At 55.0% G+C, this 106,199-nt stretch overlaps 4 protein-coding genes, 1 long non-coding RNA gene and 1 other non-coding gene across 7 annotated transcripts; 3 read left to right on the forward strand and 3 right to left on the reverse strand.

The window, feature by feature from the left end:
- Nucleotides 1-6,383: 6,383 nt before the first annotated feature.
- LOC129197024 (uncharacterized) lies at nucleotides 6,384-12,181 on the reverse strand. Of its 2 annotated transcripts, XR_008574243.1 has the most exons (5): nucleotides 12,025-12,181; nucleotides 11,653-11,870; nucleotides 10,805-10,943; nucleotides 10,342-10,521; nucleotides 6,384-6,768 (listed from the first exon to the last, which is right to left on the reverse strand). It is a non-coding gene; the product is annotated as an uncharacterized LOC129197024 (long non-coding RNA). The 2 variants fall into 2 exon arrangements; XR_008574242.1 differs by having other exon boundaries at nucleotides 11,653-12,181.
- Nucleotides 12,182-34,471: 22,290 nt separating this feature from the next.
- TRNAF-GAA (transfer RNA phenylalanine (anticodon GAA)) lies at nucleotides 34,472-34,544 on the reverse strand. Its single transcript has one exon. It is a non-coding gene; the product is annotated as a tRNA-Phe (tRNA).
- A 4,659-nt stretch (nucleotides 34,545-39,203) lies between these two features.
- On the reverse strand, nucleotides 39,204-40,151 carry LOC129196930 (olfactory receptor 14J1-like). The gene has a single exon (XM_054804898.1). It carries the CDS (start codon nucleotides 40,134-40,136, stop codon nucleotides 39,204-39,206), a length of 933 nt encoding a protein of 310 aa, XP_054660873.1. The 5' UTR covers nucleotides 40,137-40,151.
- Nucleotides 40,152-50,489: 10,338 nt separating this feature from the next.
- Nucleotides 50,490-51,425, forward strand: LOC129196931 (olfactory receptor 14C36-like). The gene has a single exon (XM_054804899.1). The coding sequence runs from the start codon at nucleotides 50,490-50,492 to the stop codon at nucleotides 51,423-51,425; it is 936 nt and encodes a 311-aa protein (XP_054660874.1).
- A 19,343-nt stretch (nucleotides 51,426-70,768) lies between these two features.
- Nucleotides 70,769-74,572, forward strand: LOC129196932 (olfactory receptor 14A16-like). Its single transcript, XM_054804900.1, has 3 exons — nucleotides 70,769-71,017; nucleotides 72,817-72,823; nucleotides 73,572-74,572. Exons 1-3 carry the CDS (start codon nucleotides 70,769-70,771, stop codon nucleotides 74,570-74,572), a joined length of 1,257 nt encoding a protein of 418 aa, XP_054660875.1.
- Nucleotides 74,573-93,666: 19,094 nt separating this feature from the next.
- LOC129196933 (olfactory receptor 14J1-like) lies at nucleotides 93,667-94,278 on the forward strand (the record flags this gene model as incomplete). Its single annotated transcript, XM_054804901.1, has 1 exon — nucleotides 93,667-94,278. A coding segment is annotated over one exon (612 nt), but the record flags the coding sequence as incomplete, so codon positions are not given.
- Nucleotides 94,279-106,199: the final 11,921 nt, after the last annotated feature.

Consider the following 106,199-nt stretch of genomic DNA (forward strand, 5'->3'; position numbering starts at 1 on the left):
GGCTGTGCTCTTGGCTTTTTGCCCTGCCCCCTCCCCTCCCCATCCTCAACTCTACCACCTCAGGGTCACTGCAGCCAAGGCTGCCGCTGCCTTTCAAATCCCCAACCACTTCTTCCTTGTTCACCAGTGCCAGGCCCAGCAGAGCACCTCTCCTCCTTCTTTCCTCCACCACCCCTGCCAGGAAATGTGCACTAGAAATCTCCTGGATCGCTCCATCCCTGCTGGATTTGTCCCTCCAGCAGACACCAGAGTGGTTCAGGTCCCCCACGAGGACCAGAGCTGTGAACAGGAGGCTTCTCTCACTGGTTCTTTCTGTGCTGGTTTCCCGGGGAGAGCGCGAGCACCACCTGCATCGTCCTGCCTGTGTGTTGGGATGTGCACGTGTTCGCGCTGTGGGGTGTGTGTGGACTTTATTCCCTCCTGCCCCTGCGAGCAGTTCTGGGATCACCCGTGGGGTGTGTGTGTGCAATCCCTTTAGATGGATCCATCACCAGGCACAGACCAGCCAGTCCAGATGGGAACAGCTCCAGACCTCTTTATTTTGTCTTTAGAGGTGGATCTTGGCAGCTGAGAAGCCTCCAAGCGCCTTCGCTAACAGCCACCGCTCCCGGCACCTTCCCCTCTGCTGCGGTACCAGCATCTAGTTGTAGGGAGGAAGAAAGAAAAGCAAATGATTGTATGGACAGAGAGAAGGCAGAGAAATCCTGCAGGCGTAGCTCAGGCCACCCATGATGGCATCTGCTTGCGATGAAGCTTCAAGGTGTCACTTCAGTGGGAGAGGCCCCTGATGCCCAAGCCCAGGAGAAGGTCCCAGGTGCAGCTGGTCAGCCTGGGGCTGAGTCAGGTGGAGCTGAGACCTTGGATGTCCCATACAGGTGTCCGCCCTCGGGGCAAGGTGTCTTGGGGCAGGACTCTGCAAGGGAAGGACGTGCTCTCTGTTTGGAAAGGGGAGAGCCAGCCATCACAGGGATCCCTCTGTCTTCAGACAGGACTTTTACATCCCACATGGAAAGCCAGTTCTGGGTGCCCAGGCAGTGCCCCTTGGGTGTCAGGGAGGTCCAGCCCAAACCCACCCTCCAAAACCCGCTTCTGCCACACGAGGGCTGTCAGAGAAATGCCCTCTTTCCCCCCAGGGCTGCCCTCCGTGGAGGAATGGGCCCTGCAGCCGGAGGAAGCACCGTGCCTTTTTGGAGATAGTTACCAGGGGAGCTGCCTCTGCCGCTCTTGACGCCGCCTGTTGTTCTCAGCGACGTGCCTGAAAATGTTCCTCCGCGCTTGGTGCGGCTCCAGCCTGTTGAGGACCTGGACCGCTCGTGGGGAAAGGTGGCTGCAACGACAGGGAAACATCGTCCCTCAGCATCTGTCCTACGCAAGCCCCAGATGCAGGGACGGGGGACCTGGACATCTCTGCGGGGTCATGGCTGCTCGACTACCCCAGGCTGTGTCCAGAGCCAGCGCACACTTACTCAGGCTGGAGTCTCTTCAGCTGGGCTGCTGCTGCCATCTCCTCTGCTGGGAGAGGGTTTTCCGTCTTCCTCCACCTCTCATTGACCTCCTTTCTCCTGGGCTGGGCCGGAGGGTGGGGAATCCAAGGGCCTCCAGTGCCGAGTGCCTGCCAAGGAGGAGATGCTCTCAGCAAACCAGACGGCAGACAGAGGTGCCGTTCCCCAGAGGACCTCTTGAAAGGAGCCTGCAGCAGGACCTGGGAGCCGGCAGACTAAGCACCACGTGCCCGTCACCACGGCTGATGGCTGCTTTTGCCCCTCGGATCCTGCTGCCCATCTCTCCCCCACGGGGATGAGCAGGCAAACCCCTGCCCTGCAGCTGGGTGTCAGTCCTGCTCCAACCCCCTGGAGACCCCCGACAGAGAGGGTCGCTGCTGCTCTCAGCGGTGTCAATCACTGCCCGTACCTGGGGTGGCTGGCGATCCTCCCCTGCAGCCCAGGCTTCCCACGCCGCCCATTCTGCCTTCGCTTGCTGTCGTCGCTCTTGCCACCGCGTCTTCACTTGCTCCCACTCTGCAGACAGCTGCCAGACCTCCTGGAGGGGACGGAAACGCAGCAGCAGGCAGGATTAGTCTCAGCTCCTGCAGCAGCTTCCTTCGGCTCTGACCCGTGGTGGTGCCCCTTGCCTCAGCCGGTCGGTCGGCAGCGCTTTGCCCCTACCAGGTCAGGGGCCGTGGAGTCACGCCAACGCATGGCGAGCACGGCTGAGTGACCAAAGACCTCCACTGCCAAGCGCCTAGGAAGGACTTGGACATTTTCCATAGCCCCTGGCCAGAATAAAGTGTTTCATGGCAACCTTAGTCTGGAGAAGAGGAGGCTGAGGGGAGACCTGATCGCTCTCTACAACTACCTCAAAGGAGGTTGTAGTGAGGTGGGTGTTGGTCTCCTCTCCCAGATAACAAGCGAGAGGACGAGAGGAAATGGCTTCAAGGTGTGTCAGGGCAGGTTTAGATTGGACATTAGGAAAAATTTCTTCACCCAAAGAGTGGTCAGGCATTGGAACAGGCTGCCCAGAGAGGTGGTGGAGTCCCCATCCCTGGACGTGTTCAAAAAACGTGTAGACGTGGCACTTTAGGACATGGTTTAGTGGGCATGGTGGTGTTGGGTTGACGGTTGGACTTGATGATCTTAGAGGTCTCTTCCAACCTTAATGATTCTATGAGTCTATGAACCCCTGGGACAATAACAGGCGAGAAGGGTGTGTAGCACCTTACTTTTTGTGAAGAAGATCTGAAGGGGGTGACAGGCAGGTTACAAGGAACGCACGCCAAGGGATCCTTTCAGATCGGCTCTCTGCACAAAGAGGCTTTAGCCGAGTCTCAGCGGCACGGTAGTTACAGCAAGGCACAGCACGTACCTGCAGCGCTCTCTTGCAGCCTTCGGAGGACGGGATTGCAGCAGTGGGCCTGGCTGGAGGAAATGGCTCCTGCCTGCCTGCCTCCTTCGTCTTGGGGGAGCTGCCTGGACATGGCGGGAGCACGCTGCAAAGAGACACCAGGAGGAGTCGGCACGAGCACGGGGCAATTTGGTCTCCCACTTTCATCGGGTATCAAAGCTCCCCAGGCTGGCAGAAGAAGCGGGGGAGGTGGGGCCGTTTCCCATGGCAAGGGGGAGCCTTTCCTGAGCCCCATCGGACAGATGGGAGAGGACTGCACCTCAGGTCTGTTGTAAGGGCAAGCAAAGTGATGTGGGGAGCACTCAACGTCCACCACCTTCCCCACTACGGGGCCTGCGATGGGGCAAAGAAGCTCATACAAAGCATGGGGCCTGTGCCAGGGACCTTCCCGAGTCCCTACAGCCACTGTCCAAACGGGATGTCTCTCCTACATGGGTGCAAGGACCCCTTTCATCTCTTCCCACAAGGGTCTCACCTGGCAGAAGTCTTCTTCTCCATGTCTGGCTGCCTGGTGCCTGGCCCCTGGCTTGGCAGTACGGGCAGGGAGAGCTTCACGCGCCTCTGCAGCAGCTTGTCAGGACACCCCTGGGAAGCTGGGAAAGAAGGAAGCTCTTCAGAGCAGCCCCGTGGGGAGTGCGTTTTAACGGGGCTGCGGTCACCCAGTGTGGGGCAGGGCCCACCTGGACAGCGGGACCTGTTCCCGTACCTCTGCTGATCCTGTGCTTTCCTGCAGCCTTCTTGTGCCAGGTGGAGAACGCCTTGGCCACCGATCTGCTGATCACAAGGAACTTAAACCTGGAAAGCAAATGGGGACACAGGCTTGAAGAAGGGTGACCCCTGCCCTCTGCAGCTCCCCAGCACTAATCCTCCTGACTGTCGTGCGAGGCACGGCATCCCTTTTCCTTGGTGGCCGTGCACAGGTTTTCTTGGCAATCTGCCCCCAACACCAGAAAATATAGCTTAAGGTCCTCTCCGTGTGCAGCTGGTTCTCTCTGATGGAAAGGACGGCAGGCTGGGCGTGAGAAACGCGATCACGATGCCCGGTCGGTCCAGGAGAACACACGCGTAGCCCCAGATCAGCGTTATTTAACCAGAAACCAGTCGCTTCAGGACTTTGGTTGGTCGAGGGCTGCAGAGGAAAGGCACTCACCTCGGGAACGCTTGGGCAGGCGCAGCCTGCATCCCCCGAGCGGTGGTTGCTCCACCGGAGACCTCTGCACCTGGCATCCACAGCCTCTGCAAAGTGACACGGAGCTGTCAGAAGGTTTCCAAGGCAGTTCTCTTTTGGCTCCCAAAGGAAGCAGACCTGTCTCCCGCTCCAAAAGAAAGCCACTTCTCCAAACCAGTCTTCCAAATCCTCCTCCATGAGCGTTAGCCCTTGCTCTGCTCTGGAGAAGCTGCACGGCAAACGCTGAGACTGCGCAATAACAGTGCCGGGCTTTTTGCAGGGCAAGGACCCAGAAACTCAGAAGAAACTTTCTTTGCTAATGGAGAAGTCAGCGGGGGCGAGCGTGGGGAGAGGTGTTTGACTGGCCTGCCACGTCCAGGCTGGCCGAGGGCGATTGGCTTGCTCGCCCTTCAATAAGCTCCCAAAGAACGGAAGCAGCCCTCAAAACCTGAGCAACTTACCGTGCGAAGCAGCGCAATCCGGCTGGCCTTCCTCTCCAGCCCTGTGACACAGTTGTAATAAAACCGCATGCACAGGACGTCGTCTTTGCAGGACAGAACGCCAATGTCCTTGAAGGCGAAGGCGAGGCGCCGCCCGTTCTGCAGTTGGAACGAGTACAAGTGTACGGTCTCTCGCACGCACTCCGCCACCACGTGCTGCGGGAAGCAGGTGGCTCGCGACAGCCACTTGTAGTTCAGTGGCTGGATCTTGACATTGCCTGCGAGGAGGAGGAACATCGTCACTGCAACAGCAGGCCAAATTTCCGTGTAAGATTCGTAACAACATGCCAGGGAAACGGTCGTTTATAAAGCAGCTCTCGGGGAGTGGTTTGTTTTGGGGGAGCTCAAGCTGTCCCCCGACCTTTGGAGGCCATTCCCGACATCTCCCAGCCCTTGCCAAAGAGCAGAGAGCACACGTCCTCCCCCGGACGTGGAGGGGGAAAGTGGAGGGTGGCCACTGCCTTCTCACCAGGGATAACCACTGTAGGGAACACCAACTCCTCCAGATGCAACGCATCGATGTCCGGCTGGAAGACTGGTCTTCGAACCGCATACGCCGCCTCTTTGCCCTGGAGTTGCTCTCGGAGCACAGCGAAGGTCCCAAGTCCTGTGAGCAGGACACCCTGCCCAGGAAAAAAGACCAAAGGCTGATGAGTGAGTACTGCAGAGATGGGTAAAGTGAAAACTTTGCAACAGGCCCATGTTCTCCATTTGTTTTCTTCCCCTCCTCAAAATACTTGCTCACATCCCTTGGCCAGAGAAAATCCCAGACATTTCCAGCCCAGGGAATACACCTGGGACTGATTCCCAGCCGTTACCCTTGGTATGCACCCAGCATAATCCCCTGTCTCTCTGCTTGGTCTCTCCACTCTGACCACAGGGAAGAGTGAAGCCCCATCGTGCACTGAATACTTCCTCAGACTAGGTCCAGACTTGATTTTTCTCCTGGTTGACCAAGCAGCAGCTGTGGGTACATGAGGCTGTCTCGGTGTGCGGCCACGATGCTCAGGGAGGGATCGCTCCCCAGCGCCCAGGCTGTCCAGGACAAAGAGAGACCAAGAGGCCAACCCACCTTGTCCAGCTTCATCTGTGTCAGGATGTACGCGGACACAGCGTCCCAGATAGCCACAACCTCTGGAAAGCAAGGGAAAGAGGGGTCAGGCTCCAGGCCAGCCAGCTCACAGTCTCTCGGCAAGGGGGCTGTGCCCCCATTTCACACTGCCCGCCTTACTCTGCTCCCGGGGCAGGGCTGGAGCAGAAATGGGGACGTGGGACGGGCTCCGGATCAGGGCTGTGGCCACCTAACCCCCAGAAAGGGATGACACCCCAGAGCCCAGGATGTGATCTGCCAGCCTGGCAGCACAAGAGGCTCCAGAGGGAAGGAACAGAGGTTCTCCCAGAGGAGACTAGTTCAAAGTCGAGGGCTGATTTACAGCAGAGGCATTTCCAGCTGCCTCACGAGAGCCCTGTGAGAGCTGAAGGACACCCCAGCCCCTGGGATGCAGGACCCCTTTTCATCCCAGAGCCAGAACCCCAAGAGGTACCAGCTCCCAGGAAAAGCTGGCCCTGGGTGGCCCCCCTCGCCAGGGGACCAAGCCATGCCCATGGGAGCCTGGGGGCTGCGGGCAGCGGGGAGTTCTGGTTGCTACATTGTCCCCCGAGCCGTGTGGGACCCTCGGGCAGGGTTCTTGTGGCAGCCCCCAGCCCTGTCCAGCCACCCCCCCGCAGCTTTTGACAGCGGACAGCCCCAGTGCAACCCTTGGGGAAGGAGCTCCCAAACCCCTTACCCTTGGTGGAGAGCCGCAGGAGCGTGGGGAACGAGCTGCTCAGCTCCAAGCTGACGGCCACGGTGCAGCAGCCCTCCATCGCGCTGGCTGCTTGCCCTCAGCTCAGGGAAAGGGATGCTCTTCGCAGCTCCTCTCCCAAAACTCCTCTCTGACGTGCCTCCGCTCTGCCTGTCAGCGAGGGTCCCCCAGCACAGCCCCGCTGCCTCCTGACCCTGCTCCTGGCTGTGGAGCAGCTCCGAAGGGCAGCAGTGGAGAGCCCCTGAGCAGTGCCCAGCAGCTCCCAGGCCTCGCCGGGAAATGCCAGCACCCACGTGGCGCTGGGGAGACCTCCCTGTGATGTGGGGCATCCCCCTGTGACATCAGCCCGCATCATTTGAAGGTGCATTATGACATCAGGCAGGAGACAGCACAGCTGGGGAGAGAGGAGAGAGATTTCGACTCTTGTCCTGGGAAACATTCAACCCTTTCTCCCCAGTCCTGTTCCAAAATCCCCGTCTGCCCCCTGCACCAACATCTTTTGGCGGGGATGGAGTTAATTTTCTCCATAGCAGCCCGTACGGTGCCGTGTGTTGGATCTGTGACCAAACCAGTCCTGATAACACACCAACGTCGTAGTTATCGCTCAGCAGTGCTTCCCAATGTGGTGGGGTGACCACTGGAGCTGCTCCATCACTCCCCCCCCCCCGCCTTCCTCAGCTGGACAGAGGAGAGAAAATATAACAAGAGGCTCGTGGGTCGAGATAAGGACGGGGAGAGATCGTTCCCTAATTACTGTCATGGGCAAAACAGGCTTGATTTAGAAAAAAAAAAAAAATCCAATTTATTACCAATCAAAACAGAGGAATGAGAAATAAAACCAAATCTTAAAACACCTCCCCCAGCCTTCTGTGCTTCCCGGGTTTAAATTTACTCCGAATTTGCTCCCTCCTCCCACCCCAGCGGCACAGGGGGACGGGGAATGGGGGTTGTGGTCAGATCATCACACCTTGTCTCTGCTGCTCCTTCCTCCTCAGGGGGAGGACTCCTCACACTCTTCCTCCGCTCCAACGTGGGGTCTTTCTCACGGGAGACAGTCCTCCACCAACTTCTCCAACGTGAGTCCTTCCCACGGGCTACAGTCCTTCACCAACTGCTCCGGCGTGGGCTCCTCTCTCCATGGGTCCACAGGTCCTGCCAGGAGCTTGCTCCAGCACGGGCTTCCCACGGGCCACAGCCTCCTTCAGGTTCCTCCACCTTGCTCTGGCGTGGGGTCCTCCACAGGCTACGGGTGGAATATCTGCTCCACCATCATCCTTCCTCCATGGGCTGCAGGGGGACAGCCTGCTTCACCATGGTCTTCACCACGGGCTGCAGGGGGATCTCTGCTCTGGCGCCTGGAGCACCTCCTGCCCCTCCTTCTGCACTGGCCTTGGTGTCTGCAGAGTTTCTTACATCTTCTCACTCCTCTCTCCGACTGCAAAAGCTGCCGGTATTTTTATTTTTTTCCTTCTTAAATATGTTATCCCAGAGGCGCTGATTGGCTTGGCCTTGGCCAGCGGCGGGTCCGTCTTGGAGCCGGCTGGCATTGGCTCTATCAGACACAGGGGAAGCTTCTAGAAACTTCTCGCAGAAGCCACCCCTGTAGCCCCCTCGCTACCAAAACCTTGCCACGCAAACCCAAAACACGCAGCATCAAGGCCTTCTCTGTTTCTCACCCTGCCCCCACCAGCGAGTAGGCTGGGGACGGGCAAGAAGTTGGGAGGGGACACAGGCGGGACAGCTGACCCCGAAGGACCAAAGGGACATTCCATACCATATGACATCATGCTCAGCAATAAAAGTTGAGGAAAGAACGAGCAAAGTGTGGGGGGTGTATGTTTGAGGCTATGGCGTTTGTCTTTCCACGTTACTGTTGGAAGCCCTCAACACAAGGAGAAGCAAAAGGTTCAGTTGCCCTAAATTCTGGCATCTGCTGCTATTTCGATGGACCAAAGGAATTTCCCAACAACCTCCAAGAAGATGCCCCCCAGATGTTGTCCGCTCTCTCAGAGTTGCTCCGTTACAGCTTGCAGTGACACCGTTAAAAAAACGTGTAGACGTGGCACTTCGGGACATGGTTTAGTGGACGTGGTGGTGGTGGGTTGACCCCAAAGACCTTAGAGGTCTTTTCCAACCTTAAGATTCCATGATTCTATGATCCTATGATTCTGTGATTCCATGATCCTATGATTCCATGATTCCATGATTCTATGATTCCGTGATTCCATGATTCTATGATTCTATGACGTGTGTTGGGAATCGTTAGGGTTAATAACCTCGCTTAGCACCAGACGTAAAGGAGTTAGTCCAAGGCCGCAAGAGCTGACCAAGAGTAAACTTTCTGATAAAGTTGGTGTTGCTAACACAGAACTCTCCGAAACGGGCAGATGCAAGCAGGATGAGGAAGAAAAGGACCAAGGAAACAATTCCAAGAGAATGAGGTAACTTCAGAAGGCCAGCCCAAGAAAACCAATAGGAATCATAGAATCTTTAAGGTTGGAAAAGACCTCCAAGATCATCAAGTCCAACCATCAACCCAACACCACCATGTCCACTAACCCACGTCCCAAAGTGCCACGTCTACGTGGTTTTTGAATGCCTCTGGGGATGGGGACTCCACCACCTCTCTGGGCAGCCTGTTCCAATGCCTGACCACTCTTTCGGTGAAGAAATTTCTCCTAATATCAAACCTAAACCTGCCCTGATGCAACTTGAGGCCATTTCCTCTTGTCCTGTTGGGAGAAGAGACCAACACCCACCTCACTACAACCTCCTTGAGGTAGTTGTAGAGACCAACAAGGTCTCCCCTCAGCCTTTTACTCTAAGAAGAACTTTTTGGGTGGAAAAAAAGAAGTTGGTTCAGCCAAGCTGAGTCAGGACCTAAGGAAGGGGCTCAGCTCCCCCCGGGGGAACTGCTGCCAACAGGGACCTCACTCTGCACCTTCTGCAAGACCCCAAAAGCTCCTGCCAGCGTGGTGGGATGGCGATGTCGCTTCCCAAAGGAAAGATACAGGGTTTTTTCCCTCTTCTTCCTTTTTTTTCCCCCCTGCTTCCTGCTTTGTGACGAGTCAAAGGTGCCACCAGGTCCCTGCCTGGCCTACAGGTCCCTCCTGTCCCCTCCTCTCCATCCCTGGAGGTATTTAAAAGACACATAGACGTGGTGCTCAGGGATGTGGTTTAGTGGTGGACGTGGCAGTGTTGGGTTAACGGTTGGACTCGGTGATCTTTGTCTTTTCCAACCGAAACAATTGTACGATTCCAAGAAAGAAACGGACCTGTTAGAGCAGGTCCAGAAGAGGAGAACAGGAACGGTCAGAGGGCTGGAACACCTCTGCTGTGAAGAAAGGCTGAGAGAGTCGGGGTTGTTCAGTTGGAGAGGCTCCGGGGAGACGTTCTCGTGGCTGCTCAATAAGGCGGATCTTAGAAGAAAGATGGAGAGAGACTTTTTACAAAGGCCTGTGGCAACAGGACAAGGGACAATGGTTTTAACATGAAAGAGGGTGGATTTAGATCGTCTATAAAGAAGAAACTTTGTACAATAAGGAGGGTGGGATGCTGGAACAGGTTGCCCAGAGAAGCTGTGGATGTCCCATCACCAGAAGTGTTCATGGTCACATTGGATAGGGCTTTGAGCAACGTGATCTAGTGAAAGGTGTCCCTGTCCATGGCAGGGGTGGTGGACTAGATGGGCTTCAAAGGTCCTTTCCAACCCAAACCATTCTAGGAGTCCATCCATAGTTAAGCATGAAAGGTCTTGAATGGGCTGTTGGGCACCAGAAGTGAGGAACAATGGACAAATCCCACTCCCGTCGCTTGAGAAATGGGCGTCATCCTAGAGCAACACCTCTGCTCACGGAAGGCCAGAACTGCAGGTCATGGATGAGTCTCCCGGAAATAATTCCAGCAAAATCCCAAACCGAACCGTCGCCATTTTTCAGGTAGATGTTGGTGCTGTGCTGTGACTCACCTCCAGGAAACGGTTTGCCTCCTCCCTGCCTTGCTCAACCTTGGTGGCCACCAACGTCAGCTCATTCTGGAGTGCCACGAGCTGAGACAAACTGTATTTCTTGGTCTTTTGGTCTGCTGGAGATGTGCTCTCCTCGCTGTCATTGAGCAGTCACAATGAGACGCAGTCTTCTAGCCTAGCCTGGAAAGCAGAGAAGACAACCATCACCGCATGGCCTTTTCCGTAGCTTTGAAGGATCAAAGGACTCCTCATGTCTTGTACCACTCCCCTTGGAGGAAAGAAAAGCCTGTTTTCTGCTGAAAATAATCAAGATTTAACAGAAAACCGGTGGTATGAGATCATACTAGTTGCAAACCCAACTGGAGATCTATTGCTCATGGGAAGATGATTTCAAGAAAGATCCTTTCTCCCCATAACATTAACAAATACAACTGGACAAGAGATCACCTTGAAGACCCTTTACCTTGAATTTTGAAGGTGCCGAGATGGTAAAAAACCCCATTTCTGTTGATGCTTCCGGCTTGAGAGATCAAAGAATGCTCCACAGAGCCATGAGAGTCGTGAACCATCTTTATCCACTCTCTGTTGTCACAGGAATCTTTCTGTGACAGAAGAACCAAAGGGAAACCCACCAACCAGCTGGAAGGACACTGAGCAACACTCCCCCACCCCAAATTTGATGCTGGTGAGGTTTCTGTGACTATTTCTTCTGAGGATGGGGTTTCTTAGGGCTTCTGAGGAGACACAGCCCCAGAGTTGGACTTCTCCTAACACCCCAGAGCATTGGCATGTGGTGAAGCTCTTATTCTCTGCTCTGGTTTTGATGGGGAGCAGAGCATAAGGCTCAAACACAAGAGTTTTGGTAAAACAGAAGCTTTTTTATCAAAATGTGAAACAGGTTCTGGAGTCTTCCAGCCTTGGAGATGCTCAAAACTCAATCGGACATAGCCATGAGCTACCTGCCCTACCTGACTCCATTTGAAGCAGGGGATTTAGATTAGATGATCTCCAGAGGTCTCTTCCAACCTCAGTTATTCTGCGATCCTACACTGTAGACTCCAGAACTCGTTTCCTCCTATTCACACCACCTACTGGGTCTCCTCTGGCTGCTCACTCATGCGTGTAAGGTCATTTGAGATGTTCCACCAGGCTTCCACTCCAAAAACGGCACAGATTTTGCCCAGGTCCTGCAAGACCCACATGGATGTCCTGGAGAAATCATCTTAAATGGCATTAGACACCTACACATGAGCAACTCGGCCTCACAGCAAGTGTCCAAGTGACTTTTGGACATGGGACCTGAAGACTCACCAGCTTCTTGGGAAGTTCACTGTCTTTTGCGATGGCTTCTCTGGCGAAAGATGGAGCTGCAGCGAACGGGTCAAACTCAGCTGTGGGACTCGGGTCTAATCTGATGGGGGCAAAAGCAGCCATGGTATCACGGAAGAAACTCACTGTATCGATACACATGTCATTTTTAGTGGCAGAAATTGATGCCAGTTCCACAAATACGGGGATTTCTGTCTCGTCTGGGGAAAAAAAAGTAAAGGAAAAAGAAAAATAAGAGAGAGAGTTGAGGAATTTCTCTGTTCTGATTCATCTAACACTATTGGATGTGGAGACAGACAAGGACCAAGTGGTCTCCTGTCGCTGTAGCTGATGACTTCCTTCCTTCCAGCCCACCTTTTATTCTGGTCTTGATCCAGGAGGTAAAACCTTTCCTCACACATTCCACAAGTTCCCTCAAAAATTCCAAAACTCCCCTGGGGAACGTCACTCAAAGGTTTTTTTTCACCTTCATTAAGTCTTGGGTCATAAAATCGAGTTGCTTATTCTTGAATTCCTGCTCTTCCTGGACAAAAAACCTAAATAAATAAACAAAAAAAACCCCCAATAAAACCAAAACCAGTATGTGTCTATTGGGAAGAGAAGGAAAGAAGCTCAGTTCTACCTCCTCCTCCTCAAACAAGATGAGATCTTGGCCTCAAACCCAAGTCTTCTCTTGAATTCATCCCTGTAGACCTCCATGATGAATAGGATGCAGCTGGAAGTAATTCCTTCAGCCTGTTACTCAACTTTGAGAAGGAAGGAATCACACCTGATAGGATTTAATGATAAGCCACCACGTGGACTTTCCCAAGAGCAACCAACACAGATGCCCACGTATCTCCTACGGACGTATTCCATCAGGTCATTGAGAATCCTCCTGCAGCTGAAGCATCTGTCTCACAGCATCAATCATGTTGGTGGTCTTCACAGAGAAGGTCAGGTAGTTTTCAATTCTCCACCTGCCATTCAGTGAGCTTTTCCAACCCTCAACCCTTCGCTGTCCTCCATGATTTTAAACTCCTCCAGGAGCTGATTCCTAATGTTGGCGGTAATTCAGTGCCTGCCTGGAGAGACAAAACGACAGCTGAGAGATAATGAACACAAAGTCCCACAAAGCTGGGCCACACATGGCGAGGCACGGGGAGAGGTCCGTCCGGTGTCTGGAGCACATGACCTGCCTTCCTGGTCTGTGATGGGGGGTGCCCCCAACAAGGGTGTGGGGCTGGGAGTCCAGGAAGGCACATGGGCCCAGCGTGGGGCTCTGAAATCTCCTGTGAAGCCAGGAGGGCTGAGTCCATGGGGCAGGGAACCACCACCCCTCCCAGAGCGGGGCACAGGACCCGGGGCTCCAGGCTGCCTCTCCGTGCTCCTCTCCTGCCCCGACACCCCGTTGTGCGATGTGGGGGATGGTGCTCACTGGAGCCCTGGTAAGAACCTGTTTCCCGCTGTGCCTCCAAAGCACCGCGTGCCCCAAGGGCTGTCACCGTCTGCCCCTTGCCTCTCCCAGCCTCCTGGGGGGACACTCCTGTTTGCCCTAATCTGCCCTGATCGGGGGCCACGTGGTGGGTGGGAAGGGGATCTCCTTTACAGAGACACCCCAGGCATCCGGGCTCCCTCAGCCGCTCTGCTCATGGCGGTGGTGCAGCCAGAGAGGACCCGGGGCACTGGCAGAGGAGAGGGGACATGGACAGGGACACACACCCCCCCAGAGCATAGCTTTGCTGAAGGGGTTTATTGATCATTAGAGGGAAATGGCCCAGGGCTCCCAGGGGGTAGGGGGGGTCATCCAGGGATGATCATCTCCTCCTGCCTCTGGAGGGGGACAGGACAGGGCTGTCACCACCAGTTCCAGTCCTGAAAGGCAGAGCCCAGAATGTGCCTGTAACAGACTCCCACCGTGACACCTGCCTTGGTGGCCTCCCCCCCCGATTCTTACCCAGACACACTCAACCCTATCACCACCAGTGTCAAGCTCTACATAGTCAAAGCACTCCCTAACATACAGGGCTACCCCACTGTCTCCCCATACATCAGTGGTTTAGACCCCAAAACCTCCCTAGATCACTGGTTTAGACCCCAAAAGCTCCCTTAGTGGCTGTTTTTCAGCCCAGAGGTTTCTGAGGTGGATGTTTCTCACACTAAAAGCTCCCCAAGTGGGTGTGTCTGAGACCAAAAGCTCCCTAAATGGGTGTTTCAGAGCCCAAAATCACTCTAAATGGGTGTGTCCGAGACCAAAGGCTCCCTAAATGGTTACTTCTCATCACAACATAAACCTTGCTAAATTACTGATTTTGAGCCCAAAAGCTCCCTAAATTTATGCTTCTGAGCAACCAAGCGCCCTATGTTAGTGTTTCTGAGACCCAGAGCTCCCCATATAAGTGGTTTTGACTGCCAGATCTCCTTAAATGGATGTGTCTGAGCCACAACACTCCCTAAATCAAAGTTTTGGATCTCGAAAGTTACCAAAACACTGTTTCAGAGCCCCAAAGCGCCCTACATAAGTGTTTTGGAGGCCCAAAAGCTCCCTAAGTGAGTGTTGCTCAGCCCAAGAGCTCCCTAAATCCCTGCTTCTGAGACCCAAAGCTGCCAAAATATCTGTTTTTAGAGCCCAAAGCTCCCTTAATTCCTGGGTTAAGCCCCACAGATCCCTCAATTGCTGTTGTGACTCCCAAAAGTTCCTCATACTGGTTTTTCTGAGCCCAAGAGCTCCTCACTTTGTTTTTTTCTGAGCTCAAAATCGCCTTACATGTGTCTTTCTGAGTGCAAAACCTCCCCAAATGGGTGTGAATTCTTGGATTTCAGCCCCAAAGCTCCCTAAGTGGGTATTCCTCAGCCCAAAGCTACCTAAACTGTGGGTTTGGATCCCAAAAGCTGCCAAACTGAGTGCTTCTGACCCCAAAGCTCCCTGAACGGGTTTTCTGAAGCCCAAAACCTCACGAAATTGCTGTTTCTGAGCCCAGGAGTTACCTAAATCAGTGCTTCAGACTGCAAAATGGCTTCAAGTGGCAGTTTCTCGGCCCTACAGCTCCCTAAGTGGCTGTTTCTCAGCCCAAAAGCTCCCTAAGTGGCTGTTTTTCAGCCCAAGAGTTCCCTAAGTGGCTGGCTGTTCCTGACCCAAAAAAAAGTCTATACATGGGTGTTTCTGAGCGCTAAAGTTCAATGAATGGCTTCTTTGAACCCCAAAACCTCCCTAAATTGCTGTTTCTGAGCCAAAAAAAAACCCTAAATGGGTGTTTCTCAGGAAAAAAAGCTCCCTAAAGAAGTCGGTTTAGTCCTAATCTCGCCGAATTGCTGTTTCTGAGCCCACAGCTCCCTAAACTATGCTTTTGAAGCCCAAAAGCTCACTAAATTGCTCTTTCTGAGCCCCAATGCTCTCTAAATCGGTGTTTTGGATCCCGAAAGCTCCCAAACTGTGTTTTCCAGACACAAAAAGCTTCCTAAATCAGTGGTTTAGAAATCAAAAGCTCCCTAAGTGGCCATTTCTCAGCCCAAAAGCTCCACAAATCAGTTGTTCAGACCCCAAAAGCTCCCTCTGTCAGTGGGTTAGACGCCACAAGCTCCCCAAGTGACTGTTTTTCAGCCCAAAACGTTCCTAAGTTTCTGTTTCTCAGCCTAACGGCTCCCTGAGTGGCACTGTCTGGGCCCAAAATCTCCCTAAATAGGTGTGTGTGAACCCAAAATCTCCCTACAAGGCTCTGTCTGATCCCACAGCTCCATGAATGTCTTCTTTGAATCCCTAAACCTCCCTAATTTGCTGTTTGTGAGCCCAAAAAATCCCTACATGGGTGTTTGTGAGCTGCAAGGCTCTGGGGCAGCCCGGGCCTCTCCTCACGGAGCTGCCCTGCGCCTGCTGCCCCCCGTGCTGCCACAGACCCCGGGGCTGGGTCCCGCTGATGGAGGGGGGTGATTTTGGGCAGGAAGAGCTGCCTGTCATGATCCTGTAGCTTTCTGGGGGTTTAGTTCGGGCACCTTCAGAGCAAAAGTCCAATGCCAGAAGCTTCTGTCCAGGCCCTTTCCAGAGGAGTCAGGCCGCCCTGGGAAGGGCCCTGTCGGGGCACAGGCCTCGTCCTGCTGCGCTCACCCAACCCAGCCCGCCGGCCATGGCATCTCGCCCCCTGACCGCAGCTACGCCTCAGCCAGCCAGGACACTGTGCCGGTGCAGACACGGCCTTCAGGAAGGGCCATTTCACCTGGAGCTGTTCTCTCAGCTCTGCCCTCCCTCGGTCCGCTCCTGGGGTCTTGGCCCGCTCAGGGAGGGAGGGGAGGCAGAGGGGAGGCAGAGGACATGACAGGAGGGGAGGGGACAGGAGGGAGCTGCCCTGGATTTGCTCTGCCTTGGCAAGTCTTTCCCAAAATGCGGGTCTGCCTGCGCTCCAGCCACAGCCCTGGGCGGCAGGAGCTGCGTGACGGGAGCCGCTGGCGTCGGCCGGGCCGGCACCTGGCAGGAGACAGGGCTCTGCCCCCGGTCACACCGCCCGTGCTGAGCCCAGCACCCAGGGCCTTCCTCAGGCCTCGCCTTCCCCCGGGGGGTGAGGAGGAGAGACTGTTTCCTCTCTGCTGTGCTGTATTTCCAGCACACATCTGCTGACTTGAAGTCCCCCACGAGAAGAAGGGCTAGCGAGCGTGAAACTTCTCCCAGCAGCTTATAGACTATGTCAGCCAACTCTTCATCGTGCTTGGGTGGTCTATAACAGACTCCCACTGTGATACCTGCCTTGGTGGCCTCCCCCCAATTCTTACCCTAAATCATGGTTTTGAAGACCAAAAGCTTACTAAATCAGTGGTTTAGATCCTGAAAGCTCCCAAACTGTGTTTTCCAGACCCCAAAAGCTTCCTTAATCAGTGGTTTAGAAACCAAAAGCTCCCTAAGTGGCTGTTTTTCAGCCCAGAAGATTCCTAAGTGGATGTTTCTAAGCCCAAAATCACCCTAAATGGGTGTGTCTGAGACCAAAAGCTCCCTAAATGGTTAAGTCTCTTCACAAAAAATTGCTAAATTTCTGGGTTTGACCTCAAAAGCTCCCTAAATTTATGCTTCTGAGCAACAAGGCCCCTAAGTAAGTGTGTCTTACTTAGGTGATCTATATCAGACTCCCACCGTGACACCTGCCTTGGTGGCCTCCCCCCCGATTCTTACCCAGACACACTCAACCCTATCACCACCATCGTCAAGCTCTACATAGTCAAAGCACTCCCTAACATACAGGGCTACCCCACTGTCTCCCCATACATCAGTGGTTTAGACCCCAAAACCTCCCTAGTTCACTGGTTTAGACCCCAAAAGCTCCCTTAGGGGCTGTTTTTCAGCCCAGAAGTTTCTGAAGTGGATGTTTTTCACACTAAAAGCTCCCCAAGTGGGTGTGTCTGAGTGAAAAAGCTCCCTAAATGGGTGTTTCGGAGCCCAAAATCACCCTAAATGGGTGCCTCTGAGACCAAAGGCTCCCTAAATGGTTATTTCTGATTACAAAAAAATGGCTAGAAGCTCCTTAAATTTATGCTTCTGAGCAACAAAGTGCCTGATGTTGTGTTTCGGAGCCCCAGAGCTCCCTAAAAAGAAGATCAGGATGCCAGCACCTCCCAAACTCAGTGTTTAGGACCCCAAAGCTCTCTGAATGGGTTTCCTGAAGCCCAAAAGCTCACTAAATTGCTGTTTCTGAGCCCAGGAGCTGCCTAAATCAGTGCTTCAGAATGCAAAATGGCTTCAAGTGGCAGTTTCTCGGCCCCACAGCTCCCTAAGTGGCTGTTTCTCAGCCCAAAAGCTCCCTGGGCTCCAAAAATCTCCCAAAATAGCTGCATGTGAGCCCAAAATCTCCCTAAATGGTTATGTCTGATCACAAAAACCATGCTGAATTACTGGCTTTAAGCCCCAAAGCTCCCTAAGTGGGTATTGCTGAGCCCAAAGTTACCTAAACTGCGCTATTGAATCCCCCTGCTTCTACAGTACTTTTGGGGGAACATTTGTGCTCCCGTATCCACGATAAAGTCGAGTGACTCTGCTTTCAGGGCCTTAAGGGAGATTAAAAGGTTGCTATTCTTTAAGGAGAGCCGGTCTTGGTTTAGGGACCCTGCTGGCTCCTGTATGGTCCCTGCCACACCTTTCCCTGCTCCTGATGTTGTCCATCCATTTTTCTCAGTTCCTGTCTCAGGGGACTGTAAGGACACTGTTCCTGCGGCTTAAGCAGCCCCTCCTTTCCCGCTCTTTCCTTGCTTTTCTGCTGGACTATCGCTGCTAATTGAGCATAGGGTACCCCATCGATTTGGCGTGGGGGCACCCCCAATTTTAAGGCTTAGTGAAACAGTTCTTTACGAGACACTTGCCCAGAGCCCCGACGTGTTTTCATTTGTTGGGTGCTTCCCTGCAAAAATCCTCCAACTTTGAGTAAGGTAACAGCACGTGTTAACAGGTCTGCCCGTGAACTTACTCAAGGAGGACCTCAAAAAGGCAGCATTACAGTTTTTAGCGCTGAGGGAGTTTCTCGCAAAAGTTGATTTACACCCTTATCGCTCGGAGCTGTCAACCACGGCTCAGGGAATCTCCCTGTCTGGGGAAGACGCAGACAGCCCAGCAGCCAATTTTTCTGAACGGATGCTTGCCGTGCCTCCCCACCCCACTCTTCCCCCACCTTGTTTTGTCTCCTTGTGGCCACCAGCTGGTTCCCAAGGCTGGGCCTGGCCAGAGGAGGGAGCAGAGGTGGGGTCTCTCACGGGGTGGAACTCTGCTCTCCTGGAAGCCAGGGCTGTGCTCTTGGCTTTTTGCCCTGCCCCCTCCCCTCCCCATCCTCAACTCTACCACCTCAGGGTCACTGCAGCCAAGGCTGCCGCTGCCTTTCAAATCCCCAACCACTTCTTCCTTGTTCACCAGTGCCAGGCCCAGCAGAGCACCTCTCCTCCTTCTTTCCTCCACCACCCCTGCCAGGAAATGTGCACTAGAAATCTCCTGGATCGCTCCATCCCTGCTGGATTTGTCCCTCCAGCAGACACCAGAGTGGTTCAGGTCCCCCACGAGGACCAGAGCTGTGAACAGGAGGCTTCTCTCACTGGTTCTTTCTGTGCTGGTTTCCCGGGGAGAGCGCGAGCACCACCTGCATCGTCCTGCCTGTGTGTTGGGATGTGCACGTGTTTGCGCTGTGGGGTGTGCGTGGACTTTATTCCCTCCTGCCCCTGCGAGCAGTTCTGGGATCACCCGTGGGGTGTGTGTGTGCAATCCCTTTAGATGGATCCATCACCAGGCACAGACCAGCCAGTCCAGATGGGAACAGCTCCAGACCTCTTTATTTTGTCTTTAGAGGTGGATCTTGGCAGCTGAGAAGCCTCCAAGCGCCTTCGCTAACAGCCACCGCTCCCGGCACCTTCCCCTCTGCTGCGGTACCAGCATCTAGTTGTAGGGAGGAAGAAAGAAAAGCAAATGATTGTATGGACAGAGAGAAGGCAGAGAAATCCTGCAGGCGTAGCTCAGGCCACCCATGATGGCATCTGCTTGCGATGAAGCTTCAAGGGGTCACTTCAGTGGGAGAGGCCCCTGATGCCCAAGCCCAGGAGAAGGTCCCAGGTGCAGCTGGTCAGCCTGGGGCTGAGTCAGGTGGAGCTGAGACCTTGGATGTCCCATACAGGTGTCCGCCCTCGGGGCAAGGTGTCTTGGGGCAGGACTCTGCAAGGGAAGGACGTGCTCTCTGTTTGGAAAGGGGAGAGCCAGCCATCACAGGGATCCCTCTGTCTTCAGACAGGACTTTTACATCCCACATGGAAAGCCAGTTCTGGGTGCCCAGGCAGTGCCCCTTGGGTGTCAGGGAGGTCCAGCCCAAACCCACCCTCCAAAACCCGCTTCTGCCACACGAGGGCTGTCAGAGAAATGCCCTCTTTCCCCCCAGGGCTGCCCTCCGTGGAGGGATGGGCCTTGCAGCCGGAGGAAGCACCGTGCCTTTTTGGAGATAGTTACCAGGGGAGCTGCCTCTGCCGCTCTTGACGCCGCCTGTTGTTCTCAGCGACGTGCCTGAAAATGTTCCTCCGCGCTTGGTGCGGCTCCAGCCTGTTGAGGACCTGGACCGCTCGTGGGGAAAGGTGGCTGCAACGACAGGGAAACATCGTCCCTCAGCATCTGTCCTACGCAAGCCCCAGATGCAGGGACGGGGGACCTGGACATCTCTGCGGGGTCATGGCTGCTCGACTACCCCAGGCTGTGTCCAGAGCCAGCGCACACTTACTCAGGCTGGAGTCTCTTCAGCTGGGCTGCTGCTGCCATCTCCTCTGCTGGGAGAGGGTTTTCCGTCTTCCTCCACCTCTCATTGACCTCCTTTCTCCTGGGCTGGGCCGGAGGGTGGGGAATCCAAGGGCCTCCAGTGCCGAGTGCCTGCCAAGGAGGAGATGCTCTCAGCAAACCAGACGGCAGACAGAGGTGCCGTTCCCCAGAGGACCTCTTGAAAGGAGCCTGCAGCAGGACCTGGGAGCCGGCAGACTAAGCACCACGTGCCCGTCACCACGGCTGATGGCTGCTTTTGCCCCTCGGATCCTGCTGCCCATCTCTCCCCCACGGGGATGAGCAGGCAAACCCCTGCCCTGCAGCTGGGTGTCAGTCCTGCTCCAACCCCCTGGAGACCCCCGACAGAGAGGGTCGCTGCTGCTCTCAGCGGTGTCAATCACTGCCCGTACCTGGGGTGGCTGGCGATCCTCCCCTGCAGCCCAGGCTTCCCACGCCGCCCATTCTGCCTTCGCTTGCTGTCGTCGCTCTTGCCACCGCGTCTTCACTTGCTCCCACTCTGCAGACAGCTGCCAGACCTCCTGGAGGGGATGGAAACGCAGCAGCAGGCAGGATTAGTCTCAGCTCCTGCAGCAGCTTCCTTCGGCTCTGACCCGTGGTGGTGCCCCTTGCCTCAGCCGGTCGGTTGGCAGCGCTTTGCCCCTACCAGGTCAGGGGCCGTGGAGTCACGCCAACGCATGGCGAGCACGGCTGAGTGACCAAAGACCTCCACTGCCAAGCGCCTAGGAAGGACTTGGACATTTTCCATAGCCCCTGGCCAGAATAAAGTGTTTCATGGCAACCTTAGTCTGGAGAAGAGGAGGCTGAGGGGAGACCTGATCGCTCTCTACAACTACCTCAAAGGAGGTTGTAGTGAGGTGGGTGTTGGTCTCCTCTCCCAGATAACAAGCGAGAGGACGAGAGGAAATGGCTTCAAGGTGTGTCAGGGCAGGTTTAGATTGGACATTAGGAAAAATTTCTTCACCCAAAGAGTGGTCAGGCATTGGAACAGGCTGCCCAGAGAGGTGGTGGAGTCCCCATCCCTGGACGTGTTCAAAAAACGTGTAGACGTGGCACTTTAGGACATGGTTTAGTGGGCATGGTGGTGTTGGGTTGACGGTTGGACTTGATGATCTTAGAGGTCTTTTCCAACCTTAATGAATCTATGAGTCTATGAACCCCTGGGACAATAACAGGCGAGAAGGGTGTGTAGCACCTTACTTTTTGTGAAGAAGATCTGAAGGGGGTGACAGGCAGGTTACAAGGAACGCACGCCAAGGGATCCTTTCAGATCGGCTCTCTGCACAAAGAGGCTTTAGCCGAGTCTCAGCGGCACGGTAGTTACAGCAAGGCACAGCACGTACCTGCAGCGCTCTCTTGCAGCCTTCGGAGGACGGGATTGCAGCAGTGGGCCTGGCTGGAGGAAATGGCTCCTGCCTGCCTGCCTCCTTCGTCTTGGGGGAGCTGCCTGGACATGGCGGGAGCACGCTGCAAAGAGACACCAGGAGGAGTCGGCACGAGCACGGGGCAATTTGGTCTCCCACTTTCATCGGGTATCAAAGCTCCCCAGGCTGGCAGAAGAAGCGGGGGAGGTGGGGCCGTTTCCCATGGCAAGGGGGAGCCTTTCCTGAGCCCCATCGGACAGATGGGAGAGGACTGCACCTCAGGTCTGTTGTAAGGGCAAGCAAAGTGATGTGGGGAGCACTCAACGTCCACCACCTTCCCCACTACGGGGCCTGCGATGGGGCAAAGAAGCTCATACAAAGCATGGGGCCTGTGCCAGGGACCTTCCCGAGTCCCTACAGCCACTGTCCAAACGGGATGTCTCTCCTACATGGGTGCAAGGACCCCTTTCATCTCTTCCCACAAGGGTCTCACCTGGCAGAAGTCTTCTTCTCCATGTCTGGCTGCCTGGTGCCTGGCCCCTGGCTTGGCAGTACAGGCAGGGAGAGCTTCACGCGCCTCTGCAGCAGCTTGTCAGGACACCCCTGGGAAGCTGGGAAAGAAGGAAGCTCTTCAGAGCAGCCCCGTGGGGAGTGCGTTTTAACGGGGCTGCGGTCACCCAGTGTGGGGCAGGGCCCACCTGGACAGCGGGACCTGTTCCCGTACCTCTGCTGATCCTGTGCTTTCCTGCAGCCTTCTTGTGCCAGGTGGAGAACGCCTTGGCCACCGATCTGCTGATCACAAGGAACTTAAACCTGGAAAGCAAATGGGGACACAGGCTTGAAGAAGGGTGACCCCTGCCCTCTGCAGCTCCCCAGCACTAATCCTCCTGACTGTCGTGCGAGGCACGGCATCCCTTTTCCTTGGTGGCCGTGCACAGGTTTTCTTGGCAATCTGCCCCCAACACCAGAAAATATAGCTTAAGGTCCTCTCCGTGTGCAGCTGGTTCTCTCTGATGGAAAGGACGGCAGGCTGGGCGTGAGAAACGCGATCACGATGCCCGGTCGGTCCAGGAGAACACACGCGTAGCCCCAGATCAGCGTTATTTAACCAGAAACCAGTCGCTTCAGGACTTTGGTTGGTCGAGGGCTGCAGAGGAAAGGCACTCACCTCGGGAACGCTTGGGCAGGCGCAGCCTGCATCCCCCGAGCGGTGGTTGCTCCACCGGAGACCTCTGCACCTGGCATCCACAGCCTCTGCAAAGTGACACGGAGCTGTCAGAAGGTTTCCAAGGCAGTTCTCTTTTGGCTCCCAAAGGAAGCAGACCTGTCTCCCGCTCCAAAAGAAAGCCACTTCTCCAAACCAGTCTTCCAAATCCTCCTCCATGAGCGTTAGCCCTTGCTCTGCTCTGGAGAAGCTGCACGGCAAACGCTGAGACTGCGCAATAACAGTGCCGGGCTTTTTGCAGGGCAAGGACCCAGAAACTCAGAAGAAACTTTCTTTGCTAATGGAGAAGTCAGCGGGGGCGAGCGTGGGGAGAGGTGTTTGACTGGCCTGCCACGTCCAGGCTGGCCGAGGGCGATTGGCTTGCTCGCCCTTCAATAAGCTCCCAAAGAACGGAAGCAGCCCTCAAAACCTGAGCAACTTACCGTGCGAAGCAGCGCAATCCGGCTGGCCTTCCTCTCCAGCCCTGTGACACAGTTGTAATAAAACCGCATGCACAGGACGTCGTCTTTGCAGGACAGAACGCCAATGTCCTTGAAGGCGAAGGCGAGGCGCCGCCCGTTCTGCAGTTGGAACGAGTACAAGTGTACGGTCTCTCGCACGCACTCCGCCACCACGTGCTGCGGGAAGCAGGTGGCTCGCGACAGCCACTTGTAGTTCAGCGGCTGGATCTTGACATTGCCTGCGAGGAGGAGGAACATCGTCACTGCCACAGCAGGCCAAATTTCCGTGTAAGATTCGTAACAACATGCCAGGGAAACGGTCGTTTATAAAGCAGCTCTCGGGGAGTGGTTTGTTTTGGGGGAGCTCAAGCTGTCCCCCGACCTTTGGAGGCCATTCCCGACATCTCCCAGCCCTTGCCAAAGAGCAGAGAGCACACGTCCTCCCCCGGACGTGGAGGGGGAAAGTGGAGGGTGGCCACTGCCTTCTCACCAGGGATAACCACTGTAGGGAACACCAGCTCCTCCAGATGTAATGCATCAATGTCCGGCTGGAAGACTGGTCTTCGAACCGCATACGCCGCCTCTTTGCCCTGGAGTTGCTCTCGGAGCACAGCGAAGGTCCCAAGTCCTGTGAGCAGGACACCCTGCCCAGGAAAAAAGACCAAAGGCTGATGAGTGAGTACTGCAGAGATGGGTAAAGTGAAAACTTTGCAACAGGCCCATGTTCTCCATTTGTTTTCTTCCCCTCCTCAAAATACTTGCTCACATCCCTTGGCCAGAGAAAATCCCAGACATTTCCAGCCCAGGGAATACACCTGGGACTGATTCCCAGCCGTTACCCTTGGTATGCACCCAGCATAATCCCCTGTCTCTCTGCTTGGTCTCTCCACTCTGACCACAGGGAAGAGTGAAGCCCCATCGTGCACTGAATACTTCCTCAGACTAGGTCCAGACTTGATTTTTCTCCTGGTTGACCAAGCAGCAGCTGTGGGTACATGAGGCTGTCTCGGTGTGCGGCCACGATGCTCAGGGAGGGATCGCTCCCCAGCGCCCAGGCTGTCCAGGACAAAGAGAGACCAAGAGGCCAACCCACCTTGTCCAGCTTCATCTGTGTCAGGATGTACGCGGACACAGCGTCCCAGATAGCCACAACCTCTGGAAAGCAAGGGAAAGAGGGGTCAGGCTCCAGGCCAGCCAGCTCACAGTCTCTCGGCAAGGGGGCTGTGCCCCCATTTCACACTGCCCGCCTTACTCTGCTCCCGGGGCAGGGCTGGAGCAGAAATGGGGACGTGGGACGGGCTCCGGATCAGGGCTGTGGCCACCTAACCCCCAGAAAGGGATGGCACCCCAGAGCCCAGGATGTGATCTGCCAGCCTGGCAGCACAAGAGGCTCCAGAGGGAAGGAACAGAGGTTCTCCCAGAGGAGACTAGTTCAAAGTCGAGGGCTGATTTACAGCAGAGGCATTTCCAGCTGCCTCACGAGAGCCCTGTGAGAGCTGAAGGACACCCCAGCCCCTGGGATGCAGGACCCCTTTTCATCCCAGAGCCAGAACCCCAAGAGGTACCAGCTCCCAGGAAAAGCTGGCCCTGGGTGGCCCCCCTCGCCAGGGGACCAAGCCATGCCCATGGGAGCCTGGGGGCTGCGGGCAGCGGGGAGTTCTGGTTGCTACATTGTCCCCCGAGCCCTGTGGGACCCTCGGGCAGGGTTCTTGTGGCAGCCCCCAGCCCTGTCCAGCCACCCCCCGCAGCTTTTGACAGCGGACAGCCCCAGTGCAACCCTTGGGGAAGGAGCTCCCAAACCCCTTACCCTTGGTGGAGAGCCGCAGGAGCGTGGGGAACGAGCTGCTCAGCTCCAAGCTGACGGCCACGGTGCAGCAGCCCTCCATCGCGCTGGCTGCTTGCCCTCAGCTCAGGGAAAGGGATGCTCTTCGCAGCTCCTCTCCCAAAACTCCTCTCTGACGTGCCTCCGCTCTGCCTGTCAGCGAGGGTCCCCCAGCACAGCCCCGCTGCCTCCTGACCCTGCTCCTGGCTGTGGAGCAGCTCCGAAGGGCAGCAGTGGAGAGCCCCTGAGCAGTGCCCAGCAGCTCCCAGGCCTCGCCGGGAAATGCCAGCACCCACGTGGCGCTGGGGAGACCTCCCTGTGATGTGGGGCATCCCCCTGTGACATCAGCCCGCATCATTTGAAGGTGCATTATGACATCAGGCAGGAGACAGCACAGCTGGGGAGAGAGGAGAGAGATTTCGACTCTTGTCCTGGGAAACATTCAACCCTTTCTCCCCAGTCCTGTTCCAAAATCCCCGTCTGCCCCCTGCACCAACATGTCTCTGCTGCTGGGAGCCCATCCGGGCAGGTGGGGGTTGGGGGCTGGCTGCAGTCGGGCAGTGACAAGAGATGGGATCAAAGGCCTGTGGGATGCAACAGCCCCTCCAGTGTGCCCAAACTCTCCTCTCTGCTGCGTGCCACTGGCGTGCCAGGAGGAGGATGGGCTTTATTGCACGGGTTGTGGCAGGGATGGAGTTAATTTTCTCCATAGCAGCCCATACGGTGCTGTGTGTTGGATCTGTGACCAAAAGAGTCCTGATAACACACCGATGGTTTAGCTGTCGCTGAGCAGTGCTTACACAGCGTCAAGGCCTTCTCTGTTTCTCACCCTGCCCCGCCAGCGAGTAGGCTGGGGGTGGGCAAGGAGTTGGGAGGGGACACAGCTGGGACATCTGACCCCATCTGACCAAAGGGATATTCCAGACCACATGACGTCATGCTCAGCAAAAATCTGTGGGGAAGGAGGAGGAAAGGGGGGACGTTTGGAAGATGGCTTCTGTCTTCCCAAGCAACTGTTACTCCTGATGAAGCCCTGTTTTCCTGCCCAGGGCTAAACCCCTGCCTGCTGCTAGGAAGTGGTGAAGGAATTCCTGATTTGGCTTTGCATGTGTGCGCAGCTTTTGCTTTACCTGTGAAACTGCCTTCATCTCACCCCACGAGTTCACTCACTTTTACCCTTTGGATTCTTCTTCCCCATCCTGCTGGGAGGGAGGGAGGGAGGGAGCAGCTGTGTGGGGCTGAGCTGCCTACTGGGTTACACCACACCACCAGGACATGTTCTTGGGACAACCTCCCCCACCCATCTGCCAGCTCTCACCCCACAAGTCACTCCCAGACAAAGCTCCTCACCTGGGGCTGAGCTGGATGACTGGGGTCCAGCTGTGACCAGAGAGAGGACAAGGCTTCTCCTGGGTCCTCTGCAGCCTTTGTGATCCCCACAGATCAAGGTAGCACGCAGAGGATGGGGTGCCCCGTTGGGGAGCCCCCTCCCCAGGAAGTGATGGAGGAGAGGCTGGTGGCTGCAGTGATTGTGGTGGTCGATGCCCTTAGGAGCCAGCGTGGTGCTGTCCAACGGAGCTCCTGGCGATGGGGGCTGTCAGTGGAGCCCCCGGCAAGTGTAGGGAGGTTTTGGGCTCAGAGTTTGGGAGCTCTGGGGATCCAACACACTGATTTAGGGAGCCTTTGGGGCTCAGACACAGCATGGTGCTGTCCAACGGAGCTCCCGGCCATGGGGGCTGTCAGTGGAGCCCCCGGCGAGGCGGCTGTGGCCGTGGTGGGTGTGTGTGGAGCCCCCAGGCAGGTGTCCCTGAAGGTGGGGGGCACTGGTGGAGTCCCCCGGCAACGGGGCCAGGCAGGCGGTGGTGCTGACAGGGAGCCACACGCCTGTGGGTGCACACACACACACACACACAGACAAACACACGTGTGGCCCATTTTCCCGCCCCTTTTCTCCTCACTGAGCCCCTCCCCCCTCACAGCTTCCCCCTCCCTCCTCCCCTCACAGACCCCTCCTCCCACTCCTCTGCCTCACACACACCCTCCCCCTCCCGCTGACACCCCCGCTCCCCTCCCCCTCCCGGGAACACCCCCGATCCCCCCGACCCCCCCAACACCCCCACACACACCCCCACCCCCTCCCCGTACCGGACGGAGCCGCCTACCGGGTCTGGGCTGCAGCGGCGCCTTCCCCGCTGGTCCGACCGCGCATGCGCGACAGCGGGTGGGGCTCCCGCGCTCTGCGGGGGGCGGAGTCACGGCAGGGGAGGGGGAGAGGGGGCGGGGCTGGGGTGTCACTGGGAGCACTGGGGGAGCCAGGGAGCCATACTGGGAGCACTGGGGTGGCACTGGAGGGAGCTATGGGGAAGCACTTGGAGCACTGGGGCAGCACTGGGAGCATCAAGGGGCACTGCTGAAGCACTGGGGGGCACTGGGAGCACTGCGCACCACATCACATCTCCCAGTTGCCCCCCCCAGCTCCCCTTCTGGGGGAGCCATGGGGACCTTCATTCATCCGCCGCTCCTTGACAGAGTGAAGGCTCTGCTCCCATTCCTGCAAGAACCCAGGGTCGTTAGGAGCCACCCCTCGTTGCCCAAGCAGCCCGAGGGGATTCATGGGGTCTTAGTGCAAAGAAAAGCAACGAGGGCTCTGGAGAAGTGGGGGACATGGTGAGAACTTGCCACCAAAGGGACAAGAACAGAACTGCCCAGGGAGAAACCTACAGGTGATTTTCTCCAAGGGAAGAAACCCATCTGGTTTCCAAGGGGGATCTGAATCGGCATATAAAAAGCACCCAGGAAGCCAGCTGTCTGCAGGAGCAGAGCAGGAGACCACAGCAGGACGAGGTCCCAGCTCAAAAAAGAGGGGACAGATCTCTTTTCTTCCACGTGGGAACACCCTGAGCTCAGCGGATGTGTCTGGAAATGGACGCGACCACCAGCAAAGCGGTGCTTTGGGTACGTGATACCTGTGAGCAGCAGCTGGGCACAGGCATACCTGGAAGAAGGGCTGAGCCAGGGCTTTGAAGGAGGTTTCCCAATCTTCTCGGTCCTTTTCCTCCTGCAGGATGCTCAAGACTACACTCTTGTCTGTAGAAGACACAAAGTGAGCTTTTCTCTGTAGACCCTGAGGTCTGCCCAGAGCTCTGCTGGGTTCCTTGACAGCGAGGAGTACGATGACATAGAAATAAGAGGAACCGAGAGCAGAAAGGATGACAGATGCCTACTTGGAGCAAACTATCTCCCAATCTGCTCATGGCCTCAAGCTGGTCTGGCCTGAGCGCTTTGGATGAGCTCACTGCCCTCATGGTCCTCCTTGTCTTCTCATTGGTTTCCTGGCATGGAGACTGTCCCGGGAAGGAGGAACCAATGACACCGGTCCCGGTTAAAACCTAACGACTGCACACCTGTTGGTGACTTCCCAGAGCTTCCCAGCATCACTCTACCTGCAGGGTTGTTCCATCTCAGGTGCTGTAGAAACAGAGGAACAGGCAACATGGCATCTTGTGTGTTCCTGCCAGGCACACCACGTCTTTCCGAAGGTGGCCCCAGAAGAACTCTTCCATATCCTCCCATTCCTCTTTCATCAGGTCTAGAATTGCCTGGAACACAGGGCAGGTTCCTCCCTTAGGCTCTCAAGAAGATCTCCTCCCAAACTAGGCTGAATGCCCCTTACAGCATGGTAGACCTCTTTGTCAGTGTAGATCCCCAGCAGGAGGGATGAATGGAGAAAATCTCTCACAAGACCAACGCAGGCAGGCAACGGGCACCTCTCCAGCTCATTTCTCCATGAGAGAGGGCTCTCCAGGATGGACCCTTTCTCTCTTTTATCCTCGGTGTTGCATTCAGAAAGAGCAATTACCCACCATGTCTTTTCCTATGTCCCACGATGGGGCCACAGGACACATAGACCTTTGCCTTGGCCAGCCATGGTATTTTCCCCATGCCCGTGGCTCTGCGGGAGGGTTGAGTGGACGGGTGAAGCCCTCTGGGGTTGTGGAGCCGGTAGGATTGACTTTCATTTCTTTCTGCATGAGGCCTGTCTCAGGTTTGTGGTCAGTTCCCTCAATGGCAGCACCACACTTGCATGTCTTCACTTCCATGGGAAGTCCATGCTGCATTTGGACACAAGAGGGTGGAGTGAGAGAGAAGACTGGAAGCCCAGCTGGGTGCTGATGGCATCTAGCAAAAGCTGGGGGCACCCAGCAGGTTTCCATGGCCTCCACCTGGTTTTCTACATGGGGTCATTTCAACAGCTAACAACAGGCAGGAGGAGATGTGTGCCTATGAGCAAACATCTCCAGGACAACCAGGTTCTTCCTACAGTCAACAGGACATGCCTAGGCATTGATTTGGGGATGAGAGTGACCAAGACCTGGAAGCACCCGCTTCACGGCACTGCTCCCAAGGGGAGACACAAATCCCAGGTCCATTTAACCTAGTGCCTTGCTGGGACAAGAGCCCAGCTGGCTTGGAGAAGAGCCCAGCTGGCTTCTGAGCTTTGCAGCTGCTCTTGCAGGTAAAGGACCGCTTGACACGGAGGTGACATTGGAGTCCACATTAGGAGGGAAGCAGGGCAGTAGAAGGAGCATCTACAGTGACCACCCAGTAGAAACCACCAGGCCAAGAGGCCAAGATGTGTTTCAAGGTGGTGCAAAGGGGATGAGCACCTCTGGGAGCCAGAAGAAGACCTGAGAAGCTCATCCCAAGCCTGACTTTTTCCTATGGAGGTGACAGGGTTGCAATGAGAAGCACAAGACGACAGAGCTGCAGAGACCACCAGCCCAAAGGCTGGTTTGCATCTGACTGTGACTTCTGGAGAGGTTTCATCAGCTTCCTCTCAGGGTCTGAGCTTCATGGACTCATCCCCAAAGCCACCAGAGGGGTCATTAACATGCCGCCTTGGGCTGGGCCTCTGCTGCTGGTCTCCTGGGATGGAGGGAGCTCATGGCAAGTGGGCTGTGCTGCAGCGAGACATCTCTGGCCAGGAGCAGCTCCTCTGCAGAGCACAGCAGGGCTGAGGGCTCTGCCTGCAGGCACCGAGGGGAGAACAGCGAGGCAGAGAGAGCTTAAAGGCAGTTGGAAATGGGAGGCTTGCTGAGAGCTCAGGGAAGGAGAAATCTTCAGAGCCCTTGACACGGTAAGTCTCTGGGTGCAGGGCAATGCCGATGCGGTTCCTGGAGGCATCTCCTCAAGCTGGCAGAGCCCACAGCTCCTGGGATCTGCCAGGTGGACTCCCTGTGCAGAGGCAAGTTTGAGTGGCTGGGAATGCAGGTGTGCAGGCAGGGGTGCCCAGTTGTGTCCTTCTTCAGAGCAGGGTCCCTGCAGCCCAGGGGCTGTGTGCCGGGGCAGGGACTCTGCCGCCTGCCAGGGTCAGCCCTCAGCCTGCCCGGGGAGCTGCCCAGGGCACTGCAGGGAGAAGCTGTGGGTGGAAGGAGCAACCCCCTGGAAGGGCAGGGCAGGGTCCTTCTGCTCTTGAGAGGGTGCGTTGTTTGCGAGGGCTGATTACAGCTTGAGATTGCCCCTGGGACATTTGCCATGGCACTTCTCAAGGAGCATGGAGATCCCCTTGGGCAGTGCCCTGGTGCCAGGAGGGGTCTGCAGGGCAGAGCTGAGCACACAGAGGGTGGGATGGGCTCTGTGAGCAGGGACAGGGAGGAGAGGTGTGGGCAGAGCACCAGCTCCTGGCAGGGACAGCTCCAGGCAGCAGAGACATGGGCAGGGAGTGGGAGGAAACTGCAGCCAAGCCCTGGGCTAGGCTGCCTTCAGGCTGCTCTCTTGTGGTCCCTCACTCTAGATGTCTGCTGGGCGTTGTCTGCTGAGCAATGAGCTGACTCTGCCTTTAGGACATCCCATCTTCAGGACATCGGACTGTCTGCTTTGCCTGTGCTGCTGGGCTTGGGAGCTGCCCCAGAAGAGCACGGCTGTGCTGTAGGATCCCAGGGAGTGCTGAGCTTTCCCTTGGAGGTCAGTTCTCTCCTCTCAGAGGCCTTTGCTTCCCTCTGAGAGGGGCTGTGTCCTTCTCTCTCAATCACAACTCCACCTCTGGGATGGGAAAAAGGAACCATTTGCAGATCTGCTCTTTGAACCAGGACTCCCCATCTCTCATCACAGTCTAGTTTTGGGGGATTATTTAAAAGTAATTTCTGTTTGTCGTCATCTTCAAGGCAGCAGAAGCAAAAGTGCAGGGCAGCTGGGTGACAGTCTAATGGACACTGCATCTCTCCTGACTCTGCACTAAGCTACAAAGAGCTGAGCCTTTTTGCCTGTCCTGTCACATTCCCATTGCTGTCCTGTTCCCATTTTTCCATCCTAAAATGAGTATTTCTACCCCTCACAGGAGCTCTCCCCAGATGTGATGGTGGAAAATAAAAACCACAGACAAAATTCTTCTAAGGACATGCTAAGCCTGTCTTTGGCAGCCTGCGCTCTTCTGAGTCATGAGTGCAGAGATTTAATTTCTCCATTAAAGGTGGATTACATCTGACATCGGTTGTCAACATTGGAGCTGTCACAAACCAGCTCCATGTACCCACTGCAGCTGAGCACAGCTGACTCCTCAGCTCCTCACAACACACTCAGCCAGCAGAAACCAGAGAAGGGAAATGCATTTCAATTGGGGGGTGTTTCTATGAGAAATGGAGTGGCTTTGCTCAGAGGAAGATGTCCTAATTGTTCCCTGTCCTTTCATTTTGTTCAACCAGACCTCTTGCCAAGAGCCAGCAAATGACCAATGGCAGCTCCATCACCCAGTTCCTCCTCCTGGCATTCGCAGACACACGGGAGCTGCAGCTCTTGCACTTGTGGCTCTTCCTGGGCATCTACCTGGCTGCTCTCCTGGCCAATGGCCTCATCATCACTGCCATAGCCTGCGACCACCACCTCCACACCCCCATGTACTTCTTCCTCCTCAACCTCTCCCGCCTCGACCTGGGCTGCATCTCCACCACAGTGCCCAAAGCCATGGCCAATTCCCTATTGGATGTCAGGTCCATCTCCTATGCAGGATGTGCTGCTCAAGTCTTTCTGATTGTCTTCCTGCCTGGAGCTGAGTACGCCCTTCTCACTGTCATGGCCTATGACCGCTACGTTGCCATCTGCCAACCCCTGCACTACGGGACCCTCCTGGGCAGCAGAGCTTGTGTCCACATGGCAGCAGCTGCCTGGGGCAGTGGGTTTCTCAATGCTGTGCTGCACACGGCCAATACATTTTCTATACCACTCTGCCAGGGCAATGCCCTGGACCAGTTCTTCTGTGAAATCCCCCAGATCCTCAAGCTCTCTTGCTCAGACACCTACCTCAGGGAAGTTGGGCTTCTTATATTAAGCTGTTTTTTAGGTTTTGGCTGTTTTGTTTTCATTGTGCTGTCTTATGAGCAGATCTTCAGGGCTGTGCTGAGGATCCCCTCTGAGCAGGGACGGCACAAAGCCTTTTCCATGTGCCTCCCTCACCTGGCTGTCATCTCCCTGTTTGTCAGCACTGGCATATTTGCTCACCTGAAATCCCCCTCCATCTCCTCCCCATCCCTGGACCTGGTGGTGGCAGTTCTGTACTCGGTGGTGCCTCCAGCAGTGAACCCCCTCATCTACAGCATGAGGAACCAGGAGCTCAAGGATACCCTCAGGAAACTAATTCAATGGACCTTACACCACCAACAGTAATTTGTCTCCCCTTCTCTGCAGAGTGCCCAGGGTATATTTTAAGCCAGTACTCTGGGGGTTTTTTTCTCTGATAATCATCATTAGAGGTAATTGCCTGGGTTCATAGCACTTCTCTTGAGGCTCTGTCCTGTTGTGTCTGATCCTTGAAGAACCATGTGTCACCTTTTGCCTTCCTAATAGCCTCTCTGCAATAAAAGGGGATCTCCTGAGGGAGGTGCCTGCAGCCTGGGCTCTCCTTCATACAGTTGTGGCTAAGAACAAGCCAGAGGAATTGGACTTTCCAAGTCTCTTCCGCCTGGTTTTCTCCTTCTCTTTGGGGAAATAATCTCATGGTATCACTGTTAGACACCAAGCACTTAGCTGAAGGCTCTCGTCTTGGTGTCCAGGGGCATTGGAAATGGTGCACGAGCTCCCAGTCCCCTTCCTCAGGCTGTCACAGATATGACGGGGCTGATGGCAGAGGTCAGTCCATGTGGAAAGGAATCTGGCGTGGTCAGGAGAGGATGGGGACACTACAGGTACTCTGGGGTGGGAAGTGAATGGAGACTCAGAAGGCGAAAGACCCTGAGATGAAGTCCCCCCAGGGCAGAGCACTCACTCCAGGTACCCGCAAAGAAAGACTCTGCAGTGCTGTGGGAGTCCGTGAAGATGCAGCAGGCACAGGGCAGGAGAGTGGAGAGATGCAGGAGGTGCCTGAGGAGCCGCAGGGCCAGGACTCTGCTGGTGTCCTGGGGAGCAGGGCTGGCGGGGAGGCAGAATGGGGCAAAGGCGGTCAGGGCTGGGGATCCCTTGCAGCATCAATGCAGGAGAGGCCGAGAGGGAGTGGCCTGCGCTGGCACTTGGGGCCAGCTGCAGGCCTGGGGCCGATGGGGAGGCTGAGACCCCCCTCTGCCTCCCAGCAGCTGCTGTGCCCTTCCGAGGGGCTGGGACTGTGGGGTGAGTGCCCAGAGCTCTGCAGCAGCCCAGACTGCCAGCCCAGACTGGGCTGCTCTGCTGGGCTGCGCTGGGGAGAGGGCAGGGAATGTGGGGGAGAGCCGGGGAGGGGATGGGCTGGACTGGAAAGTGCCCAGGACAGGAACAGCCTGACGTTATCAGAGCTCTGTGACCATCCGGGGGAGGACCCGCTCCAGTGGGCCTGTGGAGCAGAGCCTGATCTCCTCGAGAAGGAAGCAAGTCATCACAGGTGCAGGAGAGAGGAGCTGCTCTGTGCCATGTTCCCTGGACACGCTGGGGAAGCTGCCCCAGGGCAATTGGGAGAAACCACCCCACGCATCGTCCATTTCCCTCTCTGGCCATACACCCAGCCCTGGGGAGGGACCTTGGTTGTGGGGCCAGCTCCATCCTTCTGCTGGGCTCAGTGCCTGTCCTGGGGCACAGCCAGCCCGGTGCTGTCTCTCTTCTGTCCCACACCCTGCAGATCCCACCGCACGGCTGACTGCTGACACCTGCATGGGATATGACCGAGGTTGTGCAGGGGCAGGTACTGGTGGGGGGCTGCCAAATGGAGGGCTGCTGCGGGTGGAGGTATGGAGGGCTGCCACGGGGACTGTGCTGCTGGAGATGTTTCCCCATCCCATGAAGGTCTCGCTGCGACAGACCTCCAGAGGAAGGGTGCTGCCATTCAGGCCTCAGCTCCAGGGAGTGCCTCTGCCTGGGAGTGGGGGGGACAGTGGCCTCTGGTCTGGGAACTGAGAACCAGGTGAAGGGGGGTGTGAGGAGAGGAGCAGTCTGTGCACCATGGCGAATGACAAAGAGGAGAGAGACAGGGTCTTTGCAGAGACCGCGCAGTGGAGAGATCTTGATCCCTGTGGAGCAGGGAAGAGGGGAGAGCTGGAGACCACCCCAGAGGAGCACTGAATGGAGAGTCCTGCCCAGGGGGAGGCTGGGGACTCGTGGTGCTGGAGGAAGGCTCCTTCTGAGCTGCATGGCTGCAGCTACAGAGCAGGGACAGTGCTCTGGCAAGAGGTGAAGGAGCAAGCAGGGCTGGGGCAGGCTGGAGGAAGGCAGACAGGTCTGCAAAAATCTGAGGGAGAAAATGATTGCTGAAGCCCGGGGTTGAACCAGGGACCTTTAGATCTTCAGTCTAACGCTCTCCCAGCTGAGCTACTTCAGCCCTGCCCCAGCAGCCCTGGTCCCCGTGCCACCTGTGCCAGGCCACAGGCTGGCACCCAGGAGGAGTGCTCCTCAGGGAGCTTCCCAGGGGAAAGCTGTGCCCAGCCCAGAGCAGAGGGGACCTGGCTCCTCCCTGACCCCAAGGCCAGGTGGGCTCCAGCTTTGGTGGAGGCCAGCTTACACTGGGCGTGCCAAGATGTCTGTGGGCCTTGTACAAACGGGACAGTGGTGAAGGTAAATGGGCAGACCAGGCATGTGCAACTGCAAAGGCTGCCCGTGGAAGAAGCGTGGGGCTGGTGGAAGACCTTACCTCCTTCCCCAGGGAAGGCCTCCTCCCACTCTTTTCTCCCTGGCTCCACTTCACTCACTCCTTCATTCCCAACTCCTCTATCTCCTCCCTGCTGAGCAGCACAGGGGGATGGGGAATGGGGGTTGTGGTGAGTCCATAACAGTTCCTCTCTGCTGCTCCTTCCCTCTAAGACTTTTCCCATGGGGTCCCTCCTATGGGCTACAGTCCTTCAAGACAAACCCACTCCAGCATGGGCTGTCCTCCATCCAGCATTCTTTCAGGAATTGTCCAACATCATCAGTGTTGGGTCCTCGACGGACTGCAGGGCTTACTTTCCCCACCATGGTCTTCTCCATGGGCCGCAGGGAAATACCAGCTCTACTCTGATATTCTCCATGGGCTGCAGGAGGCAATCTGCTCTTGTGCCTGGAGCACCTCTTCCCCCTCCCTCTTCACCAGCCTTGGTGCTTGCAGGGCTGTTTCTCACATTTTGTCTCCCTTACTCCTCTCCCATTCTGGCAGTTGTGTCCTTTCTTAAATATGCTTTTGTAAAGGTCCTACCAGCTTCGCTGATGGGCTCGTTTTTGTGCAGTGGTGGTCTGCTTGGAGCCTGCTGGAACCAGCTCTGTCTGGCATGGGGAGGCAGCCCCTGGTGTCTTCTCACAGAGGACACCCCCGCATCCCCCCTGCTGCCAAACCCTGGACACCACCACCAATACACAGTGTAAATCTTTGCCTTGTTGAATGACATCCCCTTCCTCTTCCCTCATCCACAAATACAATTTACTCGCTGGGGAGGAAGAGAGAGAACAGAGAAGGCCTTGATGCTGTGCAAACATGGTTCAGCAATAGCTACACCATCGGTGTGTTGGCAACTCTGTTTTGGTGACAAACCCCAAACACAGCACCACGGGGGCTGCCGTGAAGAAAATTAACTCCATCCCAGCCCAAACCAGTACAGTGTGCCTGGAAGAATGTTTCCAGGATTAGCTGCTCTATCTCCTTCCCAGGGAGAGAGGTGAGGCTGACTGGCCGGTAGTTCCCTGGGTCCTTCTTCTTGCCCTGCTCGAAGACAGGAGGGACATGTGGTTTATTCCACTCTTTGGAGGACTGTATTGTGTGCGCACTCGTGAACTGAGGCAAGAGGACTCCCACCACCTGTGGGTTTGTGGCAGGTATGGGAGGAAGCTGAGTCCCTGTGACGGATCCACTCGGCTCCCTGACCAAACCAGCAGTAGTTTGGTTCAGGGTCCAAAGGAGGTAAAGGCCCAGGTGTAACCTGGCCAACAACTTCTCTAGTTCCAGTCTGGTCTCTGAAAACAGGAGCAGAGGGACATGGTGAGCATTGATGTATATGGGCTTGGAAACTGGAACACCCATCACGTGATTAAGACATGAGTAACAGGTGGTTCCTCCAAGACTCATTTGTCAGGGAACAAAGAAAGTTGTGGGTACAAGGAGTCTCATGCATACCTTTCCCATCACATGGAATTTGCCTACGAGCCAACCACTCTATTCCATAAATGTGGCAGCTTAAGGGTATCTTCTTTGAGCTCTCCCTGCTAAGCAGCTGGCTGCCCAGCAGTGATCTCTCCTTGAGCTGGGACACCTCTCAAGGTTACTTCTCGAGGCTGAGACCTCTTACCCACTGCAGATCTTTGCTAAGTGACTGATATCGTGCTTAACCTTGTGTAACAGTGCACTAAGATTTTGTATTGGTGACTTTGATTCTGTTCTGGTAGCTGTGAATCATTGTTATATCCTCTGTGCAGTAAGGAATAGAGTGACCCTTGCCATCCGACTTTGATAAGTTGCAGTAAAACCGCTTTTGCTGATACTTCTGGCGGTGGTTCTTTAATTGGTCTAAATCGCCCGTCTGTGACAAGCTAGTGTAGTCAGCAGGAGTCTGGATCAGGATTTGCGACAGGAGACCTTATTGCAGGCATACAGTGTATAGGGCAGGCTTACGGGAAGAGGGAGACTTTTTACCAGGGCCTGTAGTGATAGGACAAGAGGCTTTTAAACTGGAAGAGGGTAGGTTTAGATTGAACATAAGGATGAAATTTTATCTGGTGAGGGTGGTGAGACACGGGCACAGGTTGCCCAGAGAAGTTGTGGATGCCCTCTCTGTGGAAGTGTTCAATGCCAGGCTGGATGGGGCTTTGAGCAACCTGGTCTAGTGGAAGGTGGGTCCCCCATGGGGTCAGAAGTCCTTGAGGAGCCTGCTCCAGCATGGGCTTCCCACAGGGTCACAGCCTCCTTTGGGGGCAACCACCTGCTCTGGAATGGGGTCCTCCAAGGGCTGCAGGTGAGTATCTGCTCCAACATTAACCTCCATGGGCTGGTGGGGGTCAGCCTGCCTCACCATGGTCTTCTCCATGATTTGCAAGGGAATCTCTGCTCTGGTGTCTGCAGCACCTCCTCCCTCTCCTTCTTCACTGCAAAGCACCATATGAGCTGCTATGAGGAAAATTAACCCCATCCCACCTAGTCCCAGTACAATCCGCACCCTTATTCCACAGCATTTCCGTCATGCTCAGGTCCCACATTGACTGATACACCTGAGTGTACACATTCAGGATGTACACAATCGCCCGATTCCTGTGCTGTTGCATTTCTACACCCTACTCAAGCCTTTCCATTCTCTCTCTTTCTCATTCCCACAATCCCCTCTTACCAACACTTACAACTTGTACTCTGTACTTAAACCATCTTTACTTCCGACAGTCAGGTTTACACATCCTCATTAACCACTACCCCCTGTTCCTTGACACACGCTGATATTGTTCACTCATTCCAGGCCCACTGCCTCCACCACCACGCATGTCAATGACTTGGGTCCCATCTGCCAAGGCGATCACTCAGGACAGGTGAAGTACTCGCCCCATTCCTCGTGAGGATTGCCCGCTGTTGGTTCAAGTGGTTCCTGCTGCCTTGCTTCCTGGCACATGCAACTCACATCATGGAGTATTTTCCCCCAAGGTTAGATCTCCTTGAGGTACACACCAGATCTCCCATCCTTCCACATTACCCACCGAGTACAGTCAGGTCCTTGAGCCAAGACAATCTCACAGATGGGCTTGCTTGTTCCCAGGGGAGGAGCAGCCCACACTGCCTTCTCCAGCCAGCTCCCTGTGTGCACTATGGGGACCTTACCTCCTCCCACAGTATGCGCAGGCTTTGTTTGGGCAGGACCAGGAAGGTTAGCAGATCCTCTGGTGTGTACCAGCTGAATGGCTTCTGCTAAACTGATCACCTGTCCAATATGACATGAGGCAGTGTCCCCGTGACTTTGGCCTGCTCTCTCAGCATCCTTGGGTGAAGTCCCTCCCATCTCATGGACTGGCAAGGGTTGAGTTTGATCAAGTGACCCTAGATTTCATCCCCACCCACTGATGGTTGTTCTCCATGGGTTCTGCCTCAAGGCACAAGGGCCTGGGCAACCTTGCTGATGAAGACTGAGCCAAAGGCAACATAGAACATCTCAGACCTATTTACACCTGCTCTTGCTAAGTTCTGCAGCAGCCCTGCACTGTCTTTGTTTCTTCTTTAACTTCAGTAGTAACATCTCATCTTGGTGCCATTGAGCTCCTTTGAGAGAGTCAACTGAATATCCTTATGGGCTTTTGCAAGAGGCTGTCCTTAGAGACCAGTGGTACTGAGCTCTGCTCAGCGCTCAGTACTTGTGCTCTGCCCTTCAGTGCTCCTGCCCATAAAATCCTGCAGTTCTTACTACCCTGTTGTCCATCCCGTAGTGAGGTCGATACTTCCCAGCTGCTCCATCAAACAGATGACAAGTTTCTCCTGATGACGTGGTTTAGGCCCAGCCGGCAGCTAAGCACCACGCGCTGCTCGCTCACCCCTCCCCCGGCAGGATGTGGAGGAGAACATAAAAACAAGGGCAAAGCCTGGAGGATTGGGATAAGGGCAGTTTACTGGGACAGCAAGGGAGAGGGAAAACAATCAACAACAGCACTGATAACAGATATTCACAATGGGTGATAACAGAGAACAATTTACCGATCCAACCACCGACCCACTAGAAGCTCAGCCCATTCCAGAACCATGCCGAAAACCGCGCCACCCCCCCACTGCCCCACTAGCCCCCCTTTTATGGTGAGCATGATGTCACATGGTATGGAATAGCCCCCGGCCAGCTTGGGTCACCTGTCCTGGCTCCTTGTGAAATTAACTCTGTCCTTGCCAGAACCAGGACATTCGTAAAGGATCAGACACAACAGGACAGAGCCTCAAGAGAAGTGCTATGAACCCAAGCAATTACCTCTAAGTATGATTATCCGAGAAATAAAAACCCAGAGTACTGGCCTAAAATATACTCTTGGAACTTTGCGGAGAAGGGGAGACAAATTACTATTGGTGGTGCAAGGTCCATTGGATTAGTGTCCTCAAGGCATCCTTGAGCTCCTGGTTCCTCATGCTGTAGATGAGGGGGTTCAGTGCTGGAGGCACCACCGAGTACAGAACTGCCACCACCAGGTCCAGGGATGGGGATGAGATGGAGGGGGGCTTCAGGTGAGCAAACATTGCAGTGCTGATAAACAGGGAGACCATAGCCAAGTGAGGGAGGCACGTGGAAAAGGCTTTGTGCCGTCCCTGCTCAGAGGGGATCCTCAGCACGGCCCTGAAGATCTGCACATAGGACAGCACAATGAAAACAAAACAACCAAAAACTAAAAAACAGCTTAATATAATAAGCCCAACTTCCCTGAGGTAGGAGCCTGAGCAGGAGAGCTTGAGGATCTGGGGGAGTTCACAGAAGAATTGGTCCAGGGCATTACCCTGGCAGAGTGGTATAGAAAATGTATTGGCCGTGTGCAGCACAGCATTGAGAAACCCACTGCCCCAGGCAGCTGCTGCCATGTGGACACAAGCTCTGCTGCCCAGGAGGGTCCCATAGTGCAGGGGTTGGCAGATGGCAACGTAGCGGTCATAGGCCATGACGGTGAGAAGGAAATATTCTGCTGACATCAGAAAGAAAAAGAAAAAGACCTGTACAGCACATCCCCCATAGGAGATGGTCCTGGTGTCCCAGATTAAGTTGGCCATGGCTTTGGGCACAGTGGTGGAGATGGTGCCCAGGTCGAGGAGGGAGAGGTTGAGGAGGAAGAAGTACATGGGGGTGTGGAGGTGGTGGTCGCAGGCGATGGCAGTGATGATGAGGCCATTGGCCAGGAGAGCAGCCAGGTAGATGCCCAGGAAGAGCCAGAAGTGCAAGAGCTGCAGCTCCCGTGTGTCTGTGAATGCCAGGAGGAGGAACTCAGTGATGGAGCTGCTGTTGGACATGTGCTATTTCTTGGCATGGGGGCTGGTTCAAAAAAGCAAAGGACGGGGAAAAGTTAGGACAGACTCCTCTGAGCAAATCCATTCCATTTTTCATAGAAACACCCCCCAATTCAAATGCATTTCCTTTCTCTGCTTTGTGCTGGCTGAGTGTGTTGTGAGGAGCTGAGGAGTCAGCTGTGCTCAGCTGCAGTGGGGACATGGAGCTGGTTTGTGACACCTCCAGTGAAGACAAGCGATGTCAACTGTAATCCGCCTTCAATGGAGAAATTAAATCTCTGCACTCATGATTTGGAAGAGTGCGGGCTTCACAAGAGAAGCTTAGCATGTCCTTATAGGAATGTTGTCTGTGTTTTTCATTTTCGACTATTACATCAGGGGATTTTTCCTCTGAGGGTTAGAAATACACATTTTATCATGGAAAATGGGAAGAGTCTTGAGACAGTTCAGGCAAAAGGACTCAGGTCTTTGTAGCTTAGTGCAGAGTCAGGAGAGCTGAGGTGTCCACTAGACTGCTAATGAAATTGATTCTGTTGCCTTGACATTGTCGACAAACATAAATTACTCTCTAAAAAATAGCCCAAAAAAAGACTCTAAGGAGAGATGGGGAGTCCTGTTTCAAAGGGCAGATCTGCAAACTGTTCACTTTCCCTGCTCAGAGGTGGAGTTGTGATTAAGAAGGACACAGCCCCTCTCAGAGAAGCAAAGGCCTCTGAGAGGAGAGAACTGACCTCCAAGGGAAAGCTCAGCACTCCCTGGGATCCTACAGCACAGCCGTGCTCTTCTGGGGCAGCTCCCAAGCCCAGCAGCACAGGCAAAGCAGACAGTCCGATGTCCTGAAGATGGGATGTCCTAAAGGCAGAGTCAGCTCATTGCTCAGCAGACAATGCCCAGCAGACATCTAGTGTGCTTCTCCCTGCAGTGCCCTGGGCAGCTCCCCGGGCAGGCTGAGTGCTGACCCTGGCAGGCGGCAGAGTCCCTGCCCCGGCACACAGCCCCTGGGCTGCAGGGACCCTGCTCTGAAGGACACAACTGGGCACCCCTGCCTGCACACCTGCATTCCCAGCCACTCAAACTTGCCTCTGCACAGGGAGTCCACCTGGCACATCCCAGCAGCTGTGGGCTCTGCCAGCTTGAGGAGATGCCTCCAGGAACCGCATCGGCATTGCCCTGCACCCAGAGACTTACCGTGTCAAGGGCTCTGAAGATTTCTCCTTCCCTGAGCTCTCAGCAAGCCTCCCATTTCCAACTGCCTTTAAGCTCTCTCTGCCTCGCTGTTCTCCCCTCGGTGCCTGCAGGCAGAGCCCTCAGCCCTGCTGTGCTCTGCAGAGGAGCTGCTCCTGGCCAGAGATGTCTCGCTGCAGCACAGCCCACTTGCCATGAGCTCCCTTTGTCCCAGGAGACCAGCAGCAGAGGCCCAGCCCAAGGCGGCATGGTAATGACCCCTCTGGTGGCTTTGGGGATGAGTCCATGAAGCTCAGGCCCTGAGAGGAAGCTGATGAAACCTCTCCAGAAGTCACAGTCCAATGCAAACTCCACAGTTTCTTGGAGCATTAATGGTTCCCCCTGAGGGCCATCCCTGACAAAGCAACTCTGGGGCTGGTTAGAGCAGGCAAGTGGAGGCAGTGATGACAGGTAGGCAAAGGCAATGGCAAGGTGGCTCTGATGCTGAGTAACCCTGGGTGTGTTTGATCAGCCAAAGGGCCAAGCTGTGACCCCCAGCCCCTGGGAAGGGGGTTCCTGTAACACACACAGAGCTCAGAGCTCTTCCTGGGGCAGGGGTTTGTGGGGACGTACAATGCCAAGTGCAGGACAATGGTATGACACCTCCCAGGCCTTTGAGTGGAGACAAGGAGGCCATGAGGCCCTCGTGCTGTAAGGATTAGGTGTCTCCTGGTAGGCCTTGGTGACACAGCCAACAGCCACTGCCAATGGGAGAAAGACCTCAACTTCAACCTTCAACTTTGTCATCTCCCTTGACCATCTCCACCACAGGTTGTCCTATGGTGTCCTATGCCTGCACCTGTTTCCTGGAAGGCTCTGGACATCCACTGTGCTTGCCAACCTTGCTCTCACTTGAGACTCTTCCTACCCTTACTGATATCTCTCCATCCTCAGGGGCTGTGTGTTGAAATACAAAGCTTTGGCTAATCCAGACTCTTGCTGGGTGGCCTCTTGTACCACAGAACTGCACTTGGAGTGATGTTTCGTGTAAGTCAACGTGACATGAAATCCTCATGCCCAGTCTCAACTTCCAAAGCTTCCCTTTGTGCCATTATTTCTTTCTTGTGCTGCTTTCCCAATGTTGAGAAAAACTCCACCATCTCTGAAACCACACTTCAACCAGTCTCAAGATGGTCTGGGTGGCCACGGTCATCCTAATGCAGGCCTGTATGCAGGTGGCCTTGTTCATAGTGAACATGCACCACTGGCTTGTATGGTGTCCCACGTAGCGCCCAGACCCTTCTCCTCAGGGTCACTGCTCAGCCGGTCAGGTGCAAGCCTGCCCTGATGACCGAGGTTACTCTGCCTTCTAATGCAGGACTGGCCACTTCTCCTTGTAACCCTCAAGAGGTTTGTGTTGACTAGCATCTCAAAGTATCTCAGGTCCCTCTGGACTGAAGCTCCATTTGGTCAGCGGTTAATGTTTGTGTGCGGGTGGCTCACCCTGATGGTGGTGGAGTCTCACAAGAGAGCAGCATGAGGAGTTGCAGGGCTCTACAGACCCGGGTAGGAATTGCCATGAACACCACCTCCAAAACACCAAATGAGATTACAAAACCAGCAAAACGAGGGCCAGCAGATGTGTTTGGTTTGTGTGGCAAGGTTTTGGTAGCAGGAGGAGGGGAGGCTACAGGGATTTCTTCTGTGAGAAGATGCCAGTGACAGTAATTAGTGAATGATCTCTCCTTGTCCTTATCTCGACCCCCGAGCCTTTCGTTATATTTTCTCTCCCCTGTCCAGCTGAAGAGGGCAGTGATAGAGCAGCTTTGGTGGGCACCTGACGTCCAGCTAGGGTCAACCCACCACAACGGGAGCACTGGTGTGGCACTGGGAGCACTGGAGGGAGCCTGTGAGCAGCTCTAGTAGAAATGGAGCCTAGAAATGTAGACTAGAAATGGAGTAGAAATGGAGACTAGAAGCACTGCGGGGAGCCTGGGAGCGGCTCTGGGAGCACTAGGGGGAGCCAGGGAGCCATAGTGGGAGAACTGGGGTGGCATTGGGACGAGTGGGGGAGACAGGGAGCCACCCTGGGTGCACTGAGGTGGCAGTGGCAGAACTGGGAGGGGAGGCAAGGACCGCCACTGGGAGAACTGAAGAAGCACTGGGAGAACCAAGGAGTGGCACTGGCTGCACTGGAGTGGCACTGGGAGCACTGGGCTGAGCAGGGAGCCGAACTGGGAGCACTAGGGCAGAACTGGGAGGACTAGGGGGACCAAAGGAATTGCTCTGCAAGTACTGGGGCAGTACTGGGAGCACTGGGGGAAGCCAGTGAATGGCACGGGGAGACCTGGAGCACAACTAGGAGCACTTCAGGGAGCCTGGGAGCTGGACTGGGAGCACTGAGGTGGCTCTGGGAGAACTCGAGGGAGGGGAGGAGGGGGGCAAAGAGCCACACCAGGTTCACTGTGAGGAGCCAGGAATCCACACTGGGAGCACTGGAGTGGCAGTGGGAGCCCTGCGGTGAGCTAGGGAGCAGCACCGACAGCACTTGGGTGGCACTGGGAGCACTGGGGCGGCACTGTGATCCACACTGGCAGCACTGGGGCAGAACTGGGAGCACCGGAATGAGCCAGGAAACCACACTGGGAGCACTGGGGAAACACTGGGAGCACTATGGCTGTACCGGGAGCTCTGGGGTGGCACTGGGAGCTGTACTGAGAGTACTGGGGAGATACTGGGAGAACTTGGAGGAGCCACTAATCGGCACCGGGAGCACTGGTGTGGAACCGGGAGCACTGCAGAGAGCCAGGGAGCTGCTCTGGGAGTACTGGCGCAGCGCTGGGAGAACCAGGGCAGCACTCTGATCCTCACTGGCAGCACTGGAGTGTCACTGGGAGGACTTCTCACCTCCGTGCCTGGCAAGATGATGGAGCGGATCCTCCTGCGAACTGTGCTCAGGCACAGGGAAAACCAGGAGGTGATTGGTGACAGCCACCATGGCTTCACTAAGGGCAAATCCTGCCTGACAAAGTTGGTGGCCTTCTATGATGGGGTTACAGCATTGGTGGATAAGGGAAGAGTGACTGCCGTCACCTACCTGGACTTGTGCAAGGCATTCGACACTGTCCCCTATGACATCCTTCTCTCTAAATTGGAGAGACATGGATTTGATGGAGGGACCACTCAGTGGATAAGGAATTGGCTGGATGGTCACACTCAGAGACTTGTGGTCAACGGCTCAATGTCCAAGTGCAGACCAGTGACGAGTGGTGTTCCTCAGGGGTTGGTATTTGGACTGGAACTGTTTAACATCTTTGTTGGAGACATGGACAGCTGGATCGAGTGCGCCCTCAGCAAGTTTGCCGATGACACCAAACTGTGTGGTGTGGTTGACACGGTGGAGGGAAGGGATGCCATCCAGAGGGACCTTGACAGGCTGGAGAGGTGGGCCCGTGCGAACCTCATGAAGCTCAACAAGGCCAAGTGCAAGGTCCTGCACATGGGTTGGGGCAATCCCAAGCACAACTACGGGCTGGGTGCAGAATGGATTGAGAGCAGCCCTGAGGAGAAAGACTTGGGGGTGTTGATTGATGAAAATCTCAACATGAGCCGGCAATGAGTGGCTGCAGCCCACAAAGCCAACCATGTCCCAGTCTGCATCAAAAGCAGCGTGACCAGCAGGTTGAGGGAGGGGACTCTGCCACTCTGCTCTCCTCTCATAAGACCCCACCTGCAGTACTGCGTCCAGCTCTGGGGTCCCCAGTACAAGAAAGACATGGAGCTGTTGGAGTGAGTCCAGAGGAGGCCAGGAAGATGATCAGAGGGCTGGAGCACCTCTCCTGTGAAGACATACTGAGACAGTTGGGGTTGTTTAGCATGGAGAAGAGAAGGTTCTGCGGAGATCTAGTTCTTTCTAGGTCTTCCAGTACCTGAATGGGGCCTACAGGAAAGCTGGAGAGGGACTGTTTCTCAGGGAGTGTCGTGATAGGACAAAGCGGAATTGGGTTTAAACTAAAAGAGGGTAGATTGACACTAGATGTTTGGAAGAAATTCTTCATTGTGAGGGTGGTGAGGCACTGGAACAGGTTGCCCAGAGAAGCTGTGGATGCCGCATCCCTGGATGATTTGAAGGCCAGGTTGGAAGGAGCTTTGGGCAGCCTGGTCTAGTGGAGGGTGTCCCTGGCCATGGCAGAGGGGCTGGAACTAGATGACCTTTGAGGTCCCTTCCAACCCCAAGCCATTCTGTGATGATTCTAACAGAAGGAGATATTCAGAAAGCTGGTTAAAATCTCCTTTTATGAAGAATAAAAAAAAAAAAAAAACCCAACACCAGTTTAGACTTAAACGACAGATGAGCAGAGCTTTAAGTGATGTGGAGGGAAGTGATGCCATCTGTCCCAGGTAAGTTTTTGTACTCCAGTGATAGAACAGAGTGGGGTAAATTCAGTGTTATAATCACAGTTAGTTCCTTGGCAGGTAGAACTGGTGGAGAATTTTTATTGTCATTCCTGTTCTGTCTAGTGAGAGGGTGCATACAGAGTGCGTATAACAGAAAGAATCTCAGAAGATTATGAAAAAGTGAAAGATTTGAAACAGGGAAGAAACATCTGAATAGAACAGAACAGAACAGAACAGAATAGAACAGAATAGTTCAAGCTGGAAGGGACCATCTACTCCAACTGCAGAATAGGGCTGATATCACTCAAGCCATTAAAGATCAAAGGGGCTTTGGATTATTTGGTGTGCGGTCACTGGTGTGTACATGTTCTGGCAGGGGCTTTTCCAAAGGCAACCATCACCTCAGCCGATGTACCTCCACTGTGAACTTATCCACAGGTCACTGTCCATTTGACTCCAGTTCACAATGGAGTTTTAGCAAGTTCCCTTGCTGCCCCCAAAGCTACTCACTGGTGGGAGCAGAGTGGAGAAAAGAGATGAGATGCCCTGCAGGACTTCATGCTTACAAAGAAGGAAGAGCTGGTCAGAGATGTAACATTCAGGGGCGAGAAAGCAGAGTGTAGGATCCTGAGAGAAGGGAAGAAGGCCAAGAGCAGGACTTGAGGAGAGCAGAAGCTGACCTCCTGGCCACCATGCTTGGAAGAATCCCATGGGATATGGGCCAGCAGAGAAGAGAGTTGCAGAGACCTGTTTGATGCGCCTAATGCAGAAAGAAAAGGTGGCCGGAGGAAGGCATGGATGAGAAAGGAGCTGCTGACGAAAAACCAAGCATGAAGAGGAAGCACAGAGAAGATGGAAGGTGGCTGCCTTCCAGCCTCAATGGTGCTGTGCTGCTGGGCTGGAGAGAATCATTTGTACGTGTGTGACTGTCTGTGCATGGGGGAACTGGGGAGCTGAGGTGATCCTGGGGCCAGCGCCTGGATAGATGGAAGGTCTAAGACCATCTCCTGGAGGGATCCATGCTGTCTGAGTGTCTACACAGCTATACATTTTCCTCTAATATCACCATGCGTCAAACAGCCCCACCCTCATTTCTCCTTTCTCTGCTGACCCTGGTTTGGCTTGCTTTGTACCCTCCTTTGGTGTTTTGCAGACTCTCTTCATGGCAATTCCTCCCTGGGTCTGTAGAGATCTGCAACTCCTCATGCTGTTCTCTTGTGAGACTCCACCACCATCAGGGTGAGCCACCCGCACACAAACAGTAACCGCTGACCAAATGGAGCTTCAGTCCAGAGGGACCTGGAGAAACTCGGGGATTTGGCCAAAAGAAACCTCGTGACGTTGACAAGGAGAATTGGCCAGTCTGGCCTCAGGGAGAAGAACCAACGTGTACATGAGGGCCAGCTGGGACCTGCTGTGCTGAGGAGGGACTCTGAGGAGAAGGGCCTGGCAACTGTGAGGGACACCATCCGAGCCAGGGGTTTCTGCTCACTGTGAAGAAGGCCACTTGCATATGGGCCTGCATTAGGATGAGCATGGTCACCCAGAGCAGGGCAGTTCTTCTGGCCCTTGACACCGCACTGGTAGGGACCCCCACACATGGCTTTGTCCCAGTTCTCGGCTCCCTCTTTTGCTGGAGCTGGGAGGAGCTGGAGAGTGGCCAGAGGAGATGTGGCCAGGTGGAGTTTGGGGCCTTAAGCAGATGGGCTGTGTGGAGGGGCTGAGAGACCTGGGCTTCTTTGGCCCCTTTGCCCAGTGGTGGGGAGGCTCAGGGCAGTCTAGGAGTAGCCTGAGACTGCTTGAAAGGTGGTTTCAGAGATGGTGGAGCTTTTCTGAAAACTGGGAAACATCATGATGAGAAAGACAAGATGCCACCAAGTGCATCTTGGGAGGTTGAGATGGGACACGAGGAGAAAGAAATGTCCCTGCAAGTGCAGTTCTGTGGTACAAGAGGCCACCCAGCAAGAGTCTGGATCAGCCAGAGCTTTGCCTTTCAATGAAGAGTCCATGAGCAGGGAGAGATATCAGTAAGGGCAGGAAGATGCTCAGGTGAGACCCAGGTTGGTGAGCAGGCTGGGTGTCAAGAGCCTGCAGGGAAAGAGGTGCAGGTGTGGGACACCGTAGGACATGCTGTGGTGGAGACATCTGGGGCAGTGGCAAGGCTAAAAGCCCCCAAGACAGCCAAGGTCTTGGTCTGCTGGGCTATGGCTGTTCTCTCTGCAGGTGATGCCTGTGAGGAGACATCTTCTCATTAGAGCACCAGGACTTCATCGCCCCCTTGTCACAACCTGTGAGCCTGAGAAAGAGTGTGTGGTAGTCCTGCTCTAGGCATTGCACATCCCCACATCACACTGGCCCAGGAAGAGCCCTGAGACACGTGTGAGGGACAGGGTCTCCCCTCCCAGGGGCTGGGGGTCAGGGCTTGGCCCTTTGACTTAATAAAACACACCCAGGATTACTCAGCATCAGAGCCACCTTGCCATTGCCTTTGCCTACCTGTCATCACTGCCTCCACTTGCCTGCTCTAACCAGCCCCAGAGTTGCTTTGTCAGGGATGGCCCTCAGGGGGACCCATTAATGCTCCAAGAAACTGTGGAGTTTGCATCGGACTGTGACTTCTGGAGAGGTTTCATCAGCTTCCTCTCAGGGTCTGAGCTTCATGGACTCATCCCCAAAGCCACCAGAGGGGTCATTACCATGCCGCCTTGGGCTGGGCCTCTGCTGCTGGTCTCCTGGGACAAAGGGAGCTCATGGCAAGTGGGCTGTGCTGCAGCGAGACATCTCTGGCCAGGAGCAGCTCCTCTGCAGAGCACAGCAGGGCTGAGGGCTCTGCCTGCAGGCACCGAGGGGAGAACAGCGAGGCAGAGAGAGCTTAAAGGCAGTTGGAAATGGGAGGCTTGCTGAGAGCTCAGGGAAGGAGAAATCTTCAGAGCCCTTGACACGGTAAGTCTCTGGGTGCAGGGCAATGCCGATGCGGTTCCTGGAGGCATCTCCTCAAGCTGGCAGAGCCCACAGCTGCTGGGATGTGCCAGGTGGACTCCCTGTGCAGAGGCAAGTTTGAGTGGCTGGGAATGCAGGTGTGCAGGCAGGGGTGCCCAGTTGTGTCCTTCAGAGCAGGGTCCCTGCAGCCCAGGGGCTGTGTGCCGGGGCAGGGACTCTGCCGCCTGCCAGGGTCAGCACTGAGCCTGCCCGGGGAGCTGCCCAGGGCACTGCAGGGAGAAGCTGTGGGTGGAAGGTGCGGCCCCCTGGAAGGGCAGGGCAGGGTCCTTCTGCTCTTGAGAGGGTGGTGCGTGTTTCCAGGCTACTCACAGCTCCAGATCACCCCTGGGACATTTCCCAGGGCACTTTGTCATACGCAAATAAAGGCAGGGGCTACATGGAAAGAAAGGTGCTTCCCAGGGTTGGTGCTTTCAATTCCCTGCTGTGATGGTCAGAGGAAACAGTGATGGAGCTGTCAGCTTTGCACAGGAGACCGAGACTCCTCCAGCATTACAGTGAGTGATGAACAGGTTTTTCAAGGCACCTGATAAAGTCACTTCACCCTTTCCTCTGCCTACACAAAGCATCAACATCATCTTTGAGGTGTCTTCAGGGTTGATCTGCTCTTCCCCTTAAGACCTGCCAACACAGAGGTTCCCATTGGGCAGTGCCCTGGTGCCAGGAGGGGTCTGCAGGGCAGAGCTGAGCACACAGAGGGTGGGATGGGCTCTGTGAGCAGGGACAGGGAGGACAGGTGTGGGCAGAGCACCAGCTCCTGGCAGGGACAGCTCCAGGCAGCAGAGACATGGGCAGGGAGTGGGAGGAAACTGCAGCCAAGCCCTGGGCTAGGCTGCCTTCAGGCTGCTCTCTTGTGGTCCCTCACTCTAGATGTCTGCTGGGTGTTGTCTGCTGAGCAATGAGCTGACTCTGCCTTTAGGACATCCCATCTTCAGGACATCGGACTGTCTGCTTTGCCTGTGCTGCTGGGCTTGGGAGCTGCCCCAGAAGAGCACGGCTGTGCTGTAGGATCCCAGGGAGTGCTGAGCTTTCCCTTGGAGGTCAGTTCTCTCCTCTCAGAGGCCTTTGCTTCCCTCTGAGAGGGACTGTGTCCTTCTCTCTCAATCACAACTCCACCTCTGGGATGGGAAAAAGGAACCATTTGCAGATCTGCTTTTTGAACCAGGACTCCCCATCTCTCATCACAGTCTAGTTTTGGGGGATTATTTAAAAGCAATTTCTGTTTGTCGTCATCTTCAAGGCAGCAGAAGCAAAAGTGCAGGGCAGCTGGGTGACAGTCTAATGGACACTGCATCTCTCCTGACTCTGCACTAAGCTACAAAGAGCTGAGCCTTTTTACCTGTCCTATCACATTCCCATTGCTGTCCTCTTCCCATTTTTCCATCCTAAAATGAGTATTTCTACCCCTCACAGGAGCTCTCCCCAGATGTGATGGTGGAAAATAAAAACCACAGACAAAATTCTTCTAAGGAAATGCTAAGCCTGTCTTCGGCAGCCTGCACTCTTCTGAGTCATGAGTGCAGAGATTTAATTTCTCCATTAAGGGTGGATTACATCTGACATCGGTTGTCAACATTGGAGGTGTCACAAACCAGCTCCACGTACCCACTGCAGCTGAGCACAGCTGACTCCTCAGCTCCTCACAACACACTCAGCCAGCAGAAACCAGAGAAGGGAAATGCATTTCAATTGGGGGGTGTTTCTATGAGAAATGGAGTGGCTTTGCTCAGAGGAAGATGTCCTAATTTTCCCTGTCCTTTCATGTTTTCAACCAGCCCCCATGCCAAGGAACCACAAATGTCCAATGGCAGCTCCATCACCGAGTTCCTCCTCCTGGCATTCACAGACACACGGGAGCTGCAGCTCTTGCACTTCTGGCTCTTCCTGGGCATCTACCTGGCTGCTCTCCTGGCCAATGGCCTCATCATCACTGCCATCGCCTGCGACCACCACCTCCACACCCCCATGTACTTCTTCCTCCTCAACCTCTCCCTCCTCGACCTGGGCTCCATCTCCACCACAGTGCCCAAAGCCATGGCCAATTCCCTATTAGACATCAGGACCATCTCCTACACAGGATGTGCTGCTCAGGTCTTTCTGATTGTCTTCCTGCTTGGAGCTGAGTACGCCCTTCTCACTGTCATGTCCTATGACCGCTACGTTGCCATCTGCCAACCCCTGCACTACGGGACCCTCCTGGGCAGCAGAGCTTGTGTCCACATGGCAGCAGCTGCCTGGGGCAGTGGGTTTCTCTACGCTGTGCTGCACACGGCCAATACATTTTCTATACCACTCTGCCAAGGCAATGCCCTGGACCAGTTCTTCTGTGAAATCCCCCAGATCCTCAAGCTCTCCTGCTCAGACACCTACCTCAGGGAAGTTGGGCTTCTTATATTAAGTTCTTTTTTAATATTTGGTTGTTTTGTTTTCATTGTGCTGTCCTATGTGGAGATCTTCAGGGCTGTGCTGAGGATCCCCTCTGAGCAGGGACGGCACAAAGCCTTTTCCACGTGCCTCCCTCACCTTGCTGTCGTCTCCCTGTTTGTCAGCACTGTCATATTTTCTCACCTAAAGCCCCCCTCCATCTCCTCCCCATCCCTGGACCTGGTGGTGGCAGTTCTGTACTCGGTGGTGCCTCCAGCAGTGAACCCCCTCATCTACAGCATCAGGAACCAGGAGCTCAAGGGTACCCTCAGGAAACTAAGTCAATGGACCTTGCACCACCAACAGTAATTTGTCTCCCCTTCTCTGCAGAGTATCCAGAACATATTTTAGACCAGTACTCTGTTTGTTTTGTTTTGTTTTTTTTTTTTTCTCTGATAATCATTGTTAGAGGTAATTGCTTGGGTTCATAGCACTTCTCTTGAGGTGCTGTCCTGTTGTGTCTGATCCTTGAAGAACCATGTGTCACCTTTTGCCTTCCTAATAGCCTCTCTGCAATAAAAGGGGATCTCCTGAGGGAGGTGCCTGCAGCCTGGGCTCTCCTTGATACAGCTGTGGCTAAGAACAAGCCAGAGGAATTGGACTTTCCAAGTCTCTTCCGCCTTGTTTTCTCCTTCTCTTTGGGGAAATAATCTCATGGTATCACTGTTAGACACCAAGCACTTAGTTGAAGGCTCTCGTCTTGGTGTCCAGGGGCATTGGAAATGGTGAATGAGCTCCCAGTCCCCTTCCTCAGGCTGTCACAGGTATGACGGGGCTGATGGCAGATGTCCGTCCATGTGGAAAGGAATCTGGCGTGGTCAGGAGAGGATGGGGACACTGCAGGTACTCTGGGGTGGGAAGTGTATGGAGACTCAGAAGGTGAAAGACCCTGAGATGAAGTCCCCCCAGGGCAGAGCACTCGCTCCAGGTACCCGCAAAGAAAGACTCTGCAGTGCTGTGGGAGTCCGTGAAGATGCAGCAGGCACAGGGCAGGAGAGTGGAGAGATGCAGGAGGTGCCTGAGGAGCCACAGGGCCAGGACTCTGCTGGTGTCCTGGGGAGCAGGGCTGGCGGGGAGGCAGAGTGGGGCAAAGGCGGTCAGGGCTGGGGATCCCCTGCAGCGTCAATGCAGGAGAGGCCGAGAGGGAGTGGCCTGCGCTGGCACTTGGGGCCAGCTGCAGGCCTGGGGCCGATGGGGAGGCTGAGCCTCCCCTCTGCCTCCCAGCAGCTGCTGTGCCCTTCCAAGGGGCTGGGGCTGTGGGCTGAGTGCCCAGAGCTCTGCAGCAGCCCAGACTGCCAGCCCAGACTGGGCTGCTCTGCTGGGCTGTGCTGGGTAGAGGGCAGGGAATGTGGGGGACAGCTGGGGAGGAGATGGGCTGGACTGGAAAGTGCCCAGGACAGGAACAGCCTGACGTTATCGGAGCTCTGTGACCCTCCAGGGGGAGGACCCGCTCCAGTGGGCCTGTGGAGCAGAGCCTGATCTCCTTGAGAAGGAAGCAAGTCATCACAGGTGCAGGAGAGAGGAGCTGCTCTGTGCCATGTTCCCTGGACACGCTGGGGAAGCTGCCCCAGGGCAATTGGGAGAAACCGCCCCACGCATCGTCCATTTCCCTCTCTGACCATACACCCAGCCCTGGGGAGGGACCTTGGTTGTGGGGCCAGCTCCGTCCTCCTGCTGGGCTCAGTGCCTGTCCTGGGGCACGGCCAGCCCGGTGCTGTCTCTCTTCTGTCCCACACCCTGCAGATCCCACCGCACGGCTGACTGCTGACACCCGCATGGGACACGACCGAGATTGTGCAGGGGCAGGTACTGGTGGGGGGCTGCCAAATGGAGGGCTGCTGTGGGTGGAGGCATGGAGGGCTGCCACGGGGACTGTGCTGCTGGAGATGTTTCCCCATCCCATGAATGCACCCTGCTCTATCTAGTGCCGGCACTGCAGGGCTTGGGGGCCATGTTGGGCAGCAGGGCTTGGCCAGCCCAGCTGAGGAGGTCTCCTCTTCTTGCCCCACGCTCTTCAGCCCACTGTCAGCCTATAGGCATTGCCACAGTGCCTCTGCGCTGGCTGTTGGGTGTCTCCATGTGCCCTGCTCTGAGCCCATGCAGGGACCTGCCGTGGCTGTCTCTGCTGGAGCTGGTCACCATGGCCTGCCTGCACAGTCCCAGGAGATCCTGGACAGGCTGCCCTTGGCGATGGGCTGTGATGGTCCTCTAGCCCACAGCAGGTACTGAGCAGCAGCCCAGGAATGCTTCCCTGGGGATGAGTGCCTCACGCTGTGCTGGCTGCACGTGTGAGCCGTGGGGGATGTCCTCACACTATGGTTCTTCTGGGTACCAAAGGGGAACCGTCGTCTCCCAAAGTGATTTCAGCTGGGTGGGAGCTGTCAGTGTTGCAGAAAGGCTGGCACACAGAAAGACTATTTGAAAAAGGACAATCATTTCATTGGGCTCTAGTCCCAACCCCTCCTCAGACAGCTCCTGATAGATCAGGTGCTCAGGGCCTTGTCTCAACAAATTTGGAATATCTCCACTGGCTGAGATCCCACCATCTCCCCCGGGGCCTGGCTCCAGTGTTTGGCTCTGAGGGATTTCTCAAAACAGGGCAGCTCTCTCAGCCTCTCCTTGGACATAACGTGCTCCAGGCCCCGACCACCCTTCTGGCCACTGCTGGAAAATCTCCAGTCGGTCAGGGTCGGTCTGGCTGCTGCTGTGGACCAGAGGCTGGATCATGAGCTGTCCTGGTGTCAGCTGAGACAGAGTTAATTGTCTTCCCAGTAGCCAGTCTGGGGCTATGTTTGGGATTTGTGCTGGAAACAGTGTTGATAACATAGAGATGTTTTTGTTACACAGAGATGTTTTTGTTGTTGCTGAGCAGGGCTTACACAGAGTCAAGGCCTTTTCTGGACCTTCCACTGAAAGCTGCCCCCAGAGCTCCACCAGGGCCAGTGTTTCCTGTCAGCTGAAGGAGCCGTCTGTTCTGTGAGACAGTCCCGCACGGGCTCTGGAGATGGGAGGGAACTGGAGGCTCTCAGAGCTCTGGCGGCCCAGCTCTGGCTGGGCTGTTTGTCCCTCCCCGGGTGCCTTCCTGGTGCGCCTGGGGATCCCTGCCCTGGAACACGCCAGGAGCACAGGCACCACTGCTACGGGAGACACGCCGCCACAGCTGCCCTGCCCACCAGCTGCCAGGGGAAGTCCCGCCCCCTCCCAGCAGCCGCAGGGGCCACTTGCCCCGCAAGTCCCTCTCCTCTCCTGGGCATGTGCTCTGCTGGGATTGGCTGGCAGCACCGGCCACCCCTGCCGGGTCACATCAGACCCGGAAGGCCCTTCCCCTGCACACACCGCGGCCGCCATTTTGCTCTGGCCACCCTTCCAGGACAGGGGGTGCCGCCCTTCCCTGGCTGTGAGCCGCCCTCTTGGTGAACAGCATACTGCTCTGTGATTGGCTAGCGGCCATTTCTTGACACTGTCACCCCCGTGTGTTCTCAAGCAGCCCCTGTGATTGGCTGGCAGGACCGGCCGCCCCGTCCTGCTGTCCTCAGGGGCGCGTCACAAAGGAAGCGCCCTGTCATTACATACAGGGAGGAGGCCGCTTCTGCCTGCCTCCTTTCATCCTGCCTGGTGATTGGCTGGCAGCCATTGTTGACAGCATCATAGCCAGGTGTTCTCAGGCAGCCTTGCAATTGGCTGCCTTTCTTCTTTGGACCAGGAAGTGCTCAATATAAGTATAGATACTTTATATAAAATATATAAAAATATATGTATATATAAAATGCGTGTACAATTATATTTATAAATTTATTTATTTATAAATAGATACAGGGTTTTAAGATATATACTTCCATATATGTGGGTATGTGTGTATAATTTATATTTAAATAAACATTTCTTAAGCTATAGAAATTAAATTACTAGAGCCACAAAAGCCTAGGTATGCAATGGATAAAACTTTCTTTAGTAAGATTTAATGGACTGAAGAATTAAGATTTAAATGCTAATAGAAACAAAAAAAAAAATTCCAGTTGGTTCCCCCACTTGACCAGGCTGCAGAACAAGCCCTGACAGGTCCAGGGTGGGGGTACTTCAAGAGGGCGGAGCACGAGGTCATAGCAAATAGGTTGGTCTGGGCCAAAAGCTTGAGTAGGGGTTGGTGAGATCATTAGTGCCTGAGCACTTGCTAGGCCAGGAGAAGGCCCGTGGGCTGTGCAGGTTCTCATGAGGTCTCTCTTGCCTGAGGAGCTGATAGGCCAGGAGCAGGCTTATGGATAGTGTAGGTGCTTGTGAGGCTCCTGGTGCCTGAGGAGGTGATAGGCCAGGAGCTGGCGGATGTCTGGTGAATGTCCTTGTGATGTCAGTGGTGCCTGAGTACCTGATAAGCCAGGAAGAGGCACATGGCAGTGGTAGATGCTATGACATCACCTGTGGCTGAGTAGTGGATAGGCCAGGAGTATGCCCATGGCTTGTGCAGGAGCTCGTCATTTCCCTGCTGCTGGAGTAGCTTTTAGGCCAAGAGCAGGGATATGGCTTGTGTGGGTGCTTCTGATGTCATCAAAATAATCATTTAGACCCCACCCAAACATGGCTTTTTGGAAGAACCAACGTCAGCAGAAGCCTGTACACAGCACACACACACACACACGTGTGACAGCGTGAGTCATGAGCACACAGCAGCACACAGTAGGAGGGTGTGAGGTCACGGTCACTGTAACTCCCGAGCAGAGAGCGCTGGCAGTGGGAGGGCTGTGAGGTCACCATCAGTCTAAGTGCTGCTCAGAGAGCGGTGGCACTAGGAGGGTGTGAGGTGACGTCAGCGACGGCAGCCCGTGGCCGTGGGGCTCGGTGCCGAGCGGGCGTGTGCATCAGAGGGGCATGCCGGGGGCCGGGAGCTGCCCAGCCCCATGCCTGCGAGGCCGAAGGAGCAGCCCCTGCAGCCCTGGCTGGAGCAGTCGGGGTGGGGGTGGCTCGGGGGCCCCGCAGGGATGTGCCTGGGCACGGTGCCAGGAGGAAACCACAGACTGCCTGCCGGGGTGCTGTGGGGGGAGCGCGGCGAGCGCTGCCAGGCCACGTGGGCTGTGGTTTGTGCACCTGCAGGCTCCGGCTCCCGATCTGCCCGCGGGGAATAACGGCCCCTGGGTGACACGCAGAGAGTCAGGGACACGTCTGAGCCTTGGGGCTGCGTGTCTGCTGCCAGGGCAGAGACATGTCCCAGCTTGGGCTCCTGTGAGGGACCCGCCGTGGGGCTCTGCGGGGAGGGACGGGCGAGCCAGCACTCCTGGCATGGAGCTCTTCCCCTGGACGAGGACTTTTCCCAGCTGCTCTCCCAGCACAGCGGGGGCTGTAGCAGGGGCAGGGGCTGTTTCCCTTCCAAGCTGACACAGCTCCGTGGTTCCCATGGCTTGACAGTGCCTGGACACTCACGCCTTGGCTTCTTGGGTGAGCCCAGCAGAGGAGATGCTCATTGCTCCCCGTGCCCACAGCAGGGGTCGAGGGGTGACAGACCCATTTCCCCTCCACACCCAGCTTGTCCCGTGATGATCCCCCGATGCAGTGATGATGACACCCGCAGCGAAACATCTATGTCCCTCATATATGGTCATGAATGGCGCTGGAGAAGTTCATTGGAGGGCTTGGCTGTGTCAGAGGGGAGATCACTCCCGATAATGTCTAAAAAGGTGCTGCTGCTTCGATTGGCTCCTCCTGCAGCTGGGTCGGCATCGACAGAGATACATTACCCTCCCATCGTCGTTGTCCCCGTGAGTCCCCAGGAGGCGTGAGAGGGAGTGGGGTGCCGCAGGGCTGTGCCAGCAGGGCAGGAGGCTGAGGATGGGGATGGAGGGACTCCTGTCCCCTCAGGTGCTGTGGCTGCTCCTCTGGCTGCAGCTGTGCAGGGGTAAGTGCCGACATCCTTGTCCCAGCGATGGGGCCAGCGGGCTCCAGTGGGGTCATCGGGACACCCCTGGGAATGGGGTTGCTTTGAAGGTGCCGCTGAGATGAGGGGCAGATGTTGCTCAAGTCGATGGAACTTCTGCCTTTGCCTGTGCCTGTCTGGGTGGAGAGGGAGCTGTGGGCCTGGGGGCACGGGGCTGTACAGGGGTTTCTGGGCTGGTGAGGAGAAGGTGGCCTGTGTACGGTGTGCAGATGGGCATTGGCAGGAGGTCGTTGAGGTGGGAGGAGGTGCTTCAGGCTGTGGGGTGGTGAATGGCCCAGCAGGGCCAGAGCTGGGCACCTCCAGCCCTTTGCAGCCTGTGGGGAGAAAAGGGACCCTGACACTGCCCTGGGGACAGCGTGGAAGGGTGAGGGCTCCCATGCTGGTGCCTGTGACTCGGCCTGGGTAGGAGGGACCTCCACATCTGTGGTCTGGGGCTCGGTGCTCTCCTGACCATTCCCATGTTGGTGTTTGAAGGGGCTGCGGAGGTGAGGCTGGAAAATGGTGGCGGACGCTGTGCTGGAAGAGTGGCAGTGAAACAACAGGGCCAGTGGGGGACTGTGTGTGATGACTTATGGGACATAGATGATGCTGCAGTGGTTTGTAAGCAGCTGGGCTGTGGGTCTGCTGTTAAAGCTCATGAGTACGGATACTTTGGGCCAGGGTCTGGCCCCATTTGGATGTTTGATGTTGAGTGTGACGGCACTGAGTCTGCCCTGTCTGACTGCAGAAACAAAGAAAGGTCTCAACAATACTGCGATCACAGTGAGGATGCTGGAGTGACATGTTCAGGTAAGGGGCCAGCCCATTCCCCACCTTTGTGGCTGGGATGGGGAAGGGACCTGGCTGTGCCCTCAGGAAACAAGGGGGAACTGGAGAAGGGCCCGGTGTGGCTAATCACACTGCTGAGCTGGGACTGTCATTGCTGGTTTCCCTGGTCCCTGAGGAAAGCCCAGGGGGAACCTGCCACTGCCTGACCCCTGGTGTGGTTCAGCCCACCCTCCGTGGGTGCCTGGGGCTGGGACATGAATGCCCACCCTGCCCTGCCATCTCTGTTGGTTCCCAACTTTCTCCTCCTGTTCACGCAGGAGCTACTTGCATGAGTAGGGCCCTGGGGTCCTTCCTGGCCACCCTGACCAGCCCCGCAGGAGGGACACTTTGGGTGGGATGTGTCAGGGATGTCCGCACACGTGCACACACACACGATGTGCCAGAGAGGAGGCTCCCTGGTACCTGCACACCCAGCCTCTCAGCCCAGCTCCACTTCTCCTCCTCTGCAGCTGCACCCAGGACAGCAGCACCAACCCCCCGAGCAGGTAAGCTGTCCTCCCCGTCAGCGCTGGGTCTTCCTAGGGCCAGGCTGTGACCCACAGCCGGAGGGAAGGGGCTCCTTGCCGGGGTGTGAAACTCCCAAGAGGTGTCCCCGGGTTAGCAGTGGGGGAGGGGTTTGGGAGGGCTATCATTACCTGGTAGGGTGGGAGCTTCCCCATCACTCCCCCCCTGGGGTCCCTTACCCCTGGTGTAAGGGGGGGTCAGGACTGGGCTGTCCTAGCCCCCCACCTCTCCCAGGCCTGCTGCTGCTATTTCTGTGTTCCTGCCCATCCAGATCCCACCCGGGGCCGTCCAACGGGCAGTGGGAGAGTCTCATTGCCCGTCATCATCTGCATCATCCTGGGAGCCCTTCTCTGCCTGCTCCTGGCCCTCCTGGCCGGGCAAGTGTGGAGCGCTAGGGCTGGGCGCAGAGGTGGGTCCTTCCCCCACGGTCCCTGGGGAAGATGCCTCCTGGCTGTGGGGTGTCAGTGAGGGGTACAGGCAGAGCTGGGGGGACAAGAGTGTGTGCTGCCTGCATCCCCATGTGCCGCCCCATTGACTGCCTGACCGTGGGCTACCAGCAGCAAGGGGTTGAGAGAGTCCGGACTCAGGGGGAGTTAGGGATGGGGCAAGGAGAGCAATGGCCGAGCTGGGCTGGGGGAGATGGGAGCAGAGGGGAGACAGGTGAGGATGTGCCACTGGCAGTGCTCTGGGCAGCTCTGGAGGGGGCTGTGGGGCAGGGGAGATGCTGGGAGAAGCATGGGACAGCAGGGTCCATCCCTGTGGCGTCAGGCCCCCAGGCTGTTCCTCCCTCCAACCCTTACCTACCCCCCAGCAGGGCAGGGGCCGTGCTATGGATCCATGGGGCAGGGAGGGGGCAGCTCCAGGGGCAGAGGAAAGGCAGGAGCTGCTCCAAGGTCAGCACCAGGGACCTGGCCCAGGGCCCAGAGGGGCACGAGGGCTATCTCTGAGGGGATGGTGTGAGGGTGTCGCTGCCCCTGACCATCTCCATGGGGACATTGCCTTTACTGAGGAAGTGTCAGCGGTGACAGGACAGCGCAGTGGGGCTGTGCTGTGGGGACAGCCCTGGGCTGTCCCAGGGGCAGAGGGCTGGTGGAGCAGAGCAGGATGCCGTCCCCTCTCTGCCCGTCCCTGAGCCAGCCCTGCCTCTGTCCGCAGGCTCCGAGAGAGCTTGGGAGCCCTTCCCTGAGGCCCTGTACGAGGAGATCGGTTACAGCCCGGCATGGGAGAAGCAGGCGAGGTTCAGCGGCTCAGGTGGGTGTGGGTCCCTGATGGGGGGCACATCTGCAGGGCTCTTTGCCCTGGACCCCAGCCCCCTGGCCCATGGTCCCTGCAGCTGTGGGGCTGTGGGGTGTGTGGGGAGAGCAGCCAGGTGGTGGGCGTGGGAGAGGAGCTTCCTCCCCACCAGCTCTGCCCGTCCCAGACAGGGACAGCCCCTCTCTGCCTGTCCCTGCGTCCCACCGGACACCTGAGGGGTGAGGGAAGGGGCTGTCCCGGGGCAGCTCTGGGAGCCCCTGTGAGAGGGGGTTTGTCCCAGGGAAGCAGGCTGAGTCCTGAGCCCTCCTCCCCACGCAGCCCTGGCTCGGTGGGTCCCCTGTCCCCAGCAGCACTGAGCCCAAACTGGGTCAGCAGAGCGCACTCCCATAACACCGGCATCACCTCTCTCCAGGCTCCTATTCAGAGGGATCCCTGACCAAGGTGCAGCCCCAGCCCGGGGACAGTGAGGAGAAGGATGGTCCGGGGTCAGACCCAGGTAACGGGGGGCAGGAAGGGGTGGATCTCTCCTCCCTGCAGACTTGGGATGGACAGTGGTGTCACTGTTAGAGTTGGGGAGGACACAGGCAGGGGTCTCCTGTGGTGCTGCCAAAACCAGTGTCTGAGCCCCATGTGCCTCAGCATCCTCCCATCCTCTGCCCATCAGGACGTGTCTTCTCACTGTCACCAACTCTCCTCTCTTTTCAGACATCCCTGTCATGCCCAGAGGTGACCCAGCGGATGGCTATGATGATGCCAGGGAGGTTTCTGACCCTGGGGAGGATCCTGCCTCTGGTCAGGGAGACTGGGAAATGCCCAGGGCCCCAGAGGAGGGAGCAGGGCCCAGGGATGCACCTGGAGGTGAGAGGCAAAGATAGTGCTGCTGGTTCCTGGGGTGCCATCCCTGCTGCTGGATGAATCACTGCCATACTGAGACCCCAAAATCCTGGGATGGGGGAACCTGCCCTGGGAGTTTTCCTTGGGGGGACCGGGGGTGGGAGAGGGATCTGACCATCTCAGGAGTGGTGAGGAGAAGGGGGGAAGGTGATGTAGAGATCAGGAGGGGCACCTCATGGGACGAATGTGCAATGGGCTGCCTTGCTGCCTGCAGGGGCAAAGCTGCGCTCCCAGAGAAGTGCTGGGGCCCCTGGAGCTGAGGGAGATGCCTGGTCCCTGTCCCCGGAGAGCACAGGCTGTGACGATGCTGATGAGGTGTCTCTGGCACATCCCCCTGAGGACACAAAGGCTGTGACACCAGAGCTCAGTGCCCAACAGTCCCTGGGCCCCGGGCCAGGACAGCCCGTCCCTGCTGTGCAGCTGGGTGCAGCCAGGAGGGAGGAGAGGTCTGTGCAGCTGGGAGAGCCGTGAGCACCAGGGAACCGTCTGCCTTTTCCCATGGGCAGCAGAAACAGCCGGGCATTGCCTCTGGTTTTATTCTCCTGTGTTTACCCCCTGCCTCCACATTTGTTCTTATTAAAAGCCTTTGGGGGTATGACCCAGAGCTGGTGCTTGCCTGCCCAGGTGTCGGGGTGTCTCCCTGAGGCTGATCGGGGGGAGCAGAGCACAAGGAGATGGCGGTGAGGAAGGGCCATGTCTTGGGGACAGTGGGTTCAGGGTCAGGCTGTGGAGCTGCGAGAGCCCATGTTCCCTGGGGAATATTCCTGCTGACAGAGACATTTCCATCCTGCCAGCCACAGTTTCCAGCAAAAATGGGTCCCTGCAAGGTCCCGTGATGCACCCCAGAGGGAGCGCCCATCTCCTCACCCTGGGGTTCCCCAGCTGCTCTTTCCCCCAGGCCCTGCCTGGGCCACACTGGTCCCGTGGCACAGAGGCCATGACAGAGCTGCTGTGTTGGGGTGAACCCTGGGCTCTGGCCCCACAGAAACGAGCCCTAAGGTGGCCGCGGTGCCCTGAACACCCCATCCAGCCCCAGGGGGTCTCACGTCCCATGGATCACCTCCCACAGTGGTTAGGAGGCAGCTCCGCTGCCCACTGTCCTGGCACAGGGTACAGAGGCACTTGCTGGGGCACACGGGGCTGGGATTGCCCCTTCCCTGGCTCTGCCAGGTCCCCAGTCTCCATGAGCTGTTCCTGCTCCCTTGGGCCCTCACAGACCTTGGAGCAATGCTGGTAGATCCCCAGAGCTGCCTCCTTCCTGGGCAGGGACTGTAAGGCCCCACGGCAGCCCTGGGACCCCCTCGTCCTGCTGCGCTCCAGCCCCCAGCCCTGCCCTCCTGCTGCCTCCCAGGGGTGTCAGTGAGGGTTTGTGTCGGGGCAGTACCTGTGTGCAGGTGCAGGGGGGATGAGAGCAGGAGCAATGGGGGGACCTTTCCCTCAGTGCTGTGGGAGGCAGAGGAGGGACAGTCCAGGGGAGGGAGAAAGGATCCCCAGGAGACATGGGCTGCTGCCCAAAGCCATCATCCAGCCCCTGCTCTGGAGAAGGTCCTGTCTGGGAGGCGGCTAATTTGGGCACATTTCCATGGCAGAGGGTATTTTGTGTCCCTCCCCTAAAGCCGGCACTGCTGGGAGCTGAGCCAGGGTCCCTCTCCTTGGGCTGGGGCTTTCACCTGCCCCAGCTCCCATGGGCAGAGAAATGACTCACGCAGGAGCTGGGTAGGGTGAAGTGTTTGACACTTGGGCGGGAACCTGAAACCCAAACTGCCCTCCCAGGTCCCACCGGTGGGTCTTCAGACCCCTCAAGCTCTTCCCTGATGGGCTTCTCTGCTGCAGACCAGAAGGTGTGTTGGGTGTCCATTGCAGGGGGCAGCCCCAGGTGGGTAGCACTGCAAACACCAGGATCTGGCCCTAGAGCAGAAGAGGGGAGGAGGCAGCTGTCACCAAGAGCATCTCCCACAGCAGCATTGCCCCATTCCTTGCTGGGAGCTCCTCCACCCCTGGGGTAACCTTGAGGGATATGGGGACAGCCCAGGGTCACAGATCCCTCTGCCCTGATCCTTAGAGCTTTCCTGCTGGCAGTCCCTGGCCTTGTGAGATGCAGGGCTGGAGCCTGCCCAGTGGGACTTTCCCAAGGGAAGGAGGCTGTGTTTGCAGTGTCCATGTGTGTCACCCATGATGATGACCTTGAGGGTCTCTCCCTGACAACTCTCCTGTCCTGAGGGCTTTCCACAGCCGTGCTCTGCCCAGCGTGGGGCAGCAGTGCAGAGGGATGGGGTCTCACCATCAGGCCCCTTGTGTAGGTCCTGGGGAGCTGCTGCAGGAGCAAGCTCAGATCTGGGGTACAGTGATGATCCCACATTGCTGCAGAGAACAGACCCAGCCCACAGGCCCAGACTGTTCAGGCCCCAAAACACCCTGAAATGGGCTCTTTCTGCTCAGGTGTGCTGCCCCCTCACACACACCCCTGGGCTCTGTGGCTCATCTCCCTGAGGAGGAGGAGGAGGAGGAGGCAAAGCTCTGCCAGGTGCCAGCGTAAGGGAGAAATATTACCCCTGGGGGAGGGCAGAGCTGGCAGGGAGGTGGCATGGGGCAGACACTGGGCTCTTCTCCCTGGTCCCCACCTGGGGCGGCTTGAGTCCGCAGCTCAGTGTCCATACTGGCACCAAACATCCTGTGTTCAGAAGATATCCCCACCCCACCGCCCTTCTGTACTTCACTTTTATACCTTATTTCTCTGAATTTGGGCCCACTGTTCCTGGGGGCACTGAGCACTCTGCAGTGAAAGGCCATGTCTCATGTCCCATTTGGGTTGCAGGTGGTTTTGGTGGGGAAACAGCTGAGGCACCATCTCCTGGCCCTTGCTGCCTGTGCATGGCTTTGGACAGGCCTGTGTCTCCCTGATCCCACTGACATGGGCTGGACGGAGACACCAAACCCCCAGGAACAAGAGGTGGGTACCAGCCCCAGCAGTCCCACCTCTGCAGGGCTGTGCCTAACCTCAGCACCTCTGGGTTCCTCTGCTCAAGGCAGTGGTGATGGCAGAGGGAAAGAGACCTGGAGACAGGGACAGGGTAAGAAATGCCATTCCACCAGCTGGGAGTCCCACAGGCCTGTCCAGGCTGGTCCAGCTCAGACACCCCTAGCTGCTGGCACAGGGGGGTGTTTCCCAGCTGGGATGGGATCTGCACCTGAGCTCAGGTCCAGCACCTCTGGGAGGTGGCTCAGCAGAGGCAGCGCACACAGCCCTCCTCACCCCACAGACAGGCCCTGGGTGGGCAGGGCAGGCCCACAGTGCCTGGAGAGGACCAGTGCTCCAGCTCCAGCCTGTACCCGCCTGAGGCTGGGCACTGGGGGAAAAAGCACCCTTGGAGATGCCGGGGATCGAACCCAGGACCTCCCACATGCAAAGCGGGCGCTCTGCCGCTGAGCTACATCCCCTTCACGCCTGCCAGCAGGACAGACACTCTGCTGCCGTGACATGTCTATGACAAGCACAGCCCTGTTGTCCCCTGGGTGCCCGGGGACCCTCTGCAGAAAACAGCATTTGAAGCCTCCTGAGATGGGGGAAGTCAGGACGGCCTCTCCACGGGGGCCTGATCCTGGCACAGGGATGCACTGCAGAGCATTGCCCCTTCCACGTCTCGGCAGGGCAATGGGGCAGAAGGAGGCTCTTGCTGCAGGCGCTGCTCCCACGCTCTGACCCACTCTGGGCTTGATGGAGAGGAGAAAACCCCCGAGCCTCCTCTGCCACCCAGGGCAACAGCCGTCTGCCTCCCATCTGTCCCCAGCTCTACAGGAGGAGCAGAGCAACAGGGTGAGGGAAACACCCTGCCTGGGGTGAGGTGTCCCCAGGCTCTGATGGCACCCCAGGGTGTGCGGTGGGGGGACATGGGGACAGAAACCTCTCATGCCCTCGTCCAGGTAGCGGGCCTCCCCCTGCAACCCCCTCCCCGCCAGCATCCCTGGAGGTGGGGTGAAGGGCAGGCTTCCATCGCCCTGGGGCTGATGCCCAGAGAGGAGCACAGAGGTGTTTCATCAGTCATTGCAGCAGGCGGGTCAAGGGGGGCAAGAAACTCTGCTCAGGACAGCGTGTGACTACACATGATGCCCATGCACTGCAGTGGGTGATCCTCAGCACGGCTTGGTCAGCTGTCCTGGGCACATCAGAGGTCTCGCTGCGACAGACCTCCAGAGGAAGGATGCTGCCATTCAGGCCTCAGCTCCAGGGAGTGCCTCTGCCTGGGAGTGGGGGGGGACAGTGGCCTCTGGTCTGAAAAATGAGAACCAGGTGAAGGGGGGTGTGAGGAGAGGAGCAGTCTGTGCACCATGGCGAATGAGAAAGAGGAGAGAGACAGGGTCTTTGCAGAGACCGCGCAGTGGAGAGACCTCAATCCCTGTGGAGCAGGGAAGGAGGGAGAGCTGGAGACCACCCCAGAGGAGCACTGAATGGAGAGTCCTGCCCAGGGGGAGGCTGGGGACTCGTGGTGCTGGAGGAAGGCTCCTTCTGAGCTGCAGGGCTGCAGCTACAGAGCAGGGACAGTGCTCTGGCAAGAGGTGAAGGAGCAAGCAGGGCTGGGGCAGGCTGGAGGAAGGCAGACAGGTCTGCAAAAATCTGAGGGAGAAAATGATTGCTGAAGCCCAGGGTTGAACCAGGGACCTTTAGATCTTCAGTCTAACGCTCTCCCAGCTGAGCTACTTCAGCCCTGCCCCAGCAGCCCTGGTCCCCGTGCCACCCGTGCCAGGCCACAGGCTGGCACCCAGGAGGAGTGCTCCTCAGGGAGGTTCCCAGGGGAAAGCTGTGCCCAGCCCAGAGCAGAGGGGACCTGGCTCCTCCCTGACCCCAAGGCCAGGTGGGCTCCAGCTTTGGTGGAGGCCAGCTTACACTGGGCGTGCCAAGATATCTGTGGGCCTTGTACAAACGGGACAGTGGTGAAGGTAAATGGGCAGACCAGGCATGTGCAACTGCAAAGGCTGCCCGTGGAAGAAGCGTGGGGCTGGTGGAAGACCTTACCTCCTTCCCCAGGGAAGGCCTCCTTCCACCCTTTTGTCCCTGGCTCCACTTCACTCACTCCTTCATTCCCAACTCCTCTATCTCCTCCCCGCTGAGCAGCACAGGAGGATGGGGAATGGGGGTTGCAGTCAGTCCATAACAGTTCTTCTCTGCTGCTCCTTCCCTCTAAGACTTTTCCCATGGGGTCCCTCCTACGGGCTACAGTCCTTCAAGACAAACCCGCTCCAGCATGAGCTGTCCTCCATCCAGCATTCTTTCAGGAATTGTCCAACATCTTCAGTGCTGGGTCCTCGACGGACTGCAGGGCTTACTTTCCCCACCATGGTCTTCTCCATGGGCCGCAGGGAAATACCGGCTCTACTCTGATATTCTCCATGGGCTGCAGGAGGCAATCTGCTCTTGTGCCTGGAGCACCTCTTCCCCCTCCCTCTTCACCAACCTCCGTGCTTGCAGGGCTGTTTCTCACATTTTGTCTCCCTTACTCCTCTCCCATTCTGGCACTTGTGTCCTTTCTTAAATATGCTTTTGTGAAGGTCCCACCAGCTTCACTGATGGGCTCGTTTTTGTGCAGTGGTGGTCTGCTAGGAGCCTGCTGGAACCAGCTCTGTCTGGCATGGGGAGGCAGCCCCTGGTGTCTTCTCACAGAGGACACCCCCGCATCCCCCCTGCTGCCAAAGCCTGGACACCACTGCCAATACACAGTGTAAATCTTTGTCTTGCTGAATGACATCCCCTTCCTCTTCCCTCATCCACAAATACAATTTACTCGCTGGGGAGGAAGGGAGAGAACAGAGAAGGCCTTGATGCTGTGCAAACATGGTTCAGCAATAGCTACACCATCGGTGTGTTGGCAACTCTGTTTTGGTGACAAACCCCAAACACAGCACCACGGGGGCTGCCGTGAAGAAAATTAACTCCATCCCAGCCCAAACCAGTACAGTGTGCCTGGAAGAATGTTTCCAGGATTAGCTGCTCTATCTCCTTCCCAGGGAGAGAGGTGAGGCTGACTGGCCGGTAGTTCCCTGGGTCTTTCTTCTTGCCCTTCTCGAAGACAGGAGGGACATGTGGTTTCTTCCACTCTTTGGAGGACTGTATTGTGTGCGCACTCGTGAACTGAGGCAAGAGGACTCCCACCACCTGTGGGTTTGTGGCAGGTATGGGAGGAAGCTGAGTCCCTGTGACGGATCCACTCGGCTCCCTGACCAAACCAGCAGTAGTTTGGTTCAGGGTCCAAAGGAGGTAAAGGCCCAGGTGTAACCTGGCCAACAACTTCTCTAGTTCCAGTCTGGTCTCTGAAAACAGGAGCAGAGGGACATGGTGAGCATTGATGTATATGGGCTTGGAAACTGGAACACCCATCACGTGATTAAGACATGAGTAACAGGTGGTTCCTCCAAGACTCATTTGTCAGGGAACAAAGAAAGTTGTGGGTACAAGGAGTCTCATGCATACCTTTCCCATCACATGGAATTTGCCTGTGAGCCAACCACTCTATTCCATAAATGTGGCAGCCTAACGGTATCTTCTTTGAGCTCTCCCTGCTAAGCAGCTGGCTGCCCAGCGGTGATCTCTCCTTGAGCTGGGACACCTCTCAAGGTTACTTCTCGAGGCTGAGACCTCTTACCCACTGCAGATCTTTGCTAAGTGACTGATATCGTGCTTAACCTTGTGTAACAGTGCACTAAGATTTTGTATTGGTGACTTTGATTCTGTTCTGGTAGCTGTGAATCATTGTTATATCCTCTGTGCAGTAAGGAATAGAGTGACCCTTGCCATCCGACTTTGATAAGTTGCAGTAAAACCGCTTTTGCTGATACTTCTGGCGGTGGTTCTTTAATTGGTCTAAATCGCCCGTCTGTGACAAGCTAGTGTAGTCAGCAGGAGTCTGGATCAGGATTTGCGACAGGAGACCTTGTTGCAGGCATACAGTATATAGGGCAGGCTTACGGGAAGAGGGAGACTTTTTACCAGGGCCTGTAGTGATAGGACAAGAGGCTTTTAAACTGGAAGATGGTAGGTTTAGATTGAACATAAGGATGAAATTTTATCTGGTGAGGGTGGTGAGACACGGGCACAGGTTGCCCAGAGAAGTTGTGGATGCTCTCTCTGTGGAAGTGTTCAATGCCAGGCTGGATGGGGCTTTGAGCAACCTGGTCTAGTGGAAGGTGGGTCCCCCATGGGGTCAGAAGTCCTTGAGGAGCCTGCTCCAGCATGGGCTTCCCACAGGGTCACAGCCTCCTTTGGGGGCAACCACCTGCTCTGGAATGGGGTCCTCCAAGGGCTGCAGGTGACTGTCTGCTCCAACATTAACCTCCATGGGCTGGTGGGGGTCAGCCTGCCTCACCATGGTCTTCTCCATGATTTTCAAGGGAATCTCTGCTCTGGTGTCTGCAGCACCTCCTCCCTCTCCTTCTTCACTGCAAAGCACCATATGAGCTGCTATGAGGAAAATTAACCCCATCCCACCTAGTCCCAGTACAATCCGCACCCTTATTCCACAGCATTTCCGTCATGCTCAGGTCTCACATTGACTGATACACCTGAGTGTACACATTCAGGATGTACACAATCGCCCAATTCCTGTGTTGTTGCATTTCTACGCCCTACTCGAGCCTTTCCATTCTCTCTCTTTCTCGTTCCCACAATCCCCTCTTACCAACACTTACAACTTGTACTACATACTTAAACCATCTTTACTTCCGACAGTCAGGTTTACACATCCTCATTAACCACTACCCCCTGTTCCTTGACACACGCTGATATTATTCACTCATTCCAGGCCCACTGCCTCCACCCCCACACGTGTCAATGACTTGGGTCCCATCTGCCAAGGCGATCACTCAGGACAGGTGAAGTACTCGCCCCATTCCTCGTGAGGATTGCCCGCTGTTGGTTCAAGTGGTTCCTGCTGCCTTGCTTCCTGGCACATGCAACTCACATCATGGAGTATTTTCCCCCAAGGTTAGATCTCCTTGAGGTACACACCAGATCTCCCATCCTTCCACATTACCCGCCGAGTACAGCCAGGTCCTTGAGCCAAGACAATCTCACAGATGGGCTTGCTTGTTCCCAGGGGAGGAGCAGCCCACACTGCCTTCCCCAGCCAGCTCCCTGTGTGCACTATGGGGACCTTACCTCCTCCCACAGTATGCGCAGGCTTTGTTTGGGCAGGACCAGGAAGGTTAGCAGATCCTCTGGTGTGTACCAGCTGAATGGCTTCTGCTAAACTGATCACCTGTCCAATATGACATGAGGCAGTGTCCCCGTGACTTTGGCCTGCTCCCTCAGCGTCCTTGGGTGAAGTCCCTCCCATCTCATGGACTGGCAAGGGTTGAGTTTGATCAAGTGACCCTAGATTTCATCCCCACCCACTGACAGCTGTTCTCCATGGGTTCTGCTTAAAGGCACAAGGGCCTGGGCAACCTTGCTGATGAAGATTGAGCCAAAGGCAACATAGAGCATCTCAGACCTATTTACACCTGCTCTTGCTAAGCTCTGCAGTGGCCCCACCTGTCTTTGTTTCTTCTTTAACTTCAGTAGTAACATCTCATCTTGGTGCTATTGAGCTCCTTTGAGAGAATCAACTGAATATCCTTATGGGCCATCCTTAGAGACCAGTGGTACTGAGCTCTGCTCAGCGCTCAGTACTTGTGCTCTGCCCTTCAGGGCTCCTGCCCATAAGTTCTGCAACTGAAAACCCCCAGAACAAGCCACAGTCTACACTACCTGCACTTGTTACTATCCTTTGCACGCTCTGCTCAGGAGCCGGAACCCACCCCTATTTCATCGTCACTACAACAGAGCCTGATGCTGGTTTTCACATCCCTGACCAGCCCTTCCATGTTTGCAAGTCCCACACCCAAGCAAGCATCATGTTTGTTGGGCTACCTGGCAGCTGTGAGAAGAAATTTTCCCAAAAACCTCCAGAAACCTCCTGCGCTGTGTTCCCAATCCAGTGAATGCCAGGGTCATTAAAGTTGCGGGAAAGACCCAGTCTCATTGATCCAGAGAAATCCTCAGGTTTTTAAAGAAGATTTTGCTCGCTCCTTTGCCCTGACAGTAGTTTCCTTATGTTCTGCCACAATGTCACCCTAAATGGCCTCTCCTCTGACTCTCACCCATAAGTGCTTAGCCAACCTGTTGTCCATCCCATACTGGAGGTCCATACTTCCCAGCAGCTCCATCAAACAGATGGCAAGCATCTCCTGAAGAGCCTGTATCCATCCTGCACATCCCCCGAGCTGTGCAAGCTGTCCCATCACACCTCGGCAGTTATTCCATCCCATGTGGCACGTCTGTGATGGCATGCAGGGCTCCAGCTCCTCCTGTCTGTGTCCCAGGCTGAGGGCATCGGTGCACCTTTGGGCTGCAGCACCTCAGCTGCGACACTGGGGCCACCCTCAGACTTGTCACAAAGAAAACTGGAACTGAGTCCCAAGACCCCATATGCGTAAAGACCTTGCTTTATGGCAGAGATGTGCTTGGAACGGATTGCAGATGGCAATGTATAAGATGATGTGAGATGTAGATGATGATAAAGATGACACGAGGTGCCCACAGAGTGAGCAAAGCCTGCTGTCACCAAATCCAGAGGGAAGAAGGCCTGGGCTGCGCAGCCCTGCCAGGAGACCACGAGACACTATAGTCAATGGCGATCTAGTAAATGGAGGTGATGGAGAAGAGAAAGAGAGAAACTTGGCTCTCCCTGTGCAAAATAACTCCACTGGGACAGAAGAACACCTCTATAGGCTGCCCTGCCCGTACTGAGCAGGGACAAGTTTCATTGCCCTAAATGTGGCCATCTCCTGTCATTTCAGTTTGCCAAAGGGATTTCCCAAGAGCCTCCAAGATGAAGCCCCATACACTGTCCCGTCCATAAGAACTGCTCCACTGGAGCCTGCAGTTTCCTGCACATACCCTGGGCCAGCTCTGGCATCTCAAATGTCACCAGGTATTTGCCTGTGAAGAGCTCACTCCTGCCCTCCATCTCCATTAATTAGCAGGGGAGCTGAGACAAAAAGCTCATGTGCAAATGTCCTTCTTTGCACACCTGAAGAGAGGCAAGAGGAATCCCATCTCCTGTGGGTTTGTGGCAGTCATGGAAAGGAGCTGAGACCCCTTGTAGCCCCAGGACTACAGACCCAGAATAAGATGCCTCGATTGCCTCACCTGAATCCCTTCCCTCTGCAGTGGTGAAGCAGATCCCTCACTTTCACTGTCTGGGTATTCTGCCTAAAGATGGCACAAGGAAAGGTGCTATTTAGATGCAACTCTATCTCTGAGCAGGAAAATGACAGTGCTGGAAAGAAGTGTCTCTCCCCAGCTGAGGGAGGGAACATCAGTGATTCCTTCAGCCTGTTTCACAGCAGGTTCCCCTGGAGCCCCAGGGACACCTGGCAGGAGCCCAGAGCGGGCAGAGAAAGTGCTGCCTTGGGCTGGTCCTCTGCTGCTGAGCTGGGCCGGGCTCCTGGGATGGAGGGAGATCACGTAAACTGGGCAGCACAGCAGAGAGACAGCTCTGCCCAGGAGCAGCTTTTCTTCAAAGCGCAGCAGGGCTGAGGGCACTGCCTGTAAGCACCGAGGGGAGAGGAGTGAGGCAGAGAGAGCTTAAAGGCAGTCTGGGTTGGGAGGAGCTGGGAATTCACTGGAAGAGACATCTTCACAGTCCTCTATATGGTAAGTCTCTGAGCTGCAGGGCAATAACAATGAGTATTCTGCAGGGGTCTCCTAGACCTGGTTCATCCCATAGCCTGTAGGAACTTTCAGGAGGACTCTCATAGATGCCCTAGTACAGAGGAGAAGGATGTGCTCCACATCAGGGACTGCCTGCTGCACCTTCAGAGGGACAGAGCATGACAGCTGCCTTCTCCCAGGGATGACTGCAGGGTGTGAGCGTGGGTGTGCAGGCAGGGGTGCCCAGTTGTGTCCTTCAGAGCAGGGTTCCTGCAGCCCAGGGGCTGTGTGCCGGGGCAGGGACTCTGCTGTCTGCCTGGGTCAGCACTCAGCCTGCCCGGGGAGCTCCCCACAGTGCTGCAGGGAGAAGCTCAGGATGGAAGGAGTCACCTCGAGCCAGGCAAGGTCCTTCTGCTGTTGTGTGGGTGCTGCATGGGTGAGGGCTGCTTACAGCTCCACATCACCCCCAGGACATTTCTGGAGAGGACCTTTCAGAGATGACAGTCAAAGCAAGGGTTTCCTTCTTCAGTTTGTGCATTCCTGAGTTGTGGCATTAAGGTTTATTCTATTTGTTTTGGTGGGAATGGAAGTGGATCTGTCAGGTGTGGACAACGCTCTGAGACACTGTTAGGGTTACACTAAGAGATCCGAGATCTAACTCACCATGGGACTATTCCCAGAGGAGACTTTGCCATAGGAAGGTCCATGAAGTTGCTCTCTGAGACCAAAGTTGCTTACCTGGCCCTCAGTTCATGTCCAGTTCATGTTCTGCACTGGGAGAGAGGAGGGGGGTCAGGAAAGAGTAATGGAGCTGTGGAGTTTGAAGTAGACACTGAGGTTCCAGGAGCACTGTACTGAGAGATGGGCAGATCTGCAAGGAACCTCATAGAGTCCCCTAAGGCACTTCTCAGCCTAAAGACAGCACGACAGCATCACCTTGGTGGTATCTATGGGATTTGTCTGAGCAGCTCCTTAGCTTCTGCACACACAGAGGTGCCCCTGGGCAGTGCCCTGCTGCCAGGAGGGGTCTTCAGGGCAGAGCTGAGCACACAGAGGGTGGGATGGGCTCTGTGAGCAGGGACAGGGAGGAGAGGTGTGGACAGAGCACCAGCTCCTGGCAGGGACAGCTCCAGGCAGCAGAGACATGAGCAGGAAGGGAGAGGCAGCTACTCTCAGAAACACTGTGGGAGGGGGAATTGGGTACCTCCCTGCCATCCCCTGCAGTGCAGAAACCTCCTCGGAGCACACACCACCACCCATCAGGTCTCCTCTCCCATGTAGCACAGCCTATGGCCCCAAGGCCATGGGAGTTCAGCCCCTCAATGCTTCTCAGCAGGGCCACTAATGAGGAGAAACTCCCGAATACCCATCTGCCTCTGTTGACAGGAGCAGTGGGACATTCATCCATGTTTCCCCTCCTGTCCATGCTGCCTTTGTTCCCACCTGGATTGGAAGCTCTGGGCCATGCATTTTGCAGGACTGGGAGAGGCCCAACTGTCCTTTAGGACACCCCATCTTTAGGACATTTGACTCTTTCCCTGGGGGGTCCTGCTGGGCTGCAGGCTGCCCTCCCCCAGGGCACAGCTCTCCCATGGCATCCCGGTGTTCTCCAGGAGCCCCGTGGAGAAGACCCCTCAGTGCTAAGGCCATGAAAACGCTGCTGGGTGGCTGCCTGCAGACAGCTGCAGAGAGCCCTCTGTGTTCCTGGCTGGGAGGGGAGGGCTGAGATCCTGCTCAGGCAGAGTGAGACAGGCTGAGGGGGTTGGAGATGTGCACTTGGGAAATGGATTCCTCTGCTCTCAGCAGTGCCCAGCTCCTTTTGGGGGGAACGTCCGGTTGCGATCATCCTGCAGCTCAAAGAGGTGCCAGCACAGGGCAGCTGAGCCCAGGGCTGGTGGAGCGACCGGCTCTCCTCACTCATCACTAGGGGACAGTCCCTTTGCCTCTCGGGACACACAAGGTTTCACTTGGAGTGCAGCAGAAATGCCAGGGATTTCTGCCTGAAAAACACTCCTCAGGTGTAGTGGGAAAAAGAAGAACAGAAGAAAGAAAATAAAATCCCATCAGCTCTGCTCTGCCATTTGGTGAAATGGGAGCCACAATGCTGAAAAACTCTTAGATATCCCAAGTGGATTTAATCCCAGGTCAGCCTGTGTTCCTATGGACCTATGGCTGTAGGGCAGGGCTGGCTCCTGCAGAGCCCCCTGCTCCCTGGGGCAGCCTCAGCCAGCACCAACCAGAGCTCACCAATGGGACCTGTGAAATGTCTTCCTGAATAAGGACAGGTGGTTTGGGGGTTTCTGTAAGAAATTCAAGAGATATTTTTCAGAGAACTATCTCTTATTGATGTCTTTTCCTCAATGAACAGGCTCCCATGCCATGAGGGACCAAATGTCCAACAGCAGCTCCATCACTGAGTTCCTCCTCCTGGTGTTTGCAGACACACGGGAGCTGCAGCTCTTGCACTTCTGGCTCTTCCTGGGCATCTACCTGGCTGCTCTCCTGGCCAATGGCCTCATCATCACTGCCATAGCCTGCCACCACCACCTCCAAACACCCATGTACTTCTTCCTCCTCAACCTCTCCCTCCTCGACCTGGGCTCCATCTCCACCACAGTGCCTAAAGCCATGGCCAATTCCCTCTGGGACACCAGGGCCATCTCCTACACAGGATGTGCTGCTCAGGTCTTCTTCTTTTTCTTTCTGATGTCAGCAGAATATTTCCTTCTCACAGTCATGTCCTATGACCGCTACGTTGCCATCTGCAAACCCCTGCACTACGGGACCTTCCTGGGCAGCAGAGCTTGTGTCCACATGGCAGCAGCTGCCTGGGGCAGTGGGTTTCTCTATGCTGTGCTGCACACGGCCAATACATTTTCTATACCACTCTGCCAGGGCAATGACCTGGACCAGTTCTTCTGTGAAATCCCCCAGATCCTCAAGCTCTCCTGCTCAGACACCTACCTCAGGGAAGTTGGGCTTATTGCTTTTAGTATTTTTGTATTTTTGGGGTGTTTCATTTTCATTGTGCTGTCCTATGTGCAGATCTTCAGGGCTGTGCTGAGGATCCCCTATGAGCAGGGACAGCACAAAGCCTTTTCCACGTGCCTCCCTCACCTGGCCGTGGTCTCCCTGTTTATAAGCACTGCCATGTTTGCCTACCTGAAGCCCCCCTCCATCTCCTCCCCATCCCTGGACCTGGTGGTGGCAGTTCTGTACTCGGTGGTGCCTCCAGCAGTGAACCCCCTCATCTACAGCATCAGGAACCAGGAGCTCAGGGATGCTGTGAGGAAAATGACGACTGGATGTCTTTCAGCAGCCATAGACTGCCTACGTTCCTCTGCAACTGACTCTCTGTGTATGTCGTGACAGGCCAAGTCTGCCTTTCCTTTAATTTTTTTTTCCCCCTTTTTCCACTTTTGATGATGTTGTCTTCAAATAAATATAATTATTGCTCCTCTTAAATATCCACCCATTCTGTGTGACCAATAAACCATGTATAAATGGGAAACCATTTTATTTACATTAAATAAATGAACCTGCAGCAACTTCTTTGTCTAAGATCCATTCTCAGCATAGAAGAAATGAACAGGAAAGAGAAACACCTTTCTGGCTGCACCATCTTGGGGCAGGCTGCTTTGTCCCTGGGGAATTAGGAGCTCTTGAGGACCCCAGGGGCCAGGGCTCTTGTGCTAGCCTGGGGAGACAGGATGGCACGGAGGGGCTGCAGACCTCTCAGGATATGCTGGAGAGGAGAACAGGGGACACAGGGTGCCACTGACCTCCTTTCCCTTGTGCCCACCCATCTCTGCCCCCCAGGAGCTTCTCTGCCCTTCAGAGGGGCTGGGGCTCTGGGGTGAGTGCCCAGAGCTCTGCAGCAGCCTGCGGCAAGTACTGCTGTGGGGCCAGAGCAGACAGGGCTGGAGAGAGGGCAGGGAGGAATGTTTCTGGGAGAGAGAAACATCAGTGTATAGCTTGTTCTGCGTGACCGTGCAGGGTGAGGGCTCGCATCAGGGGGACTGTGGTTCAGAGACAGGGCTCCTGGATGGGAGGTGAGACAGGCATGTGCAGGAGAGAGAAGGCCAGTCTATGTCCTTGGTGGCATGGACAGACCAGGAAGGTGACCCAGGGCCTTTGTCACCCCCCAGCCTCTCTCACCAGCCATTTCCAGCCCTGGCCGTTCACCCAGGTTATGGGTAAGTCTCGCTGTGCGGCCATCTCCATCCTCCTGCTGGGCTGAGTGCCTGCATTGGGGAAAATGGCCAGCTCTGGCCAGCTTCTTCTGAAGAGTGAGTGGCCTTGAGCAGCAGTGACTGGCCGTGTGTAGGCCTGGGACAGAGGGTCAGGGGATGTCAGTGAGAACAAGGTGATGGCTGATGGCTTTAACAAGTCCTTACAGCCATGTCTGAGCCCAGAAATGGAAAGCAGTGGATCTGTGTGGGTGGAGGAGGAGGAGGAGGAGTTTTTTGCTGGGAAGGTGGCAGGAAGAAAGTCCTTTCTTGTGCACATCAAAGATAAGGAAGATGTTTCCATCTTGTGTGCATGCCTCAGCCTGGCAGATAGGGAATGCCCGCTGCTGGGGGTGGCTGTGCTCAGTCATGCCTCAGGAGCTGACCTTGCTCTCTTCCCCTCCTTCACTCCCCACACTTGGATGGACCACAGGAAACATCCATGATCCTGGAGAATGCACGACCCTCCTGGAGGGAGGTTCCACAACTGCAGGGGAAACGGGAAGGGCTTGAGAGATGCATGGGGGTGCAGGCAGAGAGAGGGGTATGCATAGCATTGAGTGTGTTAAAGGCAGGAAGAAGACTTGAAGTAGTGGTGGGGCTGCGGGGGTGTCATGCTGAAGGGAATCAGGCTGAATTTTGATTTGAAGGCAGCAGCAGCAGCAGCAGGAGGACATGCATTTCAGTGCTGGGATATGGCGATAAATACAGGAGTCAAGCAAGTCTGGGACTGGGCTATTTTGGGTGCCAGAGGACATTAGCAGGGCATTGGAAGATGCCCGAGGGGTTGTGGGGAACTCACAGGCACTGTCAAGTCCTCAGGTAACCACAGCTTTGTCTTTGCAGGCACAGGCAGTGAGGCCAAAGTGGCACATACAAGTCCTTCATTTGCTGGCTGGGGAGGGAGACAAGGAAGCTTAGCATAGAATTACCAAGGTAATTTATTCTCTTATTTCAGCTGTGCATGCAGTGGTGCCTCAGCCTAATGGCTGGAGGACCCCAGTACAGAGGAGAGCAGGGTTTGTATCTGTTACAGTACAGTTGTGTAGACCAATGCAGTCACTCACGTTAAGGGATGGGCTCATCAGTTCCTACATCCTTGTCCCGTGCAGGTGGTACAGACAAACGGTCAGTGGTACGTTAATTCTCTTTGTTCTAAAGCGATGTCCCGCTCAGGTTGGGGGATTATCCTGGATGCTGGTCGGTTGCTGTTCTGGCCGTGGTTATACACCTGGTTTTTTGAAAGGTAAATCTTCCATGGGTTTATCATGGACATGGGATGTTCTCAGCCGGTAAGAGCTGGCTTAGGTTGGGTCTTCAGGTCACATGGACCCTGAGGTAAAAGCTCATAGTCTCAATTACTGTTCATTCTTCTAAGCAAGTTGTACCGCAGTTAGCATCTTGCCTTTCACTGGCATCAGTAAAGCTTGGGAGATCCCAAGGTCAGAGTGAGATGAGGAAGCAGGAGGAGGTAGCTAAAGTCCTCAGGGAAACTGGAACAGGCACAGGACAGTGTAGGACCATCTGTGGTGCCAACAGCTGATGGCCTTGGTGTGGCTGGGCCCTCCTCCAACACCAGGACAGAAGTCCTTGTCCTCTCCACAGTGGCTGCTGTCTCCTCCACTGAGTCCCATGAGAAGGCCCCAGTCCCTGACAGCCCCAGGGCCTTGTTGCCTCCTCACCCACGCCCCATAGAGCCTGGGAGGTGTCCTACCGCTGACCTGCACTTGGCATCATGCACCCTCCCATCACACTGCTCCCAGGAGGAGCTGTAAGCATCTCATGAGGGAAAGGATCCTCTCTTCAGGGAATGGGCATCAGGGCTTGGCCATCCTGCTTGGTGAAACACATTTAGGGCTTTCACAGCCACCTCCACATTTGATTTTCCACATGTGACCAGTGCCTCTGACTTCCTGTTTTACCAGCTCCCAGGGACAACCACAGAATCACAGAATGGTTTGGGTTGGAAGGGACCTCAAAGATCATCTAGTTCAATCCCCTGCCATGGGCAGGGACAGCCTCCACTAGACCAGGTTGTCCAAAGCCCCATCCAACCTGGCCTTGAACACTTCCAGGGAGGGGGTAGCCACAACTTCTCTGGGCAACATGTTCCAGTTCCTCACCATCCTCATAGAGAAGAATTTTTTCCTAATATCCAATCTAAATCTACCCTCCTTCAGCTTACAGCCATTACCTCTTGGCCTATCATTACATGCCTTTGTAAATCTCCCTGTCTGGTCATTCCCTCCATGGTCTCTTGAGTGATGGTCCTCCCTGGGGCCCAGGAACACTCTCAGAAACTTGGAGGTTTGCTGCTTTTACTTCTTTAGCCACTTGTTCAATCTTTCAGGACCTGCAGTTCAGGAACTTGGCACCAGGGGGCTAATTAACACGCAAAACACCCTAATCAGCCAATGCTCTGTGCATAATTTTCCTTTAGGTCTTCAATTCTTTTCTGGTTAATTAGAGAGATTTCAGGAGTCTAGTCAAAGTCAAAAGATTTCAATACTAAACAGTAAGGAAGGATTCTTTTTTTTTTTCCCACAGTTCTTAATTCTGCTCACACATTACGTGATATGAGAAATCCTCAGTTCATATTGATCCTGAGTGTCTCCTAATGGAGTTTGAATGTATATTCTCTAAATTCTCATGAGTTTTTTCATAGGACACGGACATGGACCAGGCAAGATGATGACCCTTTCTCTCCCTCTGTGGAAAGAGAGACTTGTACAGCCATTTCCAGAAATACATTTCCTGCCATCACTTTGAATGGGGAAACTGTGTTCTGGTGACACATTTATATTGTCATATGATACATCTGCATTTCATAGCTAAAGGGAGCTTGGAGCAAGGAAGGTAGGAGGAGTTGGATAGATCACCCTATATTTCTTTGCCATCAAGAAATGGCCACACCTGCTATCACTTCCTTCATGGCATCCCTTTCTCTGAGCTGGCCACATCTTTATGGGATGTGCCATGGCATAACACCATGACCCGCCAAGTGCCAGACCTCAGTCGATACGCAGAGGCCCAGAGCCCAGCCAAATAAAGAGGCCCAGAGCACAGATGTGGAAAACAAATGTCACTCCTGTCTTCAAGCAGGAAAAGAAGGAAGACGCAGGGAACTACAGGCCAGTCAGACTCACCTCCCTTCCTGGGAAGATGATGGAGCAGCTAATGCTGGAAACCCTTTCCAGGCACAGGAACGATAAGGAAGTCATCAGGAGTTGTCAAGGCCCAGAGCCTTATGTATGTCCAGTTTGCCTGAGTATTCCCTGATCCGATCCTTTTCCAGCAAGGCACTTCTCCATGCTCCAGACTTTCCCCCTGGTCTCTGGCACCTGGGATTCCCGAAGGCCGATCTTGCTGGCAAAAACTGAGGCAGTGACGGCATTCGGTGCCTCAGCCTTTCCCACGTCCTGCGTGACCAGGTCCCCAGTCTCACTGAGCAATGGGCCCACAGTTTCCCTAGTTTCCCTTTTGTTCCCTGTCTACTTACAGAAGCCCTTCTTGGTTTCTTTGGCATCCCTTGCCAAATTCCATGCCATTTGGGCTTTAGCTTTCCTGCCATTGACCCTGCATGCTCAATGTCTATGTGTTCCTCCCAGGCTACCCGTCCTTACTTCCACCCTCTGTATTCTTCCTTCTTGTGTTTGAGTTTGGCCAGGAGCTCCTTGTTCATCCACACAGCTCTCCTGGCATTTTTGCCTGACATCATATTTGATGGGATGCGCCTCTCTTGAGCTTGGAGGAGGTGATCCTGGAATATGAACCAGCTTTCTGGGGCCTCCCTTCCCTCCAGGGCCACATCCCATGGGACTCTTCCAAGCAGATCCTTGAAGAGACCAAAGTCTACTCTCCTTAAACACAGGGCTCTGAGATTGTTTTTACCTTCCTGCCTGCCCTCAGGAACCTGAACTCCATCATCTCATGGTCACTACAGCCCCATCTCATGGTCACAAGGCTGCCTTTGACCTTCACATCCCCAACAAGGCCCTCATTGTTGATGAGGATGAGGTCAGGCAGAGCACCTCTCCTCATTGGCTCCTCTGTCACCTGAGTGAGGAATTTCTCATCCAGGCACTCCACAAACCTCCTGGCTTGCTTATGCCCTGCTGTGTTGTCCTTTGAGCAAATATCAAGGTGGTTGACATCTCCCATGAGGACCAGAGCCTGCCAATGTGAGGCTGCTCCTATCTGCCTGTTGAGGGCCTCATATACTTCTTCTTCCTGGTCGAGTGGCCGATAGCAGACATCCACTGTAATGCCACCCTTTCCTGGTCTCACTTTAATCCTCACCCTTAAGCTCTCTCTTGGCTCCCTACCCATCCCCAGACAGAGCTCCATGTACTCCAGCTGTTCTCTCACATAAAAGGCATCTCCCCCTCCTTGTCATCCCATCCTCTCCTTCCTCAAGAGCCTGTATCCTTCCATTGCGACATCCAATCATGGGAGCCATCCCACCACGTTTCCATGATCCCAACAAGATCATTGCCCTGCAACAGCACACCGATCTCTAAATCCTCATGTTTATGCCGCATGCTGCATGCGTTAGAGTACAGACACTTTAGAGAGGAACCCCAGTTCTTGGAGAGGGTGTGAGAGATTTCTCCATCATGGTGCTTTGTAGGCATTTCCTTGCTTACATGCAGGCGCTGAACTTGAGCCCCATTTTGTTGATTTTGTGATCCCTTCCCATCACATCACCCCATGCCCTTGCTCATTGATCCTGTCTGTCACTCCTTTAGAGGACTGCTGGTTACTCTCTCCCTCCCCTATCATTCTTAGTTCAAAGCCCTCCTTATGAGGTCAGCCAGCCTGCTAGCAGAAACAGCTTTGCCCTGCTTAGTGAGGTGGATCCCACCTCTGCCAGGACGATGCTGGTCTGCAAACAGGGTCCCATGGTTGTTGAACCCAAAACCCTACCCCAGTTCCACAGTTAATTATTAACTTGTCCGAGTAGTGCCTTTCTCCTCACCAATGAGATTGAGGAGAACACCACCTGGGCCCCCATGCCCTTCACTGCCACCCCCAGAGCTTTGTAGTCACTTCTGGTACTGTCCAGGTTGCCCCTGGTAGTGTCATTTGTGCCCACATGGGTTAAGAGCAGGAGGCAGTAGTCAGAGAGCCAGCTGAGCTTTGGACGTCCCACCACAACATCCTGGATCCTTGTCCCCAGCAAGCAGCAAACCTCTCTAGATGGTTGGTTGGGCCAACAGATGAGTGCCTCTGTCCCCCGCACCAGGTAGTCACCCATTACAATGAAACCCCCCCCCGTGGCACTACATCTGGTTGAGGCTTGGATATCTCCATTTGTGGAGGTACCACAGCCTTTCGGAGTGCCTGTTCCTGGTGCCTGATGGACCTTATAGTGCAGCTTCTTTTCTCTTAAGTCTAGTCAGAATTTCCCAAAACCCAACTTTTTCCCATGGCTTCTCATCCTTCCACTGTGCCCACATGGGAAGAGTCTGACTCCTTCTCCTCTGCACCATCCCATAAGACAGCTGTAGACAGTGACAGTATTGATATCTGTCAAGTAGAATTTTCCACTTGACAGGGTGAGGAATGTGTTTGGGTTAATGCTTAGACACTGTCTAATTCAGGGTTAAATACACTGCGTTGCTTTGCTAATGACTGGACCCTTGAAGAGGAGCTGAAAGACTGATAAAAGGGAAACATCCTGCCTCAGAAGACCCAGAGACCTGGGTGATTGCCGTAAAAGCCTGAAGTCAACAAAAATGCAGTAACTGGGGGAAAGGGGACCACCAACCCAACTAAAGGACTATGCAAGTTACCCTCTACACACCCCCTCAAGGAGTGTGAGTGCTAATTAGTACACTCATCTGCCATCAGCCCTACCACAGGCTGTCGAGCCCCAGGCAGCTTAGTTGGAGTCCATTCAGCATCTGTGTGGGTGCTGTCCACCCACAAGGAACACCTGGGCCATTCCTCAGTCCCTGGAAGAGCACACTGGGACCCTCATCTCATCCCTCTGCGCCCATGCAGAAACAAGCAAAGCAACAGTTTTCTTTAGAGCCTCTTCCTTGGGCATGTTCTTGAGAGCCAGACTGGAAAAAGACGTAAGCCTTTGGGCAGTGCCCTGAGGAGATTGCCTTTCCTGGTGGAAATGCTGTTACAGAGGCCAGCTCTGTCAGAGATCTGCTGTGCAGGGACTCTGTACACAGGAACGGCCTCTGCAGCTCCAGAGAAGGTCTTGGGGGAAAAATCTCAGTCAGAAATGTCACTGCAGGGTCTTTTTTAATGTCGAAATCCACAGAGGATGTGGAAATTCATTTACACTGTCTTTGAGTCAAACAAAACAGGTCGATAATGAATTAGAATTCGTATGAATATAAAAATTCTTTGTAAACAACATTATCACAAGTGAAAAAAGAAAATAAAATCAATAATAACAACAATGAGAAAATATATAAAAGACAGGCTAGGCCTGTAATTAGTTATGTTACAAATGATATGGAGAGGATGGGCAGTATATTACTTCTAAAAAAACCCCAGTCATCAGTTTCCGAACTGCACCCTTGAGCTCCTGGTTCCTCATGCTGTAGATGAGGGGGTTCACTGCTGGAGGCACCACCGAGTACAGAACTGCCACCGTCAGGTCCAGGGATGGGGAGGAGATGGAGGGGGGCTTCATGTGAGCAAACATTGCAGTGCTGACAAACAGGGAGACCACGGCCAGGTGAGGGAGGCACGTGGAAAAGGCTTTGTGCCGTCCCTGCTCAGAGGGGATCCTCAGCACAGCCCTGAAGATCTGCACATAGGACAGCACAATGAAAAGAAAACAGCCAAAAACTAAAAAACAACTTAATATAAGAAGCCCAAATTCCCTGACCTAGGCATCTGAGCAGGAGAGCTTGAGGATCTGGGGGATTTCACAGAAGAACTGGTCCAGGGCATTGCCCTGGCAGAGTGGTATAGAAAATGTATTGGCTGTGTGCAGCACAGCATTGAGAAACCCAGTGCCCCAGGCAGCTGCTGCCATGTGGACACAAGCTCTGCTGCCCAGGAAGGTCCCGTAATGCAGGGGTTTGCAGATGGCAACGTAGCGGTCATAGGCCATGACAGTGAGGAGAGAATATTCTGCTGACATCAGAAAGAAAAAGAAAAAGACCTGAGAAGCACATCCTGTGTAGGAGATGGCCCTGGTGTCCCAGAGGGAATTGGCCATGGCTTTAGGCACAGTGGTGGAGATGGAGCCCAGGTCGAGGAGGGAGAGGTTGAGGAGGAAGAAGTACATGGGGGTGTGGAGGTGGTGGTCGCAGGCTATGGCAGTGATGATGAGGCCATTGCCCAGGAGAGCAGCCAGGTAGATGCCCAGGAAGAGCCAGAAGTGCAAGAGCTGCAGCTCCCGTGTGTCTGCGAATGCCAGGAGGAGGAACTCAGTGATGGAGCTGCTGTTGTTGGTCATTTGCTAGTTCTTCACTTAGGGGCATTCTCCTATGGAGGAAAAGACAGGGGAAAATTACAACAGACTTCTCTGAGGAAAGCCACTCCATTTTTCACAGAAATCCCATCCCCCTCCCCCAATTCCAAGGCATTTCCTTTCTTTGCTTTGTGCTGGCTGAGTGTGCTGTGAGGAGCAGGACCTCTGCCCCTGTGCTGCCAAGGAGTCAGCTCTGCCCTGCTGCAGTGAGTACATGGGAGCTGGTTCCTGACACCCCCGATGGTCACAAGGGCTATCAGATGCAATTCACCCTTGATGGAAATGTTCAATATCTGCACTCACCACTCCAGAGAGTGTGGGCTGCAGAAGAGCGGCTGAGCATGTCTTTATGGTGATATTCTGTGTTTTTTTCTTTCCACTACTACATCTGGTGTGTGCTAGTTTTAAGGGCAGAAATCCTCTTTTTTATGAATGAAAGCGTGGACTCTTAAGACAAGAAAAGAAAAAGGTCTCAGCTCTCTATGTCTCAGTGCAGTTAGGAGAGCTGCATTGCCCATCAGTCTTGTTCCCAGATGCCCAGTGCCTTCAGTTCTGCTGTCCTGAGGATGACTGCTCACAAAAATTACTGTTTAAAAAAAAAAAAAAAGGCAACTGGACTCTGATGAGAGCAGGGGATTCCTGTTTCAAAGGGCAGATCTTCAAACTGTTCTCTTTCCCAGGCCAGGGGTGCAGTTGTGATGGAGAGAGAAGGACACAGCCCCTCTCTGAGAGAAGCAAAGGCCTCTGAGAGGAGAGAACTGACCTCCAAGGGAAAGCTCAGCACTCCCTGGGATCCTACAGCACAGCCGTGCTCTTCTGGGGCAGCTCCCAAGCCCAGCAGCACAGGCAAAGCAGACAGTCCGATGTCCTGAAGATGGGATGTCCTAAAGGCAGAGTCAGCTCATTGCTCAGCAGACAATGCCCAGCAGACATCTAGTGTGCTTCTCCCTGCAGTGCCCTGGGCAGCTCCCCGGGCAGGCTGAGTGCTGACCCTGGCAGGCGGCAGAGTCCCTGCCCCGGCACACAGCCCCTGGGCTGCAGGGACCCTGCTCTGAAGGACACAACTGGGCACCCCTGCCTGCACACCTGCATTCACAGCCACTCAAACGTGCCTCTGCACAGGGAGTCCACCTGGCACATCCCAGGAGCTGTGGGCTCTGCCAGCTTGAGGAGATGCCTCCAGGAACCGCATCGGCATTGCCCTGCACCCAGAGACTTACTGTGTCAAGGGCTCCGAAGATTTCTCCTTCCCTGAGCTCTCAGCAAGCCTCCCATTTCCAACTGCCTTTAAGCTCTCTCTGCCTCGCTGTTCTCCCCTCGGTGCCTGCAGGAAGAGCCCTCAGCCCTGCTGTGCTCTGCAGAGGAGCTGCTCCTGGCCAGAGATGTCTCTCTGCAGCACAGCCCACTTGCCATGAGCTCCCTCCATCCCAGGAGCCTGGAGCAGCTCAGCAGCAGAGGACCAGCCCAAGGCGGCATGTTAATGACCCCTCTGGTGGGTTTGGGGATGAGTCCATGAAGCTCAGGCCCTGAGAGGAAGCTGATGAAACCTCTCCAGAAGTCACAGTCCGATGCAAACTCCACAGTTTCTTGGAGCATTAATGGGTCCCCCTGAGGGCCATCCCTGACAAAGCAACTCTGGGGCTGGTTAGAGCAGGCAAGTGGAGGCAGTGATGACAGGTAGGCAAAGGCAATGGCAAGGTGGCTCTGATGCTGAGTAATCCTGCGTGTGTTTCATCAAGCCAAAGGGCCAAGCCCTGACCCCCAGCCCCTGGGAGGGGAGACCCTGTCCCTCACACGTGGCTCAGGGCTCTTCCTGGGCCAGCGTGATGTGGGGATGTGCAATGCCTAGAGCAGGACTACCACACACTCTTTCCCGGGCTCACAGGTTGTGACAAGGGGGCGATGAAATCCTGGTGCTCTAATGAGAAGATGTCTCCTCACAGGCATCCCCTGCAGAGAGAACAGCCACAGCCCAGCAGACCAAGACCTTGGCTGTGTTGGGGGCTTTCAGCCTTGCCACTGCCCCCCCAGATGTCTCCACCACAGCATGTCCTATGGTGTCCCACACCTGCACCACTTTCCCTGCAGGCTCTTGACACCCAGCCTGCTTACCAACTTGGGTGTCACCTGATCATCTTCCTACCCTTACTGATATCTCTCCATCCTCACAGACTCTTCATTGAAAGGCAAAGCTCTGGCTGATCCAGACTCTTGCTGGGTGGCCTCTTGTACCACAGAACTGCACTTGCAGGGACATTTTTTTCTCCTTGTGTCCCATCTCAACCTCCCAAGATGCACTTGGTGGCATCTTGTCTTTCTCATGATGTTTCCCAGTTTTCAGAAAAGCTCCACCATCTCTGAAACCACCCCTTTCAAGCAGTCTCAGGCTACTCCTAGACTGCCCTGAGCCTCCCCACCACTGGGCAAAGGGGCCAAAGCAGCCCAGGTCTCTCAGCCCCTCCACACAGCCCATCTGCTTAAGGCCCCAAACTCCACCTGGCCACATCTCCTCTGGCCACTCTCCAGCTCCTCCCAGCTCCAGCAAAAGAGGGAGCCGAGAACTGGGACAAAGCCATGTGTGGGGGTCCCTACCAGTGCGGTGTCAAGGGCCAGAAGAACTGCCCTGCTCTGGGTGACCATGCTTATCCTAATGCAGGCCCATATGCAAGTGGCCTTCTTCACAGTGAGCAGAAACCCCTGGCTCGGATGGTGTCCCTCACAGTTGCCAGGCCCTTCTCCTCAGAGTCCCTCCTCAGCACAGCAGGTCCCAGCTGGCCCTCATGTACACGTTGGTTCTTCTCCCTGAGGCCAGACTGGCCAATTCTCCTTGTCAATGTCACGAGGTTTCTTTTGGCCAAATCCCCGAGTTTCTCCAGGTCCCTCTGGACTGAAGCTCCATTTGGTCAGCGGTTACTGTTTGTGTGCGGGTGGCTCACCCTGATGGTAGTGTAGTCTCACAAGAGAACAGCATGAGGAGTTGCAGATCTCTACAGACCCAGGTAGGAATTGCCATGAAGAGAGTCTGCAAAACACCAAAGGAGGGTACAAAGCAAGCCAAACCAGGGTCAGCGGAGAAAGGAGAAAGGAGGGTGGGGCTGTTTGACACATGGTGATATTAGAGGAAAATGTATAGCTGTGTAGACACACAGACAACATGGATCCCTCCAGGAGCTGGTCTTAGACCTTCCATCTATCCAGGCGCTGGCCCCAGGATCACCTCAGCTCCCCAGTTCCCCCACGCACAGACAGACACTCACGTACAAATGACTCTCTCCAGCCCAGCAGCACAGCACCATTGAGGCTGGAAGGCAGCCACCTTCCACCTTCTCTGTGCTTCCTCTTCATGCTTGGTTTTTCGTCAGGAGCTCCTTTCTCATCCATGCCTTCCTCCAGACATTTTTTTTTTTTGCCTTTCTGCATTTGGGTTGGACCATTCTGGAATTTGAAGAGGAGATCCTTAGCCATCAAATAGCTCTTTGCACCCCTCTTCTCTGCTGGGCCATATCCCATGGGATTCTTCCAAGCATGGCGGCCAGGAGGTCAGCTTCTGCTCTCCTCAAGTCCTGCTCTTGGCCTTCTTCCCTTCTCTCAGGATCCTACACTCTACTTTCTCACCCCTGACTGTTACATCTCTGACCAGCTCTTCCTTCTTTGCAAGTATGAAGTCCTGCAGGGCATCTCATCTCTTCTTTTCTCCACTCTGCTCCCACCAGCGAGTAGCTTTGGGGGCAGGAAGGGAACTTGCTAAAACTTCAGTATGAACAGGAGTCAAATGGACAGTGACCTGTGGATAAGTTCACAGTGGAGGTACATCGGCTGAGGTGATGGTTGCCTTTGGAAAAGCCCCTGCCAGAACATGTACACACCAGTGACCGCACACCCAATAATCCAAAGCCCCTTTGATCTTTAATGGCTTGAGTGATATCAGCCCTGTTCTGCAGTTGGAGTAGGTGGTCCCTTCCAGCTTGAACTCTTCTATTCTATTCTATTCTATTCTATCCTATTCTATTCTATTCTATTCGGATGTTTCCTCCCTATTTCAAATCTTTCACTTTTTCATAATCTTCCGAGATTCTTTCTGTTATACGCAATCTGTATGCACCCTCTCACCAGACAGAACAGGAATGACAATAAAAATTCTCCACCAGTTCTACCTGCCAAGGAACTAACTGTGATTATAACACTGAATTTACCCCACTCTGTTCTATCACTGGAGTACAAAAACTTACCTGGGACAGATGGCATCACTTCCCTCCACATCACTTAAAGCTCTGCTCATCTGTTGTTTAAGTCTAAACTGGTGTTGGGGGGGGGGGTGTTTGTTTGTTTGTTTCTTTTTCCTTCATAAAAGGAGATTTTGACCAGCTTTCTGAATGTCTCCTTCTGTTAGAATCATCATAGAATCATCATAGAATGGCTTGGGGTTGGAAGGGACCTCAAAGGTCATCTAGTTCCAGCCCCTCTGCCATAGGCAGTAGACCAGGCTGCCCAAAGCTCCTTCCAACCTGGCCTTCAAACCATCCAGGGATGGGGCATCCACAGCTTCTCTGGGCAACCTGTTCCAGTGCCTCACCACCCTCACAATGAAGAATTTCTTCCAAACATCTAGTGTCAATCTATCCTCTTTTAGTTTAAACCCAATTCCTCTTTGTCCTATCACGACACTCCCTGAGAAACAGTCCCTCTCCAGCTTTCCTGTAGGCCCCATTCAGGTACTGGAAGACCTAGAAAGAATTAGGTCTCCCCAGAACCTTCTCTTCTCCATGCTAAACAACCCCAGCTCTCTCAGTATGTCTTCACAGGAGACATGCTCCAGCCCTCTGATCATCTTCCTGGCCTCCTCTGGACTCACACCAACAGCTCCATGTCTTTCTTGCACTGGGGACCCCAGAGCTGGACGCAGTACTGCAGGTGGGGTCTCATGAGAGGAGAGCAGAGTGGCAGAGTCCCCTCCCTCGACCTGCTGGTCACACTGCTTTTGATGCAGACTGGGACATGGTTGGCTTTGTGGGCTGCAAGCACACACTGCCGGCTCATGTTGAGATTTTCATCAATCAACACCCCCAAGTCCTTCTCCTCAGGGCTGCTCTCAATCCATTCTGCACCCAGCCTGTTGTTGTGCTTGGGATTGCCCCGACCCATGTGCAGGACCTTGCACTTGGCCTTGTTGAGCTTCATGAGTTTCGCACGGGCCCACCTCTCCAGCCTGTCAAGGTCCCTCTGGATGGCATCCATTCCCTCCACTGTGTCAACCACACCACACAGCTTGGTGTCATCGGCAAACTTGCTGAGGGTGCACTTTATCCAGCTGTCCGTGTCACCAACAAAGATGTTAAACAGTTCCAGTCCAAATACCAACCCCTGAGGAACACCACTTGTCACTGGTCTCCACTCGGACACTGAGCCGTTGACCACAAGTTTTTGAGTGCGACCATCCAGCCAATTCCTCATCCACTGAGTGGTCCCTCCATTGAATCCATGTCTCTCCAATTTAGAGACAAGGATGTCTTGCGGGACAGTGTCAAATGCCTTGCACAAGTCCAGGTAGGTGACGGCAGTCACTCGTCCCTTATCCACCAACGCTGAAACCCCATCCTAGAAGGCCACCAAATTTGTCAGGCAGGATTTGCCCTTAGTGAAGCCATGGTGGCTGTCACCAATCACCTCCTGGTTTTCCATGTGCCTGAGCACAGTTCCCAGGAGGATCCGCTCCATGATCTTGCCAGGCACAGAGGTGAGAAGTCCTCCCAGTGACACTCCAGTGCTGCCAGTGAGGATCAGAGTGCTGCCCTGGTTCTCCCAGTGCTGCCCCAGTACTCCCAGAGCAGCTCCCTGGCTCCCTGCAGTGCTCCCGGTTCCACACCAGTGCTCCCAGTGCCGATTACTGGCTCCTCCAAGTTCTCCCAGTATCTCCCCAGTACTCCCAGTACAGCTCCCAGTGCCACCCCAGAGCTCCCGGTACAGCCTTAATGCTCCCAGTGTTTCCCCAGTGCTCCCAGTGTGGCTCCCTGGTCCTACCAGTTCTCCTAGATCTTCCCCAGTGCTCCCAGTGTAGATTCCTGGCTCACTCCAGTGCTCCCAGTTCTGCCCCAGTGCTGCCAGTGTGGATCACAGTGCCGTTCCAGTGCTCCCAGTGCCACCCGAGTGCTGTCGGTGCTGCTCCCTATCTCACCCCAGGGCTCCCACTTTTAAAGAAAAATCTATCAGACGTGAGTTGCCCTAGGTTTGCTTTATTGCAGCGCTGGATGCACGGGGCAAACAGCTCCACCAATCGTGCATGCCAGGTGATCACAGACATATAGGTTATATAGAATCAAAATATACATATTCATTATTTTTCCATGAAAAGGCAGTCCTATGATAATCATTTCTTGGAATCCATTTCCATATTCTCCTCCCCATCACGCATGCTCAGTGATTTGAGTCGGTGGTCCTCAAGGGTATCTGGTGGTCGTCAGTGGTCTCGCACCCGTGTTTGCTGGATGACCCTCTTCTTGCAGGCATGCGCCGTATCCTCGCTGTGGATACACTTGTCCATAACAACTCACTTCATAAGATTAATATTCCCGGGCCTGTTGTCCGGTTGGGCAGGGACTGTACAAGGAACGTAGCAGCATTGTACATGGCCATGGTCAGTTAGCTTCATTGCCTGTTACCTTGACTAGAAACCCCTTTTTGCCACGATTATAGGCTTTAAAACAGTTCTAGGCCTTAAGCAGCTTTCTAGTTAACATAAGTTTTCTTATAGTTAAGCTTCTATATTTTTTACACCCACTGCCACTCCAGTGCTCCCAGTGTGGATTCCTGGCTCCTCACAGTGAACCTGGTGGGGCTCTTTGCCCCCCTCCCTCCCCTCCCCCCCGACCTCCAGTTCTCCCAGAGCCACCCCAGTGCTCCCAGTCCAGCTCCCAGGCTCCCTCCGAGTTGTGCTTCAGGTCTCCCCGTGCCATTCACTGGCTTCCCCCAGTGCTCCCAGTACCGCCCCAGTACTTCCAGAGCAATTCCCTCGGTCCCCCTAGTCCTCCCAGTTCTGCCCTAGTGCTCCCAGTTCAGTTCCCTGGCTCAGCCCAGTGCTCCCAGTGCCACTCCAGTGCAGCCAGTGCCACTCCTTGGTTCTCCCAGTGCTTCTTCAGTTCTCCCAGTGGGGGTCCTTGCCTCCCCTCCCAGTTCTGCCACTGCCACCTCAGTGCAACCAGGGTGGCTCCCTGTCTCCCCCACTCGTCCCAATGCCACCCCAGTTCTCCCACTATAGCTCCCTGGCTCCCCCTAGTGCTCCCAGAGCCGCTCCCAGGCTCCCCGCAGTGCTTCTAGTCTCCATTTCTACTCCATTTCTAGTCTACATTTCTAGGCTCCATTTCTACTAGAGCTGCTCACAGGCTCCCTCCAGTGCTCCCAGTGCCACACCAGTGCTCCCAGTTGTGGTGGGTTGACCCTGGCTGGACGTCAGGTGCCCACCAAAGCTGCTCTATCACTGCCCTCTTCAGCTGGACAGGGGAGAGAAAATATAACGAAAGGCTCGGGGGTCGAGATAAGGACAAGGAGAGATCATTCACTAATTACTGTCACTGGCATCTTCTCACAGAAGACATCCCTGTAGCCTCCCCTCCTCCTGCTACCAAAACCTTGCCACACAAACCAAACACATCTGCTGGCCCTCGTTTTGCTGGTTTTGTAATCTCATTTGGTGTTTTGGAGGTGGTGTTCATGGCAATTCCTACCTGGGTCTGTAGAGCCCTGCAACTCCTCATGCTGCTCTCTTGTGAGACTCCACCACCATCAGGGTGAGCCACCCGCACACAAACATTAACCGCTGACCAAATGGAGCTTCAGTCCAGAGGGACCTGAGGTACTTTGAGATGCTAGTCAACACAAACCTCTTGAGGGTTACAAGGAGAAGTGGCCAGTCCTGCATTAGAAGGAAGAGTAACCTCGGTCATCAGGGCAGGCTTGCACCTGACCAGCTGAACAGTGACCCTGAGGAGAAGGGTCTGGGCGCTACGTGGGACACCATACAAGCCAGTGGTGCATGTTCACTATGAACAAGGCCACCTGCATACAGGCCTGCATTAGGATGACCATGGCCACCCAGACCATCTTGAGACTGGTTGAAGTGTGGTTTCAGAGATGGTGGAGTTTTTCTCAACATTGGAAAGCAACACAAGAAAGAAATAATGGCACAAAGGGAAGCTTTGGAAGTTGAGACTGGGCATGAGGATTTCATGTCACGTTGAGTTACACGAAACATCACTCCAAGTGCAATGCTGTGGTACAAGAGGCCACCCAGCAAGAGTCTGGATTAGCCAAAGCTTTGTATTTTAACAAACAGCCCATGAGGATGGAGAGATATCAGTAAGGGTAGGAAGACGCTCAGGTGAGACCCAAGTTGGTAAGCAGGCAGGGTGTCCAGAGCCTGCAGGGAAAGAGGTGCAGGTGTGGGACACCGTAGGACATCCTGTGGTGGAGACATCTGGGGGCAGTGGCAAGGCTGAGAGCCCCCAACACAGCCAAGGTCTTGGTCTGCTGGGCTGTGGCTGTTCTCTTTGCAGGTGATGCCTGTGAGGAGATATCTTCTCATTAGAGCACCAGGACTTCATCGCCCCCTTGTCACAACCTGTGAGCCCGGGAAAGAGTGTGTGGTAGTCCTGCTCTAGGCATTGCACATCCCCACATCACACTGGCCCAGGAAGAGCCCTGAGACACGTGTGAGGGACAGGGTCTCCCCTCCCAGGGGCTGGGGGTCACAGCTTGGCCCTTTGGCTTGATCAACCACACCCAGGATTACTCAGCATCAGAGCCACCTTGCCATTGCCTTTGCCTACCTGTCATCACTGCCTCCACTTGCCTGCTCTAACCAGCCCCAGAGTTGCTTTGTCAGGGATGGCCCTCAGGGGGACCCATTAATGCTCCAAGAAACTGTGGAGTTTGCATCGGACTGTGACTTCTGGAGAGGTTTCATCAGCTTCCTCTCAGGGCCTGAGCTTCATGGACTCATCCCCAAACCCACCAGAGGGGTCATTAACATGCCGCCTTGGGCTGGGCCTCTGCTGCTGCTCTCCTGGGACAAAGGGAGCTCATGGCAAGTGGGCTGTGCTGCAGAGAGACATCTCTGGCCAGGAGCAGCTCCTCTGCAGAGCACAGCAGGGCTGAGGGCTCTGCCTGCAGGCACCGAGGGGAGAACAGCGAGGCAGAGAGAGCTTAAAGGCAGTTGGAAATGGGAGGCTTGCTGAGAGCTCAGGGAAGGAGAAATCTTCAGAGCCCTTGACACGGTAAGTCTCTGGGTGCAGGGCAATGCCGATGCGGTTCCTGGAGGCATCTCCTCAAGCTGGCAGAGCCCACAGCTCCTGGGATGTGCCAGGTGGACTCCCTGTGCAGAGGCAAGTTTGAGTGGCTGGGAATGCAGGTGTGCAGGCAGGGGTGCCCAGTTGTGTCCTTCAGAGCAGGGTCCCTGCAGCCCAGGGGCTGTGTGCCGGGGCAGGGACTCTGCCGCCTGCCAGGGCACTGCAGGGAGAAGCACACTAGATGTCTGCTGGGCATTGTCTGCTGAGCAATGAGCTGACTCTGCCTTTAGGACATCCCATCTTCAGGACATCGGACTGTCTGCTTTGCCTGTGCTGCTGGGCTTGGGAGCTGCCCCAGAAGAGCACGGCTGTGCTGTAGGATCCCAGGGAGTGCGGAGCTTTCCCTTGGAGGTCAGTTCTCTCCTCTCAGAGGCCTTTGCTTCTCTCTGAGAGGGGCTGTGTCCTTCTCTCTCAATCACAACTCCACCTCTGGGCTGGGAAAGAGGTGCAGATCCGGACTCCTTTAAAACAGGACTCCCCTGCTCTCATCACAGTCTTGTTTTGTGGTATGTTTTAGAGAGTAAATTATGTTTGTCGTCATCTTCAAGGAATCACAAGAAAAAGTGCAGGGTAGCTGGGTCCAATGGACACTGCAGCTCTCCTGACTCTGCAAGAAGCTACAGAGACCTGAGCCCTTTTGCCTTTCCTGTTTCAAGTTTCTTCCTATTTTCCATCATAAAATGAGTATTTCTATTCCTCCAAGGAACACTACCCAGAAATGATGGTGGAAAATAAAAACCACAGACAAAATTCTTCTAAGGACATGCTAAGCTTCTCTTCTGCAGCCCGCACTCTTCTGAATCAGGAGCGCTTTTCCATTAAAGGTGGATTACATCTGACATCAGTTGTCAACATTGGAGGTGTCAGAAACCAGCTCCATGTACCCACTGCAGCTGAGCACAGATGACTCCTCAGCTCCTCACAACACACTCAGCCAGCAGAAAACAGAAAATTAAATGCATTTCGAATAGGGATTATTTATATGAAAAATGGAGTGGCTTTCCTCAGAGGAGCGTGTCCTAACTTTTCCATTCTTTGCTTTTTTCAACCAGACCCCTTGCCAAGAACCAGCAAATGACCAGCAACAGCAGCTCCATCACTGAGTTCCTCCTCCTGGCATTCGCAGACACACGGGAGCTGCAGCTCTTGCACTTCTGGCTCTTCCTGGGCATCTACCTGGCTGCTCTCCTGGCCAATGGCCTCATCATCACTGCCATAGCCTGCGACCATCACCTCCACACCCCCATGTACTTCTACGTCCTCAACCTCTCCCTCCTCGACCTGGGCACCATCTCCACCACAGTGCCCAAATCCATGGCCAATTCCCTCTGGGACACCAGGGCCATCTCCTACACAGGATGTGCTGCTCAGGTCTTTTTCTTTCTGATCTCAGCAGAATATTTCCTTCTCACAGTCATGGCTTATGACCGCTACGTTGCCATCTGCAAACCCCTGCACTACAGGACCCTCCTGGGCAGCAGAGCTTGTGTCCACATGGCAGCAGCTGCCTGGGGCACTGGGTTTCTCTATGCTGTGCTGCACACGGCCCATACATTTTCTATACCACTCTGCCAAGGCAATGCCCTGGACCAGTTCTTCTGTGAAATCCCTCAGATCCTCAAGCTCTCCTGCTCAGACTCAGAGTACCTCAGGGAAGTTGGGCTTCTTACAGTTAGTCTTTTAGTAGCATTTGGGTGTTTCATTTTCATTGTGCTGTCCTATGTGGAGATCTTCAGGGCTGTGCTGAGGATCCCCTCTGAGCAGGGACGGCACAAAGCCTTTTCCACGTGCCTCCCTCACCTGGCCGTGGTCTCCCTGTTTGTCAGCACTGCAATGTTTGCTCACCTGAAGCCCCCCTCCATCTCGTCCCCATGCCTGGACCTGGTGGTGGCAGTTCTATACTTGGTGGTGCCTCCATCAGTGAACCCCCTCATCTACAGCATGAGGAACCAGGAAATCATAGATGCCCTGTGGAAAATATTTGAATTTGATTTACTTGTGATTAATAAGGCGCCAATGATCCCACTAGGGTTCCCACTGTATCTCAAGAAAAGCCAGGACTAACTTGTCTTTTTATTTGTCCTATTTGGGTTTTGTAGGGGTTCGTTTGCTGTTTTGTTTTGTTTTTCTAATTTTTGTTTGTTTTATACGTGCGATATTATTATTCTTAGCCTGCTACTTGGTTTTTTTCTTAACCAATATACCTCACGTACATATGGATCCAGGCTCCCTGTTTAGATAAACTCCATAGAGAAAGCAGTGGGAAGTTAATTCTCTCAGCTCCCATCTGTGCACATCTCCTCTGGAGCTGGGGGAGCAGCCCCAGCATGCAGGAGGGTTCAGGAGCCAAATGCTCAGCTGCCCCATGGAGTAGCAGCCTGGGTTGCCCTTGGGGCTGCCCCTCGCTGCCTCAGCGGGCACTCCCTCTCTGCTGCCTTCACGTCGGGGCTGCTGCTGCCCTGGAGACATGGCCAAGGCCAGCAGCAGGACACGGCCTGGACAGGGCTGCTCTCTCCTCCCTTCCACACTGTCCTGCTGTGTCCTGGCATTGCTGTTACCCCCAAGGTCTCGTGTAACTTGTGACAGTCCTGCTGTCTCTACAGTGGCATCCCTGTGCCTGAAGGCAGGAGCAGGCCATGTGGAGCAGCGTGCCAGAGCTGGCCTCTCTGCTAGCACCACCATAACCAGAAGGGCTCCTCAGGGCACGGCCAGAAGGCTGGACACCCCTTCCAAAGCTGCTGTCAGGAATACACCCAAGAAGCTGCTCCCTCCAAAGGACTTTTGCTCTTTGGGGTTCTTGATGGATTCAGGGGGACAAGCTCAGAGTCCCAGGGGGATCTGTTGGGGAGCAAGGGCTGGATGAAGACCTTCCTTCTTGGTTGCACATGTCCATTCAGACAAGAACTGGTCTTTGGCTTATCTACCTGGTGCTGTCCCACTTGTGGTGGGGCTGATGGCAGATGTCATCCTGGAGAAGAATGGAGATCTGCCAGGAGAAGTGAGGGGATCTCCAGGAATAGTGTGTGAGTCGGAGGTGGCAGTGAGTGGCACCTCATAAAATGAGTGACAATCCAAGGAGGAGTGTCCCAGAGGAGAAGGCAAACCTGAGGAGACCATGGGCTAACGAGGACTCTGCAATGCCAGGAGAGGCTGTGAGGAGCAAGAAGGCAAAGGCACATAAGTCTAGACAGTGGTTCATTACACCATCATGGAAACCCTGTGGGCTGGACCTAGTGCAGCCCTCCCCTGCCCTTTGTGCCACTGGAGACACACCATGGTCCTACCAAGCACTGTCCTTGTCTTCTGAGCCATCAGGGAAGATGGAAAGGGGCTCAGCAGCTGTGATCCCCTCTGGCTGGCTCTGCTTCCCACCCTGACCAGCATGGCCAGTGCAGGGTCACCCCATGGCCCCGGGGCACCACAGCCCCCTCGCTCTGCAGAGCAGCCCTACCAGCTTGGGGCCCTGCAGGGAGCATGGGGAGGGAACCAGGAACGGCCGGCCAGGCCAGCACAGACACGCTCACCTGCGGAAAGGCTCTCTGGAGAGCAGGGATGACTCTGGAGGAGATCAAAGGAGCATTTCTGTGCCTGAAGGGAGGAATCAATGAGAAAGCGAAACCTCTTTCTGCAGGCACCCACTGGCAGCAGGCTGCTGTGTCCCCTGGCTGGGACTCTTGGTGGCATGGAGAGAGCGAGAAGGTGCCCCAGGGCATTCATCACCCCCCAGCCTCTCCCATCAGCCATTTCCAGCCCTGGTCACTCCCCCAGTTCTTGGTGGTTGGGCTCTGTGGCCATCTCCTTCCTGCTGTTGGTCTTGGTGCCTGTGTTGGGGAAACAGCCAGCCCTGCCCCAGCCTCCTGCCTTGCCCAGACTTTGGCAGAGCCCCGAGCAGGGCTGCCTGGTAACCCGTGCATGGGACATAGCTGGGGCTTGGCTGGGGCTGGGCACTGCTTGGCTGCAGAAGAAGGAGGGCTGCGGAGGATGGACACTGAGGGCTGGCATGGGCACTTGTGGTGGAGGACGCGTCCCTGCCCCAAATACACCCTGTCCTGTGCAGTGTCTGATGATGGGGGCCCTGGGGGCATGTGTGGGGCAGTGGGGCTGCACAGGGGCAGGGATGGGTCACGGATGGGAGCCACAACACAACGATGAGGAGGTGGAATCCGGGACAGGCTATGAAGGAGGAATTTAGAAAGATGACCTGAGCGTGCGGGCATGTGTTTAGGAAAGCCAGAGCTCGGCTGGAGCTGGTGGGGGCTGCAGGCACCATCAAGAGCAAAATGAAGAGCTTCAGCCACTGTGTTTGAAGTAAAAGGCTGAACAAGGAAAGTGCTGCTGAATGGTGAGGGGGGTCATAACAGCAGACACAGGCGGGGCTGAGTGACTCAACGCCTTCCTTGCCTTAGACTGTGCTCAAAAGTTCTGCCAGGCCTCTGCTCAGTGAAAGGGCTGAAGGAGGAGGAGAGCAGGTATTGAGAGGAACCTCATGAAACCCCCCCCCAAGGACAAGTGCCAGGTTCTGCCCCTGCAGGGGACTCACGCTGGCAATGGCACAGGCTGGGGGCTGCCTGGCTGGGGAGCAGCTCTGTGGGAAAGGTCTTGGTGGGCAGGCAGCTGGACAGGAGGCAGCCGTGTGCCCTGGCAGCAAGGGAGGACAGCAGTGCCCTGCGCTGTGTGACCAGCAGCATGGCCAGGAGATGGAGGGTAGGGACTTCCCCTTTCTATGTGGAAAGTTGCTAGTCCACATCCAGAACACTGTGTCCATTTTTGGGAACCCCAAGAATGGAAAGGTGTTGACCATCTGGAGTGGGTTTAGTGAAGGGCCTTGAGATGGTCAGGGGGCTGGATCAGTGTCTCTGTGAGGAAAGGCTGATGAAGCTGGGCTCCTTCAGCCTGGAGAAGGGATGGCTGAGAGACACCTCACAGCAAGGGGGATCTCACCTTTTTCACCATGAGGCTAGGCAAGCATTGGAATAAGCATTGATCACCGTGAGAGATTGTAAAGTCCTTTGTCCTTGCAGGTTTTCATGACCCAGGTGGACCAAGGCCTGTGGAACCAGGTCTGACCATTTACCTGACCTGTCTTGGATTACAGAGTTTTTCTATAGACTTCTCAGCATCTACTCTGAAGCTCAATGATCTTATCATCCTCAAATCTCTTGTCCAATATCTTATCAGCAGATGAGAGAACAGATGTTTATGGTGGTTTTTGTGACCAGCAAAGTCAAGTACGATGAACATCTCCTCCAGCCTGGTAACTGCAAGGGTAGGCTGGGAGGCACTGCCTGGGATAGCTCTGCATTACACCTAATGTTAATTGCATCCTCCTTTAACCACCTCAATGGCCATGGTCTGGACCCTGAAGGTCCTATGTGGAGGTTTTGTGAATCAGGGAAGCTGAATACCACCCGTGACTATTAGATGCATTCCTGGTGTTTGTGAACAGCAAGGAGTTTCTCTTTCTGGTGCATTCCCAGGTCACATGGACTCCACCTGGGATTTGTCTCCCCTTCTTTTAGACAACCACTGTCTGGGTGTCTTTCCACCCTTGCTCGTGCAGGCTCCTCTTACAGCTGATGGGGGGTCTTGACCCTCCTGCAGCCTCCTTTATCCTCGCAGCACTTGTCAATCACTTGGCTCCTTCATTGTCTTGGCCTCCAGGAACCCGACCAGCCCCCACACAGCCTGGGCATCAGCTCACTCCTGGCATCTTCTTTCCAGGTGAACCCCGTCCACATTGAATTCCCAGGTCTGGTTCTGAGCCTGCTTTGGCCCAAGGCAACCTCCTGAAAGTCTGGGTAAAACCCAGCAAGGTTCAACTCCCTCTGCAGCACTCCAGTGCTGTCCCAGAAGGCTCTGCACAGTTCTACACACCCACCCACCAGCCCACCCATCTTCAGACTGTACCCCAGTGCACACACTGCCAAGCCTTTTGCAGCATGCTATGAGAAACCTTCTGGCTGGTGATAATGTATCACACGCCACTTCTGGGAAGGTTGAGCTGCCAAGCAAGCTTGCAGATGATCCCCATGGTGTCCAGGCCACAAGGGCAGCATGTGGGACTCACGGGAGGCCAAGGCAAGGAGCCACATGCTGCTTGGTGTCAGGTCTGCTCCGGAGGGGCTGGTGCTGAGCAGGGTGTCCCTGAGCCCTGCCTGCGCTCTGGCCTGCTGCAGCCAGTCAAGTGGCTGTAACAGAGGTGCCCTCACAGTCAGCACCCAGACGTGTCCCGTTCACCGGCCTCACCCCTCCCTTTCTTTGGACACCAACAGCTGATGGCTGACCAGGGCTGCACTCTGGTCCTCACAGACAAGGCAGAACGGGATGAGGATGTCAAGGCTGAGGGCAGGCATTGCTGCCACGATCAAGCAAGAGCAGAAAGACACACAGCGCAGTGACAGCCTTGGAGGGAAGGAGAGCAGGTCTCAGCTTGTTCAAGACCTAATGGCAGGATCCTGGAGAGCCAAGATCCATGCAGCCCTCCATGAAGATGAAGAGGAAGTGTCTGGCTGACGAGTTCCAAGAGCAAGGAGGCAGTGCAGAGAGGGTGGCAGGGGAAACAGGCTGGCCATGAGGCAGATGGAGACATGACCTGTGTGTGCCAAGATGGAGCCAGAAAAGCCAACCTCAGCGGGGCTGGAACTAGTGCGGGATAAGGAGGGCAACGACAAGGGCTGTTGTACGTTCACTGGCAGCACAAGGAGTCAGCTGAGGAAAATGTGGTCTCAGGGCTCAGTGGAGCAGGACATGTGGTGACAACGACATGGGAGAGGCTGTGGAGTTCATTGCTTCCTTCACCGTGCCTTTTTCCAGTGAAATCTCATCCCAGGTCTCCCTCGTCCCCAAATGGATCCCTTGGGCCAGTTCTGACACACACAAGTCCATGGAAAAAGATGGGATACACCCACGGGTGCTGGGGAAGATGGACCGTGTCCTTGCAAGATATTGCTTGTCTGTCCTCGACATTTCAGGGCCATCTGGGAAGGTGGCTGATGACTGCAGAGAGGCAGACATTGCACCCATCCTCCAGAAGGGCCAGAAGGAGGATCTGGAGAACTACAGCCCAGTCAGCCTCACCTCATTCCCTGGGAAGGTGATGGAGTAAATCCTCCTGGAAGCCAGTTCCAAGCCTGTGATGGACAAGGTTGGAAGAGCCACCAAGGGCAAATGAAATCCCACTTGACCAGCCTGGTTGTGTTCTCCACTAAGAAGAACGGCCTTGTGCCCCAGGGGAATTTGTGGGCCCTCACTCTAGCAAGGCCTTTAACACAGTCCCCCATGTCTCCAGATGGCCAGACCACTGAGATCTGGAGTGGGTAAATGGATCCCAGGCAGGTGGAACCTTGATTGGACCATGCAGCCACCGAGCAGCCAGTTACTAAGGGCCTCCATCAGTGACCAACCCCTGGGGCAACACTGATTGATGTCTTTATGAATTCTTATTTTTAATGCTGCAGGCCTCATGATGAGGGAAATTTCAGAAGACTTTGACAAAAAAAAAATGGCACATTGAAGAAGTAAAGAAAAAGATCTAAAGTGAAGAAATATGTTAATACACTTTTCAGCTTCTGAAATTCTTTGTGTTCTTGTCCTCCTGGTTTTGGTTCCTTTTGATTTAATATTCCGATCTTTGGGGGGATTTGGTGTCCTTTTCTTTTCTTAGAAGGAAAAGCCATTTCCAAAACTGATCTGGGGTGCAGCTACAGGGACACAGCTGTCTTCAGTTACAGGGACCCTCTGCCCAGGCTCTGTCGGCAGCTCCTGAGGGGCTCTGGTCTCCTGCAGCTCCTGTGTGACAGCAGCCAGTCCCAGGCAAACACTTCAGAGACACCGGGGCCTCTGCCAGGGGCACTCGATGTCCACGGTCAGACGACCGAGCTCTGCCTGGAAAGGGAAGGAACTGCTTGGAACTGTTAAAAAACACCTGAGTGCCTTTGCATTAACAGATTGAATACTTTAATCAAATGGTGATGTTTTCCCCCCATGCAAAAATGGGAATTTCCAGGCGGTGTATCAATTGCAGGAGAAGAAATATTGCTCTTCCCCTGTACTTGCATTGCCAGCACCATGAAGATTATCCCGCGTGTTTCATCTCCCCAATCTTTCCAGCTGTCCTGATAAAATGTCCAGCTCTAAAGGCATATTTTCCACAGACTATCTGGCTCTCTGCCCTTCCCATTGCTCTCCACTTTTCCCCTCTCCCTACTCCTTGCTCAGCCAGATCCCTCCCCACCACCCAGGTGTTGCTTTGAGCTTCAGGGAGTTAGAAGCCTGTCCTGTCTTTCAGCAGTCTAATTATCTCTTCAGCCAACTCCTTCACTGGGGTTATAGCTATCCTGTCTGATCTCTCTCTCTCTCTCAAACATTTCTGGTGAGGCTGTTCCCTGTGGATGGTGAACCTCATTGGAGGCAGCTTGGACTTGGCTTGAAGTTGAGGAGCGGGAGTTATTGTTTATGAAACTTCACCCTGCTTTCCTTCTGTGTGTTTGCCATGCAGAGCAACGCAGCTGTGCCTGTGTGCAGCCAGCTCCCTAAGGAAAGCAGGTGGGAGTTGGTGCAAAGGAGCTGTAACCTCCAGCTGCAGACTTGGGTGAGAAGTGTGATGTGAGGAGAAGTGATGCAAGTCCCAGGTGGCCCATGAGAGAGATGGCAGGGCTGGGGAGGTGATGAGGAAGGTTGTCCATGCAGTGCCTGTCCTCAATGAGGAGCTCTTCCTACCCATCCTGACTTCATTAGGAGACCCCCTTGCCCAATATGGACTGGAGAATGCTACTATAACTTTTTCTGTAAATTAAAAACAAACAAACAAACAAACAAACAAAAACCCAAACAAAAAAATCCCCAAAAACCCAACAAAAAACCTCTAACCAAACCCAAGCTCTTAAAAATCAAAAATACTCCTTTTTTTAGTGCTCACTGAATTCTTTGAAATCTTTGACTTCACATACACCCTGGAGACCTCTCCAAATAGTTGTGTAAGTCTTGAAGACTTGAAGAAAATAACGAGAAGAGACATGGCTTGGTGCATTTTAATGAGCTCCCTGGTGTATTTGATGCTGAGACCATGAACTAAGACACTGAGAGAAGCCTGAGGAATCCACTGAAGAAGTCACTGTCAAAAGCAACTCCTACAGTTTCAGGGAGTGTTAATGGGTCCCACTGGGATCCATCACTGACAAAGCCACCCTGGGGGCTTGTTAGAGCAGAAGACTAGAGGCAGTGATGACAGGTAGGCAAAGGCAATGTTAAGGTGGATCTGAGGCTGAGTAACCCTCGATGTGTCACATCTGCTGTGCTCTGCAGAGGAGCTGCTCCTGGGCAGAGATGTCTCTCTGCAGCACAGCCCACTTGCCATGAGCTCCCTCTGTCCCGGGAGCCTGGAGCAGCTCAGCAGCAGAGGACCAGCCCAAGGTGGCATGTTAATGACCCCTCTAGTGGGTTTGGGGATGAGTCCATGAACCTCAGGCATGGAGCAGCACCTGAAGAAGTCAAACTCAGACACCATCTCCAAAGTTTCTCAGAGTGTTAATGCATCCCCCTGAGAACCATTACCAACAAAGCTTCCCCAGGGGCTCGTTAGAGCAGAGAACTGGAAGCAGGAATGGCAGGAAGGCCAAGACAATGTAAAGGTGGCTCTGATGCTGAGGCTATCTGGAATCTTTGCATCCAGCCAAACGGACAAGCCCTGACCCCCAGCCCCTGGCAAAGGGAGATCCTGTCCCTCACACGTTGCGCAGGGCTCTTCCTGGGGCAGTGGGGTGTGGGGATGTGTAATGCCAAGGGCAAGGCTGTGGAATGACATCTGCCAGGCTCCTGGGTGGTGATGAGGAGGCCATGAGGCCTGAGTGCCCTAAGGGTAAGGTGTTTCCTCACTGGCATCAGTGGCAGAGACAGCAGCCATGGCCAAGGAGGCAAAGACCTCAGATCTGTTGCAGGGTTTCAGCTTTGCACGGCCCTAGATTGTCTCCACCACAGGCTGTCCTACAGTGTCCCACACCTGTCCCTAGTTCCCGGCATGCTGCAGACATCCACTCTGCTTCTCCACCCTGCTCTGACCTGAGCAACTCATTCCCCTGACTGCTGTCTCTCCATCCCTGCGAGGTATGCCTTGAAACACAAAGCCATGGACTTAGCCAGGCTCCCTTGGGGGGTCTGATTATACCACAGCGCTGCCCTTGGAGGGACATTTCTTTCTCCTTGTGTCCACTTTAAGCATCCCAACCCTCCATTTCTGGTATGATTTCTTTCCCATGCTGTCTCCCACTATGAAGAAAAGCTCCTCCAGCTCTGGAACCACACTTCAACCACTCTATGGCTACTCCTGTACTTCCCGGAGCCTCTCCACCACTGGGCCAAAGGGCTGAAGAAGCCCATGTCCCTCAGCTTCCACACACAGGGCATGTGCCCTGCACCCCACCTTGGCAGACCTCTTCTGGGCACTCTCCAGTTCCTCCCTGCTCCTCCAAAACAGGGAGCCACACCCTGGGACACACCTCTGTGTGTGGGGGCCACTGCAGGACCCAGGATTTTCTCAGGATCACAGCTCAGCCAGTCAGGTCACAGCTAGCCCTGGTCTATAGGGCTGTTCTTCCTCCTGATGCAGGACTGCCCACTTCTCCTTCTCCTCCTCAAACCCAGGCCAAGCCCCAGAGTTTCACAAGGTCCCACTGGACTGACACTCCTTTGAGGCAGCGCTTACTTTTTGTGTGCAAGTGGCTCACCCTGATGGTGGTGTCTCCCACAAGGTAACAGCAGGAGGAGTTCCAGGATGCTGCAGATAACAGAAAGAGGTTCTAGTTCAATGGAATTAATGAACCAGGAAGGAACCACCATCAGATGACAGCCATCTCCAAAATACCAAATGAGGGTAAAAAGGAAGCTAATGCAGGGCCAGTGAAGAAAGGGTGACTGAGGATTGGGCTGTTTGTGTGCTAGGATATGTTAGTGTGAAATGGGCACCTATACAGGCACATTGTATGTGTATGCTCACAGAGCCAGACCCTCACAGTGGTCTCATGTTGCCACTAGGGCCTGAAACATTCAAAGTTCAGTGTTTCATTGTGGATGACAGTTTCTTCAGACAGAACAGGCTCTCCTTACAGCCTGCAACAGCCGTGCCTTGCAACAGGGTGACACATGAGAGTGACACATGCAGGAAGGGATGGCATGAGGGCGATGATATTCCAACATGCCCGAGGTCCCTTGCCAACCCAATAAAATCCAGTAGAATTGGAAGAACCCTAAACCTCTCAGGCATGCATTTGTAAGGTTGACCTTATCAGTACGAGAGGCTGAGAGCGGTGGGGTTGTCCAATGGTGAGAAGAGAGGGCTTTGGGAAGATCTAAAAATTACCCATATACCACTACTAAGAGGTCATCAGCAAGACAGATCCAGGCTTTTCCCTCTTGTGTGTGAGGAAAAACTGTTTAGCCATGAAGAGAGTGAAGCACTGGAGCAGACTGGCCAGTGATGTTGTGCTGTGTCAGTCCCTGGAAGATTTCAAAGCCAACATGAAGAACTCCCTGAGCAACCTGGTGTGACCTGATAGCTGCCCTTGCTGTGTGATGCACATTGGCCTCGAGACCTCCTAGGGTCCCTTCCCAGCACGAATGACTGCCCATTTCCTTCCACCACAGGTCTTCCCTTCTCCATGGTAAGGAAAGCACTCAGGTTCCCCATGACCATGAGGAAAGTCAGACTAAGTTTGGTCAGGTCATCTGTGTCATTCCTGTCCCAAACCACTCACTGCTGCTCAGATGCAGAGCTGCATGGCTGGTACCCCCAAAACAGCCTTGATCTAGTGTTCTGCTTCACCTTCTATTTCCTTTCTCCCTCTTCTCTTCCCTTTGATCCTTCTTGTACCCTCCCACACTAACAGCCCACCTCTGTTCACTCTTTCCTCACTGGCCCGGGCTTTGCTGGCTTTGAAGCTGTTTCTGAGATGGTCACCATGGATAATCCTACATTGGAAGGAAATTGCATTAAAGTAGCACCACCTTCTACTATTTGTATTACCCTGCAACTCCCCGTGCTGTTACCTTGTGAGGGACACCACCATCACGGTGACCATCTGCACACAAATATTGAGCTTCAGTCTGGGGGACCTTGAGAAACTCTGGGATTTAGAGAACAGAACCTCTTGAAATGTTACAAGGAGAAGTGGCCAGTCCTGCACTGGGGGGGAAGAATAAGCCTGGACCCGTGTGTCCCTCTGTGGGGCTTCCTGTTCTAGACAAGTGGGGAGGAATGGAGAGAGTCCCGAGGAGGATGGCCAATACAGGACGTGGGGCCTCAAGCACATGCCCTGTCTGGGGAGGCTGAAGGACCTGAGCTTCTTCAGGCTGCTGAAGCGGAGGCTCAGAGCACCACAGTCACAACCTGCAGCTACTTGAAGGGTGCTGTCAAAGATGCTGGAGCTTTTCTTCATAATAGAAAAAAAGGAGGAAAAAGGAAGAGCACCTCAAAGTGTGGCTTGGGAGGCTGATGAGAAATGAGGAGAAGGAAATGTGACTCCAAGGGCAGTGCTGACATAGAATAGGGTGCCCAGAGGGAGTCTGGACCAGCCCATGGCTTTCTCTTTCAAGGAACAGCCAGGCAGGATGGAGCGATATCAGTAAGGCTAGTGAGATATCGGGGTGAAATGGAAAAAAGGATTGGGTGTCTTCAAAGAAAGAGGTGCAGGTGTGGGACACTGTAGGGCAGGCTGTATTGGACACTGCTGAGGGCTGTGGCAAGGCTGAAAGACCCCAACCACAGATGACCTCTGCATCACCATGGCTATGGCTATTGTCTCTGCAGTCAGGGCCTACCAGAAGGTGCCTTCAATTGATTCAGGAAGAACTCATGACCTCCTTGCTCCACCCAGAAGGGTCATGCCATAGTCCTGCTCCAGGCATTGCACATCCCCACATCCCACTGCCCCAGGAAGAGCCCTGAGCAACACGTGAGGGACAGGATCTCCCTTCCCAGGGGCTGGGGGTCAGGGCTTGTCCATCTGGCTTCATTTAACACTTCCAGATATCCTCAGCATCAGAGCCACCTTGCCATTGCCTTTGCCTACCTGTCATCACTGCCTCCACTTGCCTGCTCTAACCAGCCCCAGAGCTGCTTTGTCAGGGATGGCCCTCAGGGGGACCCATTAATGCTCCAAGAAACTGTGGAGTTTGCATCGGACTGTGACTTCTGGAGAGGTTTCATCAGCTTCCTCTCAGGGTCTGAGCTTCATGGACTCATCCCCAAACCCACCAGAGGGGTCATTAAAAGGCTGCCTTGGGCTGGTCCTCTGCTGCTGCTCTCCCGGGACAGAGGGAGCTCATGGCAAGTGGGCTGTGCTGCAGAGAGACATCTCTGGCCGGGACCAGCTCCTCTGCAGAGCACAGCAGGGCTGAGGGCACTGGGAGAGGAGTGAGGCAGAGAGTGGGAGGATGCTGAGAGCTCAGTGTGGGAGAAATCTTCACAGCCCTCTACACGGTAAGTCTCTGGGTGCAGGCAAGTGCCACTGCGGTTCCTGAAGGGTACTCCTCAAGCTGTCATAGGTCACAGCCTATAGGACCTTTCTCCAGAGCAGAGGAGGTCAGGGCATCCTCCAGCGCAGGGTTCCCTGCAGCACCGTCAGAGGGACAGAGCATGACAGCTGCCTTGTCCCGGGGTCGGCTGCAGGGTGTGAGGGTGGGTGTGCAGCCAGGGGTGCCCAGTTGTGTCCTTCAGAGCAGGGTCCCTGCAGCCCAGGGGCTGTGTGCCAGGGCAGGGACTCTGCCGCCTGCCAGGGTCAGCACTCAGCCTGCCCAGGGAGCTGCCCAGGGCACTGCAGGGAGAAGCTGTGGGTGGAAGGAGATCTCTAGCAGGGCAGGGTCCTTCTGCTCTTGAGAGGGTGCTGTGTGGGTCATGGCTGCTCACAGCTCCAGATCACTCCCAGCACATGTCCCAGGGGACTTTCCAAGAAGCACATCAAGGCAGGGGCTACCTGGAAGGAAAGGTGATTTCT

Source organism: Grus americana, chromosome 27, assembly GCF_028858705.1.
Source record: "Grus americana isolate bGruAme1 chromosome 27, bGruAme1.mat, whole genome shotgun sequence".
Taxonomy (NCBI): Eukaryota; Metazoa; Chordata; class Aves; order Gruiformes; family Gruidae; genus Grus; species Grus americana.

What these genes read in the sequence shown, in the direction of transcription:
- LOC129196930 (XM_054804898.1), bottom strand. Translation starts at nt 40,136, where the DNA reads ATGTCCAACAGCAGCTCCATCACTGAGTTCCTCCTCCTGGCATTCACA.
- LOC129196931 (XM_054804899.1), top strand. Translation starts at nt 50,490, where the DNA reads ATGTCCAATGGCAGCTCCATCACCGAGTTCCTCCTCCTGGCATTCACA.
- LOC129196932 (XM_054804900.1), top strand. Translation starts at nt 70,769, where the DNA reads ATGGCACAAGGAAAGGTGCTATTTAGATGCAACTCTATCTCTGAGCAG.